This window comes from Gorilla gorilla, chromosome 9 (assembly GCF_029281585.2).
Source record: "Gorilla gorilla gorilla isolate KB3781 chromosome 9, NHGRI_mGorGor1-v2.1_pri, whole genome shotgun sequence".
Classification (NCBI taxonomy): domain Eukaryota; kingdom Metazoa; phylum Chordata; class Mammalia; order Primates; family Hominidae; genus Gorilla; species Gorilla gorilla.
Window position 1 is genome coordinate 137,565,301 of NC_073233.2, and position 144,179 is coordinate 137,709,479.

The window sequence follows — 144,179 nt, forward strand, 5'->3', positions numbered from 1 at the left end:
TTCTTAACCTAATAGCTCTCACTCCACAGATCAGAGAACCAATATGGAGATTCTGCTGGTTACTACGCATTTCTAAGTTACACTATACAGTCTGGCGTAGGAATGACAGTAGGTTAGGTTCCTTAATTTATTGAGATGAGTTTGAGTCAGGAGTCCATCTATCACCTAACATTCATAAGTCTTCACTCTTGCCAATGAACTCCAAGGCATTTATGGAACTCTAGAGATTAGAATCAGCTCAAAGTCACTGTCCAAGAATACCCAAATGTTCTGCTTATTTCTCTGTCATCAGTGCAGTCACTCTAGTAAATGGATGCTGGTTTCTTGGGGAAAGACATGAAGAAATATTTACAATATATACATGTGATAACACTCAAGCACCCTTTCCCAAAGGGGCTCAACTTTCTCCTCAATCGGGAGACTCCAAGTCTTTTTTAACAGACTTACGTCTGATAATTGGGTAAGAGACTATGAAACCCTATTACAATGTCTTGATTTCTATTTTTGTCTACTAGACTTAGAATACTTCCACTTTTACATTTCAATTAGCACTTTGGCAGACTGCCTAGCCATTCTATTCCTTTGCGTCCTTGATCTATTTGCCATCATTTAGATCCATGTGAGTAAAAATATAGATCGCCCCATCTTAGTCCATTTAAGCTGCTGTAACAAAATTATACAGACTTGGTGTCTTATAAAAAACAGATATTTATTTTTCATAGTTTTAGGGGCTGGGAAGTCCAAGGTCAAGGTGCCAGGAGATTCAGTGTCTGGTGAGGGCCAGGCTTCATAAACAGCTCCTTCTTGCTGTGTCCTCACATGGCAGAAGAAGCCAGAGGTCCTCTCTCAGTCCTGTTTTATAAGGGCACAATCCCATTCATGAGGACTCCTCCCTCATGACCTACTCACCTTCCAAAGGCCCTACTCCTAGTACCATTACCTTGGGGGCTAGGGTTTTAACATTTAAATTTTGAGCAGACACAAACATTCAGACTATGGCAGGCTTTATTCCAGCAGCATATAATGATAATTTTGTATAAACATGTTTTTGATGGCTAAGCATCACCACCAGGGCTCTACCATACCACCACCCATTATTTCCACTGAAATCAGGGAACTCAACTTCATTGCAACATCTGCCCACCATGATCTCTGACCTATGGCAGATAGCCACAACACTTTCAGTAATTCCGATGCTCTCCTGAGCAATGCAGTTTTATATCTTAATGAAGGGGATGTCCTCTAGGACTTCCTGGGGAGATGGTTAAGCAGTGGCTGAGCAAGCTGCTCATGTTAAGTCCATTCCAACAGTCCCGTCTCCGGAGCCTTTAGACTCTTTTCTCTACGTTATTGATTTTAGGGTTTTGCTACTTGAATATGATCCATGAATTAGACCTTGTTTGAAATACACAACCCCAGGCTCACCGTAGTCCTCGAGAATCAGAATCTGCATTTCAACAAGATCATCAAGTGATTCTTCTGCATGTTAAATTTTGAGAAACCCTGTTGTAGGTCATTGTTGAATCCAGGCTTCAGTTAAGTATCACTTCATAGTCGTCTGAGTCAATATATTAAATCTAGAATCCCAGGTGACTGCTCCAATATTAATTAATTCTGCCTGATCTAATCTTTTATTCCATCTTCCTGGGTCCCACTCCTTCAGAATCTACTCCCATACATTCTTCCTAAAGGGAAACAAACACATTAAAATATGACCTGGCTGGGAGAAAGCTAGGGGCAGAGTCACCCATAGGGTTTGCAAGGTACTGGGCAAACATATTTTGTCTACATAAACAATTCTGTTTAAAAATATATTGTGAAATTCATGGGCACATGTGAGTTGAAATAATTTCTAATATATGCATAACTCCTTGGAACCTGTTTCTATTGAAACAACATAGATTTCCCTGCCTCTGCAGTTCCCTAAAACCATTTATCAGTTAACACAGGTTGCATCATTACTCATGGCATTGCATCATTTATCATACTGCCCATGAATACTGGCTTCCAATGACTCTCAAAGTTGCAACTGTGGGCTGGGCACAGCGGCTCACACCTGTAATCCCAGCACTTTGGGAGACCAAGATGGGTAGATCACGAGATCAGGAGATCAAGACCAAAGACCATACTGGCTAACACAGTGAAATCCCATCTCTACTAAAAAAAAAAAAAAATTAGCCAGGCATGGTAGCAGGCGCCTGTAGTCCCAGCTACTCGGGAGGCTGAGGTAGGAGAATGGCGTGAACCCGGGAGGCGGAGCTTGCAGTGAGCCGAGATCGTGCCACTGCACTCCAGCCTGGGCGACAGAGAAAGACTGTCTCAAAAAAAAAAAAAAAAAAGTTGCAATTGTGTATCATTTGTGATGACCAAAAATGCAAGCTCATCCAGCGTATGCAAGATGTGAATGATAACTTGTTTTCTGGTCATGTTAAGCTTACCATTCAGAATTTAATAGCATAAACATAGAACAGGGCTTCTTCCAATCATGTCTTGAACTCTTTAGGGCACAATCACTGCAGCCTGAATGTGGTCTCATTCAATGTTGAGCGCACCTCTGCCCTCAACACAGCATCACTGGGAGGGAGAACAGGTTCAAAAGACCTATGGGAAGAGTGAGAAGGGGGGCTCTCTTTGTGCATGAAATATCTGTTCCTCCATTAGCATTTCTTAATACTGAGCTGAAGAGCACAATGACACATTTTCCTAGATGGTTATAGAAACCTCAGCTTAATTCCTGATCTGAAACTGCATCATCCCTGCAGACTCCCTCCCCACAAGCCCTGCCCTGGCCCACAAGCTGCACTTCAACTTCAGTGCTTACGGCTCTAGCTGTCAGGGTCTTTGCTTATCTGTGCTACCTAAAGCCTTCTTTGTTGTTTTCTTCTGAATTCAACTTGTTTTTAAAGTTTTTACTGTATGTTATCTAGAATTCCCAGGCAATTGTCATGGGAGAGGTGTATTGTCTCAATCTACCAGGTTTCCAAAACCAGAAGTCCTCACTATCTTTCTATTTCAAATAAATTCAATTTAATTCATCTCAATTTATCATGCATATATTGAGAACCTAAAATGCGTCAATTCATTGCTAGACGTTGGAGATCAAGAGCTAAGACTCAGTTCCCGCTTTTAAGAAATGTGCAGTCTCGTGGAAAAGGCAAGCATATTTTAAAATTATAACACGATTTGGTAAGTTCATGTCCATTTTACAGAATAAGCAGTGGGAGGGTTAGACTGAAAGGAGACATGGCAAGAGGCCAGAGACCAGTATTATATAGTGATTATTTGACTAAGACATTACAGGGTCTGTAATAGTGTTTCCATGAGGGAATTCTTTCCTGACATTTCTCAAGAAATTTATATGTTTTTCTAAGTCCCAAATTTTAGAAAAATCAGTCAAGAAATCAGAAACTTGAAAGTATTATAATTCTCCTGTGAGAATTAGAGCTTAACAATTAACAAAGAAACATTACTGGCTCAAAGGAACCCAATGACATCAAGCCAAAAGTAAGAACAGGAACCCTGAGACACAGAGACGAGTATTAAGGTTGACATATCTGGAAACCGGGCAGAGGCATGTAAGACAGAAGCAGCCACAGCCTAATCAGTCTTTCTTAGGGCTGTGGCCATGGAGTCAGTGTGTGTTGGTAGCCCTGTCTGCTGGTAATCAGTTACTCTTGCAAATAAAATAAATATTAATAAGATTATACATTCAGTAACTGTTATATAAGTCCTATAAGCAGTGTGTCGACAAATACAAGTTTCGGAAGCAAAATAAATCCCTAAATGGACAATTTTGTCATGCAAATCCATAGGGGTGATGGTAACCTTGTTAGAAGATATGAATGTCGTGTTATTTGAGTATTGCCCGAATTGTTGGCATTTTCTAGTGTTTAAATATCTGCTATTCACTGAAGTTCTTTTCAAGTATGTTGACCCCCCAACAAAACTACGAGGAGAATAAATTAATGTTGTTATATAATGTTCTAGTAAGCAATCCGAAACTGACCTAAAATCTGAATTAACAAAAATAGTATTTTTTTCAATGGACAAATGAAAACCAGAATAAGCAGATAAAATATTTTCATTGCTAAAAAAGGAAATGAACTTATTTGAAGCAACATGTTCCCTGACTCCCAATTTGAAGATGCTTTTGAACACATCTTTAATCAATCAATTCAATTAATGTAACACAAGATGAAAGATATTTTTCTACATTTGCAATATTTGTCCTAATATTGTCCAAAACTATTTGACAGTGAAATTCATGCCTATGTGTCTTACAATTTTATTTTAAGGATAATTTTAAAAATATTTAATATTTGTTGTATTATCACTCAATGTGCTAATAATCTTTACTTGGCATTGATTTTGTGTTTATTTTCTCTTCTAATGTTTTCTATTATCAAATGTGTATATTAGGTAGAGGCCATTTTTACATATTATTGAAATATATAATTGTGTCACAGTGTTTCAGTTCATAGTAATAGTAGCAAAGCATTTATTATTATCTATTTTTCTTTCTTTACAGAAAGCCTCTCAAATTTTTAGTATAACCCTCTTACAGAAAAACTTCATTATTTATGATTATGACCAATTTTTATTATTTTAAAAGCATGTAAGTAATAAGTCACACTAAATATAGAATAATTTATGAGTTTGCAAATTACTGGGCATTCCATTTTCTTGTTTCTGCATCACAAAAATTAATATCCGTCAGGAATTTGGAAGCAGTGGCCAGTACTAAGACAACCACAGTGGAAATGAAGAGGGAAGAAAAAACTAAAGAGGTATTTAAGAGATAGGATCGCCAGGATTTAGTGGCTGATGAGATGTGAGGAATAGGAGAGAAAGAGGAATCTAGACTAGCTCCTAAGCATCTGGTTTTGTTGACTTGGTTGGTACAGGTTTCAGGAAAAAAGGCCGGGGTGGTAGTAATAGTAGTAGTAGTAGTAATGTTGCTCTTTTGAAATCCATTCTTGATCCTACAGCCAGAGGGATGGTAGCGAGGGGCCTTAGCTCAGCTGAGATTGTCACAGCACATAAAGTTTAAGGAGCCCGGGTTACTTGGCCGGGGATGTCCTCGGGTGTTTGGAGCTCAGCACAGGGGTTTGTTCAGGAGTGGGAGGCTTGATATTCATCCACAAATAGATGGGAGTTACAATCACGGACATGTCAGTATTTGTTTCCAACTATTTCAGACTTGTTTAACAGATCTCAAGCGTAACAGAAAAGGTGGGTGTTTAGGAGCAATATGGGATAATTATTTTACAGCTTTCTCAGCCTTACCCATTATCTTAGTCATTTTGGCAAACAAAACGTGACAGCTGGTTGTGGCTTTTACCCTCTAGAACTTCCACAGCTACAGATACACATACTGTAAAAAGTAAAGGAGAAATGCCTTCTGTTTTTACTTTAGCTTGAAACCAAAATTTTAGTGAGAAAGAGAAATCATCTTCTTTCCCCACTCCATTTCCCTTTAGTTACAACAACATTTACACACACACACACAGGGAAAAATTATGAAAATAAGTTAAATCAAGTAGAAAAAATACAGTACAGATATGACAAGAGATGAAGAGAGCCCAGCAGAACCACTCTGTCACATTAATACAAAAGACTGTCAACTTGTGTGACACAAGGACCTCATCCTAATGATTTTTTAAAACTTGAGGCTTCGTGGCCTGTTCTGGTCCATACACTACAGAGCTTAGAGGTAAAGGTGAAGGCTCTAGAGTTGACCGAATTGAGGTTTGAATCCCAACTTCACTGTTCCGGGCTATGTGACCTTAGGTGAGCTATGCAATCCCTCTAAGCTTCAGTTTCTGTATATGTGAAATGAGTCATCCTTGACTTCTCCCATTCTCTAACCTCTCTGTCAGTCATCAACTAAACATTTCTTGTATCTGCTAACTTCTCTCCATCCCCACTGCCATGTCCAAGTTATGGACATCTCGTATGTGGACTGTTACAACACGCTCTAGTTGTTCTCCCCACATCCACGTTGCTCACTCAAATCCATTCTTGAACCTACAGCCAGAGGCATCATTTGAAATCATAAACCTGATCATATCATTCTGCTACTTAAAACCCTGTGATATCTCCCCATTGCCTTTGGAGTTTACCACCACTACCACCTGACAATGGGGTGCCTACCAAAACAGTCTCTGAGCTCCCTCTTCAGCCTCCATCTCCTCTACCCCATGCACCTTGACCATTAACCTCCTTTCATCCTTCAAGTCTCAGCTTAGAAGCCACTTTCTCAGAAGTCTTTTTTCCTCCCCACCCCACACCCTACTTCCTGCCTCTAGGTGTTCCTACAACGTGATGTACTTCTCTCATCATGACACGCATCACACTCAATGACAGTTGGCTATTCACTTGTACATATTCCCAAGTAGACCATAAGCACCTCAAGAGCAGTTACCCGTTTATCTTGTTCTTGTTGCATCCTCCACCATTTAGCACAGTACTTGAGGTAGAAAGTGCTCAAAAATATTTGTTGCATGAATAAATAAGTGAATCAAACTTCTAATTTCCTGTTTCTAGCTGAGATGTGTTCTTTCATCCTGGCCTTACTTCCTGCTTGCTGTGCTCACTTCATGCTTGGTACTAATCGTGTGATACCAAATCTAGATTCCTAGTTGTTATATATATATCATATATATTTACAGATTAAATATAATATGTACATAATAGATAAATTATAATTACATAAACAATATTTAATATATTTAATTGATTGTTCTATAATTGATTGATTATTTGAATGACTTTGATTTATTCATTCTTCCATTTGATCAGCCTTTTACCATCTTATTTTTATAGTAACCATAGCCCACTGGCAGTTTATTTTAATCTATGATTTATGCATTCTGCCTTTTCTAATTTTTTATTAATTTTTAAATAATTACTTCTTGTATCAGCCACGTTTTTATCAGGAAAATAGAAGCCACTCTGTGTCTTCCAAATATTAATAGTTTTAGACAAGAAAGTGAAGCTTCTGCAACTGTTAGGGAAGCAAAGGTCAAGGAGGCCATTGTTAACACTCTGCTTGGAGCACTGAAGCACATGATTCCCAGGAGCTCACCTGGAAAACTGCAAAACTTATGAGCCTAGAGATGCTCTAGACATCTATCCCCTCTCGTAGCACAAAAGGCAATTCTCCAAACGTTCATCTGAAAGCTGCTTTGAACCTTACATCTCTCCATGCGTGTGCCTACAACTGCCACTGGAGAATACTGGCCTTGCCTTCCTCCTTCCTCATAGGAGTGCCTCTTCCTGGATGGTCTCTCCTGAACCTCACAGAGAAGAGAATCCTGCAAATTACAACTACAGTCCTGATTTCTCTTCCATGGAGCAGGGAGACATTAGAAGGGGTGGCAGGGATGTTCAGTTGACAACAAATAGCTCCACACACTTGTTCTATGCTCACTGAAAACAGTTATGTTAATGACACTGATGACAATAAGCTTCATAAATATTTTGTTTGTTCACTGGGTACCAATGCCCACTTTCCTGTAAAATAACAAAAACTAAATGGTAATGCACATTCAGTATGGTGCATACAATGAACGTTATGACTGACGCTGAGCTGTCTGCATTACTGTTTTATGACTCTTAAGTGGATAGATGAGTCACATCCTTGTGTCCTACACACAACCCATTAAAAGCAACAGGCCTCTGCAGACCTGGGGAAAAACAAGGCAGTCTTGCACTCTTAGATTTCATTCCTGGCAAAGGTGCTATAAGTCAAAATGATGTAAGCTGAATCAGATTTTCCAGTAGAAACTAAGCCATATTCATTACTAACAGCTTAAAGACCAACCTCTTTATAGAAAATGACCACAGACGTCACAATTAGCTAAATGCAAATGGTATATCTGTACACAAGTCAATGTAAGCCTTTACAAAACGTATAGATACCGAACAGGGCAATACGGAAGTCAACCACTGGATTATAATCGCTATTTAAAATGCTGATATCTTCTAATGATTTTTGTTATATTTACCACAATGAATAGCATTTGTTCAGGGACTCTTTGGGCACATTCTGAGAGTAATCTTTAAAAAGATCTGTGAGGAAAATTAGGAATGTGCGATATGTTTTGAGAAATAAATCCAGGGATGTGTGCTTCTTAGTGTCCGTCTGCTTATAGTCCCCAAATGTACAAAGCAAAGAATAATTGGCCATTGGGTTTTGCTTTCTGAACTGCTGGCACATAAGTACTAGCTACTTACTACCTTATACCTAAAAATTGCTTTTAAAATGCACAACTTAACCTCCATTTTCACTGAAATTTCTGACATTTTATCCCCTATTACACTATTACAAAGTGTCAGGAGCTCTCAGTTCCTGACCTAGAACTGAAGCCAGGTCCACTAATATATATCAGTGGGTCTGGCTGATTAGACTGATTATAAAGGTTGGTTTGATTCTGAATCCAGAAATAATTCTTTTGCAGCAGTAGTAGAATTGAATCCTCTAATGGAAAAATGTTACTTTCCAATTAAAAAAAAAAAGACTCCGAAAGAGTGACTATTCAGAATACTTGTAAGTTAAAAGCAGTTTCTTTTCCCCCATAAGTGTACTGGAATGTAGAGATCCAAATTCATAGTCTTCTCTGAAAGTCATTATTTTGCTCTAAACCTTTCTGGGATTTCTGTTTGTGAACTGCCTTTTAAGTCATCATAATCCAGGTGATCTATGTCAATCACTTTATATTCACAGGACAGTTTTCATTTGTCCACGGCCTTTTGTTTCTTCCTCGGTCCCTCTCTTCTCTCCTCCACTTAATCTGCCGGAAATCCAGATCTTCCTTCTCTGTTACCTTCATGCTGGAGCCAGACAGGAGACATTCTTAAGTGCTGGGAGTGGGTACTGGAGCAGGGATAGTGGAGCCCAACCGAAGCTACCTGGGCAGGAAGGAGCACATCATCAGGAAGCAAACTCCAGCCCACGTATACAAAGCATCGCACTCAGAGGATGTCTGTATTCCCAAAGCCATGGACCAGGCAAGTTTTACGAAGTCTTTGGGAACATCGGCGTTCCCATCTGTGAAATGAGTGAGTGGGAGGAGTTAACCTTTCTTCCTTCTCTAACATTGCCTGGCTGTATGGTGTGTATTGTTTGCCTGCTGAAAGAATACAGTAGATATAACTTACTAAACCACTAAAATGGGAATAGTTGCCAGAGGCCAGTGCAAATTTAGATAGAGCAAATTTAACATGTTCGTTTAAATTCTAATACCATATGCAAAGGTGAAGAGACTGGGTGTAATCAGATGCATCCTAGGAAGTGGAATTTCCAGAGACATCTGAATAATGAGAGAAAGAGAGTGAACTTGGCAGTGCCTTAATTCAAGTGGCCAAGTACTGTACGGTTCTGGAAAATGCTGGTCCTCGTTATGTGAGCTCTTCCCATTTGCCTTTGACCTCCCCCTGCACCACCTGCCTCCTCCCAAATGCCCTGCTACTCCCTGTTGACCTCCTGGGATTCTCTCCAGCATGGAACCTTTCCTAACCGACTGGCTACACATCGTGACTTCTCCTGCTGAGAGCACTGGTCAGGTTCTAAACTCACAACCCTTGACCCACCCCAAGTACACTAAAAGCCACTAACCTGAGGCCAAGATGTAATCTCAATATTTGATTCAACTCTCTTGAAAGCTACCCACAATTTCCCATTATCAATGTATGCTGTTTAATTTAGATTATAGGCTCTTAGAGGGAAGGGACCACATTTGTGTATTTCGTCTGATTTGGCTCTGAATTTCTGCATTCAGCAGGTAATCTTTGGATTAACTCTCAAGGGAAAAGATGGCCTCGGGCTTATAAAAGTTGATCCCAGCTCATATCATGTTCCAAAATTACAGTTGACAGATGATCACCACAGACGTTCCTGCTGTCATACTCTGTAAATGTAAGGAGGACCAAGGTCACCTGTGGATGGGTGGGTGGAGCTGCCTGCCCAGGGTTGTAGTCCAGGCTCCTCTGTTGGAGCTGTTCTTCATGGTTTTCCTCAGAAGAAATAGGGCGTCCGCCTGTATTCGTATGGGTCTTCCTTCCCAGCTTTGGCTGTGCTTTGGAGATTCTTCAGAAAGGGATGAACCCAATCACCTCTCCTGTCTGAGAAGCTGAGGGATGTACTAACCTGCTGGGGATGGATGAGTGGGTAGATAGATGGAGCTAGCAGGAGACCTCTGTCATTTAGGCCAACCCCTTCATTTTATAGGAAACTGGAATCCAGAGACAAGTAGTGACATGCTCTCTTATGCTACTGAGAGTCTCACTGTTTGAATTCCATGTGATCTTTTGTGCTTCTGCTAGAAATACAGTTCGGTTAATTCTTAAACAACAACTTTCCTTCCAGAATCCTAGAGAGTCAAGGAACTGTAGGACCACTGTTACTAACCCCAGAGCCACTAGTACCAATCCCACATCCAAAGTCCCAAGAAATTAAGTAAGCAAATAAACACACAAGTACATTTCAGCTAAACAGATAATCACAAGGTATATCTTTTAAATTCCCAGGCTGACGAGGTTGTTAAATAATCTAGAAGGAAGAAACTAAGCCAAAACAAATACTATAAAATACAACTGGAATAAATGACTAAGAAAGATAAAAGAATCCCAGATTTCATATCCATAAAACCCAGATGAGTATCTCATTGCTGTAAACAAAGTATATGTGTGTGTGTGTGTGTGTGTGTGTAGATAGATAGATAGATAGATCCTCTTCTATAGGTGTTTTGAATCAACACTAGAAAGAATACATGTGGCCACTTTGGGAGGCCGAGGCGGGAGGATCATGAGGTCAGGAGATCGAGACCATCCTGGCTAACACAGTGAAATCCCATCTCTATTAAAAATACAAAAAATTAGCCAGGTGTGGTGGCGGGTGCCTGTAGTCCCAGCTACTCGGGAGGCTGAGGCAGGAGAATGGTGTGAACCCGGGAGGCAGAGCTTGCAGTGAGCCGAGATCGCACCACTGCCCTCCAGCCTGGGCAACAGAGCAAGACTCCGTCTCAAAAAAAAAAAGAATACACGTGGCACTCCAATACCCTAGGGAAGTGGGCTATGGTTACATTCACGGGGCGGACTGTCTGAGAAAATATTGTAGTAACTGAGGTGCCTGTGCTGTTGGGGCTAGGCTGTAAAAATTAGACTCTCCTCCTTCATACCATTAAACATCATAATGCCTAGTACTGACAGAAACCCCCTAAAGCTGGGTGACAGACAGCAGGAGCTATTATGAAACTCCCCCCAGTGATATCAAGACTTCTTCCTGGAAGAAGACAGTGACTGATGTGACTCTTCATCTGAGTCATCTCATGGTGTATGTACAGAAGCTGTTTCTCTCTGTCCTGCCTCTTAGGAGGGCATGCTGCCCATTGGAAACTGACTCCAGGCAGTGTGAGGAGTAAGGCCAGCTCATATTGTTTATAGGCACTTTAGAACCTCGGTCATCTCCTAGTGATCTACAGTGTTTGGTTTCTTCCTGGGACAGAGGAGTGCTCTGTAAATCAAGCCCTTCTTGGTTCGTCAGCCCTCTGTCAATGTTTGCTGAGTCCTCAAGTCAAAGGCAAGTCGGAACAGTGTGGAGACTTTGGCAAAGGGCTTGTTCCCCAGTGTTCAACCTCTCCATTTTGATGAAACAATTCTAGGGTGAGGTTGGCCCTAGGAATTATTTCTCTGACTCATATTCCCTTTCCTCTTTTCACACACTCAGAATGCACCACGCTGAGCACCTCATAGCCCTGAGCAGAGAGAGGCCAGGGTTGGGGCAAAGCCCTACTGGGGCCCACTCCCAAGACTGAGAAGACAAACAGGGAGGCGTCTCTCCCAAGCCAATTTCTTTCATCACCCAAAGCTATTTAGGGACACCGTTGCCACACACTTCATGAAGAAACCCCAAACTGGTTCTAGCTCTCAGAGGTGGGAATAGACCTACTTAAGATCTATGAGCAAAGAATAGAGAATTAAGCCAAGCAAAGACATAGGCAGTAGGTTTGATATCTGCCCTTCCTGTCAGGAAGAGGAGCAAGGGGCCGCTGCATCTTTAGAGACTTGTGCTAACGACAGACACAGATCCTGGCCCCAAAAAGCAGTTGGACTGTTTGTGGGCATCGTGTTCCATGCTTCATCTTTCATCATCTGATTTAGCAGACATTAACTCTGTTGGCTCTTAGAGTGCAAATGATGAAGACACAACACCAACCTTCAAGCAACCCAAAATTTAGAAGGGAAGGCAGACACCCAGTTTCCATATAATCGGTAGGTATTAAGGCAGACTTATGCATAGAGTGCTATTTTTCTTTTCCCAAGGACACAGGTGGTAACACACACACACACACACACACACACACACACATACTCTAGAACATAAGCTCAGTATTGTTATATGTCTCCACTCATGATCGGAGTCGCAGGAATATTTCAGGTGGAGCAAGAGAAGCTCTACCAGCACTGAGAATTGAAAGTCTGCACAAGGGCCTCCTGTGTTCTACAACTTTCTTGAAGGTGCTCCCACTCTCAACATTTCACAAGCACTAGCTCACTCCATCTGAAACAAAAAGAGTGAGTATACAAAAGCCTGTAAAATACATAACACGCTGCCTCCTTATGGGAGGCGTCCTGTGTCTCACACTCTTTGGAGAACAGAGAAGATGTGGTCGTCAGCTATCCACAGATCTGACCTTGGCTGACCTTCTGTAACTCTGAACAAGGCTATGCTTTTCTATACTGGGAATCCTTTGAATAGAATAAGATGTTTGAATAAATATGAGGTTTTATTGGAAAGTGAAGTTGGAGAGTATTAAAATGATGATGAAAAGTGTCATTTATTCACTAATTTATGCATTCATTATGTCTGTTCTTCACAATTATATTTGGATGTCTGTTGTGTGTTAATATGTTGGTGAAAAGTCACATATGTGTAGGAGGTAAAGACGAATAAAATGTGCCTGACCTCAAAAAGTTACCCTCAGTGTGAGAAACTTGAGTTCATCAATTAACAAAAATTCAAAGAGGAATGACACAAGTGCTCTAATAGAAATGTATCAGGGTTCCAGCTTTTGGTTCTGTACCTAAGAAGCTTAAAAGTTGTCATTCTGCAGCAACAAGTACAAATTTGAACAAACTAAAAAACCAACAACCCTTCTTAGATCTATAAGAGAAATGAGATCACAGGGCAAACTGCTGCTCTCAAAATTGGAGAGCTAGACAGGCAGATACAGACAGTCACAACTAACCGGAGCAGAAACCCATGAGCAAACCTCTGTGAGATCCAGCACCTGGAGAGGAAACCATGAATTGCTGGAGGCTGAGTATGGATAAGTTTAGGAGTTAAAAACACCAGAGAAACCCAGTAACAGGGGTCAGGGTTGGGGGCACACTTCTGTGAGTTTTACCTCCAAGAGCTTGACCGGTTTCTCATGGTGAATACTGGGGGGAAAATCTCCTTGTGCTCCTGGCAGAAGGAAAGAGAGGAATCATTTTGAAATATGCCAGAGCACTCTGTTCTTTTTAACAAGATATGCCCTCAGGAGATACTATTTAACTAGCACCTAAACTGCAGGGGTTTTATCAGAGTCTTACTGACCTAGGGGAAGGAAAACACCCAACTACAGCTAGCCCTAGCCTTCCCCGTGGGAGAAGGAAAATACCCAACTCAAGCACACCCTAGTCATTCCTTCCCACCTAAGGGGAGTCCAGAGGAGACTGAGAAATATTTGTGAAGTTCGCAGTCCAAAGGCGTAGGTTCCCTAAAAGACTAAGACCTAATCATAGACTATAGAATGCTTCCTCTACCCACGTACCTTACCATAACATTACTAAAGAATTATTTACAGCAATTTCTTTAACCCAGTATATCATGTCCAGCTATCAAGAAAAAATTACAAGGCAAAAGACATGGTTTGAAGAAACAGAGCTCCTGCCTCAGCTTCCTGAGTAGCTGGGACTACAGGCAAGTATCACCGTGCCCAGCTGAGGCAGGAGGACTGCTTGAGCCCAGGAGGTTGAGGCTGCAGTCAGCCATGTTCTGACACCACTGCACTCCAGCCTGGACGACAGAGTGAGGCCTTGTATCAAAAAGAAGAAAAGAAAGAAGATGAGGAAGAAGAAAGAAGAAGAGAGAAGAGAGAAAAGAAAAGACAGAAGAGAAAGAAGAAGAGGAAGAAGAAGAGGAAGAGAAAGAGGAGGTGGAGGAGGAAGAAGAAGAAGAGAAGAAGAAGGAGGAGGAGAGGAGGAGGAGGAAGGAAGGAAGGTGAAGGAAGAAAGGAGGAGGAGGAGGAGGAGGTGGGGGGATGAGGAGGAAGAGGAAGGAAGCAGAGGAGAAGAAGAAGAGGAAGAGGAAGGAGGAGGAGGAGGAAGAGGAGGAGGAGAGGGAGGAGGGAAGGAAGGAAGGAAAAGAAGGAAGGAAGGAAGAAAGGAGAAAAGGAACAAGATAAATATTTGAGCAATAGTTACTGATAATTTTCCCAAAATTGATATCAGATACCAAACCACAGATCCATGAAGCTCATGAAACACTAAACAGAATAAATGCAAAAAAAAAAACTATACCTAAGCATACCATATTCAAACTACAAAAAAAAAATCAAAGAAAAGAGAAAATTCCTGAAAGAAGCCAGAGGGAAAAAACAACTTATCTATGGAGTAACAGAGGTAAGAATTATATTTGACTTCTCCTCAGAAATAATTCAAGTAGGAAGAGAGTGGAATGAAAGTTATTTAAAGTGGAGAGAGAGAGAAACCCCACCAACCTAGAATTCTGTGAAGGAGAAATAAAGACTTTCTCAGACAAATTTGAGAGAATTTGTTGCCAGTAGACCTGCCTTACAAGAAACGTTAAAAAGTTCTTTAGAGAGAAAGAAAATTATGTAGATCAGAAATTCAGATCTACATAAAGAAAGGCAAAGCATGAAAGAAGGAATAAATGAAGGTAAAATAAACCCTTTTATTTTTCTTCCTCAATTGATTAAACAAATAAGTTTGTTCAAAATCACAATAGCCACAAAGTATTTGACTATGCATGTTTGTGTGTGTGTGCACGTGCACACGTGCTTATGTACACTTATATATAAGTGAAATGAGTGACAGCAATGATGCAAGGAACAGGGGAGAGTAATTAGAATTATGATTTTGTTATTATAAGGTACATTATCCATTAAAAAACAGATTGTTAGAGTAGAAACAAGACCCAACTATATGTTGTCTATAAGAAACCCACTTTAAATAAAAGACACATATAGATTAAAAGTAAATGGATGCCAACAGATGTACCATGCTAATCCTAATCAAAAGGAAGTAGGAGTAGCTATGTTAATTTCAGACAGAACAGACTTCAAAGCAAGCAAAATTATCAGAGATAAGAGGGGCATTACACAATTACAAAGGGGATAATTCTGCAAGAAGATATTACAATCCTTAACTTGTAGAGCACCAAAACAAGAGAGCATCAAAATATGTGAGGCAAAAATTGATAGAACTACAAGAAGAAATAGATCAATCCACTATTATAGTTGAAGACTTCAACACCCCTCTATTAGAAATGGACAGATCATGTAAGCATGAAATCAGTAAGGACAGAGTTGAATTCAGTGACACCATCCATCAACTGGATACAATGGAAATCTATAGACTGCTTCACTGAACAACAGCAGAAGACAAATTTTTCTGAAGCTTACATGGAACGTTCATCAAGATAGATCACCTTCTGGGCCATAAAACAGACCTTAACAAATTTAAAACCATAGAAATCATCAACTATGTGCTCTCAGATCACAGTGGAATTAAATAAGAAATCCATAACAGATACTTGGAAAATCTCCAAATACATAAGGATTAAATAACACACTTCTAAATAACACATAGATCAAAGAAGAAATATCGTGAGAAAGTTAAATACATTTTCAATTTGTGTTTCAATGAAAATGAAAACACAACTTATCAAAATTCATGAGATTCAGTGAAAGCAATTCTTAGTGAGAAATTTATAATACTAAATGCATATATTAGAAAAGCATAAAAATCTAAAATCTAAGCATCTATCTTCATAAACTAGAAAAATAAGAGCAAATTAAATCCAAAGTAAGCAGAAGACAAGACATAATAAATTAGAGCAGAAATCAATGAAACTGAAAACAGGAAACCAATAGAGAAAATCAATGAAACCAAAAGTTTATGTTTTTTCAAAGATCATAAAATTGATAAGCCCTTAACCAAGCTAACTCAGGAAAAAGAGGACATAAATTACTAATAGTAGAAATGAAAGAGAGTAGAATACAGGAATATTACAAATAACTGTGCCCACGGACTAAATAACCTAGGTAAAACAGACTGATTCCTTGAAAGGCACCATCAGCCAAAACAAACATGAGAAGAAATAGACAATCTGAATAGGTCTTCTCTATTTAAAAAATTGAATCAATAATTAATACCCTTTCAAAAAGGAAAGCACAAGGCCAGATGGGTTAACCTGTCAATTCTACCAAACATTTAAGAAATTATCCCAATTTTCCACAATCTCTTTCAGAGGACAGAAGCAGACTTATTTATGACTTATTTTATGAGGCCAGAATCGCACTAATACAAAACCAGACAAAGACATTATAAGAAAAGAAAACTACAGGCCAGGAACATGAATATAGATGCAAAATTCCTCAAAAAATATTAGCAAACTGAATTCAAGATGTATAAAAAGTATACACCATGACAAAATGAGATTTATCCCAGGTATGCAAGGCTGGCTTAACATTTAAAAATCTATTTATGTAATTCATCAAAGCAATTCACTGCAGAAAAAAATCAGAAGATCATAACAATAGACACAGAAAAAATATTTGACAAAATTTAATGCCAATTCATGATTTTAAAAAACTCTCAATCAACCAGAAATAGAGAGGAATCTCTTAATTTAACAAAGAATATCCACAAAATACCTATTGCTAAGGTACATACTGGTGAGAAACTTGAGACTCTGTCAAGAGAATGAAAAGCAAGCTGTAGACTGGGAAAAAATATTTACAAAAGACACATCTGATAAAAAGACTTTTATCCAAAATTTACAAAGAACTCTTAAAACTCAACAATAAAAAAACAAGCAATCCAATTTTAAAATGGGCTAGAGACCTCAGCAGACACCTCATAAAATAAAATATACAGATGGCAAATAAGCATATGAAAAGATGCTCCACATGTTATCAGGGAAATGCAAATTAAAACAACGAGATACTACTACACACCCATCAGAATGGCCAAAATCCAGAACACTGACAACACCAAATGCTGGTGAGGACACGGAACAAAAAGAACTCTCATTCATTGCTGGTGAGAATATAAAATGGTACAGACGCTTTGGAAGACAGTTTGGAGGTTTCTTACAAAACTAAACATACTCTTACTGTACAACTCAGCAGTCACACTCCTTGGTATTTACCCAAAGGACTTGAAAATATGTCATAGTAGTTTTATTCCCAGTTCTCAAAACCTCGAAGCAACCAAGATGTCCTTCAGTAGGTAAATAGATAAACTGTGGTACACACAACAATGAATGTTATTCAGCACTAAAAAGAAGTGAGCTATCAAGCCATGAAAAGACGTGAAGGAAACATAATGTATGCTACGAAGTGAAAGAAGCCAGCCTAGAAAGCCTACATAATGTATGATTCCAAGTATGACATTCTGGAAAAGGCAAAACTACAGAGACGGTAAAAAGATCAGTGGTTGCCAAGGATTAGGGTGGGAGGGAGTGACAAGTGGGTGGAGCACAGAGAATTTTTAGGGAAGAGAAAATATTCTGTATGATATTATAATAGTGGATGTATGGCATAATACAATGGTCCAAATTCAGAATGTGCTACATCAAGAGTGAACCCTAACGTAAACCATGGACTTTGGGTGATAATGATGTGTCAGTGTACGTTCATCAAAAGAAATGTGCCACTTTGGTAGGGGATGTTAGTAACAGAGGAGGCTGTGTATGGATGGGGACAGTGGGTATATAGGACATCTCTGGGACTTCCTCTCAATTTTGCTGTTAATATAAAACTACTTTTTAAAAAACCAAAATAAAGACATTTTAAAATATGCAGAGAATTTCTTTTTTTTTTATTATACTTTAAGTTCTAGGGTACATGTGCACAACGTGCAGGTTTGTTACATATGTATACATGTGCCATGTTGGTGTGCTGCACCCATTAACTCAACATTTATATTAGGTATATCTCCTAATGCTATCCCTCCCCCCTCCCCCCACCTCATGACAGGCCCCGGTGTATAATGTTCCCCTTCCTGTGTCCAAGTGTTCTCACTGTTCAATTCCCACCTATGAGTGAGAACATGCCGTGTTTGGTTTTCTATCCTTGCAATAGTTTGCTTAGAATGATGGTTTTACAGCTTCATCCATGTCCCTACACAGGACATGAACTCATCCTTTTTTATGGCTGCATAGTATTCCATGGTGTATATGTGCCACATTTTCTTAATCCAGTCCATTGATGGACAGTTGCATTGGTTCCAAGTCTTTGCTATTGTGAATAGTGCTGCAATGAACATATGTGTGCATGTGTCTTTATAGCAGCATGATTTACAATCCTTTGGGTATATACCCAGTAATGGGATGGCTGGGTCAAATGGTATTTCTAGTTCTAGATCCTTGAGGAATTGCCACACTGTCTTCCACAATGGTTGAACTAATTTACAGTCCCACCAACAGTGTAAAAGTGTTCCTATTTCTCCACATCCTCTCCAGCACCTGTTGTTTCCTGACTTTTTAATGATCACCATTCTAACTGGTGTGAGATGGTATCTCATTGAGGTTTTGATTTGCATTTCTCTGATGGCCAGTGATGATGAGCATTTTTTCATGTGTCTGTTGGCTGATAAATGTCTTCTTTTGAGAAGTGTCCCTTCATATCCTTAGCCCACTTTTTGATGGGGTTGTTTGATTTTTTTCTTGTAAATTCATTTAAGTTCATTGTAGATTCTGGATATTAGCCCTTTGTCAGATGGGTAGATTGTAAAAATTTTCTCCCATTCTGTAGGTTGCCTGTTCACTCTGGTGGTAGTTTCTTTTGCTATGCAGAAGCTCTTTAGTTTAATGAGATCCCATTTGTCAATTTTGGCTTTTGTTGCCATTGCTTTAGTCACAAAGTCTTTGCCCATGCCTATGTTCTGAATGGTATTGCCTAGGTTTTCTTCTAGGGTTTTTATGGTTTTAGGTCTTACATTTAAGTCTTTAATCCATCTTGAATTAATTTTTGTATAAGGTGTAAGGAAGGGATCCAGTTTCAGCTTTCTACATATGGCTAGCCAGTTTTCCCAGCACCATTTATTAAATAGAGAATCCTTTCCTCATTTCTTGTTTTGGTCAGGTTTGTCAAAGATCAAATGGTTTTAGATGTGTGGTATTATTTCTGAGGGCTCTGTTCTGTTCCATTGGTCTATATCTCTGTTTTGGTATCAGTACCATGCTGTTTTGGTTACTGTAGCCTTGTAGTATAGTTTGAAGTCCGGTACGTGATGCCTAAAAATATGGAGAAAATTTCTAGCAACACAGCTGCCTATGCTGACTTGGGCTTTCCTCTTATTTCATCTACACACAGAAATCCTAACTAAACAAAAGAACAAAGAAAAAAACTCAAATTGAGAGATGGTGGAAAATGGGAGGTAATACATTGGCCCAAGAGTTTTTTCAGCCAGCAAATAAGCCCCAGAGACTGTGGACTGTTTTTTATGTTTACACTGGCATAGGATAACTGGTCTTGGACATGCATAAGTTTGAAAACTAATTAAATCCTCTTTATAAATCTCGGAGACACAATCAATGTGCTTCTTCCCAGTTCCTGGAAAGGGAACTTTGAAAACTCCATCCATCAGGCTGGGCACAGTGGTTCACACCTGTAATCCCACCGGCACTTTGGGAGGCCAAGGCAGGTGGATCATGAGGTCAGGAGATTGAGACCATACTGGCTAACATGATGAAACCCTGTCTTTACTAAAAATACAAAAAAATAGCTGGGCATGGTGGTGGGCACCTGTAGTCCCAGCTACTCGGGAGGCTGAGGCAGGAGAATGGCGTGAACCCAGGAGGCGGAGCTTGCAGTGAGCCGAGATCACGCCACTGCACTCCAGCCTGGGCGACATCCTGTGGAAGTAGCAAGGAAGCTGATGGAGTTAAAACAAAACAAACCCAAAAAAGTCATTTATGAGAAGTTAAAACTCCAGGCCTGTACCATGTGAAGGTGTAGAATCTAGAAGAATGCTGTACGAAGATACAGGAACCCCAAATCAAGGCAGCTGCATAAACATACATCCTAAAACCACTGAAATTCTGTGCTCCAATAAAAGCAACTGAAAAGTTACTTTGTAGAGGCACTTAAGTCAGAAAACACAGAATTCCCTCAGGGGAAAAAAAGTCAGGCTTAAAACAAGCTCACAACCAAAATTATAAATCACATAAAGAAACAAACAACCATGGAGTGAGGGAGTATGTATGAGTGTTAAGAAGATACAACAAACAGACTTGGCACCTCAAGCACTGAAGATAATTACACAATTTGAGAAGACTTATAATATATGGACATGTAAGCTGATTAAACAGATAAATGGAAGAATAGAAGCCACAATATCAATAGAAGAAAGTTTGGAAAAGTAAAAAGCAAATTTGATTTTAAAAACTACATAGGTCGGGTATGGTGGCTCATGCCTGTAATCCCAGCACTTTGGGAAGCAGAGAAGGGCAGATTGTCTGAGGTCAGGAGTTCAAGGCCAGCCTGGCCAATGTGGCAAAACCCCATCTCTACTAAAAATACAAAAAAAAAAAAAATTAGCTGGGTGTGGTGGTGGGCACCTGTAGTCCCAGCTACTTGGGAGGCTGAGGCAGGAGAATCGCTTGAACCCGGGAGGCAGAGGTTGCAGTGAGCCTAGATCACACCACTACACTCCAGCCTAGGTGACAGAGCAAGGCTCCATCTAAAAAAAAAAACAACAACAACTACATAATGCTTTTACAAGTGAAAAGCATTGTCATTGAAAATTTAAACCTCAACTAACAGGTTAAATAGCAGATCCAACCACCTAGAAAAAGAATGCATTACTATTTTGAAAAGTTGAGCATTCACATATTCTATGTCTCAGCAATTCCATTTCTTGGAACATAACCAAGATAAACCCAAGAAACATGAATAATAATGTTTGTAGTAGTGCTGTTCACAATAGCAAAAACCTGGAAACCACTCAAATGCTCACTGACAGAAGAGTGGATAAATAAACTGTGATACAGTCATGCAATTGCAAAATGAAACATTCTAATACAGTCAAAACAAATGAATTACTGCTACATGTAGCAATTGGGATGAACCTTGATAACATTATTGTGAATTAAAAAAAAAAAGACAAGTTTCACCACTTTTAAAAGGTTACAAATTTTTTAACTTTTTTTAACTATAAAATGTGCTTTTTTGTAATACATATATTCTTAAAATATGAGATAAAGGTTTTTTTTTGCAGTTAAGGAATAATAAGCACAAGGTTCACGGAGTGTTACCTTGGATGAGAGGAAGTATTTGAACAAGGTGGGGAGGAAGCACATGGGTAGATATACATTATTGTGAGCCCTCTAGTCCCTAATTTTTCTATGCTATTAGTAAATAGATACATACATGAACACATAAGAGGGTCATGCATGAACAAACAGCAAAAGTATATAATGAACTAAAGATTAACTTCAGTCTAATTCTGCACACCTGAGATTTTAAAATATCTGTAGTCGATCAGACATAGCTAAAGATGCTACCAGTGAACTACAGGATAATTGAATTTGAAATTTCACATACAGAGATAAAGAGATTAAATAGAGATAAAGAGAAAAATAAAAGGATGGGAATACAAAAAAGCAGCTGATATATGGAGAATAGAATGAACAGGAGCAACATTGGACTGGGGCCTACCTAACATTCTGGAGAGGCATACCAGAACATAAAACACAGAGAAAGAAATAATTGAGGAGACTATGGCTGAGAATTTTTAAGAATTGAAGAAAGAATTGATTTATGAAAAAAGACTATAAGAATAGAAATAAGGATCAGGCAAGATGACCAATGAGATGCAGCCAGGTGGAACACACCTGCCACCAAGGGGCTGAGATGATTGGCACACTCCCAGCAGATTTTCAGAAGAAAGGCACTGAGAGTGGACAGAGGGAAGACACAGAAGCTGAGCTGAAGGAGGAAGAAGCTGGGAACTCTGCATGGGGCTACCATGCACCAGGACTCATTCCTAGCCCCCACAACTTCAGGGGAACAAGTGAGTTGAACTGACAAAGAGCAACCCACTCTCACTACAGGCCTCTGAAATCCTGACAGGGGGAGACCCCTCAATCACCACAAACACTTGAGTTGGCAGGGAGAGCTGCTTAGAGAAGTGGCAGGGGCAGCCCAGAGGGTTTGGTGCAGGAGCATCTGTAGTGGAGCATGGCCAGGGATGGCCATCCCCTTAGGCTCAACTGGCTCCCATAGGAGACTTTAGCCCTAGGGAAACTGTTGAACCTGAACTCTGCAGGGCAGTCTTGCCCATCAGATGGGGCCAGTCCGACCTGATCACCCCTTGGTCTGCTGGCCCAGGGCCCCAGCCTAGCAGTACCTGCTTGTAGGTCAGCCTTGGGTTCCCTGGGGGCTTCATCATAGTTTCTGTGCTGATGGACCATGCCTGACTAGTGAAGAGCTCCAGTAGGGTGGCCCCCATGGCCATACACCAGCCCACCTGCTCCCTCTCCACACTGCAGCTTCCCCCTGGCTCACTGCAACCTCTCACATTGCTTTGCAGGCATGTGTGCGCATGGGCAAGTTTTGCTTTCCTTTCCCTACCAGCACTCATGTGTGCACGCATCCTGCCCTGCCACTGCTGCTACAGGAGTGCAGTCTTCCCCCAGCCCTGCCAACCACCACCATTGCAGTCTGGGAGCTTTGAAAGGCACACAGCCAGCCAATCCTGCCGCCACCAGTGCACTATCCTTGGGCCAACACTGCCAAGGGAAATAAAGTAGGCATGGAGAACAGGAGACCCTCCCTTGCCCTGAGTGACCACCTCTGCATGTGAGGCACATATAATGCACAAAGACCTGCACCTGCCAGTGCCCTCAACACCACTACCAGTGTGACTCCACAAACAGACACCATCAGAGTCCCCCAGAAGACTTCCCAGCAGAAAGTCTACAAGCCAGAAGAAATTAGGAGCCAATATTCAACATTCTTAAAGAAAAAAAAATTTGAACCCAGAATTTTGTATCCAGCCAAACTAGGCTTCATAAGTGAAGAAGAAATCCTTTTCAGACAAGGAAATGCTAAAGGAATTTATTATGACTAGACCTGCCTTACAATACCTTCTGAAGAAAGCACTAAATATGGAAAGGAAAAACCATTACCAGCCACTAGAAAAACACACTTTACACAGAACAGTGACACTATAAAGCAACCACAGAAACAAGCCAACATAATAACCAGCTAACATCATGATGAGATGATCAAATCTACACATATCAATACCAACTCTGAATGTAAATGGGCTAAGTGACCCAATTAAAAGGTACAGAGTGGCAAGCTGGATAAAGAACAAAGACCCATTGGTATGCTGTCTTCAAGAGACCCATCTCACATGCAGTGACACCCATAGGTTCAAAATAAAGAGATGGAGGAAAATCTACCAAGCAAATGGAAAACAGAAGAAAGCAAAAGTTGCGATCCTAATTTCAGAAAAACAGACTTTAAACCAACAAAGATAAAAAAAAAAAGACAAAGAAGGGCATTACATAATGGTAAAGGGTTCAATTCAAAAAGAGCTAACTATCCAAATTATATATGCACCCAACACAGTCACACATAGATTCATAAAGCAAGTTCTTAGAGACCTTTGAAGAGACTTAGACCTCCACACAATAATACTTTAACTTTAGACTTTAGACACAATAAGACTTTAACACACCACTGACAGTATTACACAGATCATCAAGGCAGAAAATTAACAAAGATATTCAGGACCTAAACTCAGCACTGGATCAAATGAACCTGATAGACATCTACAGAACTCTTCACCCCAAAACAACAGAATATATGTTCTTCTCATCACTACATGGCACACACTCTAAAATCCATCACGTGATCACACATAAAACACTCCTCAGCAAATGCAAAAAAGACTGAAGTAATAACAACCAATGTCTCAGACCACAGCATAATCAAATTAGAAATGAAGACTAAGAAAATCACTCAAAACCATACAATTACATGGAAATTGAATAACCTGCTCCTGAATGACTTTTGAGTAAACCATGAAATTAAGGCAGAAATCAAGAATTTCTTTGAAACTAATGAGAACAAAGATATAATATACCAGAACCTCTGGGAAACAGCTAAGGCAATGTTAAGAGGGAAACTATAGCACTAAATGCTCACATCGAAAAGCTAGAAAGAGCCCAAGTTAACAACCTAACGTCACAATTAAAAGAACTAAAGAACCGAGAGAAAACCAACCCCAAAGCAGAGGATAACAAATAACCGAAATCAGAGCTGTACTGAAGGAACTTGAGACATGAAAAACCATTGAAAATATCAACAAATCCAGGAATTGGTTTTTGGAAAATAATAATACAATAGACTTTTAGCTAGAAGAATAAAGGAGAAAAGAGAGAAGACACAAATAAACACAATTATGAATGACAAAGAGGATATTACCACTGACCCCACAGAAATACAAATAACCATCAGAGAATACTATTAACCTCTCTATGCACACAAACTAGAAATCTAGAAGAAATGGATAAATTCCTGGACATATACATTCTCCCAAGACTGATCCAGGAAGAAACTGAATCCCTGAACAGACCAATAATGAGCTTTGAAATTGAATCAGTAATAAAAAGCCTACCAATCAAAAAAAGCCCAGAAACAGACAAAGTCACAGCAGTAACAGCAGAATTCTGCCAGATGTACAAAGAATAACTGGCACCATTCCTGCTGAAACTATTCCCAAAAAGTGAGGAAGAAGGACTCCTCTCTAACTCATTCTATGAGGTCATCATCCTGATACCATAACCTGGAGGAGACACAATAGAAACAACAAAAAACTTCTGACCAATATCCCTGATGAACATCAATGCAAAAATCCTCAACAAAACACTGGCAACCCAAATCCAATAGCACATCAAAAAACTTATTTACCACAATCAACTAGGCCTTATCCCTGGGATGCAAAGTTGGTTTAATATACACAAATCAATAAACATGATTTATCACATAAGCGGAACTAAAGACAAAAACTGTATGATTATCTCAATGGATGCAAAAAAGGCTTTTGGTAAAATTCAACACCCTTCATGTTAAAAACTCTCAATAAACCAAGTATTGAAGGAACACACCTCAAAATCATAAGAGCCATTTATAACAAACCCACAGCCAACATCATACTGAATGGGCAAAAGCTGGAAGCATTCCCCTTGAAAACCAGTATAAGACAAAGATGCCCTCTCTCACCACTCCTATTCAACGTATTATTGGAAGTCCTGGCCAGAAAGGTCAGGCAAGAGAAAAAAATAAAGGCATCCAAATAGAAAGAGAGGAAGTCAAACTATACCTATTTGCAGATGGTATGACCTGTATCTAGAAAATCCCATAGTCTCAGCCCAAAAGCTCTTTAAGCTCATAAACAACTTCAGCAAAGTCTCAGGATACAAAATCAATTTACAAAAATCACTAGCATTCCTATACACCAAGAGCAGTCAATCCAAGAGCCAAATCAGGAACACAGTCACATTCATAATTGCCACAAAAAGAATAAAATACAGCCAAGACGGCCAAATAGAAACAGCTCAGGTCTGCAGCTCCCAGAGAGATGAATGCAAAAGGCAAGTGAATTCTGCATTTCCAATTGAGGTACCAAGTTCATCTCATTTGGACTGACTAGGTGATTGGCACAACCCACAGAGAGCAAGGAAAAGCAGGATGAGGCGTTGCATCACCCAGGAGCTGTGCAGGGCAAAGGGATTTCCTTCCCACAGCCAAGAGAACTGCTGAGGGGTTGTGCTACCCACCAGGAGTACCAAGCTTTTCCTACAGATTTTTGCAATCCATGGATCAGGGGATTCCTTCATAAGCCTGCAACATCAGGGCCTTAGGTCTCAAACACAAAACTAAACAGACAAATGACAGCTGCTCCCGTCAGTGGCTGTTCAGGCAGGCACTGAGCTGCAGGAATTTTTACATACTTCAGTGGTGCCTGGAACTCCAATGAAGCTGGAGAACTGTCCATCCTATGGAAAGGGAGCTGAAGACAAGGAGCCAAATGGTCTTGCTCATTGGGTCCCACTCCTACAGAACCCCACAAGCGAAGACCCACTGGCTTGAAATCCCCACTGCCAGCACAGCCATCTGGAGTCCGCCTAAGACAACCAAGTTCCTGGGGGGAGGAGTGACCACCATTATTTTGGCTCTAGTTGGCGGTTTTCCCCTCCCAGTGTTAAGGATACTGGGAGGTTTGAACTGAGCACTATTCCCCACAGTGCAGCAAAGCAGCTGTGGCAGATCGTGGCCAGATCGCTTCCTTAGGTGGGAGCTGGATCCATCCCTCCTCACTGGACAGGGCCTCCCTGCAGCAATTTCAGCAGCTCCGATCAGGGGCTTACAGACAGAACTCTCATGTCCCTGGGACAGAGCACCTGGGGGAGGAGCGGCAGCAGTCTCAGGTTCAGCAGAGTTAATCTTTCCGGCTTGCTGGCTCTGAAGAGACCCACTGATCCAGACGAGGGGGATCCCCCCCAGCACAAAACACCAGCTCCACTAAGGGAGAGTCAGACTGCTTCCTTAAGTGGTTCCCTGATCCCATGTCTCCTAACTAGGTGAGACCTCCCAACAGGGGTCGCCAGACACCTCATACAGGAGATTTCTGGCTAGCATCAGGTTGGTGCTCCTCTGGGACGAAGCTTCTGGAGGAAGGAGCAGGCAGCAATCTTTGCTGTTCTGCAGCCTCCACTGGTGATACTCAGGCAAACAGGGTCTGGAGTGGACCTCCAGCAAACTGCAGCAGATCTGAAAAGAGAGGCCTGTTAGAAGAAAAACAAATGGAAAGCAACAACAACAACGTCAACAAAAAAGACCCCACAAAAACCTCATCCAAAGGTTGACAGCCTCATATATTAAAGGTAGATAAATTTCATGAAGTTTAGGAAAAACCAACGCAAAAACACTGAAAATATCAAAAGCCAGAATGTGTCTTCTCCTCCAAATGACTGCACCACTTCTCCAGCAAGGGCACAGAATGGGGCTGAAGCTGAGATGGATGAACTGACAGAAGTACTTCAGAAGTAGGCTTCAGAAAGTGGGTAATAACTAATTTCGCTGAGCTAAGGGAGCATGTTCTAACCCAATGCAAAGATGGTAAGAACCATGATAAAAGATTACAGGAGCTATTAACTAGAATAACCAGTTTAGAGAGGAACATAAATGACACGATGGACAAAAATCAAGAAGGCCTTTAAAACCAATGAGAAATCTCTGGGATGCAGCTAAAGCAGTGTTAACAGAGAAATTATAGCACTAAATGCCCACATCAAAAAGCTAGAAAGATCTCAAATCAACATCCTAACACCACAACTAGAAGAACTAGAGAGCCAAGAGCAAACAAACCCCAGAGCTAATAGAAGACAAGACAAAACAAGCTCAGAGCAGAACTAAACGAGATAGAGACACAAAAAGCCCTTCAAAAAAAAAATCAATGAATCCAGGAGCTGTTTTTTTGAAAAAAATCAACAAAATAGATAGACCACCAGCAAGACTAACAAAGAAGAAAAAAGAAGATTCAAATAAACACAATAAGAAATGATAAGGGGGATACCCCACCGATCCCACACAAATACAAACAACCATTAGAGAATACTATAAACACCTCTATGCAAATAAACTGGAAAATCTAGAAGGAATGGATAAATTCCTAGATAAATACACCCTTCCAAGACTGAATCAGGAAGAAGTTGAATCCCTGAATACAGCAATAACAAGTTCTAAAAGTGAAGCAGTAATAAATATCCTACCAATCAAAAAAAGTCCAAGTCCAGATGGATTTACAGCTGAATTTTACTAGAGGTACAAAGAGGAGCTGTTTCCATTTATTCCAAAACTATTTCAAACAACTGAAAAGGAGGAACTTCTCCCTAACTCATGCTATGGGGCCATCATCATCCCGATACCAAAACCTGGCATAGATACTACAAGAAAAGAAAACTTCAGGACAATATCCCTAATGAACATCGATGCAAAAATCCTCAACAAAATACCGGCAACCCACATCCAATAGCACATCAAAAGATTTATCCGCCACAATCAAGTAAGCTTTATCACTGAGATGCAAGGTTGGTTTAACATACACAAATCAATAAATGTGATTCATCACATAAACAGAATTAAAGACAAAAACTACATGATTATCTCAATGGATGCAAAAAATTAAGGCTTTCAGTAAAATTCAACACCCCTTCATGTTAAAAACTCTTAATACGCTAGGTATTGAAGGAACCCATCTCAAAATCATAAGAGCCATCTATGACAGACCCACAGCCAATATCACACTGAATGAGCAAAAGCTAGAAGAATTCCCCTTGGAAACTGGCACAAGACAAGGTTGCCCTCTCTCACCACTCTTATTCAACATAGTGTTGGAAGTTCTGGCCAGGACAATCAGGCAAGAGAAAGAAATAAAGTGTATTCAAATAAAAAGAAAGGAAGTCAAACTATCCCTGTTTGCAGATGACATGATCCTGTATCTAGAAAACCCATCGACTCAGCCCAAAAGCTTCTTAAGCTGAGAAGCAACTTCAGCAAAGTCTCAGGATACAAAATCGATGTGCAGAAATCACAAGCATTCCTATACACCAACAACAGACAAGCAAAGAGCCAAATCATGAATGAACTCCCATTCACAATTGCCACACAGAGAATAAAATACCCAGGAATACAGCTAAAAAGGGACACAAAGGACCTCTTCCAGGAGAATTACAAACCACTGCTCAAGGAAATAAGAGAGGACACAAACAAATGGAAAAAACTTCCATGCTCATGGATAGGAAGAATCAGTATCATGAAAATGGCCACATTGCCCAAAGCAATTTATAGATTCAATGCTATTGCCATTACCATACCATTGGCATTCCTCACAGAATTAGAAAAAAAACTATTTTAAAATACATATGGAACCAAAAAAGAATTCATTTAGCCTGGACAATCCCAAGCAAAAAGAGCAAAGCTAGAGGCATCGTGCTACCCAACTTCAAACTATACTACAAGGCTATGGTAACCAAAACAGCATGGTACTGGTACAAAAAAAGACATGTAGGCCAATGGGACAGAATAGAGAACCCAGAAATAAGGCCACACAACTACAATTATCTGATCTCTGACAAACTTGACAAAAACAAGCAATGAAGAAAGGATTCCCTATTCAATAAGTGGTGCTGGGAGAACTGGCTAGCCATGTTGCGGAAAATTGAAACTGGATCCCTTCCTTACACCTTATATCAAAATTAACTCAAGATGGATTAAAGACTTAAATGTAAAGCCAAAACTATGAAAATCCTAGAAGAAAACCTAGGCAATACCATTCAGGACATAGGCACGGGCAAAAATTTCATGTCGAAAACATCAAAAGCAATTTCGACAAAAGCAAAAATTGACAAATGGGATCTAGTTAAACTGAAGAGCTTTTGCACAGCAAAAGAAACTATCAACAGAGTGAACAGACAACCTACAGAATGGGAGAAAATTTTTGCAATCTACCCAAAGGTCTGATATCCAGAATCTACAAGGAACTTAAGCAAATTTACAAGAGAAAAACAAACGATCCCTTAAAACGTGGGCAAAGGATATGAACAGACACTTCTCAAAAAAAGACATAATGTGGCCCACAAACATATGGAAAAAAGCTCAACATCACTGATCATTAAAGAAATGCAAATCAAAACCACAGTGAGATACCCTCTCACGCCAGTCACAATGGTAATTATTAAAAAGTCAAGAAACAACAGATGCTGGTGAGGTTGCAGAGAAATAGGGATGCTTTTACACTGTTGATGGGAATGTAAATAGTTCGACCATTGTGGAAGACAGTGTAGCGATTCCTCAAATATTTAGAACCAGAAATACCATTTGACCCAGCAATCCTATTACTGGGTATATACTCAAAGGAATATAAATCATTCTGTTATAAAGATACATGCATGCATATGTTCACTGCAGCACTATTCACAATAGCATAGACATTGAATTAACCCAAATGCCCATCAGTGATAGAATGCATAAAGAAAATGTGCTACATATACACCACGGAATACTGTGCAGTCATTAAAAGAAATGAGATCATGTCTTTTGCAGGGACATGGATGAAGCTGAAAGCCATTATCTTCAGCAAACTAACACGGGAACAGAAAACCAAATACTGCATGTTCTCACTTATAAGTGGGAGGTGAACAATAAGAATACATGGACACAGGGAGGAGAACAATACTCACTGGGGCCTGTTGGGGGAGGACGGTGAAGGAGAGCATTAGGGAAAAGAGCTAACACATGCTGGGCTTAATCTAGGTGATGGGGTGATAGCTGCTGCAAACCACCATGGCACACGTTTACCTATGTAACAAACCTGCACATCCTGCACATGTACCCGAGAACTTAAAAAAATTAAAAAAAAATACCTAGGAACACAGCTAAACAAAGAGGTGAAAGATCTCTATAAGCAGAACTACAAAACACTGCTCAAAGAAATCAGAAATGACACAAACAAATGGAAAAACATTCCATGCTCATAGATAGGAAGAATCAATATCATTAAAATGGCCGTACTGCCAAAAGCAATTTATAGATTCAACGTTATTCCTATTTAATTACTATTGACATTCTTCAAGAGTTAGAAAAACTATTTTAAAATTCATATGGAGCCAGAAAAGAGACCGAATAGCCAAGGCAATCCTAACCAAAAAGAGCAAAGCTACCCAACTTCAAACTACACTACAGAACTACTGTAACTGAAACAGCATGGTACTGGTACAAAAACAGACAAATAGACCAAAGGAACAGAATAGAGAACCCAGAAATAAGACCTCACACCTACAATTATCTGATCTTCGATAAACCTGAAAAAACAAGCAATGGGGAAACAATTTTCTGCTCAATAAATGATGCTGGGATAACTGGATGGCCATATGCAGAAGATTGAAACTGGAAGGCTTCCTTATACTGTACACAAAAATTAGCTCAAGATGGATTAAAGACTTAAATGTAAAACCCAAAACTATAAAAACCCTGGAAGAAAACCTAGGTAATATCATTCTGGATATAGAAATGGGCAAAGATTTCATGTTGAAGATGCCAAAAGCAATTTCATCAAAAGCAAAAATTGGCACATGGGATCTAATTAAACTAAACAGCTTCTGAACAGCAGAAGAAACTATCGACAGAGTGAACAGACTACCTACAGAATGGGAGAAAATGTTTGCAAACTAGGCACCTGACGAAGGTCTAATATTCCAGCATCTATAAGGAACTTAAACAAATTTACAAGAAAAAAACAACCCCATTAAAAAGTGGGCAAAGGACATGAGCAGACAATTTTCAAAAGAAGATATACATGTGGCCAACAATCATATGAAAAAAATGCACAACATAACTTATCATTAGAGAAATGCAAATCAAAGCCACAATGAGCTACTATCTCACACCAGTCAGAATGGCTACCATTTAAAAGTCAAAAAATAACAGATGCTGGCAAGGTTGTGGAGAAAAAGGAAGGCTTATACACTGTTGGTGGGAGTGTAAATTAGTTTCAAACATTGTGGAAGACAATGTGGCAATTCCTCAAAGACCTAAAGACGGAAATACCACTTGACTCAGCAATTCCATTACTGGGTATACACCTAAAGGAATATGAATCGTTCTATCATAAAGACACATGCACACATATGTTCACTGAAGCACTATTCACAATAGCAAAGACATAGAATCAACCTAAATCCCCATCAACTGTAGACTGGATAAAGAAAATGTGGTACGTATATACTACGGAATACTATGCAACCATAAGAAAACCAAGATCATGTCCTTTACAGGGATGTATATGCAGCTGGAGGCCATTATCCTTAGCAAACTATGCAGGAACAGATGACCAGATACCACATGTTCTCACTTATAAGTGGGAGCTGAACACTGAGAATGCATGGACATATAGAGGGGAACAACACACACTGGGGCCTACTGGAGGGTGGAGGGTGGGAGGAGGGAGAGGGTCACAAGAAAAATAACTAATGGGTACTAGCACAATAGTTGGGTGATGAAATAATGTGCACAACAAAGCGCCATGACACACCTTTACCTATGTAACGAACCTGCACATGTACCCCTCAATTTAAAATAAAAGTTCTAAAAAAAGAGAGAGAGAGAGATAGGGGAGTCCGGACCAGAGGCCAAGCTAACCAAATCATAAGGTTTAAGACCTAAATGAAATTACCTAGCTCTAGTTCAACCTTTTTAGTTTACAGGTAAAGAAAATGAGGCCCAGAGGACAAATAAGTATTTACTACTTTTTATAATATAATAATATTATAATATTCATTATTTAATAAGTATTATCCTTTTCATATATTTCTGGATTTCATGTGGTAATATGTGTTAAGAGTTTCGGGGTTTATATTCATGAGGAATATTGCTCTCATTTTCCTGTAATGTCTTTGTCTAGTTTTGGTCAGGGGATTCTGGTCTCATAAAGTGAGTTGGAAACTGTTCCCTCTTTTTCCATTTTCTGAAAAAGTTGTCCTAAATTTGTATTATTTTCCCCTTAATCATTTGTTAGAATTCATATGTGAAGTTATTTGGGCCTGGAGCTTTTTATGGGAAGTTTTGAATTACAGTTTTAATTTACTTAGCAGTTAATGACCGTTCAGATTTTCTATTTCTTTTGTCTGTTTGGCAATTTGTGTTTTTTAAGGAATTCATCCATTTTATGTAGGTAATCAAATTTATTTGGATAAAGTATTTTTAATATGTCTTATCCTTTTACTATCTCTAAGATCTTTCTTTCACAATATTGGTCATTTGTGTCTTTTCCTTATCAGTCCAGCAAGAAGCTTATTAATATTAATCTTTTCAAAGAAATCTTTTTTAATTTCATTGATTGTTCTCTTTTTCCTATTTCATTAGTTTTCTTTTTTTTAAGTTCAGGGGTACAAGTGCAGGTTTGTCACATAGGTAAATTTATGTCTTGGGGATTTGTTATACATACTATTTCATCACCCAGATATTAAGCCTAGTGCCCTTTTTCCTGACTCTCTCCCTCCTCCCACCCTCCATCCTCTAACAGGCCCCAGTGTGTGTTGCTCCTCTCTGTGTGTCCATGTGTTCTCATCATTTAACTCCCACTTACAAGTGAGAACATGTAGTGTTTGGTCATCTGTTCCTGCATTGGTTTGCTGAGGATAATGGCCTCCAGCTCCATCCACGTCCCTGCAAAGGACATGATCTTGTTCTTTTTTACGACTGCATGGAATTCCATGGTGTATGTGTACCACATTTTCGTTATCCGGTCTACAGTTGATGGGCATTTAGGTTGATTCCATGTCTTTGCTATTGTGAATAATGCTTCAATATTTCATTAATTTTCACATTTTACTATTTCCTTTCTTCCACTCACTTTTGGTTTACACCTTTTCCCCTTTAGCAAGCATTTAAAGCTAGTTTTCTTGTAAGTACAGCTTTAGTGACATCCCACAAACTTTTATATGCCATGTTTTTATTTTTATTTAGTTAAAAAATGTTTCTAGTTTCCTTTATGATTTTTTTGACTTACGGGTATTTAGAAGTCTGTTATTTAATTTTCACATATTTGGGAAATTTTCCAAATATATTTTTAGCATTGAATTATAATTTTAATTATACAAAAATCAGAGAACCCAACTTTAGTTCTTTTAAATATATTAAGAATTGTTGCCAGGTGCGGTGGCTCACACCTGTAATCCCAGCACTTTGGGAGGCCAAGGCAGGCGGATCACATGAGGTCAGGAGTTTGAGACCAGCCTGGCCAACATGGTGAAACCCCGTCTCTACTAAGAATACAAAAATTAGCCGGGCGTGGTGGTGCACCCCTGTAATCCCAGCTACTCAGGAGGCTGAGGCATGAGAATCGCTTGAACTCAGGAGGCAGAGGTTGCAGTGAGCTGAGATCGCACAACTGCACTCCAGCCTGGGCAACAGAGCAAGACTCTGTCTCAAAAAAGAGAAAAAAAAAAGAATTGTTTTATTGTTCAGCAATATGATCTACCTTAATGAATATTCCTCATGTGTGTATTCTACCATTGTTGGATATATTGTTTGAAAAATGTCTAACAGGTTAAAGTAACTGATAACATTTTCAGGGCTTCTATATTTTTAGTGACTTTCTATTTACTTGTACTATCAATTACTGAGAGAACAGTTTTACAACCTCCAACCATAATTGCGGATTTATCTATTCCTCTTTTCAGCCTCTCAGATTTTGCTTGATGCTTTTTTGAAACTCTGTCATTAGGTGCATAGACACTTAGAATTATGTCTTGTTTTATTAATTTACCCCATTTAGTATTATAAAACATTTCTCTTTTTCCCTGGTAATATTTCTGTTCTGAAATCTACCTTTTCTGTTATTAATATAGCCACCCTAGCACCCTTATGATTAGTGTTTGCATGGTATATATCTTTCCATCTTTTTACTTTTAATTTCTTTTCATTATACTTGAAGTACATTCTTTGTAGGTAACATATGGCTGGGTCTTGAAATTTTAACAAGTATTACAACCTGTCTTTTATTTGAACAGTTCAGACCTTTGGTCTGTGGGGCCACAGGGAAGGAAGGGTGCAACTGTCTGTCGATCCTGCACTGGCTCATCTTCCCCAGTCTACACATGAACATTTCTAGCACTTGCTTTTTATCCTGAGAATTTCTCAACATGTATAATATCCAGCTGCATAATCCAATCTGCCCTAATGACTGATTTTTCTTTTTCTGGATACACTGGGCCTTAGAGGCCCCAGGAAACATTAGCTATGGATTGTCAGCTGAGCACATTCTTGTATCTATCTGGTGCAGAGAAAGAGACAACAGCCTGGGATTCTCAAGGCTAAGAGGGGTTCTGCTTCTGGCCAGCTATGGGCCCCCTGGCAAGTTTTTTGACATTCTAGGTCTCACTGTCCTCAACTATAAAAGGAGGAGGTTGCACCAAAGAACCCCTAAAGCCCCTCCCACCTCTAATCTCCTACGGGACTGTCCATTCTTCTTAAGGATCATTATAGACACACAGCAGGGAACATAAACTAGACAAATTCTGAGAAACAGCTAAGAAAAGTACTACAGACCCACCAGAATGGGAGTATAAATTGGGCTTCATCTGCCCCATTGCAACCTAGGCTTCCTTTGCCTTATGATTTGGCTCAATGGCATCTGTGACAAGGTAGCTTGAAGTTGACACCAGTGCATCTCTGGAGATTGGATGGGCCGGGCTCAGAATCCCATACATCCTTTTTTTTTCTCACCCTATCCGTACCCTCACCCTACTAGAATTATGCACGCACTTGTTGAAAACAGCCCTAGCAAAGTAAATCTAGGCTCCTTAGGCCATGATTAAGGCCCCTTGAAGAAGTCAAATTACCTAAGAAACTCTAGACATGCACCCTCCAATATGCAAGCCACTAGTTCGTGTCTACTGAGCTCCTGAATTGTGGCTAGTGCTAATGGAGATGTGCTGTAAGCATGAAATGCACACCAGATGTACAAGACTTAGTATGAAAAAATATATTAAAACCTCATTAATATGAGATTATTTTTATATTAAAATAATAGTTGTTAATATTGGGTTAAATAAAATATAGCATTAAAATTCATTTCTCCTGTTTTTACCTTTTTAATGAGTATACTAGAAATTTTAAGTTTATGACTATGGCACACTTTACCTCTACTGGACAGCACTGCTATTTAGAGTATCAAAATTTGGTATCTTTTGTGATAATAATAAATCATTTATCAAGGAGAAATACCCTAGAATTGGACACTCATCACCCATTATGTAACTTCAGCTAGCCTCTTGGTTTGTCCTCCTCTCTCTCACAGAATTAATAAAGCAATCTATCAGGACAAAATGAATAAATATTATCTTTTCTTTTTCATTTTTTCAAATCATTGGAGGTCTTTGGGGGAAAAGGTGACAGCAGGACACTAGGTGTGTTATGAAAGCATGAGCCTATGGGCAAGTTTGGATATGCTTGTCATCCATGACAGGAAATTTTGGCCACAAGTCAGTTACTCACCTAGAAAATTAATTGTTAATGTACCTGTGTACTCTTACAGCTTCCACAACTGCACTTTGCTGAAATTACACACACACACACACACACACACAGACACACACGTTTGATTGTCACGTATCAATGTTAGGCAGTTTTCCTCCTGGGTGTCTTTCTTTATCATTATTATCATCATTGGTATTGTTTCTCCTTCACTTCTGTCTCTTGCAAACCAGATATTTGTTTCCCTCACACAGCACCTGCTTTAGAAATAAAATAAATTACAGAGAAGGAATTAGTAAACTAGATTTGCTCCTTGAAGTGTATAAAAGTTAAGTGTATAGAGGATGGGAAGGTGAGGGAGTTTGCAATGGTTTGGATGTGGTTTGTCACCACCAAAATTCATGTCGACATTTAAATGCCAGTGTGGCAGTGTTGGGGGTGGGGTCTAGTGGGAGGTGTTGGATCATGGGGACAGATCTCTCATGGATAGATTAATGCCGCCTCTCGGGAGTGAGTTTCACTCTTACAGACTTGGTTAGTTACCATGACAACAAGTTTTTCCTTCTCATGTTTCATCTCTTTGGACATTCCCACTCCCCCATCCATTTTCTGCCATGAGTTGAAGCAGCACAAGACCCTCAGAGATGGGCTGCTCAGTTTGGGACTTCCTGGCCTCCAGAATTGTGAGCCAAATAAAATATATTTTCTTTATGAATTACACAGTCTCAGGTCTTCTGATATAGCAACATAAAACAGACTAAGACAGGGTTCTCTAGGGTATGAGAGTATGAAGAAAAATTTCTAGTTTTCTGGTTAAAGAAGTATTTTGGGCAAGAATAACATGTATCCAGAAAGAACTCTTGCAATGAGAAGTGTTGGCTGTCTTTCCTTTTGTTCAGGGGCACTGTCTTTGGGGACATATTTGATTCCCAGTAGAAGGAAATGGCAATAATGTATAGTTGGATGACACCATCTTCTGCTCCTTCATGCCCCCTTAAGATGTTGTTCACTCTTCCATTGCAAACATCCAGAACAAGGCAAGCATGGACTTCCTAGGTCTAGGAGGAGAGAGAAAGGTACTGGTTGCTACCTAATACCATTGAATATCTCAGAGCTGGGAGAATTTCCACTGAGTCTATGTCTGGAGACAGAAATGACTGCTCCATGGTGGGAAGCCAATCTTAGCTCAGGTTCTCGCCATATTTCTGGGGGACTACTGCAAGAGCCCCCATCTGGTCTCTCTACCTTCAGATTAGCCCGATCTGAACCACCCTTTACAGTGCACTCAGAGGGAACTTTTAAATGTGAATCTGATGACATCCGCTTGAAACCCTTCAACTAACCTTCTATACTTTTTAGGATAAGATTTGAGACCCTTAACATGCCAAACAATGCCTTCCATGTGTGATTTTTTTGTTATTTCTCTAGCATCATTTTTCACCGTACACTTGCTGCCCCCAGTGAGACACCTATATCTCTTATTTCGGCACTTTAACTGACATTACTTCCCGCTATTTGTTAAGTTCAATCCTACAGACATTTATTGAGCATTTATTATGTGTCAGGCATTGTTATGAGGCTACCAAGATGAAGAAGACAAAGTCCCTGACCTCAAGAAACTTATAACATCTGGAATGTTCTTTCCTACCCCATTTTCTGGATGAACAAACTGGCCATCTTTGAAGGCTCAGCCTAAGTGTTGCAGCAGCCTTAAAGGCCTTTCTGGCCTTGCCAAGACAGAACTGCACCCTGTGCCTATTTCTATAACATCTAGAACACTGCTGCACAAAGCCAGTATGAGATAAAGGAGCCCGTTCCAGAATTTAAACCAATGCACTGCTTTTTTTAATAAAGAAAGACTTGGTTCAAAAAATAATGCCAGCTAGACTAAACAATGTGCTTAACGGTGCTTGCTTGTAACAAATACTTTCAGACCAACAGTTGGCCTCTGGACAGCTGAAGGAGAGAATAAATAGAAGGGTAAGATGTAGAATTTTCAATATATAGTTGCTGAGAGTTGAGAAATTTAATAATACAAAAGAAATTTATAGCTAGTAAGCCAACAAAGAAAAGAAAATGGGGGCATAAAAGAAATACATATAGGCCAGAAAAGAAAAGAAGGAAACAAAGAGCAGATGGATAAATAGAAAACAGATAGCAATGTAACAGACTTAAACCCAAACAGATCAATAAATACATTAAGAGTAAGTTACCTAAACAATCCAATTAGAAGACAGATACTGTCAGATTGCACGAAAAGGGAAGATTCAACTATATGCTGCCCACAGGAAACACTTTTTATTTTTTAAATTTTAGATTCAAGTGCTACGTGTCCAGGTTTGTTACATGGATATATTACATGATACTGAGGTTTGGGCTTTCAACTGAACCCATCACCCAAATAGTGAATTCAGAGCCCAGAAGATTATTTTTTAATCCTGGCTCCCCTTCCTCCCTCCCCCGTTTTGGACTCTACACTGTCCATTGTTCCCACCTTTATGTTCATGTGTACCCAGTGGGGAAAGCTACTTTAAACATAAAGACATAAATAAGTCAAATTAAATAATAACAAAAGATATACCATACCAACATTGATCAAAATAAGGCTGAAGTAACTATATTACTATCAGACAAAATAGATTTTCCAAAGCAAAATATATATATTACATTATATATTTATACAATGTAATATATTATATATAATATATATTTAATATATAATATTAAATTAAATACTAAATAATATAATATTACTTTATATATTATTAAATTAAATATTTAATTTTAATTATATATTATATTTTATATTTCATTAAATTTAATTTAATTTATAATTAAATTATATATTATATATAAATTAATATAATTTATATATAAATTATAAATATAAATTATATGTATTATATATAATTAATAATATATAATATATAATATAATAAATAATATATAATATAATTATATATAATATATACAATAATTATATATTATATATAAATTAATATAATTTAATTATATATTATTAAATATTAAATAATATAATATTACATTATATATATAATACATTACATTAAATATTACATTATATATTTATATAATATATTAATTATATATTTTACATATTATATATGTTACATATTATATATAATACATATTTTATATATTATATATTATACATATTTTATATACATTTTATATATTATACATATTTTATGTATAATATATAATACATATTTTATGTATATTATATATTTTATATATTATATATTATATATATTTTATATATTATATATTTTTATATATTATATTTTTTATATATTATATAATATATAAAATATATAATATATATATTTTATATCTATGATATATATTTTTATATATTATATATTATATATATTTTATATATTATATATTTTTATATTTTTATATATTATATATATTTTTATATATTTTATATATAATATATTTTTTATATATTTTATATGTATTATATATAATATATATTTTATGTTATATATATATATATATATAAAAAACCAGGGATAATAAGGATCACTTCACAGTGATAAAGGGGTTAATTCATAAAGATAAGATAAAATCCAAACTGCTTATTCCCCTAATAACAGAGCCTCAACATACACGAAGAAAATAACTGAATTGCAAGAGAAATAAACAAATCTACCATTATACTTGAACATTTCAATACTCCTCTTTCAATAATTGATATAACAAATAATTGATATAATAATTGATAGAAAGTCAGTAAGAGTACACTCAATTTGAGCAATGCTATCAACTAATTTGATCTAAATTGCATTTACAGAATACAGCTTCCAACAAGAGCAAAACACATTCTTTTCAAAAACATTTACAATGTTATACCATATTATTAGCCATCAATACATTTAAAAGGATTCAAGTCATAAAAAGTATATTTTATGACCACAATGAAATTAAATTAGAATTAACAACAGAAAGTTCTGTGGAAAAATCCCTTAAATATTTGGGATTTGACTAATGGATTTCTAATAGCTCATGGGTTAAAATAATGGGAAGGTAGAAAGTATTTTAAATAAAACAAAGATGAAGAAACAACATAACTAAAGAATAAAATGCAGCCAAAACACTACTTAGAGGGAAATATATTAGAAAAGAGAAAGGCTGCTAATCAATGATCTTATTTGCTACTTTAAGAAACAAAAAATAAGAGCAAAGGAAAACCAAAGTAACCAAAAGAAAGAAATTATACATATCAGAGCAGAAATTCTTGAAATAAAAACAGAAAACAATAGAGAAAATTAGTGAAATTAAAAGTTGGTACTATGGGAAGATCAGTAAGATTGACAAACCTCTAGCTAGACTGGTTAGGGGGAAAAACTCATCGCAAATTACCAGTATCAGGAATAAGAGAGGTACCTTCACCACAGATTCTTTAGATTTCAAAAATATAACAAGGGAATGTTAAGAATAACTTTTTGCCAATCAATTTACAATTTTAAATAATTAGGCAAATTTTTTGAAATAAAAGAATTACTAAAACTCAAGAAGAAATGAAAAACATAAATATCCGTATATAAATAAGATTTTTTTTTTTTTGTAGAGAGGGTCTTGCTGTGTTGCCCAAGCTGGTCTCAAGCTTCTGGCCTCAAGTGATCCTCCTGCCTTGGCCTCCCAAGGCATTGGGCTTACAGGCACGAGCCATCACATCATGCTGAGAAATTAAATTTTTAATAAAAAAACTTTATCTCAAAGAAAACTGCAAATTCATTGGAGTAAAGAGTACATCACAATCACAACTTCTTTGTGATGAAGATAACACTGATGCCAAAACTAAAGATACTTCAGGGATAGAAAACTAAAAGGCAATATCCTCCATAACCAGAGATGCAAAAATTCTTAACAAAAATTTAAAAAATAAAATCTAACAATATGTAAAATGGATAATGGTTGAGTTTAACCCAGGAATGCAAAATTAGGTTAACATTCAAACATCAGTCAATGTAATTTACCGTATTGACAAGTATTTTTTAAAAAAACAACCATACAATTAACACACACAGAAAAAAAATTATGAAATCTGACATCTATTCCTGATGGGTATGAGTCTATCTTGTGTGTTGATGGAATGTGGAACAAACGAGGAGAGAGTAGCAGGAGATAAAATCAGAGAGATCGCAGGGGGCCATATCATATAGAATCTTGTAAAGACTTCCTTTTTTTCTCTTAGTGACATGAATGACATTGGAGGGATATGAGGAGAGGAGTGACATTGATTTAATTTAGATGTTAACCAAATTGCACTTTTCGATGTATTGAGAATAGACTTGAGAGGTCAAGGACAGGAGCAGACACTCCATTTGGGAGGCAATTGCAATGACGCATGCCATTTGACAGATGGTAGTGGTTTGGACAAGGAGTCACACTGGAAATGACAAGAAGTGGTAGGATTCGGGATTATATTTTTTTCAATTTTGAAGAATTGAGTTGAATGTGACGCCTATGAGAAAAACAAGCCAAATATTTTTCCACTGTTTTTGTCCTGAGCAAATGAAAGGATGGTATTACCATTAACTCTGATGGTGAAGACTACAAGAGGAGCAGGTTCAGGGGAGGAGAGGTACTAGAGATTGATATTGAACATATTAAGTTTGAGATATCTATTAGACAGTTACATATAAATATTTTGGTCTTTCTCCCCAGTTCCTGGCATGGAGTGCCTAAAACCCTTGAATCTCCTGAGCTCAGGACTCTTCCTTATCTCCCCCACGTACCTCTTCATGGGGCTATCTGTATTTTAGCATAATCTTTATTAAATAATAAACCAGTAAATATAAGTAAGCATTTCCTTGAGTTCCGTGAGCCATCCAGCAAATTATCGAACCTGAGGAGGGGATCCTGGGAAACCCAATTTTATAGCTAGTCGGTCAGAAATATAGGTGACAACCTGGGACTTGTGATTGGTGTCTAAAGTAGAGGAACAGTCTTGTGGGATTTTGCCCTAACCTGTGGGATCTGCACTAACACTAGTTAGTGTCAGAATTGAACTGAATTGTAGGGCACCCAATTGGTACTATTGGCAAATTGCTTGGGAAACACCCACACATTTTGGTCACGGCAGTGTTCTGTGTTGTGTTAAGTGTGAGAGTAGAAAAAAGTTTTTTTCCTATATATTATGGATGTCTATTAGACACTCAAGCAGCAATATTGAATAGGCAGTTAGAAATACAAGTCATTATATGTGCATGATGCTAACACAACAATAGGGAATGAGATCCCATGGGAGTTAGTGTGGATACAGGAGAGGTCTGAGGATGGAGTCTGTGGGCACTCAACACTTACAAGTTGGGGAAGAAGCTAACAACATACTGACAGGATCAAATCAGTATATATTAACCTTGAAAATAAACAGGCTAAGCACCCCACTTAAAAGGCACAGAGTGGCAAGCTGGACAAAGCAGCAAGATACAACTGTATGCTGTCTTTAAGAGACCCATCTCACATTCAATGACACCCATAGGCTCAAAGTAAAGGGACAGACACAAATCTACAAAGCAAACAGAAAACACAAAAAGAGCAGGGGTTGCTATTCTAACTTCAAATAAAACAGACTTTAAATCAGAAATCATCCAAAAAGACAAAGAAGGGCATTACATAATGATAAAGAGTTCAATTCAAAAAGAAGACTTAACTATCCTAAATACATATGCCCAACACCGGAACACCAAGATTCATAAAACAAGTTCTTAGAGACCTACAAAGAGACTTAGATAACCACACAATCATAGTGGGAGACTTCAATACGCCACTGTCAGTACTAGGCAGATCATCAAGGCAGAACACTGACAAAAATATTCAAGACCAGGCTGAGCATGGTGGCTCACGCCCGTAACCCTAGCACTTTGGGAGGCTGAGGTAGGCAGATTGCTTGAGCTCAGGAGTTCAGGACCAGCCTGAGCAATGTGGAGAAACTACGTCTTTCTAAAAAATACAAAAATTAGCTGGGTGTGGTTGGTCACGCCTGTAGTCTCAGCTACTTGGGGAGCTGAGGTGAAAGGATCACTTGAACTTGGGAGATTGAGGCTGCAGTGAGCTGAGATCAGACCACTGCACTCCAGCCTAGGTGACAAAGTGAGAACTTGAAAAAAGATAAGAAAGAAAGGAAGGAAGGAAGGAGAAAGAAAGGAAAGAAAAGAAAAAGAAAGAAGGAAGGAAGGAAGGAAGGAAGGAAAGAAAGAAAAAGAAAGAAAGAAAGAAAGGAAGAAAGAAAGAAAAGGGAAAAATATTCAAGACCTGAACTCAACTCTAGACTCAATGCACCTAACAGGCATATACAGAACACTCCACCCATCAAGAGCAGAATATACATTCTTCTCATCTGCATATGGCACACACTCTAAAAATCCACCACATGATCAGCCATAAAACAATTCTCAACAAATTTAAAAAAAAATCATACCAACCAGACTCTGGGACCACAGTGCAATAAACAGAAATCAATACTAAGATGTCTCAAAAATCATATAATTACATGGAAATTAAACAACCTGCTCCTAAATGACTTTGGGGTAAACAATGAAATTAAAGCCAAAATCAAGAAATTATTTGAAACTAATGAAAATAAAGATGTGACATACCTGAATCTCGGGGACACAACTAAAGCAGTGTTAAAAGGAAAGTTTAGAGTGCTAAATGCCCATATCAAAAAGTTAGAAAGATCTCAACAACCTAATATCACACTTAGAGTTACTAGAAAAATAAGAGAAAACCAACCCCAAAGCTACCAGAAGAAAATAAATAACCAAAATCAGAGCTGAACTGAATGAAATTAGGACACAAAACACCATACAAAAGATCAGTAAAACCAAAAGATGGTTCTTTGGAAGAATAAATAAGATTGATAGACCACTAGCTAGACTAATAAAGAAAAAAATAACAGACTATCCAAATAAACAAAATTAGAAATGACAAAGGGGACATTACCACTGACCCTACAGATATACAAAACCCTCAGAGACTATTATGAACACCTTTATGCACCCAAGCTGGAAAACCTAGAAGAAATGGGATAAATTCCTGGACAAAGACAACCTCCCAAGATTGAATGAGGAAGAAACTGAAACCATGAGCAGATCAATAACAAGTTCCAAAATTGAATTAGTAATAAAAAGCCTAACAATTAGAAAAAGCTCTGGTCTGGCCAGGCACAGTGGCTCACGCATGTAATCCCAGCACTTTGGGAGGCCGAGGCAGGTGGATCACAAGGTCAGGAGATTGAGACCATCCTGGCTAACACAGTGAAACCCTGTCTCTACTAAAAATTCAAAAAATTAGCCGGGTGTGGTGGTGGGCACCTGTAGTCCCAGCTACTCAGGAGGCTGAGGCAGGAGAATGGTGTGAATCTGGAGGCAGAGCTTGCAGTGAGCCAAGACTGTGCCACTGCACTCCAGCCTGGGCAACAAAGCGAGACTCTGTCTCAAAAAAAAAAAAAAAAAAAAAAACAACTCTGGTCTAGACAGATTCACAGACAAATTCTACAAGGTATATAAAGAAGAGCTGGTATCAATCCTACATAAACCATTCCAAAACATTGAGGAAGAAGGACTCTTACCTAACCCATTCTATGAGGACGGCATCATTCTGATACCAAAACCTGGCAGAGACACAACAAAAAAAGAAAACTTCAGGCCAATATCCTTGACGAACATAGATGCAAAAATCCTCAAGAAAATACTATCAAATTGAATCCAGCAGAACATCAAAAAGCTAATCCACTATGATCAAGTAGGCTTTATCCCCGGGATGGCAGGTTGGTTCAACATATGTAAATCAATAAATGTGATTTATCACAGAAACAGAACTAAAAACAAAAACCACATGACCATGTCAAAAGACACAGAAAAGGTTTTCAATAAAATTCAACACAGGCTGGGTGTGGTGGCTCACGTCTGTAATCCCAGCACTTTGGGAGGCCAAGGTGGGCAGATCACTTGAGGTCAAGGGTTCAAGACCAGCCTGGCCAACATGGTGAAACCTTATCTCTACTAAAATACAAAAATTAGCCGGGTGTGATGGCAGGTGCCTGTGATCCCAGCTATTTGGGAGGCTGAGGCAGAAGAATTGCTTGAACCCAGGAGGTGGAGGTTGCAGTGAGCCGAAATTACACCACAGCACTCCAGCCTGGCCGACAGAGTTAGACTACATCTCAAAAAAAAAAAAAAAAAAAAAACCAACATTCCTTCATGTTAAAAACCCTCCCCAAATTAGGTATTGAAGAAACATACCTCAAAATAATAACAACCATCTGCGACAAACCCACAGCCAACATCATACTGAATGGGCAAAAGCTGGACACATTACCCTTGAACTGGAACAAGACAAGGATACTTACTCTCACCACTGCTATTCAACATAGTACTGGAAGTCCTAGCCAGAGGAATTAGGAAAGAGAAAGAAATAAAAGGCATTCAAATAGGAAGAGAGGCAGTCAAACTATCTCTCTTCACAGATGGTATGATTTTATACCTAGAAGGCCCCTTAGTTTCTGCCCAAAAGCTCTGAGATCTGATAAAGAACTTTAGCAAAGCTTCAGGATCAAAATTGGTGTATAGAAATTAGTAGCATTTCTATATACCAATAACATGCAAGCTGAGATCCAAATCAAGAATGCAATCCCTTTCTCAATAGCCATAAAAAATAAAAAAATACCTAGTAATACAGCTAACCAGAGAGGTGAAAGATCTCAACAATAAGAATTACAAAACACTGCTGAAATAAATGAGAGATGACACAAACAAATTGAAAAACATTTCATGCTCATCAACAGGAAGAATCAATATTGTTTAAATGGCCATAATATCCAAAGCAATTTACAGATTCAATGTCATGCCTATCAAATGACCAATGACATTTTTCACAGAATTAGGGGAAAAAAACATTCTAAAATTCACGTGAAACCAAAAAAGAGCTCAAGTAGCCAAAGCAATCCTAAGTGAAGATAACAAAAGCAGAGGCACCACACTACTCAACTTCACATTATACTACAAGGCTACAGTAACCAAAACAGCATGGTACTGGTACAAACACAGACACCTAGACCAAAAGAACAGGTTAGCCAACTCAGAAATACAGCTGCACACCTACAACCATCTGATTTTCGACAAAGTTGACAAAAACAAGCAATGGGCAAAGGACTCTCTATTCAATAAATGGTGCTGGGACACGTGGCTAGCCATATGCAGAAGCTTGAAACTGGATTCCTTCCTTTCACCACATATAAAAATCAACTCAAGATGGATTAAGGACTTCAATGTAGTATCTCAGACTATAAAAACCCTAGAAGAAACCCTAGGAAATATCATATGGACATTGGCCCTAGCAAAGATTTCATGACGAAGACACCAAAAGTAACCACGACAAAAACAAAACTTGACATATGGGACCTAATTAAACTAAAGAGCTTCTGCACAGCAAAAGAAACTATCAACAGAGTAAACAGCCTACAGAATGGAAGAAAATATTTGCAAACTGTGCATCTGACAAAGGTCTAATATTCAGCATCTATGAGGAATTTAAACAAATTAACAAGTGAAAAACAAACACCCCATTAAAAAACGGACAAAGGACATGAACACACTTCTCAAAAAATGACATACATATGACCAACAAGCATATGAACAAAATGCTCAACATCACTAAGCATCAGACAAATGAAAATTAAAGCCGCAATGAGATACCGTCTCACACCAGTCAAAATGGCGATTACTTAAAGGTTAAAAAATAACAGATGCTGGCAAGGTTGCCGAGAAAAGGGAACACTCATCCACTGCTGGTGGCTGTGTAAATTAGCCCAGCCATGGTGAAACGCAGTTTGGCAATTTCTCAAAGAATTTAAAACAGAACTACCATTCAACCCACCAATCCCACTGTTGGGCATATGCCTAAAGGGATATAAATTGTTCTACTGTAAAGACAGATGCACTTGTATGTTCACTGCAGCACTATTCACGATAGCAAAGACATAGAATCACCCTAAATTCCCATCAAGAGTGGACTGGATAAAGAAATTATGGTACATATACACCATGGAATTCTATGCAGCCATAAAAAAGAACAAGATCATGTCCTTTGCAGCAACATGGATGGAGCTAGAGGCCATTATCCTAACTGAATTAACATAGGAACAGAAAACCAAATACTGGATTTTCTCACTTATAAGTGGGAGCTAAACATTGAGTACACATGGACATAAAGAAGGGAACAATAGGCACCAGGGCCTACTTGAGGGTGGAGAGTGGGAGGAGGGTGAGAATTGAAAAGCTACCTGTCAGGTACTATGTTTATTACATGGGTGATGAAATAATCTGTACACCAAACCCCCATGACAAACAATTTACTCATATAATAAACCTGAACATGTACCCCCCGAACCTAAAATAAAAGCTGGGGGGAAAAAAGAAATTGGAGAGAAGAGAGCCTCCCTTCCTGAGGATAATAGCCTTTGTGTATGCCAGACACTGTTACAAGCATTTTACACATTATGGCTCACATTATGGCTGAACCTGTATATAGGATGTAGGTTGACAAAACTGAGGCACAGAAAGCATAAGTAACTTGCTAAGGGTAAGAAAGATTGTAAGAATAGAAGCAAACACTACTGAAGGGAAGACAACAGGACTCAGACACATTGAGAGGAGAACCAAGTAAAACTGATTTACACCATATACAGGCAAATGGGATGCGCTGATAGAGCTCCTTTTATTAAAAATTCTGCAGGAATAAAAGAAAATTCATGGCAACTATGCAGAGAGGTTAACACAAAAAAGAAGAGGAAATATAGTATAAATGGGAAAGTGAAAAATCCATCCTGAAATCTAATATAAGCCTAAGAAATAGGGAAAAAATCTAAGACAAGTTATTTTGTATCTAGAAACAAACAAGGAAAACATGAATTCATTGAAACAAAAATAAATAAATACTTAGATGAGACAATAAAATAAGATGGAAAAATGGTAGTTACAGAGCTAAGGAAAAATTGCAGATCAAAACAGCAATTACAGAGTTAAGAAGTAAATCTGAAAGACCAAGAAACAAAATTAACATAGGCAAATATTAAATTCATCACATTCAAAAAAGCTTGAGATAATCATAGAAGTGGTGTAGGGAAAAGATAATAAAGTCGAAATTGTTAGGATGAAGATTAAGCTACGAGGGATAGATAATGATCTACCTCTGGTCCTTGTTTCCCCAAAAGAAAGACTACAATGCGTGAAATACAAAAAATATCCACCAGTATAAAAGAAAAGAAAGAAAGAGCTGGCTAGGAAATTGAAAGGGCTCCCTGGATTCTGGGAAGAAGTGATAGTGCTGGCTCAACTCTGAGACATACTTGAATTTACTACACTTCAAAGTAAAAGAAAATGGTCTCATGTATTCAAGAACAAAAAGCAATTACAATTACAATGGTGGGGTAGGGCCAGGAGAGGACCCTGAGAATCAGGCAGCATTTGATGAAAGAAAATGGTAAAACAGTGTCCACAAAGTTCTGAGGAAAAGAAAGTGGAACATGACAATTTCCTACCATACAAGTTCTTGTTAAATCAGATGCAGCAGTCAAACATATAAACACTGAGAGAACATAAAACCCGCAAGCGCTTCTTGTAAATGAAAATGAAACCAATTGACCCAAGAGATGAATCGAAGTAGATTTCAGAAATGCATTGGTGTTGGCATCAGAATTCTTCTCATAGAGGGAATTTTCCTTAGAAAAAAGAAGCTTTGATAAGCTTCTGGGGGTAGTACAGAGTTCCATACTTTCAGACTTTTCCATATCTGTATATTATTCCTACTGTTATTTAGTTAATATGTTTCTTTAAACTAACTCACTTTTTAATTTAGATTCATATGTTTACAAAGGAATCTTGCAATCACAAGCCTAAAAGAAAAATTGGCATCACTTACGGTAAATAGAAGGTAGCCAAGCATAAAAATAAATTCAGCGAAACCAAAACAATGTTATTAATATAACCAGATATCATCGCCAGCTTTAAGAAAGCCAAAGCTGAAGCTTGCTTTCTCTTTCATAAAAAGAGAGTTTGGTATGTGCTAGATGTTATATGCTTATTCTCACCAAACAGACTGTCTTTGACTAATTCATCTTACTACTAAATAGAGTGTATTGTGCGATTCAATGAAATTTAAAGCGGTGTTCTTCGCATCACCTTAAATCTCACTTTGGGTGCTGTGAGTGGAATTTTCGTGTGTCTTTTCCCTCCTTCAAATTCATCTGTTAAAACCGTAACCGCTAATGTGATGGTGTTAGGATGTAGGCTGTTTGGGAGGTGATTAGGGAGCAAGAGTGGAGCCCTCACGAGTGGGAGTCATGCCCTCATGAAGGGATTTTGGAGGCTCCCTCACCCATCTGCCATGTGAGGACGCAGGAGAGGATGCCATCTGTGAGCCAGGAAGCAGCCCTCACCAGACACCGAATCTGCCAGTGCTTTCATCTTGGCCTGCCAGCCTCCAGAGCTGTGAGAAATACATTTCTGACGTTTAAGAGCCACCCTGTCTATGGTAGTTTGTTATAGCAGCCCAAATGGACCATGACGGGGGAAACACAAATAGAGGGTAAGACCCTACAAACACAGAAAATGGAAAACCACCCTGCATGGGACAGCTTTGCTCCTCCTAAGGAAAAGATGGGAAGCTAGAAAGGGGAAAAGGGAAGGGGTGCATCTGTTTCCTGGGCTTGCTGCAACAAATTACCACAAACCTGCTGACTTTAAATGACAGAAATTGATTTTCTCACAGTTCTGGAGGCCAGAAATCTAAACTCTGGGTTTCAGTAGGGTGTGCTCCCTCCAAAGGCTCTGAGGGAGAACCTTCCCCTGCCTCTTCCTGCTTCTGGTGGCTCCAGGCGTTCCTTGGCTTGCGGCTGCTTCACTCCAGTATGCTGGTATTCACGAGGTCTCTCCTGCTTCTCCTTATGTGTCTCTTCTCTGTGTGTCTCTTATAAAAACACTTCTCACTAAATTAGGACCCAAAGGTCCTTTCTCCAAATAAGGTCATATTCACAGTTTCAGCAGGGGTTAAACGTACACATATCTTTTGGCAGGGGTAGCGCATGATTCAACTCACTAACAATGGGCAAGAGGATAAAAGAGCTTTTAAGATGGACATTTATTTGGACGAAATTCCCTAATGGATAGTCACCATAATGATCATTTGAATATGAGGATGCCATTTGAAATTATTTAAACTTCTGGAATATAAAACCTTCCTCTGTGTTCCCCTAAATCTTATGTCAGGCTGTTATAAACACATCTACACACACTCACACACGGGACTTTTCAACGCTCCTGCTTATACACACACGTGCACATACTTAGGTAAGTATGTCTATTTTCACCTCAAGCGCACTCTTTTAAGTAGATGGTTTCTTCCTTTCATGAACTGCTATCATTTTTGCTCCATGCAAAATCCCATTTTGTCTTATTCTGTACCTTTTTTCACTAAACATTATATTTTTTAGACCTCTCCACATTATTCTCAAGTTTATGTATCACAAATGTACTGCTTCCAAATGGTAGACTATATTCCATTATATGGATATGTGATGTAGATATCACATACATACATATACATATAACACATTTTACTTTACTATTAGTAGGTTCCTCTAGGTAGACCCCTAAGAAACTTCTGTCTCTTTGCTACTACAGCGAGTGCTGTGATAAGAATGCTCATGCCTGTAATCCCAGCACTTTGGGTGGCCAAGGTGGGCAGACCGCCTGAGTTCAGGAGTTCGAGACCAGCCTGACCAACATGGAGAAACCCCTGTCTCTACTAAAAAATACAAAATTAGCCAGGTGTGGTGGCGCATGCCTGTAATTCCAGCTACGTGGGAGGCTGAGGCTGGAGAATTGCTTGAACCCAGGAGGCGGAGGTTGCGGTGAGCCGAGATTGTGCTATTGCACTCCAGCCTGGGCAACAAGAGTGAAACTCCATCTCAAAAAAAAAAAAAGAATACTCTTGATGTCTCCTTCTGCACTCATATGGTAGTTTTCTATTGTAGAATTGCCTGGTTGTGGGGTATGTGCACACTTTAGATACAATAAAGCTAGGTCTCCAAAGTGGCTATACCAATTTACACTTCTACCAGCAGTGCAAGGGGGCTCCCATTTTTTCCCATCCTTGCCAGCACTTAACATCATGTGACTTCCTAATTTTTGTCATTGAGATGAGTGTAAAATATCATTTTTTTAAGTTTTCAATTTTCTGGTTATTGGTAATAGTAAGCATCTTTCCATGTATCTATTAACTTGTCATTATTTCTTTTTTGTGCATTGCCTATTCATATCTTTTTCCCAGATTAATCCTCGTTACTAAGAGTCATTGTAAATATCTTCTAGTTTATCAGCCTTCTGTTCATGTCTCGTGGCATTCTTTCTTGAACAGAGATATTTCATTTTAATATGTTCATGTAAATCAATTTCCCCCTTTATATATTGTTTTGATGGTCCTTCTCTAGCCACAATGTCAAAAAGATATTCTTCCACTCAATTTCCTCTCATCATCTTTGGAGTTTGAGCTGTTTATCCCATACAGACTATTGATTTTCCTATATGATGTCAAGTAAGGTTCAAATTAATCTTTTGCCATATAGAAAGCCAATCTTCCCAATACTGTTAACCAACTGACATGTTATAATTTTTTTGTTTTTGTTTTTTGTATTTTTTGAGACGGAGTCTCGCTCTGTCACCCAGGCTGGAGTGCAGTGGCACGATCTCGGCTCACTGCAACCTCCGCTTCCCGGGTTCAAGCAATTCTCCTGCCTCAGCCTCCCAAGGACCTGGGACTATAGGTGCCTGCCACCACACCCAGCTAATTTTTTGTATTTTTAGTAGAGACGGGGTTTCACTGTGTTAGCCAGGATGGTCTCGATCTCCTGACCTCGTGATCCGCTCACCATGGCCTCCCAAAGTGCTGGGATTACAGCATGAGCCACCATGCCCGGCCATTATAATGTTTTAAATGTTTGTTTTTTCAGAGAGACTATGGCGTTTTTAGAAAACAGTTTTTACTCATAAACGACTAAGGAAAGAGAGAAAGGGATGCCCTCAAGCTTGGCAAAGACACGAATTAACAACAACAACAACAAAGAAATCCCAAAGACTAAAGAATATACCAAATTCACTAGTAAAAAAATAACAAAATTAAAACAACAATAAAACGTCACTCATTTCTCAAATTGGCAAAGATTTAAAGAATGCTTGGTGTTGGTGAGCAGATGAGAATGAATATTCATAATCTATTGGTGGAAGACTAAATTGGTAAAAATATGTTAGAGGGTAATTTGGCAATATTTAATACCCTTGACTTGTGATTACATTCTTGACGTATGAATTCCTCTTGTATGAGTGTGACCTATGGAAATAATCATGGCAATGTCCATGCCATCATGACACAGTTCCTGCACTCAGGGATTGGTGAAGAGAGAGGATGCTGAACTTTGACATTTAAGGAAATCTCTATCAGGATGCAGGCTAACTGCAGAGATAATAGAACAAAAACTTCAGTGACTACACACAAGTGAAAGACACCTTGCAAAAATGGTTTGGAAAAGTCACTGTACAAATAGATGACTGCAGCCTCAAAAGCAGTCCTAGAGGAGAGGGAATCTCATTTCCAGAGTTATCACATTATAATGCTCAGAACATTCAGTCTCAACAAAAAATGTTACAAAGCATACCAAAAAAAAAAAAAAGAAAAGAAAAAGAAAAAGAAAAATATGGGCCAGCACAGTGGCTCACACCTGCAATCCCAGTACTTTGGGAGGCCGAGGCAGACAGATCACTTGAGGTCAGCAGTTCGAGACCAGCCTGGTCAAAATGGTGAAACCCCACGCCTACTAAAAATACTAAAATTAGGCGGGCATGGTAGCACATGACTGTAATCCCAGCTACCCGGGAGGCTGACGCAGGAGAATTGTTTGAACCCAGGAGCTGGAGGTTGCAGTGAGCCTAGGTTGCACCACTGCACTCCAGCCTGCTAGGCGACAGAGTAAGATTCTGTCTCAAAAAATATATGTTAAAAAAATTGTTAATATGGCTCATTCACTGGAAAAAAAAGAATTTGACAGAAAACTATTCCTAAGAAAGCCCAGACATTGGAATTACTAGTCAAAGATGTTAAATCAACTCTCTTAAATATCCTCAGTAAGTGAAAGGAAACCATAGACAAAAACTAAGTAAATAAAATCGGGAAAACAATGTATGAACAAATAGGGAATGTCAAAGGATGTAAATTATCAAAAGAAACCACACAGAAATTCTGGAGCTGAAGAGTATAACTGAAATTTTAAAATTCACTAGAGAGATTCAATGGCAGGTTTTGAGCAGGCAGGGAAAGAACTGTCAAACTTGAAATTAAGACAACTGAAATTATCCAGTTTGAGGAAGTGAAAGAAAAAAATAAAGAAAATAAACAGAACCTGAGGGATCTGTGGGACACCATCAAACACACACACACACACACAGACACACATACACACATACACACATAGATATATAAACATATAGGTTAGATATAAATATAGATATATCATAAGCACTCCAGAAGAAGAGGGAAAGGGGCAGAGACATTATTTGTAAACTAATGGCCTGGAATTCCCCAAATATGATAAAAAGACATGAAAATATACATGTTCGAAAAGTTTAATGAACTTCAAGCAGGATAAACTCAAGGAGATCTACACCAAGACACATGAGACTCTAATTGTTGAAAGACAAAGACAAAAAGAATATTGAAATCGGTGAGAGAAAAGTGGCTCATCACCTACAAGTGATTCTCTATGGAATTAACAGCTGATTTCTTCTCAGAAACCATGGAAGCCAGAAGGCAGTGAGATGATGTATTTAAAGGACTGGAAAACATAAACTGTCAACCATGAACTCCATATCTGCCAAAATGATCTTTCAAGAATGAAGGCGAAACTAAGATATTTCCAAATAAACAAAAGCTGACGTAATTTGTTACTAGTAGACCTATTAAAGGACATACCTCAGGCTGAAATTAAAGGACATTAGTCAATAGCTCAAAGCCATATGTAGAAAAACAGAATGCTGTAAAGGTAACTACATGGGTAATTATAAAAGCCAGTACTACTGTACTTTTGTAACTCCCTTTTATTTCTATATGATTTAAAAGTTAGGGTCACAAAACAATAATTATAAATCTATGTTAATAGGCACACATGTACAATGATATAACCTGTGACAATAACAATACAGAGGAGGAGGAATCGATGTATAAGAGCAGAATGTTTTTATACCATTGGTATTATTCACTAGGGTATGATAAGTGTAAGAAGTTAATTGCAATATAACCACTGAGAAAATAACTAAAACATATACCAAAAAAGAGACTCAAAATGATACACTACCAAAAAATTCAACTAAATACAAAAATGGCAATAATGTAGGAATGGGGAAAAGACAGTCTTTTCAAAAACTAGTGCTGGGAACTTTGGGAGATGGAAGCAGGCAGATCACTTGAAGTCAGGAGTTCAAGGCCAGCCTGGCCAACATGGTGAAACCCTGTCACTACTTAAAATATAAAAAATTAGCAGGGTGCAGTGGCACACGCCTGTGATCCCAGCTATTGGGGAAGCTGAAGCAGGAGAATACCTTGAACCTGGGAGGTGGAAGTTGCAGTGAGCCAAGATTGTGCCACTGCACTCCAGCCTGGGCAGCAGAGGGAGACTCTGTCTCAAAAAAAAAAAAAAAAAAATAGAGGGAACCTGCAGTGACCATTCCAGGTAGTTTGCCTGGGACCAAACTGTTGCTTCTTACCTAACTTCTCCTGACCACCCAGCCCTTATAAGGAGTAGCCCTAGGGAATATGTGACCTCATCTCCCTGTCCATAGTTGATTAGATCAGAGGTTGATGCCAGACTCATAGCCTGGTTCTTAAGTAACTAAGCTGGACCAGGGAGAGCTCCAAAGAATCTCATCGAAAATGCAGAAATTTTAGACAAATGATGGGTGGCATTTGGATGAGGGTCATGGAGAATTTGGTCAGGACCACCGCAAGTAAAGCTGTAGGCAAATTCAAATGATGTGTGCTCAGCAACCATGAGGGCATGTGGATATTCAGAGAGGAAAATGCAGTGGGGGTGCAGAATGAGCGTGCTGGTTGCTTTGTTTTCTGTTGTGCTGTATCTCCTGGCCAGCTCATCTTAGCTTTACCTTGGACATGAACATAACAATGTGACAAGGCCATTAGGATACAAGAAGGAGTACTGAATTTCTCAATGGGAAAGTCTCCATTGAGAGAACTGCCCCCCCGTCCCCTTAATGGTTCTGGCTCCAGATTCACGAGACCTTTTGGTACTAGCACCTCTGAGTTATTGATTAGGTATCTTAATGCCATATTCCAAAATTTCAAAAGAACTTCATTGGCTTATTTCATCTTTCAAACCAAGCTACATTACAGAGTTGCTGGATGGCAAGGGTCCTATCAGCTATGCCCATAGGTGACCCTATCAGCCATGACCGTAGGTGAGGCATGGTCCCTCCTCCCAGTGCTGGAACAGTGAATGTCAGGCATGTCTGGTATACAAACTCCTGCATGAATTTATACTTATTTATGTATTCACTGGAACATTCACTTATGTAATAAACATTTACTGAGCACCTCAAAAAAACAAAAAAACTAGTGCTGGGAAAACTGAGTATCCACGATGAAAAGAATCAAGTTGGATCTTTGTCTAACACCACATACAAAAAATCAACTCAAAATAGATCAAAGATCTGAAATATAAGAGCTAAAACTATAAAAGTCTTAGATGACAATATAGAAAAAAAACTCTGTGACACAGAATTTTGCAATAATTTCTTGGATATAACACCAAAAGCACAGGCAACAAAAGAAAAAATAGTAAAAGAGATTTCATCAAAATTAAAAACTTTTGTGCATCAAAGGACACTAGTAAGAGAGTGAAAGGACAACCCACAGAAAATATTTGCAAATCATATCTGTGATAAGAGCTTAATATCCAGAATATACAAAAACTTCTATAACTCAATAACAAAAAAACCCCACAAAATAGCTTTCAAAACTGGGCAGAGAACTTAAATAGACAATTCTCTAAAGAAAGTATATAAATGGCAAAAAAAAAAAAGCACATGAGAAAAAAAGATGTTCAACATCATTAGTCAACAGGATGCATTAGGATGCAATCAAAACCATAATGAGTTACCGCTGCACACCTACTAGGAGTGCTATAATTTTTTTAAAAAGTAAAATAACAAGCGTTGTCAAGGGCGGGTAGGAATTGGAACGCTTGTGCATTGCTGGTAGGAATAAAGATGCAGCTGCCATGGAAAACACTATGGCAGTTCCCTAAAAAGTTAAACATAGGATTATCATATGACCTGGCCATTCCATTTTTAGAAGTATACTCAAAATAATTAAAAAACAGGGGCTGAAACAGATACTTGTATGCAATGTTCACAGCAGCATTATTCACAACAGCCAAAAGTTGACAACAACCTAACTGTCCAACAGATGACTAGATAAACAAAAACTGTTGTACATGAACTGCAGAATATCATTCAGACATAAAAAGGAAGGAAGCTCTGGTACATGCTACAACCTGGATGAACAACGGAAACATTATGCTAAGTGAAAGAAGCCAGACACAGCAGGACAAATACTGCAGATTTCACTGACATGAAGTATCTAGAATAGGGAAATTCACAGAGACAGAAAGCAGATTAGAGGTGCCCAGGGACTATGGGAAGATTATTCCCTTAGGCTTGGTGCACCCTGTGAGAAGGTGGGGAGCTTAATGCTTATGAGTACAGAGTTTCTGTTTGGGGTGATGAAAAATTGTGGAAGTAGGTAGTGGTGATGGTTATACAACATTGTGATTGTAATTAGTGTCACTGAATTGTATACTTAAAAATTGTTAAAAGGACAAATTTTATGTTTTATGTATAATCCCTCTACATCCATGGGGAATTGGTTCCAGGACCTCCAGTGGATACCGAAATCCACTGTGCTCACGTCCCTTCTATAAAATGCCATAGTATTTGCATATAACCTATGCACATCCTCCCATATACTTTAAATCAGCTCTAGATTACTCATAATACCTAATGCAACATAAATGCTATGTAAATAGTTGTTGTACTGTGTTGTTTAGGGAATAATGACAAGGGAAAAGAGTCTGTACATGTTCAATACGGACACAACGTTTTCCAGAGATTTTTGATTCGTGGTTGGTTGAATCAATGGATACAGAACCCATGAATATGGAGGACTGGCTATATTTTGCCACAATAAAATATTTAAAATAAAATAAGTAAAGTGATGGACCTCCACAGCAATGAAAAGGGAATTACTGATACACATAATGACTAAGGTGAATCTCAAAAACATAGTGTTAACTGAAAGAAGACAGATAGAGGACAGTTAGAGAAAAGGGAGAAAATGATCCAGTAAAAATACTCTTACCAGGCCCTGGGGGCTGAGAGAGAATTAAATGCAAAGGAACACAAGGAAACCATTTGGGGTGCAGCCTGCAATGTTCTTTATTTTATTTATTTATTTTTTTAATTAATTAATTTTTTTTTGAGATGGAGTCTTGCTCTGTTGCCCAGGCTGGAGTGCACTGGCGCAATCTCAGCTCGCTGCAACCTCCGCCTCCTGGGTTCAAGTGATTCTCCTGCCTCAGCCTCCTGAGTAGCTGGGATTACAGGCGTGCGCCACCACACCCAGCTAATTTTTGTATTTTTAGTAGAGACGGGGTTTCACCATGTTTGCCAGGCTGATCTCAAACTCCTGACCTTGTGATCTGCCCACCTCAGCCCCGCAAAGTGCTGGGATTACAGGCATGAACCACCGCGCCCAGCTAGTGCTAGCAATGTTGTAAATTTTGTCTGTGCAATGGCTACGTGACTATCTACATTTGTCAAAACTCATCGAGCTCTACACCTACAAAAGATGAATTTTACTCCATGTAAGTTACACGTACATGAACTTCATGTTTATAAAATGCTCCTTGCAGAAATGTTGGCGTATGTTGCTGGAAATCCACAAACCCAGAGCACAGTTCAGTCTCAGCAGTTAACCTGTTTCTGCAGCTTGATGCTCTCCTCTGCAGCCTCAGCAGCCATGACCGTGGAGAGCTGTGAGTTGGAAAGCCTTGGCTGGCTGCCGTTTGTTACATTTCCAACAATCTCTAGCATTGGGTCATCTGCAGCTCTGGAAACCTGGCTAGTAGGGACCTGCGAGCCGGCAGGAGGGGATGGAGGAGGAGTGGTGGTGATGGTTCCTTGGAGGGTAGAGGTGCACCAAACCCGAGGCATGGATGGCCCGCTAGAGCTACGAGGCAGAACTGGGCAGGGGGCCGGGTGGGAAATGGGGAGCGCCCCCCATTTTCCCTTTCATACTCCTCTACCCCGGCCAAGAAAAAGGAAGTCCTCCTGTCTCCTTTTTTCATTTTTTAAGTTATTTTTCAATGACAATTAATAATTGTGTATATATGGGGTACAATGTGATGTTTTGATTTATGATATTGTAGAAAGATCCCATCAAGCTAATTAACATATTCATCACCTCATCAACTTATCATTTGTTTGTGGTGAGGACCTTAAAGATCTATTCTTCTAGCAATTTGCAAATATACAGTACATTGTTATCCACTGTGGTCTCCATGCAGTGCACCAGATCCTCCTTTCTGACCAGGCTGCATTGAGAGAGCGTTTGGCAGCTGCTGCAGCATCAGGCATGGGAACGGCCGGGCCACCGGCTGCAAGCTTGTCTCCCACGACCCCAGAGTAAAACGGGTGCAGTTCTGGTAACAGGCAGGCCCTCCCCCAGCCTCCTGCTCAGGGCTGCCACTGACACTGCACCCGAATCCTGCCTGCTGCCCAGCAAAGGACATGCCTGCCACATCTAGCTCTCCTTCCAGAGGCACCTGTCACTTGCTGCCCTCTCCTTATCCCAGTCCCACCAGCCCAGCAGGGTAGAGGCCAGGGCTCGCCTCGCCACGGGAAACTGCTCCACTGCTGATCCCAGCCAGGGAAAAACTGCCTTGGGAAGAGTGTGCTCAGCTCCCTGTGGGGGGGCAGGGAATTCCACCATCTCCCCCACAGCCACTTCCAGATGTACCTGGAGACCTGGGTTTGCCTCTGGGGCGAACTGGAAAATTGACAGCAAAGGAAATGAAAATTCTCCAGGGAGCCGGAGACTTTTGGGGGTAGATGGAGAAATGGATGAGTTTGCGTGCCTTGCACTGCATGTGACACCCAGAGTTGAGAATGGGCCTTTGAATTAGCCAAGCCAGCCAGCTGGTCTGACCTCCAAGGCAAGCACGGCCCTGAGAGGCTACCTGATTGTACCAAATGTCAAGGCCAGTGCTGAGCAGAGCCAGCACTGGAATGAGTTCTCCTGAGACCCAGTTCCCTCAAAACCCACTAGTTGTTCCCCTTCCCCACCCCTGAGACCCAAAGCTGAAGAGTACTTATGGTGACCTCCAAGGCCCCATGTGATCTGCCTCCCCACCCCCAGAACCTATCTGATCTCCCCTTTTCCTTCTCCCCTCACTCTCTGCACCCCAGCACACAGCTGGTCCCTGAGCACCCCAGCCATGCTACGTGTTGGCCCTGACATCAGCATCACTAGTCCCCTCACCTGCTTCAAGTCTTGGCCAAGTGTCACCTCACCAGGGTGGAGTCTCTGACCATCCTATTACTACCTCTGTGGCCTGCCCTGCCTCTTCAGCAGGCCAATCTCCCCTCCAGCTCCACTTTTCTTCTCTCTCAGGACTCCCACCTCCTAACATGTCCTTTATCTCTTTATTCATTATGCCTCCTGCTGATGGTCTGCCTCTACCACAAGAATGTCAGCTACACAAAGGGAGAGACCCCATCTGTTTCGTTCACTGCTGTAACCTCCATATTAAGAGGGGGCCCTAACTCAACCAATATTCACTGAATGAATGATGAGATGAGCTTCTTTAAAGGGTACTTGTGCTATATGTTTACTAGTCTTTCCAGATCACCCCCAGAGGCTTAATATCAAATGCACCAAATGATATACCTGCTTTTTAAATGTACTCCCACAAAAAACGGAAGCCTAAAATCTAAGCCCCTCTCTCACGCCTTGCAGTCCCCATCCGGGACCTCAGGTGAATGATGAGGCACTGCATTTGGGGTTAGAAAGGGCCAAGACTAAAGTCTTGGCATTGTGGGAATGGGAGTAATGCCTTTTTAGAGAATTAAGATACCCTGGTGCCATGTGCTGGTGAGGCCCAGTGGCCCTGCCACAGAACGGGCAGTACCTCCTCACCCACTCCTTCTGGAGATGGCATTGGTGGCTCAGTTGCATATTCAAGCAACTATTGTCAGGCCAGGATTTGTGATGTATCCCAGGATCCAATTAAAATTGTTGTTGTTGCTGTTGTTGTTTTGGTCTTTGCACGGACAATATAGCAAGTCTGGTAAGTTTCTCTGATTGGCAGCAAGCAGCCTGGGGGAGAGAGCTACAATTATTGAGCACCGCGCCTTGGTTTTTACGTACATCACCCCTCACCCTGCTCCCAGCAGTCCTGCAGTGAAGATGTTGTACCCGTTTTGAATTTTAGGAAACTGACGCGCAGATAATGCAAGGGACTTGCCTGGAGTCACACGGCCAGAGGGGATAAGGCCAAAGATTCAACTCCATGCTCTTTCCAACACACCAGGCTCCCAATAAGCACTTATTACAAGAATGAATGATCCAAGGCACAAGGACTGAAGCAGAGAATGCGTATGTTTGAAGGGAGAAGAGGGATAAAAGAAAGGTCACAGCCAGGTGCAGTGGCTCACGCCTGTCATCCCAGCACTTTGGGAGGCCGAGGCAGGTAGATCATAAGGTCAGGTGATCGAGACCATCCTGGCCAACATGGTGAAACCCCGTCTCTACTAAAAGTACAAAATAAAAATTAGCTGGGCATGGGGGCGCATGCCTGTAGCCCCAGCTACTCAGGAGGCCGAGGCAGGAGAATCTTTTGAACCCAGGAGGCAGAGGTTGCAGTGAGCCGAGATCACGCCACTGCACTATACAGCCTGGCAACAGAGAGAGACTCCGTTGAAAGAAAGAGAGAAAGAAAGAAAGAGAAAGAAAGAGGGAAGGGAAGGGGAAGAGGGAAGGGAAGGGGGAGGGGAAAGGGAAGAGAAGGGGAAGGAAAGGGGAAGAGGAAGAGGAAGGGGAAGGGGAAGAGGAAGGGGAAGGGGAAGAGGAAGGGGAAGGGGAAGGGAAGAGAAAGAAAGTTCACAGTGTAAGGCCAGGCGTGGTGGCTCACGCCTGTAATCCCAGCACTTTCGGAGGCCAAGGCAGGTGGATCACGAGGTCAGGAGATCGAGACCATCCTGGCTAACACGGTGAAACCCTGTCTCTACTAAAAATATAAAAAAATTAGCCGGGTGTGGTGGGGGGCGCCTGTAGTCCCAGCTTCTCGGGAGGCTGAGGCAGGAGAATGGCGTGAACCCGGGAGGCGGAGCTTGCAGTAAGCCGAGGTCGCGCCACTGCACTCCAGCCTGGGCGACAGAGTGAGACTCCGTCTCCAAAAAAAAAGTTCACAGCATGGAGAGCAGGCCCACTTGGGACACAGAATGGGCATGTGTCAAGGGCCCTGGGAGGAGGTGCTGGAAAGGGACAGTGGAGAAAAGGAGGGGACAGCCGATCAGTCCCCTGGGCCATTCTGCTTGCCTCCTCACTAAGAATAGTAGCATCTCCCCTCGCTCCCACTGCTTTCTGTGGCTCTCAAAATGCTTTCGCGTGCATTTTCTCACTACAGCCTCAGAACAATCTTTAGGAGTGGTGTTATCTTCCCCATTTCACAGATGAGAAAGCTGAGACTCAGGGAGGCCATATAACTCGCCCAAGAACACATAGCCAATTAGGGGCAGGTATGGGGCTCCATTTAAGTATATGACCCCGCTCTGGCTCAGTATTCTTATCCCCACCCCAAATAAAGAGAATCACACGACCTTATTGTGATAATAAATAGCAACTGTAGTCAGAGGGAGAGAGGCCCAGGGAGGAACAATAATCTAACTAAGACGCTTGACATTGGAAACTCCTGGAGGGCAGGGCAGGGATCATGCGGGAGATTTAACAGCACCCAGCACAGCTGCCCACGCGGAGGTGCATCTATGCTGAGCTGCCACAGCAAGGCTGCAGTGCCTGGCCCGGAGCTTGGTCACGCTGACCTCCACGGCAGGAACTGAGAGCAGCATCTACTCCCAATCCTGCATAAGAGGTCATAGAAATACCCTACAGCCCAGGGGGGAGCCAGTCCCTGCCAGGAGCTGGCGTCACAGTTCAGAGAGGTGCCAAGTGAGCAGAAAACAGCTCCTGGTCTCTGTAGCTGAGAGAGACAGAGCTGGACATCCTGGCCCGACGGAGCTCTGGGTGTTGTTCCCACAACAGCAACAGCACAGAGCGCTGAACACACACCCCACGGTTCACCGTCCGTGGCCAGGAGGCCATTCAAAACGTGATTGCTGGTTGTCAACTCCAAGAACTAACAGGAGTGAAAACACACACACACCCAAGAACGCAGGCTCTGCCTGGCACGCAGGGAAGTCTGCCCTCGTGCCTGGGGTTCCTTCCTCTGTGGGCATCCCATCTTCAGAGCCTTGGCTCTCCCTTCCCCTGAGGGATTACTCGCCACTTCCCTAACACTGCTGGGCTGCCCTGCTTTGCTGCCATGGAGTCCAGTCATCAGGCAGATTCATTCACATCTACGCGCCTGAGTGGTACTGGCCACCACGTAACGCAGTGGACATCAAACAGAAAAGTGGGCAACCTGGAATTGGGTGCCAGTCCTCGAGTCCCTCATCAGCCAAAAGAAAATTATCTCATGAATGCCTACCCTCCAGAAGTGTCACGGGGAGACCATCAGGTGTGTACCAGAAGCACTTCCTACGCTGCAAAGCAGCAAAGAAAGGCAGCCTCTATAGTGGTTTGTAAAGAGTGCCTTGCAGAAAGGACACAGCCTGGCTGATGAGTTTCCAGCAGTAGAGCTTTAGGTATGATTGAATCTTGGACAGGAAGAGACTTTGGTTCTGTTGAACCTGCTCCATGTTTCTCAAAGCACACACCACCCACTCTGCCAACAGGTAACGCTTCGGATGGAACCTGCTGTGTTCTGTCCTCTCCCAGCTGAGCCAGGCCCTGTGAGCCCCCTCCAGGAGCTCCGGGCAGGCAGCCCCTCATGGCCCAGGGTCCAGGAGCTCCGGGCAGGCAGCCCCTCATGGCCCATGGTGGAACTGCACCCTCAGCACCGGAGAGGGCGGTCGCAGGAGCCTGCGAGGAAGGTGGGGCCTCAGTGCTTTCGCACAGGGCGAGTGGAGCTGGAAATGCAGCCCCCAAATAGTTTCAGTTATTCCATGTATGGCTTTTCTCTCTCACCTTGCACCTTCAGACCCTAATTTCCTGTGAGCAATGTGCTGGGAAAACTGGCAGCGGCTCTCTGGCAACCCTGGCGGAAAGAAGCAAAGTGGGGTAGAAGCGGAAGCCAGGGGCAGGGGCTGGGTCGGTCCAGCCAGCCCTCTAGGGCTCCCACGTAGCAGAGGTTCCACTGAGAGGAAGCCGGGGCTGGCCCGGCCGGGAGACTCCCTCCATGCCCCGTGTGTGGAGTGCCCGGGCACCCTATACCCTCAAGGTGGCCTTGACCTCTGGAGACAGGTGTTGGCTCCTTGAGTCACCAACAGCAGGGACCAGACTGGGAGGTGTTTCTGGGCGGGAAGGGCTGGGCCAGGCCAGGCTCCAGCAGGCCCCCTTGTGGTCAGAGGGGTTGCCTGCAGGATGATGGGCTTGGGAACCAAGGCAGCCACTCCCCACATGGGAGTTGGACCCAGGCTTGAAGGACACACCGTCACAGCGATGTCACTCTCTTGGGAGGCCTCCTTGTCACACAAGATGTCCTGGCCCCGGTGTTCTTCGTCACCATATTTCTCCCAACTGTAATTGTGTAGTTCCTGGGGCGCTTATCTCTCAACGTCCATCTCTGTGAAAAAAGCCGTGACCCTCCAGGATAAGGTCTGTGCGTGAGACCCCCTGTGTGGAAAGGACGTATGAAAGTCTCAGGACTCTACCTAAGAGCCAGGATCCGGCTCAGGTCCCAGCTCCACTGCACCGATGCCCCTCGGCCCCAGGAGAGACTGAGATCTCTGTAAACAGCAGAGATCAGCAATACAGGCCTTGCCCTGCTGAAACTTCCCTCTGAAAGGAAGGATGATGCTTTCAGCCAAGTGCCTGCCCAGAGCTCTGCAGGTGTGTGGCATGGAGGGCCTGGTGCCCCAGGAGGAGCTCAGCCTCCTGCCCCACCAGAATGGCCCGGGGCTCCCCAGGCTCCCTGCGATCCTGGCTCTCGTCACACCACTCTCCAATCCCCCATTTGGTCCTCTGTCATGTCCATGAGGTTGTGGGTGCACCCTGTCATTGTTTGTATCCCCTGGCGATTAACACAGTCCAGGCAGAGAATCAAGTCAACAAGAATGAAGGAGAAAGTGGATCAATGAATGTTGGGCCCTATTTAGGGGCTGAGGACACAGAGATAAATAAAATTCTATCTCTGCCCATGCAGGGTTCAAAGTCAAATTGGGGGACACAAAGTAATAATCACGGTACAGGGAAATTCATGTGTAGAGTGAAAGTCATGTTTAAGGAAGCTTTATTAGGGCACGTGACAAAATATCCATGACTATGTTTTAGCTGGTCAGGGAAGGCTCCTTGGAGGAGGTGACTTGGAACAGTCTTAGAGGAAAGTAAAAATTCCAGGCAGGGATGAACAGGGCTCCCAGGCAGGGCACCTCATGTGAAGAGGTACAAGAAGCCAGAGTGGAAATGTGCAGACCTTACTGTGGGCACCTAAGGGTGGCATCCACACGGTGGAAGCCAGTGCAGGAACTGGCCTGGGGTGCCAGAAGGGATGGAAGAAAGGTTCCCAAGGGGGTTGGAATATCAAGCAAGGGATAAGTTGTGGGGTGGCGAAAGGATTGTAAGCAGAATGCTTGACTCCCCAGGGGTTTTTTTCCAACAGGATTCTCTGACGGCATTATAGAGAGAGGAGAGGAGGGGAAGAGCCTCAATCAGGAGGCTCTGTGGGATGCCGTTGCCTTGGTCCAAGCAAGAGACAAGGCAGGCCCTGAGCAGGATGTGGCAGGGGGCTGGAGTGGGAGGACGGATTTCAGAGATATTTAGGAGAAAGAACTTGGGGAGCAAAGGAGAGGTGGGGAGAAAAGGGGGTGAAAGAGAAATAAGGTAAAGGGGAACAGAAGCCAAGCATCAGCTTCTCCTGCCTCTTCTTCTGCAATCCTCACTCCCCAAGCATGGACCAGCCAAGGACAAAGACCCAGCTCACTGGTCAGCCTACACATGTCTCAGCTATTCTTCTCATGAAAGAGGATGTTTTAGAAACCCTGACCTGAGCTGGGTGGTCTTATTTGTAACAATATTGTAGATGACACATAGAGGCACTTGGATAAATACTGAATGAGGCCGGGTGCAATGGCTTACGCCTATAATCCCAGCACTTTGGGAGGCTGAGGAGAGCAGATCACTTGAAGCCAGGAGTTCGAGACCAGACTGGCCAACATGGAGAAACCCCATCTCTACCAAAAACACAAAAAATTAGCCAGGCATGGTGGTGCATGCTTGTAATCCCAGCTACTTGGGAGGCTGAGGCAGGAGAATCACTTGAACCCAGGAGGCGGAGGTTGCAGTGAGCCGAGATTGTGCCACTGTACTCCAGCCTGGAAGACAAGAGTGAAACTCCATCTCAAAAAGAAATAAATACTGAATGCATGATTTAGCAAGTGAATGAGTGAGTGCATGAATGAATAAATGAATTCTTCACAACTTATCCCAGGACAGACTGACTAGCAGGTTTATCCTTGCTCAAAAGAGGAACCCCCAGGTTCCTCCCTGCTGCTGCTTTGAGTCCACGTGCCCAGGGCTTGCTGGCTGCCCAGGCTCAGCTGAGACTCACAGTTGTTTGTCTAAATCTTCCTCTTTTGGAGGTCAGAACTGCAGACCTGGGAAGGGGGTTGAACTCCAGAGCCTGCTTTTTCTGTGCAGGGGCTAGGAAGATTGAAAGATACAAAGATGGAAACCTCTGGATTTCTCACCAGTTGGTTGACTACCCTGAAAGAGACTGTCAAAGTTATGCCTCCTTTCTAAATGATCTCACCCACTGCCTGGAGATGATCTGCGTGACCTCCAAGCAAAGGCAGATAGCAACCAAGAGCTGAAATTAAATTAGTGGAAAGATTAATTTCCCCATACAGGACACTTCCCCACCCCCCTAACCCTGCTTTTTGTTTTTTGTTTTTTTTTAGCACAGGCAGCAATTCAATAAATAATTAATGCTTGCTAATCTTTTAGCTATTTCTCCTGTTGTAAAAAATTAATTGGTCTTCAATCATCTATTGCATTGTAATATGGAGGTATTTGGCCCTAGTCCACCACCCTGCTGAAACACGCCCCTCCTGATGTTCCTTGGCATATGTCAGTGACACTGGGCAGTCATGCCCAGCCTCCAGGTTCAGGACATGAATGGGAGTGCACAGCCATGTGGCAGACAACTCCAGGGAGCTTCACACAAGCACTGCCTCTTTCTTCCAGCATGCTTGAGGAGTTTGCAAACGCTCATTCTCACAACACCTCCTCCCTAGTTGCTGAGACTCCTATTTTGCAAAAGAAGTTGAACAAGATTAATGATGGGGTGGAGAAGCAGCACCATCTCCCTCCAGGCCTCTGACTAGGGACATCACATGTCCTGGGATCTCTTTCTGGCTTTTGCCACTGAACTTGTGCCTCAGTTTGCCTAAGCAGGACTATCAGAGCCACAGGAAGCAAAATGGGGAGGGGCGGTGGGGGAGGGAAGATTTCCAGATGTCTTGGTTCCTGCAGCCTCAACTACGACATTTTACCTCTTTGAAATCACAACTCAATCATACCACCTCCTCCAGGAAGCTCTCCTAGATTAAACCAGCCTGGCTATCCCCGCCCCAGTACCTGACTTGCCCTCCCTATTCAGTGCCCTTTAGAGATTATTCTAATGACAAAGTTCAGTGGATGACTAGTTTGCCTACTATTGTTTTCTCATATTAAAATTTAAGCCGTGTAGGGTGGTAATCATGTTTGCTCTTTAGTAAATATTCCAAGAACTTGTGTGGCTGCAAAAAGTCTTATAGAAGGGAGGAGAGGGGGTTGTCGGCAAGAGCAGCCCAGGAGACGCTCATGAGAACACGCAAGGGTCTGCACCAGTCAGCACTTGGAATTGTCCCTCCTGGGAGAGCCATGTAGCTAGCCAGTAGGTTCAGAGGACAAGCACCATCAGGAGCTCATGTTTGAGTCCCGCCCTGCTCCTTCTGCCACTTCTGAGTGGCATCACTTAATCTCTTCCAGCCTCAGGATCTCATCTGAAAAAATGTCTCCCTCATAAGGTTGTTGTAGGGATTACGTGAGATGGTGAATGTAGACAACGATTGCAAACTGGGGAGCACGAGGTCGATATGAGCACTGATTGTTGCCCCGCTACATGGTCCTCTTGCTCTGCAACCATCTTCAGAGGCACCATCCTGTGCCTACCTTGGAAGCAGCCTGAATTCCAGTTCCCTGACTCGCACCCCTCCCTCTGGCCTCTTAAGGTAGTTTGAGGATAGCATTCTACAATGTCAGAGCTAGGACAGATCCTTAATGGTCACTTTGCAGGTAGAAAAACAGGTCCAAAGACCAGTGCAACTGACGTGGGCTTGCACAACTGCATTGGGCAGCTCAGTCCCAACCCCACGACGCCTGACTGCCCACAAGGGCGCTCCTTAGTAATACAGTTTTGATTGGGTACTTCCTTGAGCCAGGTTCTCTGCTGAGCACCTAACATGGGTTACCTAATTTAATCCTCACACAACTCTGTGGGGTCAATACAGTGGTCATCTTCATTGTTTAGACAACATAACTGAAGCACTGAGAAGGTCACACAACTAAAATGGTCAAAGCCAGATTCTAAGTCATTGAGAGCCTGTGTGCAAATATACTACACTCGCTACCTCGCTGCACGATTCCTCTCATAGACTGACTCTCTAGGAAAAGAATTAAGTAAGAAATACCCTCCTAGTCACAAGATTCACTGAAGAGTAAAAGCGGAATCCTTGCCTTCAACATTTTATGGTGCGTCTCTTCCTCTGCTTCTTCCTTTCCCTTCTTTTCCTTTCTTCTTCCTGAACAAGTCAGTCCTAAATCCCTGAGCGGGGCTGAGCAAGCTGGGCTTCCGTGCAGGAAGGCGCAGGTGCAATGGCCCAGAATGGGTTGTCAGAGCTCCAGCAAGGTGAGAGCACCTGTGCAGGGGGCTGTCTGGGTGGAGGGCATCCCCAGGGGACAGCCCAGATGAGATGTCAGAGCCCAAGCTGTGTAAGGAGAGCATCACCCAGGGGCAGACCAGCAGAGGATCTTGAACCCCAGACAGAGAGAGGAGGGATTTGGCAGGGAGGGACAAACCAGCACAGGATATCAGAGACTGAGGGGGGTGCAGTGGGGTGTGGAGGGCATATGTGTGTGGGAGGGGGTGGCACTGCTAGGAGATAGGTTAATACGGAACACTGATCAAATCAGCGAATATAGTAAAGAGCATGGGAGTCTTTTTCTCTCAGTAAAAGAAGTTAAAAATGTGAAAACCAGCCAATGATTGCAAACTGGGGGGCACGAGGTAAATATGAGGACTGAAAAATCCTCAGATCAAATAATTAATTATACTTAACTTTGACAGATCCTCATATCTAAAAGGTAAATAAGAGGCTGGGCGCAGTGGCTCATGCCTGTAATCCGAACACTTTAGGAGGCCGTGGCTGGCGTATCAATTGAGGTCAGGAGTTCGAGACCAGACTGGCCAACATAGCGAAACTCCATCTCTACTAAAAATACAAAAATTAGCTGGGCTTGATGGCGCATGTCCCAGTTACTCGGGAGGCTGAGGCAGGAGAATCACTTGAACCTGGGAGGTGGAGGTTGCAGTGAGCCCAGATTGCACCACTGTACTCCAGCCTGGGCGACAGAGCAAGACTGTCTCAAAAAAAAAAAAAAAATGTGAAAAGGGAGAAAAATACAGTAAACCTTGTGGTGTTGGGCTGGAGTTGGAGGTGCCAGTATGCAGTCTTGCTCAGTAGACAGTGGCTGTGTGGGATACTGCTTCCTTTGGGGAATCTCTTTCGTCCCAGGGGTATCAGAAGTCTAGGTTCGGGGAGAACTTCACCTATGTATCCTAAAAGATGCTAGACAAATGCGTCCCGTGGTTCCTTCCTGCTCATCAGGGACGGTGCAGAGCAGACAGAGGGAGCAACACTAACACCTTCTCTCAGCTCAGCACTGTCCTCCCAAGGTCACTGGCACCCCTTCATGGGTGTGGCTGCGTGCTAGTTCCTGAGAGCTGCCTGCCCTCTAACCCATAGGCCTGTGGTTCCCCAGCCTGGGTGAGCATTTGAATCACCTGTCCTGGGTGCCTCCCCAGAGCCACCAAATCAGAATCTCCAGGGTAGGGCTTGGGAATCTGGATGCATAACAATCTCCCAGGTAATTCTTGTCCAGTCAGCCCATCGGTTGTGGATCAGGCCTGGGAGTCACTCACTAGATAATGGTGTAGACACTTCATAGCAATTGCGATGCTAAAGAAAAAGCCTTCATTCTCAATTAAGAGGAAAGGAAGAGGAAAAGGAGGAGAAGAAAACAGCAAATTGACATTAATTATGGCATCTCCCTTTAAACGCCACTGATAATATGCTGTCTGAATTCCCTTCCCATCAACCTCTGGATCTCACTATGGTTTGGGCATCCCCTAAATGGCAGGATGGCTCCAGGCTACAGCACAGAGCCCTGTGTTTCAGATGTAGGGAAAGTAAAGTGAACAATAGAAAAATTCCACATGGCCTTTGCAGGCCTCATACCGCCATTCCACACCACCAGCAGAAGTTAGCTCTGCCACCTAAAACCTTTGCCCATCCCTGAGAAAGTCCTCAGCATCCTAAGGCTACAAAAGTCTAATTGGTTGTATAAAAGCGGACAGAACCTTTTCCAGCAAACCCCACCCAAACCTGCACCCACAGCTATCTGTTGTCCATCCACTATTTGTAGAGAAGTGCATTAAGAGTTTCAGGATATTATGGGATTTTTAGATGTCCCCTTCTGGCTTGCAGATCACTATCATTACACTCAAGATGAAGAGGAGGGGGACGGCAAGGAAGGCAAAGTGCAGTGCTCAAACAGAAGCATGGAGTTGGAACGAGAAGCTGAGTTCATGAGACAGCAAATAAGGAGTCCACGTTGGCCAAAGAACAGGGCAACACACAGGACTTTGCCAGGCATCTTTGAGAGAGAATGGAATGGGAGGAATCAAGACACTGAGGGCTAGAGACATGACTGTACCCCTGGGAGACGCTGCCACCCAGCACGGCACGGAAGTCATGGAGACATTCTTCAAGGCTGCCATGGGCCAAAGACTCACGAAATTCATCATCTCTTCTACCTCCACGTTGCTTTAATTAGGGCTTTGCTGAAGACAACGACTTAACCTAAAGATCGAGTCCACGGTGGGAGTACTGGGCTACAAGTCAGGGCAGTGAAGGCGCAAGGTAGTAGACTAACACCCCTCCACCTGCGCTGGCACATCCTCCATGCATTTGGCAGTCTCACCAAACACAGGGTCAAGGCAGCTGTGTTCCAGCCCTGGCTCTGCCACTTGTTTGCTGTGTAGCTTTAGACACACCACTCACCTTCTGTGAACCTTGAGTTCCTCATGTGTGAATCAAGATCACGGCATCTCCCCTGCCTACCTCACAGGGCTCCTGTGGATGAGGCAACGTACAAAGTGCTTTGTCAACTACAAAGCATTGATGAAACATCAGGAACTGTTGTCATCGTTCCAGGTAGGCACAGACGTCCTCTATTTCTGCCTCCTGCCCTTTGCAGCTGACCACATCCCCTTCTTTCCATGGGACACTCTGAGGGTCTCTCTCCTCTGCAGTGTCTGCTCACTGCCCTGTCTGTCTGAGTCAACCACAGCGAGGCATCTAAGACTTATCTGGGGCCCCTGTCCCAGAATACGGACCTCCCACACCCCTTGGGTCAGCGCACACGACAGGGGAGACACCTTGGTCATATTTTTACATATTTTCCTCTTGCTCAAAACCACAGAGCCAAGCAAACTGCAATAGGAATAAAGTCCTGCTCGGTGAATTTCATTTGTTGCCACTCGTTTATTAGTGGTAGGTGCTGTGGCCACTGCTGAACTATTGTTTATCCAGCCTATTAAGATTCTGTTTTCCAAAACACATTTTTCTTGTACTCCAGCCAGAACTGACTTGCCCAGAGCCCAGCACTGCTAAGAACAGCTGGGCTAAGCCAAAGATGAGGAGATTAAAGGAGAATCAATACCTCGTTGCTGAGTGAGAACAGAAAGTCAGTTCTCATCCATCTCCCCTCTCAGGCCCCATGACCGAGTTTCTCTCTTTCTCCCAAAGAGGAGATCATGGATTGTGAAATACCTTAATGGAAAAAACAGCCACAGGGCACTGGCTTGGCGGGATTGTATCCAAAATCATTATGTCATAAAAAGTTTCTTCCCCCAAGTACACACAGGCTGTTTTCCAGCAATTATCCCAAATAATTTTTTACGGGGAGATGGGGCTGCGGAGGAGGGGCGAAAAGGGTTCAGAGCCAGGGAGATGCACAATCCCCCGATTCATCTCTTCTGGCTCCCAATCACCTCACATGAATAAGGGGTGATTCCCTAGCCCCAAGGCTCTGTGCTCTCCTCTCGTCTGCCCCCTTGCCATCATCCCATTTTACTCATTAGGAGGGATTTTTGACATGCTACTTGCTAAGTTGGCATTTCTCATATTTCACAAAGCCCTACCTGGAGTATGCCCTCTAAAGCTGGGAATGAAAATAATTGTATCTGTGTTTAGGATAAACAATAGGCCAGAGTGCCCCACGATGGGGTAATTCCACCAGGAGAGAACAGTGTGACGTAGTGGGATGAACGCCACTCTGCGAGTTCTAGTCCCAGCTCCATCATGAAGTAACAGGCCACTTACAGGATCTACACGAAGCACCAAAATGATCTCCCAAGTCCCAACCCATAAAAAAAATCCAGTGAGTCTCTGGAAGGATGGCGCCATGCTGCTGCCAGTCTAACCAGGCTGAAAGAGTGCACTTTAGGCATGGTGGAACATGCAACATTGTTGAGGTGACAGAATTTCATTAGTCTTCATAGAGGAGTGGTAAGGAATGTGACTGGAGGGCAGCATGGGGGAGGAGTAGGTGTAGGTGCAAGGAGAGGCAGGTGCAGAGGATGGGAGGGGGTCATTTTCTGCAGATGATTTGGGAGACAGCCAGCCCAGGGATTGGTCATCCAGTTTAGGGGCCAGTTTAAATGGCCTGGAGCTAACTTATCAGAAACTCAGGAAAGGGGAGGAATCTGAAGAATGAGGCCACCACTCACTCACCTGTGGTAGGGAGGCTCAGTGGAGGGGAGGGGCTCCGAGAGGTCTGTGGGGGACAAGGCCAGCCTAGGTACAGAGCAACATCCCTGAAAAAGCCGTCTTTGAAAAGCTGGCAAAGAAGCCTCCTTTGACTGCCTCGCCAAAGTGAAGATTGTCAGGTTTCAGCAAATGCCAGTGTATTGTGTTTGATGCTCGGTTCGTTTTTTAATATTGTGAAGGAATTTATAAATACAAAACAAATATCGCTTGATGGTGCACACCTTTGAGAGGCAAGGATCTGACCGATGAGTACTTGCCTGTGCAGACCACAGCCTTAATAATCTTCTAACCCATGGCGAAATCCTTCTGGGATGTCTATGGCGGTGGGGAATTCCCATGACTGACTCAACCCAGCCTCCTCATAAGATAATGATATTAATGCCTATGTTGATATGATACGGATATCATTATTAAGTTTCCTGATTTCAACATTCCAGCGAGGATAGGGAAAGTCCCAGGCACAAAGCAAAGTTCAACTGCTTCCTCCCACTCTCATGTTGTTCTTCCAATATTCCTTGGCATCGCCACCTTGAGAACCCAGGCTTCCTCCCAGGGACCCGCAGAGGTCAGAGGACCTTCCACACGGAACGGAAGGTCTGGGCCTCCTGAAGGCGGCCAGAGTTCCTGCAGGACCCGAACCAGGAGGGAACTGAGTCAAACAGTTAAAAGAGCGCTAACATTTTAACATATAATTTCTACAAACAAAGACATTCTATGACATAGTAACGACACGATATAAAAATCTGGGAATTAATCCTTATATATTACTAGCATCTAATCCCTACGCCATTCCAGTTTGGCTAATTGTCCCGATAACACCTGTTGCATTTAGCCGTCATGTCTCATTCGTCTCCTTTAATCTGGAACATTCGCTCCATCTGTCCTTGACCTTGATGGTGAGTGTGGCACCTCTGAAGGTCTGTGATTGAGAGTTCCTTTGTAGGCTGTTCCTCCATTCGGGTTTGCCAGGTGTTTCCTTGCAATTGGATTCAGATGATAAGTTTTTGGCAGGAACGCCACAGAACTAGTGTGGGGCTCTTGCTGCGTTCTGTTTGATAGTACGTGATTCCTGTTTGCCTAATGTCACCTGATGTGAACTTGGATCACTTGACTAAGGTGGTGTCTGCCAAGTCTCCCCACTCTAAAGTCGCTCCTTTTCTCCTTGTAGGTATGAGACTGTTTGAGACTAAGAAAATACACCAGTCCTCATCAAACTTCCCCCACTGGACTTCACAGTCCTTGATGTTTCTTGGCTGAACTAACTATCATGATGGTTGCCCAACGGTGATTTTCTAACAATTTCATCATTCCTCCTCAGTATATTAGTTGGCATTCTGCTGTAAGGAAACGCTTTCTTTTCATTTATTTATTCACTTACACATTTATATCGGTACAGACTCATGGATTCTAATGTATGCAATGGGATAGAATTCGTTACCAACATTATTCATTTTTATGTCTAGGTTACACCAGATTTGACCACCGGGAGCCCCTTCAAGCCAGTTCCTGTGTCTTGTTGACATGTCTTCATCATTCTTGGAGCACTTCCTGACTTTCCATACGACAAAATGTTCCCGGCTCTTCTTGTACCTTCCCTGCCACACCCATGGAATCAGCTGTTTCTCCAAAGAGTCCTGGCTCGAAGCACTAAGTCTGCACATTGCTATTGAGTGTCCCTGCTCCCAGGTGCTCTCCGTGGAGAGGACACACGAACGCGTGTGTGCATACACACACACACACACACAAACACACATACACACACTTAATCTACAGTGACAGAAAGCAGATCAGTGGTTGCCTGGGGATAAGGGTGGTAAGAAAAGGTGGAAGACAGGAATTACAAAGGCAAGGGCTACAAGGAAACTTTTGGGGAGATGAAGATATGTGTATATCAAGATTTGTCAAAATATACCTTTTTTTTTTTTTTTGAGACAGAGTCTCACTCTGTTGCCCACACTGGAGTGCAGTGGCAGGATCTCAGTTCACTGCAACCTCCACCTCCCAGGTTCAAGCAATTCTCCTGCCTCAGCTTCCCGAGTAGCTGGCATTACAGGCATGCACCACCATGCCAGCTAATTTTTGTATTTTTAGTAGAGACAGTGGTTTCACCATGTTGGCCAGGCTGGTCACGAACTCCTGACCTCAAGTGATCTGCCCGCCTCGGCCTCCCAAAGTGCTAGGATTACAGGCATGAGCCACCGCGCCCAGCCAAAATTTACATTTTAAATATATGCAGTTCATCATATGTAAATTACACCTCAACAAAGCTGTTAAAATTTTTGACATCCCTGGAATCATCACCATGCAAGGAAAGCAATACTCTGTGACTGTCTAACACCCTGGCTTCTGAAGTATTGGTTAAAGAAAAGTAATAGTAGAATTTTACGATCAAGAAATTCCTCTTAGGTTCAATAAATATAAGGAGGAATGATTTTTAAAACCCTCTAAATATTTTTATTAAATTAAGATACAGAGTATAGGTTCTGGGTTTCTTTGGAACGTTATAAGCTTGTCCAACCTGCCTTATTGTGTTGTTTTCTGCTTTGTTTTGTTCTGTTTTGTTTTGTTTTAGGCTTTTAGCAGCCTGAAACCATGGTTTTTAGTTTCTGTCTCTAGTGATAAGCGGAAAAGTGGGATGAGGAAGGGGCTTTACTGGCCTAATCAGAAACAGAAACTAAGAACCCATGACTGAATTCTCTCTCCTGGACACCCATTTATAAGGTATGCTTAATAGATGCGACTGTGGCCAGGAGCAGTGGCTTACGCCTGTAATCCCAGCACCTTGGGAGGCCGAGGCTGGCGGATCATGAGGTCAAGGAGTTCGAGACCAGTCTGGCCAATATGGTGAAACCCCATCTCTACTAAAAATACAAAAATTAGCCTGTCATGGTGGCACGCACCTGTAGTCCCAGCTATGCGGGAGCCTGAGGCACGAGAATTGATTGAACCCAGGAGGCAGAGGTTGCAGTGAACTGAGATCGCACCACTGCACTCTAGCCTGGGCAACAGAGTGAGGCTCTGTCTCAAAAACAAAAACAAAACAAAAAAAAAAAGATGCAACTGTGTTCTGAATACAGGTGTTTATTCTAAACATAAGGCAATTCTCTAAAACAATGATAATGAGTGAAATCAATAATAAGCACTCATTTTCATGCATGAGAATCATTTACCAATTTTTTTGTAAACTTTTTGATGAAAACATATTTTTTAAGGTTTCTTTTGAAAACTTTTTGATAAAAGAAAACCCTTCGACCCAGTAATTCTATGCCTAGTAATTTATCCTAGGAAAAAAATCAGGACACACCAAAAGTTGTATGGATAACTATGCTCATTACATTGTTATTTATAACATGAAAAATTGTAATCAACCTAAATGTTTGACAAATTAAGGAATAACAATACAATAAAACTCAAAACAGACATTAGGCTATAGTGGAATATTTAATGAGATAGATAAACGTTCATTTTATACATATAAGTGAAAACGTGAATTTAATCCTGTTTCTCTGGAGGGGGAATAAGCAAAAATAATATACATGTGTTTGTATATTTTACATATATAAATATATACAAGATCTTTGATATATGGTACAAATGGTACATATACCAAAATGTTTGTGGTTACTTCTGAATGGTAGGATTATGCATATTTTTCTTGGTGGTTTTCTGTATTTTCCAACTTTCATCCAATTATATGTATGTATATGTATCTGTACAGGCCTATATTCCTTATCTATAATTCAGAAATCCAAAAAAAGCTTTCACAATGGACATTTTCCATGAAGTTAGTAAAACTCATTTAGCAACAAAAACTTGGTCTGAACTGGCATGAGCCTTTACATAGTGTATAATTATGAGTCTTTCTATAGTCTGCATTTGTCCCATGTCTTGTGGACACAGTTCTATTTCACTGCAGATGTACTCTGCCCCAGAATTCCTGGAGGTTATATAACATTCAGTCTATGTGCTATTCTAATACGAAAAATCTTCTGGATTCTAAAGCATCTACCTTCTATGGTTTCAAATAAGGAATTGTGGATAATATTTTAGGTTGTTTTGTATTGATTTGTTGATACATGGTCTCACTCTGTCACATAGGCTGGAGGACAGTGGGGCGATCAGAGCTCACTGCAGCCTCAACCTCCCAGACTCAAGCAATCCTTCTGCGTTAGCCCCTGAGTAGCTGGGACCACAGGTGCCTGCCATCATGCCCAGCTCATTTTATTTATTTATTTATTTATTTATTTATTTATTTATTTATTTATTATTTATTATTTAGAGATAGGGGTCTCACTACGTTGCCCAGGTTGGTCTCAAACTCCTGACCTCAAGCAATCCTCCCGCCTTGGCCTCCCAAAATGCTGGATTACAGGCATGAGCCACTGCACCTGGCCAGATAATATTCTGTCATGAGGGGGAAATGAGAAGGAAGGGAGGGAGGGGAAGAAGGAAGGGAGGGAAAGAAGGAAACAGTTATTGTCTTGGCAGAATAAAAATGGTGCAGAGAGGGCAAAACTACATGTAACACATGGTTAGAATGTAACTTTTGCTTTTGTTTCTGTCGGTGTTCTCCAGCCAAGGCCCGCCAGGAACACACAAGTTGGGCTTCTTACTTGCTGCAGGACCACGAGGGAACCACACGCCTCACTAAGGAGGTGTTAGAAGCACTTACGTCAAGAATTATTAGGCTCTTATTTGTGATGCTGGGGAGAGTCTAACGAAGTGGGGCTTCCCTCTACATTCGGTGCTATCAAAAAGTGGAGGCAATTCCATGTTGGCATCTAAGTCATATCAGCAGGGAGCAGACACTGCAGCCAAGACACAGCCCTAATCGGCAACGAAGTGGCAGAGTCGTTTCTCAGCCAAGTCAGCTGTGCGGCACGGCAACCTTGTTTTCGTCTGTGTTGAGACACAATTACGAAGTGGCTTCACTTGCTTTCAGTTTTCATGCTCTCGGGAGTATTCTGAGGCTGAGGCTGGTGTTCTGCCCGGCTGTTCACACCCGTACAAGAGTGGCACGACCCAGCTGTGGGTGCCAGGCCAGCTTCTGAATGTTGGGGCTGCCTTTTTCTGATCTCCTCTCTGTGTCAGCTGTGGCCTAGAGCTATGGGGGAAAGGGTGTCAGCAGCCCCGCGCTCTAATGAGGAGTGACAGCACATCCATGCAGAACTTGGTCAGCGTGACCCAACTACCAACCTGGTGACCCTGAGCCCATCACCTGCTGGAGGCTTGGTGCACACAGACCGGAGAGTGGATTTCTTCAGAGAGCAGACTGTCACGGCATCGTGCTATATTGCTCATGGATGAAGGAGGTGCCTTCACCTTCGCCACAGACCGTGAACACATCCAGGCAAGAGGTTGGCCAGCTCCCTGGCTGCAGCTAAGGGAGGGAAGGAGAGACTGGACTTGCCCTAAGTGCACCCTGAGCAAGGGGGTTCCACCTTCAGGACATCTTGCGCTGTGCTCAGATCACAGGGAGCCCTGGGCTGTGGTGGTCAAAGTGGTTAAACACAGAGAGACCAACCTGGACCCAGGAACCCAGGAAAGCTCTGCCTTCCAGACAGCCAGAAATGGGACAGCGGCCCTCCCAGAGGCCACCGAAGCCAGGCTGCACCTGTACCCTTGCCTCTCCCACTTCCCCTCCTCCAATTCCACAGGAGCCAAAAGCAGAATCCTGAGTAGAGAAGGAAGAGGGGAAGGGCAGGAAGTGACACAGAGGGGAATCCTCCCATTTCCCTCCTTCCTTATTGCTGGCCTCACCACCAGAGGCAAGCCAAGGCTGACGGAGGGGGACAGCACTGAATCAGGTCAGAGACTGAGGCTTAAATAATTAAATAAACTTGATTGACTTTTAACACCTCCAGGCAAGATTTCTTTAATACCTAAGAGGGACGAGGAAAGTTACAGGATCTACCAAGGGTATCAATAAGGAGAGGAGAGACCCGGACAAAGCAATGATATGAAAGGATAAAGTTGCTTTCTGCTTCCACCCAAGAGGTACCACTGGTTCAATAAGGCATGACATGTAAAGAGACGTGCTGGTACATTTTTAAAATTTATAAACTTTATTTTTAGAGCAATTTAAAGTTTACAGAAAAAATTGAGCAGAAAATACACAGAGTTCCCATATACTCCCTCTCTTACCAGCCCCACAGTTTTCCCTATTATTAACATCTTGCATTAATGTGATGCTGATAAGCCAATACTGATACATTATTATTGACTAAAATCCATAGTTGACTTAGGGTTCACTCTTTCTGTTGTACAGCTCTTTGGGTTTTGAAAATGCATAGTGTCATGTATCCACCATTACAGTATCTTACAGAATTATTTCGCTACCCTAAAAATCCCTGTGCTTTACCTACCCATCCAATTCACTATTACCCACCAGGCCCTGGAAACCACTAATACTTTCCCAGAGCTTAGGGTTTTTTTCAGCATGTCTTATATTCGGTATCGCACAGTACGTAGCCTTTTCAGACTGGCTTCTTTCACTTAGCAATATGCCTTTCAAGTTCCTCCATGTCTTTTTGTGGCTTGATAGCTCACTTCTTCCTGTCATTGAATAATATTCCACTGTATGGCTATACCACCATTTGTTTATCCACTCACTTACTGAAGGACATTTTAGTTGCTTCCAATTTTTGGCAATTATGAATAAAGCTTCCATAAACATTCACATGCAGGTTTTTGTGTGGACATGTTTTCAATCCTTTGAGTAAATGCCAAAGAGCACAATTGCTGTAGCATATGGTAAGAGTATGTTTAGTAGTGTAAGAAACCTCCAAACTGCCTTCCAAAGTGGCTGTACCATTTTGCATTTCCACCAGCAATACGTGAGAGTCTCTGTTACTCCACATCCTTGCCAACATTTGGTGTTGCCCATGTTGGATTTTAGCCATTCTCATGGACGTGCAGTGGTATCTCATTGTTGTTTTGCCGACAAATGCTTTAATCTGACTCTCCGGCAAAGGAAAAGCCCCAATTTGTTTGCCAATTTTCATGGCATAAATACCTCCACCATGTGAATATAAATTGATACAGCTATTATGCAAAACAGTGTGAAGGTTCCTCAAAAAGTTAAACATAGAACTACCATATGATCCAGCAATTTCACTTCACGGTATATATCCAAAGGAAATCAAATCACTGTCTCGAAGAGATATCTGCATTCCCATGTTCGTTGCAGCATGTTTACAATAGCCAAGATATGAAAACTACCTAAGTGTCCTTTGATGGATGAATGGATAAAGAAAATGTGGTATCTACACACAATGGAATATTGTTCAGTCTTTAAAAAGAAGGAAATCCTCCCACTGAAAAAAAAGCATGAATGAACCTGGAGGACGTTATGCTAAGTTAAATAAGCCAGACACAGAAAGACACATACTGAATGATGTCACTTACATGTGGAATCTTTAAAAAGCCAAACTCGGGGGGGGGGAGGGGGGTGGAGCCAAGATGACCGAATAGGAATAGCTCCAGTCTACAGCTCCCAGCGTGAGCGACGCAGAAGACGGGTGATTTCTGCATTTCCAACTGAGGTACCAGGTTCATCTCCTGGGGAGTGTCGGAAAGTGGGTGCAGGACAGTGGGTGCAGCGCACCAAGCATGAGCCAAAGCAGGGCGAAGCATCACTTCACCCGGGAAGCTCAAGGGGTCAGGGAATTCCCTTTTCCAGTCAAAGAAAGGGGTGACAGACGGCACCTGGAAAATCAGGTCACTCCCACCCTAATACTGCGCTTTTCCAATGGTCTTAGCAAATGGCACACCAGGAGATTATATCCCACGCATGGCTCAGAGGATCTTACGCCCATGGAGCCTCGCTCATTGCTAGCACAGCAGTCTGAGATCAAACTGCAAGGCGGCAGCGAGGCTGGGGGAGGAGCGCCCACCATTGCCGAGGCTTGAGTAGGTAAACAAAGTGGCCGGGAACCTCGAACTGGGTGGAGCCCACCGCAGCTCAAGGAGGCCTGCCTGGCTTTGTAGACTCCACCTCTGGGGGCAGGGCATAGCAAAACAAAAGGTAGTAGATTCCTCTGCAGACTTAAATGTCCCTGTCTGACAGCTTTGAAGAGAGTAGTGGTTCTCTCAGCACGCAGCTGGAGATCTGAGAATGGACAGACTGCCTCAAGTGGGTCCCTGACCCCCAAGTAGCCTAACTAGGAGGCACCCCCCAGTAGGGGCAGACTGACACCTCACAAGGCCGGGTACTCCTCTGAGACAAAACTTCCAGAGGAACAATCAGGCAGCAACATTTGCTGTTCACCAATATCCGCTGTTCTGCAGCTTCCACTGCTGATACCCGGGCAAACAGGGTCTGGAATGGACCTCCAGCAAACTCCAACAGACCTGCAGCTGAGGGTCCTGACTGTTAGAAGGAAAACTAACAAACAGAAAGGACATCCACACCAAAACCCCATTTTTACATCACCATCATCAAAGACCAAAGGTAGATAAAACCACAAAGATGGGGGAAAAAAAGAGCAGAGAAACCGGAAACTCTAAAAATCAGAGCGCCTCTCCTCCTCCAAAGGAATGCAGCTCCTCACCAGCAACGGAACAAAGCTGGACAGAAAATGACTTTGACAAGTTGAGAGAAGAAGGCTTCAGATGATCAAACTACTCCAAGCTAAAGGAGGAAGTTCGAATCCATGGCAAAGAAGTTAAAAACCTTGAAAAAAAATTAGACGAATGGCTAACTAGAATAACCAATGCAGAGAAGTCCTTAAAGGACCTGACGGAGCTGAAAACCACGGCACGAGAACTACGTGACAAATGCACAAGCCTCAGTAGCCGATGCGATCAACTGGAAGAAAGGGTATCAGTGATGGAAGATCAAATGAATGAAATAAAGTGAGAAGAGAAGTTTAGAGAAAAAAGAATAAAAAGAAATGAACAAAGCCTCCAAGAAATGTGGGGCTATGTGAAAAGACCAAATCTACATCTGATTGGTGACAGGGAGAATGGAACCAAGTTGGAAAACACTCTGTAGGATATTATCCAGGAGAACTTCCCCAAACTAGCAAGGCAGGCCAACATTCCAATTCAGGAAATACAGAGAACACCACAAAGATACTCCTTGAGAAGAGCAACTCCAAGACACATAATTGTCAGATTCGCCAAAGTTGAAATGAAGGAAAAAATGTTAAGGGCAGCCAGAGAGAAAGGTCAGGTTACCCACAAAGGGAAGCCCATCAGACTAACAGCTGATCTCTTGGCAGAAACTCTACAAGCCAGAAGAGAGTGGGGGCCAATATTCAACATTCTTAAAGAAAAGAATTTTCAACCCAGAATTTCATATCCAGCCAAACTAAGCTTCATAAGTGAAGGAGAAATAAAATACTTTACAGACAAGCAAATGCTGAGAGATTTTGTCACCACCAGGCCTGCCCTAAAAGAGCTCATGAAGGAAGCACTAAACACGGAAAGGAACAACTGGTACCAGCCACTGCAAAAACATGCCAAATTGTAAAGACCATTGAGGCTAGGAATAAACTGCATCAACTAACGAGCAAAATAACCAGCTAACATCATAATGACAGGATCAAATTCACACATAACAATACTAACCTTAAATGTAAATGGGCTAAATGCTCCAATTAAAAGACACAGACTGGCAAATTGGATAAAGAGTCAAGACCCACCAGTGTGCTGTATTCAGGAAACCCATCTCATGTGCAGAGACACACGTGGGCTCAAAATAAAGGGATGGAGGAAGATCTACCAAGCAAATGGAAAACAAAAAAAAGGCAGGGGTTGCAATCCTAGTCTCAGATAAAACAGACTTTAAACCAACAAAGATCAAAAGAGACAAAGAAGGCCATTACATAATGGTAAAGGGATCAATTCAACAAGAAGAGCTAACTATCCTAAATATATATGCACCCAATACAGGAGCACCCAGATTCATAAAGCAAGTCCTTAGAGACCTACAAAGAGACTTAGACTCCCACACAATAATAACCGGAGACTTTAACACCCCACTGTCAACATTAGACAGATCAACGAGACAGAAAGTTAAAAAGGATATCCAGGAATTGAATTCAGCCCTGCACCAAGCAGACCTAATAGACATCTGCAGAACTCTCCACCCCAAATCAACAGAATATACATTCTTTTCAGTACTGCACCACACCTATTCCAAAACTGACCACATAGTTGGAAGTAAAGCACTCCTCGGCAAATGTAAAAGACCAGAAATTATAACAAACTGTCTCTCAGACCACAGTGCAATCAAACTAGAACTCAGGATTAAGAAACTCACTCAAAACCGCTCAACTACATGGAAACTGAACAACCTGCTCCTGAATGACTACTAGGTACATAACGAAATGAAGGCAGAAATAAAGATATTCTTTGAAACCAATGAGATCAAACACACAACATACCAGAATCTCTGGGAGATATTCTTTGAAACCAATGAGATCAAAAACACAACATACCAGAATCTCTGGGACACATTCAAAGCAGTGTGTAGAGGGAAATTTATAGCACTAAATGCCCTCAAAAGAAAGCAGGAAAGATCTAAAATTGACACCCTAACATCACAATTAAAAGAACTAGAGAAGCAAGAGCAAACACATTCAAAAGCTAGCAGAAGGCAAGAAATAATAAGATCAGAGCAGAACTGAAGGAAATAGAGACACAAAAAACCCTTCAAAAAATCAATGAATCGAGGAGCTGGTTTTTTGAAAAGATCAACAAAATTGATAGACCACTAGCAAGACTAATACAGAAGAAAAGAGAGAAGAATCAAATAGATGCTATAAAAAATGATAAACGGGATATCACCACCAATCCCACAGAAATACTAACTACCATCAGAGAATACTATAAACACCTCTACACAAATAAACTAGAAAATCCAGAAGAAATGGATAAATTCCTCGACACATACACCCTCCCAAGACTAAACCAGGAAGAAGTTGAATCTCTGAATAGACCAATAACAGGCTCTGAAATTAAGGCAATAATTAATAGCTTACCAACCAAAAAAAGTCCAGGACCAGATAGATTCACAGCCAAATTCTACCAGAGGTACAAGGAGGAGCTGGTACCATTCCTTCTGAAATTATTGCAATCAATAGAAAAAGAGGGAATCCTCCCTAACTCATTTTATGAAGCCAGCATCATCCTGATACCAAAGCCTGGCAGACACACAACAAAAAAAGAGAATTTTAGACCAATATCCCTGATGAACATCGATGTGAAAATCCTCAATAAAATACTGGCAAACAGAATCCAGCAGCACATCAAAAAGCTTATCCCCCATGATCAAGTGGGCTTCATCCCTGGGATGCAAGGATGGTTCAACATATGCAAATCAATAAATGTAATCCAGCATATAAACACAACCAACAGCAAAAATCATATGATTATCTCAATAGATACAGAAAAGGCCTTTGACAAAATTCAACAGCCCTTCATGCTAAAAACTCTCAATAAATTAGGTATTGATGGGATGTATCTCAAAATAATAAGAGCTATCTATGACAAACCCACAGCCAATATCATACTGAATGGGCAAAAACTGGAAGCATTCCCTTTGAAAACGGGCACAAGACAGGGATGCCCTCTCTCACCACTCCTATTCAACATAGTGTTGGAAGTTCTGGCCAGGGCAATCAGGCAGGAGAAAGAAATAAAGGGTATTCAATTAGGAAAAGAGGAAGTCAAATTGTCCCTGTTTGCAGATGACATGACTGTATATCTAGAAAACCCCATCGTCTCAGCCCAAAATCTCCTTAAGCTGATAGGCAACTTCAGCAAAGTATCAGGATACAAAATCAATGTGCAAAAATCACAAGCATTCTTATACACCAATAACAGACAAACAGCCAAATCATGAGTGAACTCCCATTCACAATTGCTTCAAAGAGAATAAAATACCTAGGAATCCAACTGACAAGGGATGTGAAGGACCTCTTCAAGGAGAACTACAAACCACTGCTCAAGGAAATAAAAGAGGATACAAACAAATGGAAGAACATTCCATGCTCATGGGTAGGAAGAATCAATATCGTGAAAATGGCCATACTGCCCAAGGTGATTTATAGATTCAATGCCATCCCCATAAAGCTACCAATGACTTTCTTCACAAAATTGGAAAAAACTACTTTAAAGTTCATATGCAACCAAAAAAGAGCCCACATTGCCAAGTCAATCCTAAGCCAAAAGAACAAACCTGGAGGCATCATGCTACCTGACTTCAAACTATACTACAAGGCTACAGTAACCAAAACAGCATGGTACTGGTACCAAAATAGAGATATAGACCAATGGAACAGAACAGAGCCCTCAGAAATAATGCCGCATATCTACAACCATCTGATCTTTGACAAACCTGACAAAAACAAGAAATGGGGAAAGGATTCCCTATTTAATAAATGCTGCTGGGAAAACTGGCTAGCCATATGTAGAAAGCTGAAACTGGATCCCTTCCTTACACTTTATATAAAAATTAATTCAAGAGGATTAAAGACTTAAATGTTAGACCTAAAACCGTAAAAACCCTAGAAGAAAACCTAGGCAATACCATTCAGGACATAGGCATGGACAAGGACTTCATGTCTAAAACACTAAAAACAATGGCAACAAAAGCCAAAATTGACAAATGGGATCTAATTAAACTAAAGAGCTTCTGCACAGCAAAAGAAACTATCATCAGAGTGAACAGGCAACCTACAGAATGGGAGAAAATTTCTGCAATCTACTTATCTGACGAAGGGCTAATATCCAGAATCTACAATGAACTCAAACAAATTTACAAGAAAAAAACAACCCCATCAACAAGTGGGCGAAGGATATGAACAGACACTTCTCGAAAGAAGACATTTATGCAGCCAAAAGACACATGAAAAAATGCTCATCGTCACTGGCCATCAGAGAAATGCAAATCAAAACCACAATGAGATAGCATCTCACACCAGTTAGAATGACAGTCATTAAAAAGTCAGGAAACAACAGGTGCTGGAGAGGATGTGGAGAAATACGAACACTTTTACACTGTTGGTGGGACTGTAAACTAGTTCAACCATTGTGGAAGTCAGTGTGGCGATTCCTCAGGGATCTAGAACTAGAAATACTATTTGACCCAGCAATCCCATTACTGGGTATATACCCAAAGGATTATAAATCATGCTGCTATAAAGACACATGCACACGTATGTTTATTGTGGCACTATTCACAACAGCAAAGACTTGGAACCAAGCCAAATGTCCAACAATGATAGACTGAATTAAGAAAATGTGGCACATATATACCATGGAATACTATGCAGCCATAAAAAAGGATGAGTTCATGTCCTTTGTAGGGACATGGATGAAGCTGGAAACCATCATTCTCAGCAAACTATCGCGAGGACAAAAAACCAAACACCACATGTTCTCACTCATAGGTGGGAATTGAACAATGAGAACACATGGACACAGGAAGGGGAACATCACACACCGGAGCCTGTTGTGGGGTTGGGGGACAGGGGAGGGATAGCATTAGGAGATATACCTACCGTTAAATGACGAGTTAATGGGTGCAGCACACCAACATGGCACATGTATACATATGTAACAAACCTGCACGTTGTGCACATGTACCCTAAAACTTAAAGTATAATAAATTTAAAAAAAAAAGCCAAACTCATAGGCACAGACAAGAGAACAGGGAAAGGGCTGGGGCTTGGGGAAACTGGGAAGATGTTGGTCAAAGTGTACACACTTGCAGTTATAAAATGAATAAGTTCTGGAGTCACCATCCTGACAGCATGGTGACTATCCTATAGTCAATAATAATGTATTGTATACTTGAAATTCACTAAAAGAGTAGATCTTAAGTATTGTATTTCCATTACAAAGATAAATAGTTGCTATAATGGTGATGGATGGGTTAATTAGCTTGATTGTGGTAATCATTTTACAATGTATACTTATATCAAATCATTACATTACACACCTTAAATATATACAATTTTTATTTGTATATATATGTCAATTATATATGTAGATGTCAATTATATATGTATATATTACATACATATATATGTATTGTCAATTATACCTCAATAAAGCTGGAAAAATATACATAAATTTTTAAAACTCCCACCATGGCCAATTTCAAGCAAACACAGTGAGGTCACTGATGCAGAGTTCGGTAGAGATGTTCCCAGTTGGCTCTCATGAGTGGGTGTGAGCCACCCCAGCTCACCACTGCCTATGCAAATGCTCAGCACAGAGAGTGGCCTGTCATTCTCCACAAACCCTCCTGGAATCTTCTTAATGTAGTGAATTGAAGAACTTTTCTAGGTATCTTTAGACAGGATGACCAGTACTTGATGAAGGGTGGATGTCCTCAGACCCAGAGTAGGGAAACCATGTAAGCAGCTTCCCACACAGAACCCAGGTTGAACTGGGCTAATTTCTGTCTTAATGACAAGGATGCCAACAGTGGCTGGTGGGTATTTGGCAATCACTCAGCCACCCCTATCAATGCACTGGTGCTACAATAGATCTCCCAAGCTCTGAAACAGTACATCAGAAAGACCCTGCCACCCTATCCTTTCCCCCTCTGTCGTTCACCTCCTTTCAAAGAGAGCTGTTTGGGGGAATCTCCTAGTTCCCTTTTCTTCCTCACCTTTCCTCATTTCTCTTGTCTTAGGTGAAGAATTGAGCTGGTGACCATTTGACAGTGTAACTGAGATAGAGAAATACTGATCTAGAAGGTATGGAAAGATCCCAGCCCTGCTGTCCTACAACCTTCCTGGGGCCAGCCTCTTTGTCTGCATAGCCAACAGGGTTTCCACAGCTTCCAAGAGGACATCTGACACAGGTATTAAGCTTTCTGAAATAAAAAAAAAAGATGTACACACACAGGATTAGCTTTTAAACCCTCCATGAGCGTTCAATGATGTAACCAATCACTCTCTTCCTAGACCTTCCTTCCTAGTCATCAATAATCAGAGCTGGTAATGATCCTTCGAAGATTTCATGTTCAGTAGTTATTTGATTAAAGCTAAATTTGGCCTTTTTGTGTGAGACTGTGCTTTCAAGGGTGACCAAATGAAACGGGCTCCACAAGAATAAAGCAGGTGCAGCCAGGGCATCAAAGCAGGGGGTGCAGGGAGCACTCCCGGGACCTGTGCCCAGTCCTGTCACCTCAGCCCTCAATCCCCTGGCAGAGAGGAAGCCTTAGGACAATTAGCAGACAGGATTAGGAGGGGTGATCATCCCCATACGTGAAGCAATTTGTCCAAAAGGAAAACAGCTCCCCTCAGCCCTGCAGGCCCAGCCAGTGGCCTCCTCCTGCGGGCATCCCCTGCCTGTCCTCAGCATCCTGCATTAAGCCCAGGTCTAGCCTTGGGCAGATTGTGCAACTCCTAAGAGATTAGTTTCCTCACTTGTTACCTGAGACTGCACGTCCTTTATGATGGACAGGTGGTCTGGCTCAGAGGGAACAGCCACAGGCTGGAGACAGGCAACGGGGAATTTAAAACCAGTCTTGTCACCACTGGTGCCATGTGACCTTGACTGAGCAAAGCACTGCACTTGAACCTGCTTCTCTCTCCCCACTAAACAGGGATGAGGAAGAAGATGATGATGACAATGGCGATGATAGCCTAGAAGGTTACAAGATGTCCATTGTAACTTCCTAGTCCACAAACGCCCAGATAAACCTGATCTGATCTCTGCTTCCGTCCTGTTATGAATGTCCCCTTTGGTCTGGCCCTGCACTGCATCTCTACGTCCTCACTTGGACTGAGCCCCAATTTCTTGCCCCATGAGCATCCAAAGTCCTCCTCACAACATCTGTGAATTCTGCTGCTTACCCACTTATGACTCTCCCACCTCTGGGTAGTTCATTTGTGCATCCACCTCCATGCTGCCCCACATTGATCCAAATGTCACCCCAACCCCCGATGACTATGAAAAACTCACATGCAAGCACCTTGTGAATTCAGAGAAACTGAATATGGGGAGGTGGCCATGGGCTGGGGTCACTTCACGCACCTCACGCCCTTTCCCTCTCATTTTTCCTCTCCCCGAAACCCGCAGAATTGAGCACAAGCCCCTCCCCTTGCCATGTCGGGCAATTCCGCCCACATCCAGGCCCTCCTAAACTTTCCACTTATGTTCCAAAGCACAGAGCAAAGTATTTCCCCAACAAATCAGCTTTCTCTAAGGGAAATACTGCTACATTAACTCTTCTCCACTTTGTCACAGTTAGAATGACAAATATGAATGCACTTTGTTTATAGGGTACTTCAGAAGCCATCTCATCCAATCCTCACAGCCACCCTGAGAGCTGAAATTCTATAGCGGGAGATACTGAGGCTCAGAGATATTACGTGACCAACAGTGAACACCCAAGAAAGGGTGGAGTCCGAGTTCAGAGCCGATCTGACTCCAAAGCCCACGCCTTTCCTTCTCCCACCTGCCCCTTTGTTTCCACTGTTGAGGATCCCCTGGGGACTGCCTGGACGAACACCTGCTCCCTGGAAGACATCAGGAAGCCACCCTCTCCCTGCCACGAGGGCAGAAAACTCTTCTCCTACACCACCCTTCCCCCTCCGCTCAGATTCTTCAGCTATAGGGGGAAAGCCTTGTTCTCTGACCACCAAAGGAGCACAGCCTTCCAGAGGGTCTTTCTCAAGATCAGCAGGAGACAGGCAGCTGAGCGTGGAATTCTGGATGGGAGGGTTACAGGGAGAGTTGCGCTGTTTGGCTTTTCTCCCTCCCCATACTACCCCGCTGGTTCCTGAGCACAAGCGTCATAGCTAAGCCCTGGCCTATGTGTGCAACAGAGAGAGAGCGAGAGACGGAAAAGGGACAGCAGAGAGAAAGGCGTGGAGTCAAGTCCGAGTGAGGACATAAAGATGCAGTGCAGGGCCAGACCAAAGGGGACGTTCATAACAGGACAGAAGCAGAGAACCTGTGAGTGCCTATTCGATGTAAAACTGCTGTCGACTGGGCACAGTGGCTCACGCCTGTAATCCCAGTACTTTGGGAGGCCGAGGCAGGTGGATCACCTGAGGCCAGGAGTTCGAGACCAGCCTGGCCAACATGGTGAAACCCAGTCTCTACTAAAAATACAAAAAATTAGCCGGGCATGGTGGTGCATGCCCGTAATCCCAGCTACTCAGGAGGCCGAGACAAGACAATCGCTTAAACCCAGGAGGCACAGGTTGCAGTGAGCTGAGATTGCGCCATTGCACTCAAGCCTGTGCAACAATAGGGAAACTCTGTCTCAAAAAATTTAAAAAAAAATAAATAATTAAAAAAAAAACACTGCCAAGATTTTCCACCTGATTCTCAGGCACCAAGGCTGAGGAGGAGAGGAGTGGGAGTCCATTTTACCAGCAGATAACTGCACACTCTGACCCAGGAATTCAGTGTGTCTCTTACAGGACCTCCACTCTGCAACAGTTAGGCTTGAGCTGGTCACAAAAAGCTGTGCTAACCTCAGGAGCACACTCTCCACCAGCTGACAGGAGAGAGATGGCAGTGAACGTGCAGGGCGGTCCAGGAAAATCAGCCTTGGATTACAGATTGGCTATGGATAATATACAACATGAGGACCAGCAAAAAGCTGAGAATTGTCCATGCTACCTAAAACCAGGCAAGTGTGAAGGCTGAGGGCGGAGACTGCAAGACGCTGCACAAACAGGAAGTTTATGTTCAGATCATCAGGCAAGGGAAGGTGCAATTCTTGTAACAGCTTATGGGCATACAGCGCTTTATAGCGTAGCAGCACTTTCATGGACACCATTTTGTTTAGAGCACTGAATAGGGCAGACTTTAGGGTTAAACAGTCAGTTTCAATGCCAGGACCACTGCATGCTCCTCTGTGCATTCACAGCCATGATCCTCCTCCTACAGCCCATGCTCCCATCTCTACCTTGGATCATCTCAGCAAGGACTCAGTGGGATACCCACTCATTCATTGCTCTACCAGTGATTTTGAGCTTCTCCGACGAGCCAGGCACTGCTCTAAACATGGTGAACAAATGATGCCAAAAGCTTTCTCTTCATGAAACTTTTTTTCTAGAGGGGGAGATGGGTAATCAAGATAATAAATAAGCATGCTGGGTTGTATGTTGCATAGTGATGAAAACCATGGACAAAACCAAACAGGTACATGGGGCCCCAGTGCTTGGGACCTCAGAGGCACTCAATCCACATTCCCCGGCGCTGCTCCCATCTCACAGTGGCCCTGCGAGGCAGACAGGCTGATAGCCAGCATCTTACAAGTGTGCAGTGTGAGGCTTAGAGAGGTTCATGACCTGCCCAGGCCCACACAGGTGGCAAGGGCCAGGCGAGGACGCAGCTCCCTCCCCAGTGCCCTCTCCCAGCTTCTTCTGCAGCTCTGTGTGGTGGGAGAGGAGACCAGCTGTCGCAGAGGAGAGGTGAAGCATAAAGGGGACTCACCCATGGAGAAGCCACTGTCCCTGCAGCCCCAACACCTCCCTCCCCACCCAGGGAGCTGCCAGCACTTGCCAGGCAGGACACTGTAGAGCAGCTCCAGCCGGGGCTGGCCTGGTGGGGGAGCACCGGTGAGGAGGGCCTGCTCCTAAAGGAATCTCTGGAGCTCACCCCTGTCCCATCTCCTTCCCATCCCATGACAAGGCTTCCCACAGTGCAGAGGCAGTCAGAATGCCAGGGGGAGAAATGCCAGATTGTTATGTTGACTTTCCACTCAGTTGTCTCCTGCAGGTTCGTGCTTAGGAGCCATGAACAGAGGGCAGCAGACTGGCAGCCTTGGCAGCCCACAGAGGCCAGGCTGCCCCGCCACATGGACGCATGTGATGTCCACCTCCTGGAGCCGGCAGGCAGCGCTTCAATGGCCAGGCCTTGCCCAGCAGCGTCTGCAAACAGCAAGGGGCCAAACCTCACGCACACACAGCTCAGAAGGGGTCCATCTGGACTAGGGTTCTTGCAGGCTTAAAGAGGAAGGCGCCGGGAGCCAGTTTCCATTCCAGGCTGCAGCCTCCTGCCCAGAATCTCCAGCCTTCCTTCTCTGCAGCTGGGGCCATCTGGCTGTCACTCCTAGGCGCCTAGACACCTCTGGAGTGCACTCGTACACACTGGCCGCAAACACCATTACCCTCGATACCAGTCGCTGTTGAGATCAGCCTGCCGGGGTCCCACCACCTGCTGTGTGCTTGTGCTGCTGGCGACTGGCTCTGTATATGTCTCCATACCTCAACAACCTGTGGATGCCTCTAGGGAATCCTGATTTCTCATGCACTGGCATCTTGTCTTGCTCTTTCTTTCTAGATTCCTCTCTCATTCTTTCTGTAAACATGTATAAGCACCAGTACCTGCATCAACTTTGTCACTGTGACATCTTGACAAGCGTCCAGATGGCTCCACGACATCTTGACAAGCTTCCAGTTGCTGCCTGCCTGCTTTCCCAGGTCTTGGAATAACACAGCCCCTGCTGATAGACCGATCCCCTGAATCCCACATTGGTTCATCCCAGTGTGGCTGCCATAGAGGTCTGCCCACCTGATATCAGACTCTTTCTTGAGAGATGGGAGTTTCCCCCAGGACCTACACAACCTGTACTGTCCTCACATGATTTTCCCCACTCCAGGGAGAAGAACCAGGTCCAGATGTCAGCCTGCAGCACACCACTGCACTCAACTGATCCTTGCCTGACCATGTTCTGAGATGTGTGTGAAAGTCTGCACTTGCCAGCAAGATAGAGTTAGTTACATATTCTGTTTGCTAAATATCTCTTTTAGGATTTTTTATTACAAAAGTTCAAATAATAAACCATGTACAAAGTAAAAATTATAGCTCCCCTATGTCCTCCTACTTAATCTCACTTCTGAGATGCATCCTAAGTTAGGTATGTATCCATCCACTCTTTTTTACACACAGACTCCACAGAGAATTCTTTTGCACAAACGGAAACATACACATTGTTCTGCATCTTGTTTTTTAATGTCGCAAGTACATTTTTTTTCCTCAGGAAATTTAAAGCCAACCTATTGTTTTAATGCCTACTATAGTATTCATTACATAGATGACTCATAATACATTTTTTTGAGACGGATACTGCTGTTGCCCAGGCCGAAATGCAGTGACATGACCACAGCTCACAGCAACCTCTAACTTTTGTATTTTTTGTAGAGACAGGGCTTTGCTATGCTGCCCAGGCTGGTCTCAAACTCCTGCCTTCAAACAATCTGCCTGCCTCAGCCTCCCAAAGTGCTGGGATTACAGGCATTAGGCACTGCTCCCAGCCCCATAATATATTTAATCATTCACTTATTCATGTATATTTGTTGCCAGTTATTCCCTACTACAAACAACATTGCAATAAATGTCCTCATGTGTACATCTTTTTGTACTTCTTTTTTTCCATAGGTTAGTTTCCTGGAATTCTTGTTGTCTCATTTGAATTTGCATTTTTGTTATTAAATGAGGTTAGGTGTATTTTCATCTGTTCTTGGCCCTTTGTGTTTCTTCTATGAATTTCTTGGCTCAATACCCTGATGTTTGTATGTCGGAAGTGAGATTAAGGAGGAGGTAGAGAGCTTTTAAGGAGGTAAGGGGCTGAATTATCCAGCCTTCCACTTCTATAATCCCTTTTATCTCAACCACCACTAACTCAAACCTTCCATTGGATTAGCCCATAGCAGAATCTACATTTCTCATGACTAGTTTGGCTCTAGTTGGCTATGGTAAAAGCACATCTCCCTTGCAAAACTACCAACCAGAGGATGCAATACCCACCATCCTCCTGCCCACCCATTGCTCCCCTCTGAGCCTTACAGAGCTTAGGTAGAAGAGGACTCCACTGTCATCCAACTGACGATGGAGGTGACAGGCTCTAGAGGATTCAAGGAGGCACCTTATCACATGGGGATCGGTGTCTCAAGTGAAAAATGATGGTCTTAGGAAGGGACTGTGGAGCCACATGACAAGGGACTGGAGAGATGTCAGGAATGAGAGCAGTGAAGAGATTTTTTCATGGGACCCTTTGCAAAACCCTGAGTGCTAAGGTCTTGTCGCATCCCTTCTTCCTCTACCCACCACTGAGTGGCAAAAGGTGAGGCATGAGCTAAACAGTATCACCTGTCATGGTTCCCTGATGATGTGCTGCTTTTCAATGCTCCCGGGACCCTTATAAAAAGATGTGCTTGATCTAGGGAAGACAGGTATAGTGGTTTTGGGGACAAAGAGGTAATACCCCACCTTAGCAAATATCAGCCCCTCCCCTGTGGCAGAGATGGTGATGATGATGATGATGATGATGATGATGACGATGATGATGATGGTGGTGATGATGATGATGATTACAAGCCTGAGATATCTCCTTTAGCTTGTGAGCTGTAAGGCTCTTTCCACTTCCTCCTCCCTGCTTCCCACCAGAAGCTGGTAAAGAGTGAGCTCCTGTAAAACAGAGGGCCCTGCTTTGCAGGTTATATTATTATACTATCACTGAGTATACAAACAGAAGGAAAGAGAAACCCACAGTTCTACCATGCCAACCTCATCTGGCGGCATTTTTAAAACTTCCATCCAGTCCTGCATCATCTTCCTCCTCAAAACTTTTTCAGAGGCCATGAGACGGGCTCTTGCTTTGAATGGCCAACTCTCCTGGGGCCATGGCCAAGGCAGACGCTTGTATAGTGACCTTGGCATTGTTTTTGGGTCAGTGTGAGCAACTTTAGGATTGTGTGTCCTCGTGACTGACTCTCCATCACCTCTTCAGAGTAAACATGTGAACTTCATGCATTAAAAAGTCCCTTTAGATCAAGAAAATATCTAAGGAAAAACATTTGACACACATAGCTGAGCTCCCATGCACCATCCTTCGAACAACCTCATGTGTGAGGTATCATCACCATCTCCCTGACCAATAAGGAAGACTGAACTTCAAAGACATTAGATCACATGGCTGGTAAGTGGTAAAGTGTGGACTCCAGCCCAGGTCCCCTACTTCCATGTCCAGAACACTTGCATCACACGAAGCTGATGACATAATCTATTGTCCATATTCCAGAGTTGTAAGTAAGGACCAAAACTAACCAGTTTTACTTTCCCTACCTCTCTGTTCCAATAAGTAAGCATCCTAAGTGGGCAATGGAGAAGGAATCGGAGGAAGGATGGGAAGTGGCCTGCACAGGAGGGTTTCCACTAGTGGAAGAGGGGAATGCCGGCTCACACGGGGATGGAGGGCAGGGGAAGGCACTTCCTCCCCACAGTCCAGCACCTTTTTGAGTGTTCCCTTCACCATCAGTAACACCCTAGAAAGCTGAGGGAGTAGGAAAAGAACAACCAACTCAAACTCAAGTTCAAAAGCAAACAAGTTCAAAAGAGACAAGTTCAAAACCAGCCATGCTGAGACGGGGAGAAATTACAGGCCTCAGTTAGAAAGGAATTCGCCACCTCAGCGCTAAGGCTAAAACAGAAGTCCCTCACTATCCGGGCTTTAGGCTGCTAACCTGCTAACTTCACAAAGGAGTGGCAGGCAGTGGTGTGCTGGGAAAGGCTTAACAAACAGCTCTCCAGGAAAAATGAAAGCCTTACCTTAGCATTTCCTTGACTTCCGTGGTATGAATAATACCCCACAGCAGCTTTGGAAATCCTACAAAGGGGGGACCTCAGACTAGGAAAGGGGGTGGGACGGACACCACCCAGAGGGGGAACTAACACCTCGTACATCCCTTTTGGGGTCACATTCTCCTCTTCTGTCCTTCTTCGCTGTATGTCCAAGGCCACACACATCCATAGGTGACAAGGCATGTAAATAACAGAAGTAAGGAGGAAGGGGGCAAAGATTGCACGTTGCGAACATTCTCCGTTGTTTGAAAGTACTTTGCAAAGAGTGGCCCTATTTCTTCTATTGTCTTTCTTGTCCCCCTCCCCAAGCCAAAATCTGAGCCCAGCTAAGCTCTAGCAGATGGTAGACCACCTCTAGTGATGGTCCCAGCAATCCACTAGAATCTTTTCATAGAAAAATCTAATTATGTCACTCTCCTGATTCAAATCTTTCCACCCTTCTCGTCTCAACTCACTTAATGCTAGTTTTTCCCACCAAACCCTAAACCCCTTGAGGGCACGGGCCTGGTCTGTCTTGCTCATTGCTGTGTTCTACTACCTAGGATGGAGTTTGGCACACACTAGCCCTCCATAAATACTTGATAGATGAATCCCAAATTGCTCCTTAATAATTCATTCATCAAATTATTTTTAAGTACCTTAACATGCTCACAATGGAACAGGCCCTGGAGATTCAGGAATCAACAGTCATTGCGAATACTGCAGAATGCTGCCCATTTCTCCCTGTAAACCCACGAAGCAAAAACCAGGGCTGGGGGTGAATGCTCCACCATTCTCATGGAGAAGCAGCCAGGTGAGAAAGGGAAGCAAGACGAAAACCATGGATTCCAGCTATAAATTATACAAATGCATGGCATTAAAAAATTATTTTAACACATCAAATATTAAGTCATTCGTATGCTCTGCAATTACTTTATCTGTCATCAGCACACTCAAGCTATTTGAAGTGGTGACAGATGGGAAGGAGTCCGTGCCAATTTTTCCCGCAGGTGTGCATCTGGGCTAGAGGGGAGGGGTCAGTACGTGCAGCAAGGGAGGGAAGGGGAAGGGTGACTGGGGTTATGAAACTGGAGCTGATGTAGGAGGCTTGGCAAAAAGTAAAAATTACCAATTTGCATCCTGGAAAGCTGCAGGGCATTGCACTCCCTGGGAACTCAGTAATCATTAACTGGGCAGCTCAAGGGAGGTGAAACAGCAAGCTGCCCACGTCGCAGAAGGAAGTAAGCAAGGCCCAGCCAAGCCAGCAGCCGGACCCAGGAGTCCTGGCTCCTCCTACTTTGTTCGGATCCCCAATCAGTCCTCTGAGGGCAGCAAGCTGGAGAAAGTCAGGCAAATGGGGAAAGTGAGAGAAGGGGGTACAAGATCCTTTAGAGACTAGGACTCCTCAGAGGACACTGGTGGGGATGGAGGGAAGATCACGGAAGGGCCAGACACATAATATCTAACCTGGGCTAAAGAATTTTCTAGAAAATGAACAGCATGGGATATAAGATCCACTCTGGAAGAACCCAAATCATACCTCCAAACCCAGCCTGATGCAGAACTTCTCTGGCTGAATGAGGACCTCCTGCCAGGTGGGAAGACAGATCCACTCATATCCACTGGTCCCTAGCTCCTCCCCTAGATTCTCAGAACCTGGAGTTCTGCTTCAGACACAGCCTTCTCAGCTGCCTTCTGACAAGTGAGACTCGCTGTGGCCTCCTCTGGGAGGGCACGGCTCACCGCTGAGGAACTCATGAATCCCACACTCAGTTATACCACCTCCCATCTCCTTCTCCCACAGTCTGTACTTCCTCCAATCATGCAGATTTCAAATCACACGCTCTTAACTCCCTTAATTAATGTTGACATCAGAGCTCTCCCTTCCTTCCTTCCAAACCCTCCCTCCCAAACCTGGACCATTTAAAATGACCCCCAGGCAGACCGAACCCCGTCCTAGACCCCAGCCCAAACATACACACACACTCAGTTGTGATGTGGCCAACCATAAAAGCAAATTCATTCTGCAGGTTTCATTCACAGAAGAAACAACCTACTGGGCACAAGATGAGGCAGGTTTTCTTCCATCTTCTCAGTCAGAACAGGAGGGAAATGACTTAAAGCATGGCCTGGAAGAATTGAGTTCATTATAAGAAATAACTTTCAGCTGGTGGAGTCGTATAGTCTAGGCTTACAGAAGTTTGAAGGCGCCTTTTCCGTGTGACTGTGGGACAGGGTCTTCAGGTCTGGGAAAGCAGAGCAGGGCCTGGCTTAGAAGATGGACTCAGTACCTTCCCCAGACCAGGCGCTCTCACTCTGTGATGGGGCAGTGGGCCGCCTTGCAGAAAGCTGATTCCCAAATGGCCAAAACCCATCTGACTTTTAGCAAATTGACTAAGCAGGCGCCCCACACAGCAGGGGCCTATGATGCAGGATGGGAGACCGCAGTCCCTACCGAGTACAGTGTGTGTAGACTGAATTAGCATATTCAAACCTCATTGCTTTGATTTGGTTTAATAACAATATTTTATTTATTTTGAAATTTCAATTGCATTAGAGAAAAAGATGTTATGCTTCTTGGAAGAAGATGTAGGCTTTTAAAAATTCACAAACTTTGTTCTTGGATAACGTACATCTCCATTGGAACAAATGATTGACTGAGATTCTTGCTTTATTCGTTCCTTCATTTGTTCATATTTTTTAGGAGGTATCCACTCGTTTCCTACTTCAGGCAAATCTCTCTGTGAGGCCTGGAATTCTAAGGATAAATAAGGTCCAGACTCTGGCTCCAGGAAGAGTATAATCAAACAGTGAGGGCCAGCAGGACAGCAAACGACAGTTATCACAAGGGGCTGGATCTGGGACGCAAGGTACCGTGGGATGAGGGTGCAGGAATTGGGCCTGGCATGAGACAGGAAGGCTTCCCAGAGGCAGAAGGTTTTGAGCAAGTTCATGAGGAGCTCAAGAAGAAGGTGAGTTTGGAAACTGATAATCCAGAGAGCTAACAAAATGTGCAAAAGTGTGGAGGCTGAAATGCATCCTGTATTCCAACCATTCCCCAAATAGCCCTGTTACTGAGTAGCCACAGGAGAGTGGTGGGAGCTGACCTGGAGCAGGGAGGCACAGGGACAAGATAGGGCAGAACCTGTGTGCCAAGTCAAGGCTCCAGGTGTGTTATGTAAGTGACAGGTGTCCACTGAAGAGCTTTAAGGAGGCAAGCGACACAGTCAGATTGAGATCTGGAAAATCACCCTGGAAGATGGACTGGAGAGGAGCCAAGTTGTGCATGGGTCGGGGAACGGCAATGAGGGGGCGACGGCAATAATGCGGGTGACAGGTCCGCATGTTGGAATCTCTTCCGCATGGAGATCCAGCAATGCCTCACACAGTTTCATTGCCCAGCACACTGGTCTTTGGGTCAGCAGCCTTCAGCTTCAGAGGATTTCCAGTAGAAAGTGAGAATAAACTTGCAACAAGAATGCAGAAGCTCCAGGAAAGAAATATGCACTGACAACCAGAGAGAATGACTTGGAAGGATAAAAAGCAGCTTTAGGAAAGCACTCAAGGAAAAAACGCCAAGAAAAAGCCAAGCAGAAATATCCCTCGCGTCCCACGAAGAACTCTGTGCTGTATTCCCCAAGGACACTTCAGGACCCTCCGGGTACCTGAGTTCCAGAGGCTTCTGGCAGAAGGACCTCCAGTCTCAAGGTCACTTAACACGTTGCCTCAGAAGCCACTCTCCTGTGCGACCCCTAGCCCGCCAGGCTTTTCTCTATTGGCTGGCTCCGTTCGCTCTCCACACAGGTCATGAACAGAACTGACCTCCCTGACTCAGCAGCTCTGACAACATCTCTGCTCCAGGAGGTCAGGTTCCCTGGCAAGCACCAGCACCCTGGCCACGCCTGATGTCAAGAGAGAATGATGCATCCTCCTGAATGGTTTGGGCTGAATTGGGAGACCAAGCCCTTGTCAGTCAAATGCCAACAGGGCAGTTCTGAACCTGCCGGGCTGGGTGAGTCATCAACTTCATAAAACAAAATACCCCAATAATTAATACAGAACAAATTAATTAAAGGAAGTGAGACCATTGCAGCACCCACTGTGAACGGATGATAATTATTTGCAAACACAGGGAGAGGCTCAGTAAGCATCCAGACTCCTGCTTCACTGGCAATGAACTAAGCCCTGAAATCCCATGCATTAAAGGTCAGGAGGAAACGCAGAGCAGAGCCCACCCAGCCAACTGTGAGACTGAAGCAGGTGAGGCCACAGCCCAGGCTTAGCCCTTTGCCTGATCATTTCACCGGCATAAAAATTTCCAGCACCTCTGTCCCTCAGTCATTTACAATTCCAATCCCTCAGAGGAATAACCACAAGCTTCTCCCTACATTTTTAACAGGAGAAGTGAACGTAAAGGGACACTAATCTTACAGAAGCCACGCATCACTTCAGCTGAGGCCTCCCCACCTTTCCAAGCAGTGTCCTAGCCCTGGGTGACTACCCTCGTTCTCAGACATAGATCCACCAGTGTCTGGACCAGATTCGAATGGCCTTGAATGAAATGCCCTGTTTACAGATGATTGGAAACAGGAACTATGTCTAACGTGTACTTAATCTGCTCTGTTTTTCCCCTTTTACCATATCCTTCACCTTCTCACATATTACATACATCACTGCACATATTCATTGGCTCTGCTCTCTCTCTACCCACGTCATAAGAACAGACCCCCCTGCAACAGCAGGTTAGATTTCTTGACAAGCACTGGCTCCCTGGCCACACCTGGCATCAAGAGAGAGGGATGCGTCCTCCCGAATGGATTGGGCTAAATTTTGGGGTGAAGTCCTTCAAAAGAGTCAAAATATTACATTTATTGTTTGTCAGCTCTCACTATAATGAAACCTCCGCAAGAGAAGCGCTCTTTATTTTATTAACAGATTTATTCCATGAACCCATTACAGTGCCTGGCACCTAGTAGACACTCAGTACATATTTCATCCAATAAGTCAATGAATAAGGTTATGGCAATCATTTTTCCAGAGTACACCCTATACGTTCTATAGAATTTTAAGGGTGCAGCAGCAACATCAACAGCACCTCCATTTCCTGTCTGTATCACTGCTACACCTATTGCAGTGGGAACTATTGGGAAGGGGAGGAGAGGGGAGAAGGCTCCAGCAACAGTACCAGAGCAGCCAGTGTACAGTCTAAGTCTGGGAGATTGCTTGGTGTCCTTGTGAACTTGCTAGAGCCTGGGAAAGGTAAGAACAGACAGTCGGTCAGATCTGAGTGTATGACTGCACCAAGCTCTGGGCAGTTCTAGAGTTACAGGACATGAACTCACACCTCCCCGGAGAATCCTAAGACCACATCTCCAGCAAACTCAGGCCCCAGGCACTCTGAGCATAGACCAGCTAATCTTGCACTCCAGCAATGCAGTAAGAAGCATGTCCAGCACCTGGTGGAAAAACGCTTTGTTAGAATCCTGGTCACTGGCCCTCTGACACAACACCCCTCCTGGTCTCCAGTTCTCTGAGTGCCTCTGGGCCACCTCTGAGGCCAGAAGCAACAAAACCAGTTCTCCTGCTGGGAGAAGAACACTCACCTCCTCCCAATTCAAGAATCTGAGTGGCAAACTTGCTCTGCCACTATTTTGAGTGGAAACAGCCGGGCTGCCAAAAAATCAACAGATCACAGAAGAAAGTGTATCTTAAATGGATTTAGAGACTTTCACCACCATTCCCTGGTAATAGACACCATCACATTACTCCAGGTCCCTGGTTACAGCCAACTGGATTTCATCTTTCTTCAATGAGGCTGAAAGTGCCAGAGGATTTTAGTCGTGAAGCACACAGGACTCCTGAGGTGGGGCGGTCAGTCTGTAGGTTACCTATCCACACAGGTACAGCAGTCGGATTTGGTGGAGGAGGAAGTTCCAGTGGAAACAAGTATCTCTCCACATTATCTGTATTGCTTGAGGGGAACACGTTACTCACTTTGCTCATTTCTCAGTGAAGTCATAGGTTTGCAAACCCAGTCTGACTGACACCCAATGATCTCGCAGTTCCCTCCGACCGTCTCCACACCATTTCAGTCCACATCATCTCGCACCTGGAAGATTACGACCACCCCTAACAGCTGTCCCAGCCTACAGTCACGTTCCCTCGCAATCCATTCACCACTTCAGCTGAAAGAGCTCCTCCAGGTCCCTCCCCTAAAGCCTTTCAGGGGTTTCTATGGAGACTGAATTTCCATGAGGAGTTCCATCTCCTTAAGACGATCCAACCCCTCCCAACCACTTTCGCCTTGTTTCTTACCCAGTCCTCCATCTCTCACTCAAAAAAAGAGCCAGACTCAACTTCTCCCCATCTCCCACGATGCCACGCCTCCATCCCCTCCAGGTCTCCCAGCACAGTGACACCCCACTCATGCCTCCTCGTCTTTCCCTCCCTGCTGCCTTCAACTCTCTTCACTAACCTCTACACACCCTTCTAGGCGGCTGCCTTCAGAGGGCATCTCCGGCCCCTAGACTACAAATACTCATCCGTCTGAAAGTAGCTGGACATGCCCCTCATCCCACCCTGTGGCAACGTCCTTGGCCATGGCTGGCTTTGCGTGTGGCTGAGAACCCACCCCGGTCTGTCTTCTTTGTTTCACCAACTCCCAACACATTCCCAGATCAATAAATGTTTGCTGAACGAAAACATAAACTCATTTTTGGGACAGCTATGAATCTCCACCATCCCACCATCTCCCCAAAACTCTTCCCTAAGATTAGCCTTAGAACTAAAGACTACGTGAGCCTAGAACCAAGGGTCGTACCTGGCACCCTCCTTTTGTTCAATGTCACTAGACTAGTTTAGCTATTCTACTCTTTCCCCTGTGGAATGTCTGCTGTGACCACTTTTCCTGATCTCTGTATTAGCTCCACCACAGATTGGTTCCCTAGACAGAAAATTCCATTCCACCTAGGAACTCAGATTCCCAGAAACATTGGAAATGCTGAAGAATTGGCTATGTAACTTTTCAGGACTGCGGGGAGGCCTCGCACACCCCCTAAACGTGGCATTTAATACCTTCATAAAATTATCTGGGCCTCTTCCTGGTGCCAGCCCTCAATCGCCAGACTTCCTGGCATTCAGTGCCAGTGCATCTGGAAGAAGTGTTAGGCATCCCCTAGCCCAGCGGCCTGCATTTACAGACGAAAAGCTGAGACCTAAAGATGTCATGTGACCTGACAATGGTTGCATGGAGCAAGTCTGAACTCAATTCGACACTCTAGTTCTGCTGGGTAACATGAATGGCCTTTCAAAATCCCATGGGCTTTCCATAAAATACCAACATCTCCCTCATGCTTTCTGACGGAGGACCCATAGTCAGAACAGGTCTAGGGCCCTCCAATGTCCGTAAGATCCTGAAGAGAAGAGGTGGTGGGAATACTGGTCTGTTGTGCCCTGTCCTTCCCAGCCACCCCTGGTGTTCTAAATCCACTCCACCATAAATTCAAAGAGGGTTGGCCAGGTCACACCTCTGGGGCGTGGACCCAGATCTGCTGTCTTTCTTCTCTAACAGAGGTGAAGAATTCTGATTGTCATCAATGAGTTTGTTTTACAGCCAATGAAACAGAGGCCTAAGGTGATCTCTGTTTCATGGCAACACTCAGGAACTCTACTCCTGAATCTCTTTCGCAGAATTGTGCAAGATGAGGTAGTGTTGCAAAACGTTGTTTTTACCAGGCCTTAATCACCTATATAATAAAACACCCAGTACATTCTGCTTACATTTAGTAATCATATGAAATGAAAAGTAGTTATAGACATTTTTGTGGCATTGTACATAATAAAATGGGTGATATATTGAGTATTTTTCAGAAATCAAACACAGCTCTACCCCACTTCTGCTGAGTCTGAAATGAGATGAACCTATTTCATCATCAATAACATGGAGAAATATTAGGGCTTGAGAAAGATAAAGGGAAACTGTGAATTTAATATATATTAATGTGTAGCAAAATCGTTATTCATACCATGAGAAGTGTGGAGATGATTATTCATGGGCAAGAGACTTTCCCACCTGCCAAATTTATAAGACTGTTTTCTCTAAAACAATCCAACTGTTTAGTCAAGACTTAATATTTATGGATTTTGAGCACTCAGTAATCTAAGTCAGTGTTTCTCAAAGTGGGATCCACAGACCACTAAGGAATCTCTAAAATTCTTTCAGGGATCTGCAAGGTCAACTCTATTTTCAAAATAACACTAAGACATTATTTGTCTTTTTCACTGTGTTCGTGTTCATACTGATGAGGCAAAAGCAGTGATGAGTAAAACTGTTGGCGCCTAACACAAATCAAGGCTGTAGCAGCAAACTTGATGATAGTTTGGATACTTGTCCCACTCCAATCTCATGTTGAATTATCTTGCTGGAGGTGGGGACTGGTGGGAAGTGTTTTGATCATGGAGACAGATCTCTCATGGTTTGGTGCTGTCTTCATGATAGTGAGTTTTTGCAAGATCTGGTCATTTAAAAGTGTGGGGCACCTCCCCCCACACTCTCTCTCACTTGCTCCTGCTTCTGCCATGAGACATGCCTGCTCCCACTTCATGAGTATAAGCTTCCTGAGGCCTCCCCAGAAGCAGATGCCAGCACTAAGTTTCCCATACGGCCTGCAGAACCAATTAAACCTCTTTTCCTATAAATTACCCAGTCTCAGATATTTCTTTATAGCAATGCAAGAACGGCCTAGTACACTTTACTAGTAGTCATCGTGTTCTTCCTTTACATGCACTCATAACTAAAATACAAAAGTATCAGTTTCACTTAAGAATGTTCTTCATGAAACAGTAAAAAAAATTCTATTAAATCTCAGTCCTTGAGTACATACTTTCTAAAAATGTTACACACCGCATGCAAAACACTTTGCTGTGTACTGAAGTACAACAGCTGTCTAGAGGATAAAATGATTGTGTGATTATTTGAATTGCCAGCTAAACTAGACACTTTTTCATGGAATGCTATTATTACTTGAGGGACTGACATGCAAACTGTTTACTTAGATATGGATATTTAGAGACATTTTCACAAAAACAAATAAAATGAGCCTGCCACTTCAATGAAAACAACTGGCAATATTTGTCACCAATGGTAAAATTTGATCTTTCAAGCAAAAATTATAATCTTGGAAAACTTGTTTCCATCACTGAAAACTTGACAGCTCCCCAACCCTTAAAGACTTTCCAGTGAGATCAGTGCTGTTACTAACAAATGTGATTATTTTTCTCTTGTATAATGATATTTGTCAGCATTTGGAGGATCTGCGTAATTTAGTGGGTCATTATTTTCCAAATGACCAATGCATGATGTTATAAGATCATACATGAGTAAAAGATCCATTCAAATGCAAGATTGGTCAATGGATTTTAATGTAAGTAAGTATGGAGTGCATTGATGTGGTTTCAGAATCCATATTGAAATTCACCTTTAAGAAACTACTTGTCAATTTTTCATGTAGAAAAATATCCACATTTATGTACTAAGCACCTCTCCCCTTTACAATTACATCTCTGTATGAAGCCAGATTTTCTTCATATATTTTAGCTAAAATAACATATCACATTTTATTCAGAAGCAAACATGAGAATTCAACTATCTTCTTTTAAGCCAAACATTAGCAAGAGTTGCAAAAAGGTAAACCGATGCTACTTTTCTCACTAAAATTTCTTTGCTTTGGAAAATAGTTTTCATAAAATATAGTGTTCTTTATGTTAACATATAATAGGTTTATCGATGTTATTTTTAATTAATTAACAATTTCTTAAATTTCTCTCTAATTTTTAATATATAAATGAAAGTATACTTATTTCTCTGCAGCCATGGTCATATAAATCAAGCTATATTGCTCTCCTGCTTAAAAATTCTTCAGCGAATTCCCATTGCAATTAGAATAAAATCTCAATCATTTTCTGCAGCCACCAGGGCACTAACCATGGCCACTGCCCCTCTGCACCGTCCTGTGCTCCCAGCAAACTCCAAGGCAGTCCATGGCTGTCTATGCCTGAGCACACCCAGCCTGCCTTATTTCCGGCCTTTGCATTGCCTGCAATTCCCAGTGTGCAGAATGACTGAAGGCAAGTAATAGGATCTCAGTAAATACTTTTGAATAACTCCTTCCTGTGCTAGCAGAGACTGTGGAAAGGGAGGAAGAATGAAAAATTGAGTGAAAGGAGTTCAGACTGACACTTCGGGCAATGATCAAAAGTCAGTCGGTAACGGTGATGGAAGCGCCTCATAAATTGTTCTGCCTTCAGTAAACAAACATCTTGAAGGGGAACTCGAGGGAAATCTCCTATGACACACGAGCATGCACTCTCCCTTTATCATGCACAAACTCACATGCCCTCCATTCCACAAATGTGCACATACACACATGCACACATGCACATTCGTAAACAGTGTCCTTTTTAAAATTCTTCCGTCTTCCTTTTTTTGAAACCTGTCATCCCTTCTTCCTGCTCCTTCCAGATTTACGAGTTTAAAAAAAAATTTTTTTTAATTAAGGATTTTTAAAAATCCCTTAGCTATTCCAGGTGTCAGGTTCATGACCGAATGAACTCTCAAGGTCTCAGGCAATTTTTCACTTCTCTTCTGTCAGCATTCCAGTGAAGCAACCTCGTGTCCACAAAAAGATGTCTTCTCTCCAAGAATAATAATTGGCCTGATTCTATAAAGCATTTTACATACCAATGCAACCTGTCACTGAATACCTTTCAAAGTCAACAAAAGGTGGAAAATTAAGGTGAAAAATAACTGAAATACCAACCTGTATTCTCTGTTTCTGCCATCCTTGTATAGGAAAGGCCCCCACAATAAATTGCTGAAGTGTGTGATCATTCATTGATACTGAGGCTGGGATTCAGGAAGTCACCAAAAACTAAAGGCATTTGTCCAAAATAGGTTGCAATTCTTTACCCAAAACCTTTAAAGTAATTTGCTTCTGTTCTGCGTATAACTGTAGACAAAGAGTCAGGAAGGTCACATAAACAAGAAAATCAGCACAGGGATCAGGCCAGAGACATACCTTGTATGAGTCGGGGGTCTCTACTGAGTTGGAGACCCCTCAGAGACAGCCACCACTTGGGGTCAACTGATTATTCTATGATAGAATGCCAGCTGTGTGTGGCTAGACCTGACTATTTTTCAAGAGAAGCTAGATAACCAGATTTGTATGCAAAATTCCCAATTAGTTCATTCTTTAAAAGCACTGTGTTTAAAAATATGTCTGCAGGTCACACTCAACCTGACGGTCACCAGTTTGTGACTTTTGTTCTAGACATTTAGAGAACAAAGAAAGAGTACAAAAACCATGGGCAATGGTGGAAGAACAACATTTTTTAAAAAGAAATTATTAAACTTTCAGCAAAGGTTTGAAATTTCAGGAGTGCAGAGCTGCCCTGGGCTCAGGAGCCATGTGCTGTCCCTGACTTAATTCCAATCTGATCAAGCCCAACTGGGTCTTTTCCAGGCCGCATGGTGAAAAAGAGACATGAAGAACTTGAGGCTAGAAAATGCGGCTTATGTGGACTCATAGGAACTTGAATTGGTCAGTCCTAAAGGGCAGGGGAGAAAAAAGCTGAACAATAACTTAATGATGAATTTCCCAAAGCTGGAATATAGAAAGAATAGCCATGGAATGTTGTAGAACATGGAAGGAGACACCTTGATTCCCAAGACTTTGTGGATGGTGAGGAGCAGGAGGGGGCTTGTCCAGACCATTAGAAAGCCGACTTTCCACTGTGGCTCTCACACAGCATTATCTCTGACTCTTCAGGGCAAGGTGGAGGCCAGCCATCTTTTGGCAACAACACATGCACACTGGAGCTGCTTAGAAGGCAGGGAGGCCCCTGGGATGGAATTGAGCCTCAGCAGCCTCACCGTTCCATCACACGAGGCTGGCTAAGAAGGTCATCCCAGCCCTATCACCTGTGGCAACTGGAGACTGAATGGCAGCTAAAAATGACTAGGGTTTGGGTGGTGAGTATAGTCTCCACTATAATTTTTTTCCTTCTTGTTTTCTTCCCCAGAGCAGACTTTCCTTCCTCAGTGATCTGACAACTTTTCTATCCTTCTTGGATTTTTTTCTAGGAAAAATGAATAAGGAGTTGGGGGAGGTGACAACTTCAAGAGCGAACACTCGGGAAGGTGAGAGCACCTGCTCCTTGCTTCTATTAAACAGTCAGCATACTGCCCAAAAGAATTGAAGACAGGTGTTCAACGAGAGTCTGGGCACAAATGTTCACAGTGGCACTATCTTGCCAAATGGTGGTCAAAATCCAAGTGTGCAGCTGGATGAGTAGGTACACAAAATGTAGCAAATCCACACAATGGAATATAATCCAGCTGTTTAAAAAAAAAAAAGTGAGGTATTGACTCATGCTACAACACAGAGGAACCCCAAAAACATCGTGCTGGGTGAAAGAAGCCAGATCCAAAAGGTCACATATTGTGTGATTCCATTTGTATGAAATTTCCAGAAGAGGCAAATCTATAGCATCAGTGAGTATAGTAGACATTGCCAGGGGCTGGGGAAGAGAGAATGAGGAATGACTGCTAATGGGTACAGGATTTCCCTTGGTGATGATGAAAATGTTTTGGAACTTGATAGAAGTAATGGTTGCGCAACATCTGAATGTACTAAATGCTACTGAATTGTACATTTTAAAACAAACAATTTCATGTTATGTGAATATTGCCTCAATTTTTTTAAAAGCCAGCATAGTGTTTTGGTGAAATATTGACGGCCTAGTTTTGAATCCTGACCTGCCATATGCCAGCTGTGTGACATTTAGCAAGTTGCTTAACCTCTCTGTGCCTCAGTTTCGCATTTTAAATTGATGATACCGAAACTAGTTTCCTCACACATTGTTATGAGGAGAAGTAAGTGAGTTAATATTTGCAAAGCACTAAGCCAGTACTTCCATATGCTAAATGCCATATAAATGTTTTCTAAATAGATCAATCAGCCCCATAGCCCACTCCAAGCAGGCTGCTCTGACCCTGGGCTATTTTTTCAGATTTAGGTTCTTGGTCTGAAAGAATGGCCTCCGTGGGAGCCAGGACAGAATGGGGGCTGAAAGCTCAGCCGTGGTCATGCTCCTGTCTTTGGAGCTACCTGCAGATAAAGTCCTTTTACATATTCCCACGCAATGGAAATATGCAACCACTTCCAACTGGGTCCCAAATTCTCAAATGTCCCGACTACAGGACTCTGGGGACACAGCCTCCTCCTTAAGGATTTGCAAGATGCCTGTAAAGAAAAGGAAAATTCATGAACCTGCTCAGAAGAAACCACACAAGAATACTTAGAGGCAAAAAATTACTCAGGCTGACATTTGAGAGGCTCTGGTTCACTGGTTCAGGCCCCCTTCCCAGGCTGACCGGGGTGAGAGGCTCTGGGAGGACAGAGTCCACAGGAGCTGTGCTCTTCTGCGAATTCCGTCCAGCCATATTCCTCCACACCTGCGAAGTGGTGGAGAATGTTCTCTGCTTCACTCCACCCACACTTGGGCATTGGAACAATGACTTCCTCATTGGGTTTTGGTAGTTTTTCCATTATGTTTTAATTTTGCCCTTTACATGAAGTGCTTTATTTTGTTTTAGAATAGGCATTACATTGGCTCAAAAATCAATTCACACAGAAAAGTATACAGTGAAGTCTTACTTCCACCCCAGTTACAATCTCCTCCACATATGTGCACAGCTAATTCATTTTACTGGTATATAGGGTACCCTTTCCCAGAGTTTCTTTAAGATACTGCAAACAAACATAGACATTTTCTTTTTTTCTTTTCTCATCACAAGAAGGATAGCATATTGTATACACTCTACTGCACCTTGACTTTTTTTCATATAATATACCTTGAAAATCAGTTCCTAGAAACTTTCCTCATTCTTTTTTACAGCCGTATAGTATTCCACCACAGGAAAGTACCATAATTTATGAAATCATTTCCCACTTGATGAATAAGTGAGTGGGATTCCAATCTTTTGCTATTAAAAAACCAGTGGTAACTAATAAATTGTGCACATGTCATCATTCAGGTATGCAATATTTTATAAGGTAAATCCCCAAAGGTGTCATTGCTGGGTCAAAGGTTACATGCCTTTGTAATTTTGACAGATAATGCCAAATTGCTGTCCATTTTACCTGCCAACAACATCAGAAAGTTCCGTTTCCTCACAGATACATCAACACAGTCTGTTGTCAAACTAGGATTCTTTCCAATCTGACAGGTGAAAAATGGTATCTTGGAGTAGCTTTAATTTGCATTGCTCTTATCATGAGTGACGCTGAACATCACTTTTACATATTTAGTGGACGTTTCTTTTTTTTTTTTTTTGAGAGAAGTCTCGCTCTTATCCCCCAGGTTTGAGTGCCATGGCTCAATCTCGGCTCACTGCAACTGCCGCCTCCCATGTTCAAATGATTCCCCTGCCTCTGCCTCCCAAGTAGCTGGGATTAAGTCGCCTGCCAGCACGCCCGGCTAATTTTTGTATATTTTAGTAGAGACGGGGTTTCACCATGAAAAACCAGGCTGGTTTCGAACTCCTGACCTCAAGTGATCTGCCTTAGCGGGCATTTCTATTTTCTATCCTATGAGCTGTCTGTTTATATCCTTTATCCATTTTTATTTTAGGTTTTGGTCTTTTGCTGATTGGCATCTCTGAGTTCCTCATAAGGAATGTAGCCATTTTCTTTTTCCTTTTTTCTTTTCTTTCTTTCTTTTTTTTTTTTTTTTTTTGAGATGGAGTGTTGCTCTGTCACCCAGGCTGGAATGCAGTGGTGCGATCTCAGCTCACTGCAACCTCTGCCTCCCGGGTTCAAGCGATTCTTCTGCCTCAGTCTCTCAAATAGCTGGGACTACAGGCATGCGCCACCACGCCCAGCTTTTTTTGTTTGTTTTGTTTTTTTGTTGTTGTTTTTAGTAGAGATGGGGTTTCACCATATTGGCCAGGCTGATCTTGAACTCCTGACCTCATGATCCACCTGCCTCAACCTCCCAAAGTGCTGGGATTACAGGCATGAGCCACCACGCCCAGCCAGAATTTAGCCGTTTTCTATAATAAGAGTTGCAAGCACTCTACCCAGTTTATGACATTTGCAAATGGTGTTTTTGCCATGGAGAATATTAATTTACCAGTCTTCTCCAGCTTTTGTAATTTCTGAATTTTGAATAATAGTGAAAAACACATCACCCATCCCGAGGCTATAAAGGTTTTAATGTGGAAATTCTTGTAAGTTTTCATCTAGTACTCACACAGATTTTTTTTTTTAATATTTAATCCTTTCATTCATTTGGAGCTTTTTTTTCCTCTTTTTTCAACTTTTTCTCACACAGGGAAGGGAATTCCTCATGTCCTCTCTCTTTATCCAGCCACCCTCTCACCTCCCCTTTTATCCTAACCTGAACTCGGATCTGGCCCTTCACTTAGACATTACAACAGCTGCCAGCAATGTAGACTTGAGGAAAAGGCAGCAACCCTCAGGCTCCTCCCAGGGCGATCGGAATCTCTGCATGAATCTGAGCTGTCTGGGATGAAGCGAGGTTTGGAGGAATTGAAGGAGGCAACTGAAAGGAACCCAATGGCAGCGACCCCAAAGACGTTGCTTCAGCCACTTAAAATTCTTGCCAGCGCTGCACCGAGTCGCTTGGAAAGGGAGAGAAACGAACTTAAAAAGCAATTCCAGGGCTCCAACATGTGTTCTTCGTTGGTAGGATTCAGGATGAGGATTTGGAGGACCCTATGGGAGTATTCTTTCACTACTCTCCCCTAATCCTCTCCAAATCGCCTGGGCTCTACAGCTGTTGGTTAGCCAGATAAACTATTTGTTCAATTACTCCTGGCCTGGATGGGGCGGCTGGCCTCAAAGGCTTCAGGCTTCATAATTCGGGCTACTTCAATCAGCCAAGGCCCTCCCAGGGCTGCCTCCAGGAGACGGGGCCTGTTTGAAGACAGCAGCGCCCTAGCAAGTCCTGCCTTTCCACTCGCTTTTCATCTCCACCCAGACGGGGCTGCGGCGGCCGACACCTCCCCACGGACCCCGTGTCGGGGAGCAGAGTTAGCTGCGGGAACGATGCCAAGGCAGAGAAGCAAGGCGATAAAATAATTACAAATGAAAGGGAGATTAGCAGGCGCTGTCGGGACAAATGCTTCCAGAATGGTTCCTGAAATCTCGGGCGGTGCGGTCTCAAAGGAGACGTCTCCGCAGCTGGGGTCTCCATGGCAATGGGGCAACAGACACCCGGCTGGGGGCACACTCTGCAAATGTCAGCGCCAACAAAACACCAGCCACCGCGAGGAGATGACAGACCGGGTCACCTTCGCTTCATGGAAATGGACTGGTCATTAACACAATTTTATTTTCCCCATTTGTCTGCTCTCCTTCCCCATTCCCTTGGCTTCAGTGGAGTCTTACTAATAAATGGTCGACAGCTGTTGAGAGATGGGTCCAGGCTACCAGTTGCTCTGAGAAATGCGCTGTTTGGGGTTGGATGTCCTAGGCTGTCGGGAAGCCCTGAGCAGCCTTGCCGTGTTCTCTCTTCAGCTGTGTTCTCATCCCGGCTCCTCTGCCCCTGCCACTTCCACTGGTTGCCTTTTCCCCAAAATTTTACTTCAGTTTCTCATGAGATCCTGAGACAACTCTAAGAAGTGGCTTGATGCCGGGCGTGGTGACTCACGCCTGTAATCCCAGCACTTTGGGAGGCCGGGGTGGGCGGATCACCTGAGGTCAGGAGTTCAAGACCAGCCTGGCCAACATGGTGAAACCCCGTCTCTACTAATACAAAAACTATCCGGGCACATTGGCTCACGCCTGTAATCCCACACTTTGGGAGGCCAGGGTGGGCAGATCACCTGAGGTCAGGAGTTCAAGACCAGCCTGGCCAACATGGTGAAACCCCGTCTCTACTAATAATACAAAAACTAGCTGGGCGTGGTGGCACACGCCTGTAATCCCAGCTACTAAGGAGGCTGAGGCAGGAGAATCGCTTGAACCCAGGAGGCAGAGGTTGCAGTGAGCCGAGATCGTGCCACTGCACTCCAGCCTGGGCGACAGAGGGAGACTCCGTCTCAAAAAAAAAAAAAAAAAAAGAAATGGCTTGAGATAACTGTACCCAATTTCTACCCCATAGTCTCCATCATGTCCCTAAGACCACAGCAAATCAACAAAATCTAAGTAATCGTGGTGGGTTGCTGTGCAAGAGTGCATTCAACCTCAGTCTCAAGCTTCGTCCTTCTAATGAAAGTGCCACTCTTGAGCAGCTGCCGTGTAAGAATTCCAGAACCACTGCTAACTAGCGTCTCTACCTAAGGATGATAAGATCAGCGGCCCTGTCTTCACATTTCATACCAAGTGGGAGCATATTCTGTGGGGTGGTTTTCCCAGAGGCAGTGGCTTCCTAAATATGCAGCACATGACCCACCTTGGAAGAATTAACTCATCATCTAGTTACTGACTTGGAGTCAAATAAGCCAGACTCAAATCTCAGCTCCTCCATTCAAAACAAAACACCTACTATGTGCAAGATTAAACTGTAAGTTCCCTGAGAGTAGAAACTGCATCATTTTTTTAATCTCCAACACCTAGCAAAATGCTCAGCATGAGTGTCAAAAAAAATTCTGCAACAGCAGAGTACTCCAAGCTTTCTGAATCATGTTATCCTTATCAGTAAGTTTTTAACATGGCACCTTCAGAATATGTATGTTTATTTAAATGATATGAGCTATTCGGCCAGGCACGGTGGCTCACGCCTGTAATCCCAGCACTTTGGGAGGCCAAGGCAGGCAGATCACGTGGTCATGAGATCGAGACCATCCTGGCCAACGTGGTGAAACGCTGACTCTACTAAAAATACAAAAATTAGCTGGGCGTGCTGGTGCATGCCTGTAATCCCAGCTACTTGGGAGGCTGAGGCAGAAGAATCACTTGAACCAGGAGGCAGAAGTTGCAGTGAGCCGAGATAGGACCACAGCACTCCAGCCTGGCAACAGAGACTCTGTCTCAAAATAATAATAAGACGAAGAAGGAGGAGGAGGAGGAGGAGAAGATGAAGGACTATTCTAATACAAGCAGCATTATAGAAATATAGAAAAATAGAAACTGAAAAGGGATAATATTAAAAATAAGTAGAAGTTCTACAACTTCCTTCTTATGCTGCAACGGATCATCTTGTCCTTCCCGTTTTAGACTGCCATTGTAAAGGACACAGTTTCTACACTCAAGAGGCTTGCAGTCTAGTTGAAAGACTTGAAGCAAAGAATAACCGTGGTACCGCTATAAAATAAATAGATAACAGTTGAGAAGGGGGTGTGATCACCAAGGGTACAGATGGGCTTCACAGAGCCCATAACCCCCACCAAAATTGAATGCCAATGTGTATAGGTGTGTGCCTAGGTGCATTCTCCTCAGGAAAGGTCCAAAGCTTTCATAGGATTCTCAAATGGATCTAGATCACAGAAAAATTAGAGGAGAACTGGCTAAAAGGGAGAAAAGAACACGAAGAGCAAAAGGGCCTATGCACAGGCATTCTGTCCAAAGTCGTCCTGCTCTTGCAGATAAAACGATCTAGACCTAATAGAACACCGCTCCGCCAGTCACCCAGGGAGATTAAGGTATTTCCAAAGACTTAATCTCTAGGTTAATGATTTCTTTTTAACTTCTTTTAGCAGTGGCCAGTTTTCAAATGACATCCTACACGGAACCCATGTATATAAAAATAGATCAAAGTGAAGGTGTTCAGGGTGAAGCAGGGTTGGTCCCAGGTCATCACCCGTCGTGGTCCCCAGCCTCAGCTTCCCTGTGTTGGTGACTCCAAGGCTGAGTTCTTCTTTGAATGGGGCTGTAAATCCCTGCTCTGGGCCTTCTTGAGGCTATGATGTAATTAATGATTTGCCTTAATTTGTATCCTCGTCATTCAGTTCATAAACCATTCAAAATCACTCCCCCTGCTTCAGCTTCCACCTTTTTTCCTTCCTTTGCCTCCTTTGACAAAGTCGCCAATAGCTCCAGCTAACTGTTCTCTACCACGTCTGGTCCAAGATCACCCTCGCCAGAATCCCCTGGCTTGTGTGTTAAAGACACAGATCCCTGGGCATCATCGCAGACCGATGGACTCAGAACCGCTGAGCATGGATCCCACCATCTGCAACTTCCACAGGCTCCTCAGATGATTCTCATGAGCCGTTAATTGTTAACTACACAAGGCTCTGCCCAAAGCCCCACTCAGCCAGCCAACTTCCCACGTGTGGGGTCTTAACCCACTGAGTGTCATCAAAATGGCCTCCACTTTCTTGAGCCCACCCAAAAGCTAAAGATAGAGCCAGGAGGGGATGAACATTCCGGGCCTGTGTGTCCATGGCTTCAAGGTGAACAATGACTATGTGTCCTCGGAGGTGAAAATCCTCTTTCTCCGGTCTGGATGCTCAGAGGCAGGCATTTTTCTTTTAGGCTGGAGTTAAATATAGTGCTTAATGCTTTGCAGACTTCTGGAGGGAAACAGGAGCAGCTCAGAGGAGTGGAATGTACTGGGTTGGAAGTCAGTCATCTACAGCCACAGTGCAGGCAAACATCGAAGCCTGGGGGAAGCTCAACCCCAGAGTCGGGCCACTTGCTTTAGGGGTATTTATTCAGAGGAATGGGACAGCCCTTGAACGTTTTGCATTTTTCCTACAGTTTCAAAGGCAGCAGTGGCCTAAGCCTGTGTATAACCTGCCAGGTAAACTGGCATCATGAGAATTTCCCTGAGCTGAGCGGTGACAATTGTTTTTGCCATCTTGATTTAGAAGCCAGAACAATTCAGAGAGTTGTAGATAGTGGGGCGGAAAGTCATAAAATCCGTTCTCCATATTCTGCCCCCTTTCGGGCCCAAATCAAGTTTGGCTTCTTTCATGAAGCCACTCACATCCCCCTGTCTCCTTCTTTTGAACTCCTATGTCACTTATATATTAGTGGCATATATTTTAACAAAGTTGCTCTTTTTTTTTTTTATCTTTGAGACAGAGTCTTGCTCTGCCACCCAGGCTGGAGTGCAGTGGTGTGATCTTGGCTGACTGCAACCTTTGCCTCCCTGGTTCAAGTGATTCTTGTGCCTCAGCCTCCTGAGTAGCTGGGATTAGAGGCGTGAGCTATCACACCTAAGTTTTGTATTTTTAGTAGAGACAGGGTTTCACCATGTTGGCCAGGCTGGTCTTGAACTCCTGGCCTCAAGTGATCTACCCACCCCTGCCTCCCAAAGTGCTAGGATTAGAGGTGGGAGCAACCGCACCCAGCCTCTATTTTTATTTTAGGTTCAAGAGGTACATGTGTGGGTTTGTTCCATGAGTATCTTCATGATACTGAGGTTTGGGTTTCTAACGATCCTTTCACCCAAGTAGCAAACACAGTACCCAATAGGAAGTTTTTCAATCCTTTCTCCACTCCCTCCCCCGTTTTTTATTTTTATTACTTTGCTTTTGTCTCCATGTCCCCATAACATAAGCCTCTTGAGAATGGAAACCACATCTAAGCTTCCTTGTATCCCCCTCAGTGCCTGTCATGGTGTTGGGTACAGGGGCACCAATGAGTACCTGTTGAGATGAACAGGGACCACCTTGAAGGGAGAGGGCTGGGGAAAGGAGAAGGCAGGCGCAGTAAGAGCTGATGTCCTCTGCATACTGGTTATGTGCTGGTGCTATTGTCGGCATTTAACATGTGCTAATCTGCTTAATTTTCACAGCTGCCTTATGAGGTGAACCCACCTTACAGAACAGGTGATTTAGGTACAGAGATGTTACCTGAATGGCCCAAAGTCACACAGCTACTAAGAGGCAAAGCCAGGATCTGAACCCAGAGAGTCCAGCTCCAGAGTCCATGATCTTCCATGTCTCCCACTACTGCAGAAGGACAGCTATCCCCTGGGGGCATGTGGGCAGTAATCAGGCCAGAGAAACGGAGGAAGTATATACTTTTCAGAAAAAAATAAACCAGACCTAGAATCCTTAACCCAACTCAACTTGCAATGACCGCTAAAAAAGGGTCTCTTCAGCATAAGGACAAGGTGTCTGTCCCCAGGGCCTCAGCTCTGCTTCTAGCTATCAACATGTCCAGAGGACACTGACTGTGGCCTCTGCTCTCTCCCACCTCCCAGAGCTCCTTCCTGCCTCTTCATAGATGAGGGGAGAGATGATGGGAGACAGAGGGTGGCATTTGCCAGTGGAGAGTAGCCCCAGGTCAGAGAGCCTGGGCTGGCACTTAGGAGTTCCCTGCTGGGAGCGACCCCCAGCCCAGCTGCATGCACCAAACTCCACCCAGCAAGAGAATTCTCACTGCCCTAGAAAAGCAACTCCCCAAATTTAAACAATCCTGACCCCACCTTCTGCCTCCTGCACATACTTTCTTTGAAATCTTCCAATGCTGAGTAAAGGAAAGATTATTTGATGTCTCTGAGTCTCATCTCTACAACACCAATCCTGGATGGCCACGTCCAAAGCTACCAGAGGTAACCCCAGTTCTGCTCCAGGGGAGGGGATAAGACAGCATCGACTGCCTTGCAAGGAAGGACCTTGCAACACGCAGCCCGAGAAGAACCTTTCAAGGAGGACAGGGGAAGACTTTATTTTAAAAGCAGTGACTGTTTCAAGGAGCTACCTTATGAAGTAAAAGTGAACTTCTTGCTCCAGTAAGTAATTTAAAAGACAAACACGTTCACAGACATACATAGCAACAATGAAGAAACCATAAACCATCACACCAGTTGTCCAAAGCATAAACTGTCAGTGTGGTTCCAAGAGACATTGGCTTGGTTTGGTTTTGATGGAAATCTCTGCATTATCTATTTCTTTCCTAAATGCAAAGTGAAGAGTGTTTTTATTCCTTCCTTCATTCACTCAATGAACACCTACTAAGTGCGAGCTCCAGTCCTCAGGCTGCATGCTGGAGATTCGAAGGTGAATATGAACTCAATGAGATGACAGCCCAGAAGACAGAGACGGATAAGTAAATAAAGTGCAGTGAAAATTTTGGATTTCTGGGATAGGCGCTATTGATTCTATAAAGGGGATAAACCATGAAGGAGTTAAGGAAGGAAGAGTTAGACCAACCCAAAGGCCATCACGGAGGAGGCAGTGCTTCTGCAAAATTTCGAGGAACTGCAAGTAGTATAAAAAAGCAAAAGCAGGCGTCGGGGAAAATAGTGAGAATGAACACTGGACATGGATGTGGTGGCACACCTGTGGTCCCAGCCACTCAGGAGGCTGAGGTGGGAGGATTGCTTGAGCGCAGGAGGTCAAGGCTACAGTGTGCAGTGATTGTGCCACTGCACTCCAGCCTGGGCGACAGAGAGAGACTCTGACTCTAAAAAAAAGTTAAAATAAAATAAAATATTAAAGACGTAGACGGGAGTCAGATCACAGAGTAAAAGAATTATTCCATTAATTCAGCTCTTGTAAGCACTTCCATCTGACGTAGCCGAGGACTTGATTCAATATCCTTTCTTTGACCTGAATTGCCTAGAATTCTCCGAGAGAAAACAAGCTTTGCAGACTCTCAAAGGGAATGTCTGGCCATGGTGGAACGCGGGCCCTTGGAGGACTGGCCGGGGCTATGACTCCGGAAGCAGCAAGGGAGACACGTGCCCAAGCCTCACCGAGAAGGGAAGACCAGGCTGCTCTCATCTCTCGGCCGGGCTCTTCACACACCGGAGTGGGCCTAAAGTTCAAGGAGCTTCTTTCTCCACTTCTCCCCGCAGTGCTTAAAGTCTCAGGCCACGGGCTGCCAGCACTCACCTTCTGCCGAGGCCGCCCTGCAGCCTCCCTGTTCTGAGGCCCCTGCCCCTCCCTGATGAAACTTCCTCGGTGCTAACTTGGCAAGAACAGGCAAACGCTGCTGTGCTTCCCTTTGCCCTTGGAAAGAATGAGGTTTAGGGGAGGCTCTGCACAGTCCTGTGCTGCCCGGGAGAGCTGAGCAGAAGCTGTTGAAGCCGGCCTCCTGGACTGAGCTCGGTCCAGCAGCCTATCCACGTGAGAGCCCTGGCTGTCTGGAGGCACAGGGAGCGGCTGGGCCTGCAGCGTCCCACCTGGAGGGAAAGGACGCACCGCGACGGAGGCGTGGGCCCTGCAGCCGGTGCTGGGCAGGCGGCGGCCGTGCGCCCGGGAGCCACGCTTCTCCGGCGGAACGCGGCGCCCCCTGGCGGCAGAACGCTGGTGGCCGCCGTTACACTCGTGTGGAAACAGCGCCATCTGCCGAACGTTCTGTCACATTGCTGACTGGCCCACACAGATTTTGTAAGGATTTTTCCTTCTGCTTGCTTAAATCAGGCCGTACTGAGCCTATTCAAAGTGTACTTCTGAAATGAAAAAAGAAACTGACTGTACAAGATGTTTTGCTCGCTGGAAAAACGAGGATGAAAGGAAAATGGGTAGCGATTATCTGAATAATATGTGCTTCCTGTCTGTAGTGAGGTGGGAACATGGTGCACGTTGCAGAGGAAAACGCATGCATTTTGGAGTCAGGCAACTGCAATCAAATTCTCACTAGCTCTGTGAGCTAGGAAAGTTACTTAGCATTTCTGAGCCTCATTTGTCCTTATCTGTAAAGTAGAAGTACATTTACCTTGCAGCATTGTAGCAAAAGTTAAATAAAATAATGTGCATAAAATGAAAATTAAATGTGTATGAAGTAAATCAGATAATACGTATAACATGTAGGCTTTAAAGTATAACATAAAAATATCACATAGACATTTTTTCTAATTGTTAGAATCGTGAAATATTCCTGAAATGGATTTATCAAATGAGAAGATGGAATCTCTCTGAGGTATTTTTAAATTTTCTCTACAATGGTTGATTCTGACCTTTCTGTAAAAGACGATCTATTTCTGGGCACAGATCCTAGAAGCAGAATTCTGCCAAAGTGAGACTCCACTAACATTTATTGAATGTCTGCCACATGCTAGACACTTTCAAAGATGCTCTTTCATTATCGCCAGTAAAATCTGAAGCTTCAGGATCTATTTCCTCTTCCCAGCAGAAAGTTTTGCCAGGAATATTAGAACCTCTTTTTTACAGCCTCTCAAGTACTTTCAAGATTACTCAGAAAATCCCAAAACTTTGAACAACCCAAATGCCAATTAACAGGAGAATCAATGATAGTACATCCATACAATGAAATATTACTGGGCAATGAAAAAGACAAACAACCAGATAAACACCATAGGAGGGACTCTCAAATCTGAGGCAAAAATAGAAAGTCAGGCCAAAAATATACTGTATTTGCATGAAGTTCTAGAATATGAAAATCTAAATGATGGAGATAGAAATCAGAATCGTTGTCCACACAGGATAGGGGTGGGGATTGACTGCAGACGGGCACTAGGCAACTTATGGGGTGATGGGCATGTCCTGAATGTTGATCTAGGTGCTGGTTGCACAGTTATGTACAGGCAGTGGTGTGCTGAAGCCTGCTGGCACCATCAAGAGAGTGGACTGTTAATTTTTCAGGATGTTTGCAAGCCAGTCAACATCACATTGATAGCCTGGAATCCACCGTGGTGGAAATATTTATACTCCAGAAATTGGCAAACACTACAAAGCAGGGCTTTTTTATCCCACCAGAGAGCCAGTTGTAAAACATGTATGAACACACAACTGTATATATTTGCCAAAGCTCATTGAATTATATATTTCAGATCTATGCGTTATACTGTATGGAAATTATATTTCAAAAATGGGGGGTGAATGAAAGCTCTCCGCTGTCAGAGTGTGCAGAGCACAGCTGGAGGCCCATGCTGATCAGCTGGGGAGAAAGGTTGGAATCAGTCATTTCTGGAATGGAAAAGCAAAATTTAAGAAGTCTTTTCAGTCATAATGGGTCTAAAGCAAGAAAGCAGATCAAAATACATAAGCCTCAGAATAGAGGTGCAACACTGGGTCAGCATTTTGATAATGGCTGCACAGATTACAAATCATCAGCCTCACTTTAGCAAGGAGGAACTGGAGGCCCATATCAGAATCCAATGTTCATCATCTATAATTTTATTAATTTTATTCTTTAAATCATCAGACAGGCCAGGCACAGTGGCTCACGCACTTTGGAGGCTGAGACAGGTGGATCGCTTGAGCCCACGAGTTTGAGACCAGCTTAGGCAACATGGCGAAACCCCATCTCTACAAAATACAAAAAATTAGCCAGGCACGGTGGCACGTGCCTGTAGTCCCAGTTATTCAGGAGGCTGAGGGTGGGAGAATCACCTGAGCCCAGGAGTTCGAAGCTACAGGGAGCCACGATTGTGCCACTGCAGTCCAGCTTGGATAACAGAATGAGACCCTATCTAAAAAAAAAATATATATATATATATACACACACACACACACACACAAAGTTTTTTTTTGGTGTACAGTTCTATAATTTTAACATATGTATAGATTCACATAAGCACTGCCACAATCAGGATTCAAAATAGTGCCATCACACCCCTAAAAACTCCCTCGTGTTTTCCCTTTATAATCACAGCCTCTCCCATTCGTAACTCCTGGCAACCACAGATCTATCCTCCATCAGTATTTTATCTTCTCAAAAATGAGAAATACAGCACATAAACTTCTGAGACTACTTCCTTCCCCACCCCCCAGCATCATGCCTTGGAAAGCGCTCAGCTGCTGCATGTGTAAACAGTTCATTCCTTTCTACTGCTGAGGAGTATTTCACTGTATGGATATACCACAACTTCTTTATGCATTAACCTGTTCATTCACCTGTTGAAGGACATTTGCTTGGAGCAATTATGAATAGAACATCAGATAATCACAGAATTATCAACAGAACATTTATATACAGGTTTTTATGTAAGCATAAGTTTTCATTTCTCTAGGAAGTGGGGTTTCTGGGTTATAACACAAACACATGTTAACTTTATAAGAAATTGCCAAACTTTTCCAGACTGGCTATACCATTTTTTATTCCCACCCACAATGTATAAGATTTGAAATAGAGCTTTGGGAGGCCGAGGCGGGCAGATCACGAGATCAGGAGATCGAGACCATCCTGGCTAACACGATGAAACCCTGTCTCTACTAAAAATACAAAAAATTAGCCAGGCACGGTGGTGGGCACCTGTAGTCCCAACTACTCAGGAGGCTGAGGCAGGAGAATGGCATGAACCTGGGAGGCGGAGCTTGCAGTGAGCCGAGATCACGCCACTGCACTCCAGCCTGGGGGACAGAGCGAGACTCAGTCTCAAAAAGAAAAAAAAGAAGAACTGCAATAGAGAGAAGAATCAAATAGATGCAATAAAAAATGATATAGGGGATATCACCACTGATCCCACAGAAATACAAACTACCAACAGAGACTACTATAAACACTTCTATGCAAATAAACTCAGAAATCTAGAAGAAATGGATAAATTCCTGGACACATACACCCTCCCAAGTCTAAACCAGGAAGAAGCTGAATCCATGAATAAACCAATAACAAGTTCTGAAATTGAGGCAGTAATAGCTTACCAACCAAAAAAAGTCCAGGACCACACGGATTCACAGCTGAATTCTACCAGAGGTACAAAGAGGAGCTGGTACCATTCTTTCTGAAACTTTTCCAAACAATAGAAAAAGAGAGAATCCTCCCTAACTCATTTTATGAGGCCAGCATCATCCCAATGCCAAAACCTGGCAGAGACACAACAAAAAAAGAAAATTTCAGGCCAATATCCCTGAGGAACATCCATGAGAAAATCCTCAATAAAATACTGGCAAACTGAAACCAGCAGCATCAAAAACCTTATCACCACAATCAAGTCGGCTTCATCCCTGGGATGCAAGGCTGGTTCAACATATGAAAATCAATAAACGTAATCCAGCATATAAACAGAACCAATGACAAAACCACATGATTATCTCAATAGATGCAGAAAAGGCCTTTGACAAAATTCAACACCCCTTCATGCTAAAAACTCTCAACAAGCTAGGTATCGATGGAATGTATCTCAAAATAATAAGAGCTATTTATGACAAACCCATAGCCAATACTGGCAAAAACTGGAAGCATTCCCTTTGAAAACCAGCACAAGACATGGATGCCCTCTCTCACCACTCCTATTCAACATAGTGTTGGAAGTTCTGGCCAGGGCAATCATGCAAGAGAAAGAAATAAAGGGTATTCAAATAAGAACAGAGGAAATCAAATCGTCTGTATTTGCAGATGACATGATTTTATATTTAGAAAACCCCTTCATCTCAGCCCAAAATCTCCTTAATCTGATAAGCAACTTCAGCAAAGTATCAGGATACAAAATCAATGTGCGAAAATCACAAGCATTCCTATACACCAATAATAGATACACAGACAGCCAAATCATGAGTGAACTCCCATTCACAATTACTACAAATAAAATAAAATACCTGGAATACGACTTACAAGGGATGTGAAGGACCTTTTCAAGGAGAACTACAAACCACTGCTCAAGGAAATAATAGAGGACACAAGCAAATGGAAAAATATTCCATGCTCATGGATAGGAAGAATCAATATTGTGAAAGTGGCCATACTGCCCAAAGTAATTTATAGATTCAATCTATCCCCATCAAGCTACCACTGACTTTCTTCACAGAATTGGAAAAAACTACTTTAAACTTCATATGGAACCAAAAGACAGCCTGCATAGCCAAGACAATCCTGGGCAAGAAGAACAAAGCTGGAGGCATCACGCTACTGGACTTCAGACTATACTACAAGGCTACAGTAACCAAAACAACATGGTACTGGTACCAAAACAGATATATGGACCAATGGAACAGAACTGAGGCCTCGGAAATAACACCACACATCTACAACCATCTGATCTTTGACAAACCTGACACAAACAAGCAATGGGGAAAAGATTCCCTATTTAACAAATGGTGTTGGGAAAACTGGGTAGCCATATGCAGAAAACTGAAACTGGACCCCTTCCTTATACAAAAAACAACTCAAGATGGATCAAAGACTTAAACATAAGACCTACAACCATAAAAGTCCTAGAAGAAAACCTGGGCAATACCATTCAGGACATAGGCATGGGCAAAGACTTCATGACTAAAACACCAAAAGCAATGGCAACAAAAGCCAAAATTGACAAATCGGATCTAATTAAACTAAAGAGCTTCTGCACAGCAAAAGAAACTATCATCAGAGTGAACAGGCAACCTATAGAACGGGAGAAAATTTTTGTAATCTGTCCATCTGACAAAGGAGTAATATCCAGAATCTACAAAGAACTTAAACAAATTTACAAGAAATAAACAACCTCATCAAAAAGTGGGCAAAGGATATGAACAGGCACTTCTCAAAAGAAGACATTTATGCAGCCCACAGACATGAAAAAATGCTCATCATCACTGGTCATTAGAGAGATGCAAATCAAAACCACAATGAGACACCATCTCATGCCAGTTAGAAGGGCAATCATTAAAAAGTCAGGAAACAACAAATGCTAGAGAGGATGTGGAGAAATAGGAATGCTTTTACACTGTTGGTGGGAGTGTAAATTAGTTCAACCATTGTGGAAGACAGTGTGGCGATTCCTCAAGGATCTAGAACTAGAATTACCATTTGACCCAGCAATCCCATTTCTGGGTATATACCCAAAGGATTAAACATCATTCTACTATAAAGACACATGTACACGTATGTTTACTGTGGCACTATTCACAAGAGCAAAGACTTGGAACCAACTCAAATGTCCATCAATAATAGACTGGATAAAGAAAATGTAGTACATATACCCCCATGGAATACTATGCAGCCATAAAAAAGGATGAGTTCACGTCCTTTGCAGGGACATGGATGAAGATGGAAACCGTCATTCTCAGCAAACTATCACAAGGACAGAAAACCAAACACCGCATGTTCTCACTCATAAGTGGGTGTTGAACAATGAGAACACATGGACATAGGAAGGGGTACATCACACACCAGGGCCTGTCAGGGGGTGGGGGGCTAGGAGAGGGATAACATTAGGATAAATACCTAATGTAGGTGACAGGTTGATTGGTGCAGTAAACCACCATGGCACATGTATCCCTATGTAACAAAACTGCACGTTCTGCACTTGTACCCCAGAACTTAAAGTATAATAATAAAAAAAAAAAAAAGAATTGCAATTGCTCTCAACAGCTCTTGGTATTACCAAAGGTTTTCCTTTTTTCAGCAATTCTAATAGGTGTGTTTGGTTTTAGTTTACAAGTCTCTAATGCTTAATGATATTGAACATCTTTTTGTGTTTTATTTGCCATTTATATATTCTGCAAAGTCTTGTGACAGATGCGACTTGCAAATTTTTTCTCCCCGGCTATAGTGTTTTCATTCTCTTAATAGCATCTTAAGTCTTTTAATTTCGATAAAGACCAATTTATCAACTTTTTCTTTTACGCATCATGCTTATGGTACCATGTCTAAGAACTCTCTTCCTTAATCCCAGGAAGAGATTTTCTACTATGTTCTTTTCTGAACTTTTTAGAGCTTCACTTTTACATTTACATCTCTTATCAATATTGAGTTCATCTGTATACAAGCTGTAAGGTTTCAGTCTTCTTTTGTCTGTTGTTTGTTTATATGAATGTTCAGTTGTTCTAACATCATTTGTTGAAAATATGATCCTTTATTGAATTACCTTTGCACCCTTGTCAAAAATCACATGGCCATATTTAAGCAGTTATCTTTCTGGACTCAATTCTGTTTCATTGATCTCTATGTTCCCATGCAATACCATACTGTCCTGATTACTGTAACTTGGTAATATGTCTTAAAACTGGGTAGCATGTTTCCTACACCATTATTCTTATTTTTCAAAGTTGTTTTAGCTATTCTAGTCTTGGCCTTTCCATGTAAACATTAGAATCAGCTTGTCTGTAACAACAAAATGTCCTGGTGATACTTTGACTGGAATTGTTTTAAATCTCTACATCAGTTTTGGCAGAATTGGCAACTTTTTAAAGTTAAGTATTCCAATCTTCAAATAGGGTGTTTCTTGTTATTTGTTTATATCTTCTTTGAGTATTTTCACTGGTATTTTGTAGCTTTCAGTAAGATGGTCATCTATTTCATTTTTTGGTATTCTATGTGGTACTGGTTTTCAATTTTCCTATCCAATTACACATTTCTGGTTGTGATGGTTGAATTTTTTTTTTTTTTTTGAGACAGAGTCTCGCTCTATTGCCCAGGCTGGAGTGCAGTGGCGTGATCTCACTCACTGCAAGCTCTGCCTCACGGGTTCACACCATTCTCCTACCTCAGCCTCCTGAGTAGCTGGGACTACAGGCGCCCGCCACCACTCCTGGCTAGTTTTTTGTATTTTTAGTAGAGATGGGGTTTCACCATGTTAGCCAGGATGGTCTCAATCTCCTGACCTTGTGACCCACCCGCCTCAGCCTCCCAAAGTGCTGGGATTACAGGCGTGAGCCACCGCGCCCGGCCTTGATGGTTAATTTTATGTGTCAACTTGGCCAAGCCATGGTAGACAGTTTGGGCTCAAACACCAGTCTAGATGATGCTGTGAAGAAATGTTTTAGATGTGATTAACACTTAAATCACTTTGAGTAAAGCAGATGACCCTCCATAATGTAAGTGGGCCTCATCCAATCAGTTGTAGGCCTTGAGAAAAGAGACTGAGGTTCCTTGGGAAAGAGGGAATTCTACCAGCAGACGGCCTCCAGACGCGAGCTGCAACATCAGCTCTTCCCTGGGTCTCCAGCCTGACAGCCTGCTCTGTAGAATTCAAATTTGCCAGCCCCTACAATCACACAAGCAAATTCCTTAAAATTTACCAATCTCTCTGTCTCGCTCTCCCTCTTTTTAAACACACAAACACACACACATGGGTGTGTATCTCTCACATATATACATATGTATATGTGTGTGTATCTCTCACATATATACATATGTATATGTGTGTGTATCTCTCACATATATACATATGTATATGTGTGTGTATCTCTCACATATATACATATGTATATGTGTGTGTATCTCTCACATATATACATATGTATATGTGTGTGTATCCTATTGGTTCTGTTTCCCTAGAGAACCCTAATATGCTGATGTATAGAAATACAATTGATTTGTGTGTGTGTGTTAACTGTATATCCTGCAAACTTGTTAAACTCACTTATTAGTTCTAAGAGGTCTTTGCAAACTCATTGGGTCTTTGACATAAACAATCGCGTACACTATGAACAACAACTGTCCTCTCCAGGGTGGGGTGGGCACCAGGTTAAGAGTTGGGCATCTCCTTGAGATGTCCTTATTTGCTTAGGTCCTGCATGAAAGCACACAGTGCCCTGGCTCTTTTGAAAAGCAGGAAAATCCTGAAAGCAAGAAACACAGAGCTTTCTCCATTGTGAGGTGTTGAGGAGGGGATTAGGACACTAGATGAGAAAGGACAGGCCTAGACAATGAAGCAAGGGGCCAGTGGGCAGACGGGTAAAACCACCTGCTCCTCAAAATGGCCAGGCTCTGAGATGAAGCAGGAATCTGCACTTAAACCGAGGCTGGATCCATCCCAGGGATTCAAGTGAGTCTGGCATATTGACAGGAATCCCAGTGGAAGTCTTTTTGTGGAGTGAAGGACGGGGGTGAGTTGCAAAATTTTCTGGACCAGAACTTATTGTAGGAAAAGAATTGAAGCTTGGCATGGGCTCCTGCTTATGGTCCCAGCTACTCAGGAGGCTGAAGCAGGGGGATTGCTTGAGCCCAGGAGGCTGCGGTGTGCTATGATCACACCTGTGAATAGCTGCTACGCTCCAGCCTGGGCGAGAGAGCAAGACCCCATGTCTAAGAAAAGAAAGGAAAGAATTCAGGCACTGTGAGGTGACCTAGGAACAAAGCTTCAAAACATTCTGAGTACAACAGAAAAAAAGAAGTTTTACTTAAAGTCCATAAAATCCTGGGACATTAGCATCCTTTTTTGGAAACCCCTCTCTTAAACTGTAACTCCAGGGAGACAGAAGCTCCCGTAGACCAACAGAGCACATGGTCCCAGTGCCCAGCAGAGCGACGTGGAGCTGCAGAGTCCTGTGGGGGCTAATTTGTACACAAGCACATGAAACACCCCCACAGGAGCCTAGACTTTTCCTGTGTCTTGCTGCAGACTTTGAAAGAGCTAGAGACCCTGTCAAATCATGGGGGTGCAAAAACCCATGCAATTGAGGGGTTTTCACTCATGGTATGCTGTTTCTGCAGGCCTGTGATGTCAAGAGAAAACAGAAAAAGAGAAGGGAATTCCACCTTTGCCCACTGAGAACAAATCTACCCAACTCCTCTGTCACAACCCCTGTGAGAAGGTTCTGCCATCTCCCAGCCCTGAAGACTGTGAGGTCATCTGACCACCTATTACATTGCTAAATATGGCAAGATGTCACCTGACTCGACATTAGGCTGCCCGTCAATCATCACACTCCCTTTCTCCCACTTACTTTTCTATCACCCCGTAGAAGGTTCCCAACAGCTGTCCTTAAGTCCTCCAGGCTATAGAAACCACTCTTGAAACAATATGTCAGCGTACCATTAGTGTCCTTCAACTCACACCCTCACTTCCCAGCCCCTCCTCTGTGAACAAAGTCTCTCCTTACCTCTTCCACCAGCACTAATCAACCTAATGTTCCTTCACTCTTTTCTCCCCTCCCAGCTTCCCTCCAACCTGCACCCGACACCCCCCCACCATCCTTTCTCCTCTTTCTTTCCAATTCTCCACACTACGACTGAACACTTGTCAGAAATGATGCTCCCCCTGGGCCCCTCCACACCTCCTGAAGCCCAATCCCCATCACTTCTTACCACCCCCAGCTCTCTGATGGCCCTGGGCCTCCCTCCCGACAGCTGAGGCCCTTCCTGGATCTCTACACATCACCAAGCTAAGCCAGTGTTCCAAAATAGTCTCCTGAACAATGATGACAACTGCACGGTTATTTTGGAAGGTGAGTGTGGCCAGAGTCCCAGAACAATGCAGGAAAGACAATGGGATGGCGGGCAGCAGGTAGCCTGGCCAGCTCTGTTTGTGCAGATGAATTCAGGAGCCTGGCATTTCTCTGAAGGATGACCAGAGAATGGATGAGCTCTCAGGATCACACTGAGATCAGGTCCCTAATGCTCCTAATCCCTTAGGACACAAGGACCTGAAAGACATAGAAACTGCTTCTCTGAAAATTGGCTTGATTATTCTCCCAAAGTTGACCAGGATCCAGAGCTTAGACTGCAGGAGGTCAGGGCATATGCTGAGGCCTAGCTGTCTTCAAGCTGCAGTTTCCAAGATAGCCCTGAAGAGAGTCCAATCAATATATGGCAATATATTTCTCCTTTGTTTACTGTAAGTTTTACAAAAACACACATACAGAAATGTACGTAAGTCGTAAGTTTACAGCTCAGTGGATTTTCACGAAGTGAACACACCCTCAAAACCAGCACCCAGATACAGAGAATACAACAAAAGCAGCAGAGAGCCTACTCACCCCTACCTCCAGCCAATACTCCATCCCCTACCCCAGGATAAATGCAATCCCAGCTTCTAATATTGTGCATTGGCTTTGTCTGTTCTTTGAACTTTCTGTAGCAGAGTTATAGAATATGTACACTTCTGTGATTGGCTCATTTCAGCCAACATAATGTCTGTGAGATTCATCCTTCTTGGATATAGTTCCAGTTAATTCATTATCATTATTGTATTGTATTGTATTCAATAAATATTACTACAATTCATTCATCCATTCTACTCTCCGGCATTTGGGTAGTTTCCAGTTTGAGGGCATAAGTAGTAGAAGTATTGTGAATATTCTAGGGCATGTTTTCGTTAAACATACATGCAACTCTGTTGGGTACAGTATAGGCCTTGGAGTGGAATTACAGTTCTCAGAAACAAAAGAAAATAAATTCAAGTTTGATATAGACTTGACTGCTGCAAGACACAGATTCCCTGACTGCAGTGAACCCGAGGTGGCCGTGAGCAGTGGAAGGAGTGTGCTTGTTAAAAGGGCAAATGTGATGCTGGGAGACATGTACAAATCTCAAGAGATTATTCAGGGAAGCACCAGATTTATTTTAAATGATGGGAAGAGGTGTCAAATGAAGGTTATAAAAACATTCCAGTAAATAAGGCCAACGTTGGGTTGATAATATCTTCAGAGAAGATGTTTAGGATCACACGGTTCTTCTTCACTCTTCTCTGCAGAACTTCCTGGCAGTGATGGCAGTGGAACATTGGACACGGAGATGAACAGGAGGTGGGAAGAGGAGGCTAAGTGCATGTGGGCCTAAAAGTCCCTGCTTTGGGAGTTTTTTAACAGTCCTGGATGGAGGTAAGGAGGCAGGCGTGATTCTAAGATCTCAAGGAAAGGAGATTCTATGTCACTCTTCTCTTCCCTTGGCCCTTAGACTGTTTACGAATGAAAGAATTTCATCAATTATTTCATTATTTCAATATAGCAGATGCCCTCACTGAGACTTCCAAAGATTTTTATCAACAATTTTATGTCACTCCCACTAACTCTTTGAGGGTAAATGACAGAATTAATTTTCCCGTTTAAAAAACAGAAACACAAAGACCCAGCGGAGTCTGCATTTTCTAGGTTTAGTCAGCTATTCTGGAAGCTGCGTCCTGGTAACCACAGTGTCCCAGCTGTGAACTCCGGGCAAGTGTACAGCATCATCTTCCATTCACCACATGGTTACTGCACTTCTCATACAAACTACCTGCATCACTCAATTATCCACTATCAAGGACTATGCCACACTCCCTAGAGCAGATGCAGGGCACTTAGAGATTAATAAAACAGGCTGGGCACAGTGGCTCAAGCCTGTAACCCCAGCACTTTGGGAGGCTGAGATGGAAGAACTACTTGAGCCCAGGAGTTCAAGACCAGCCTCGGCAACCTAGTGAGACCCCCATCTCTACTAAAAAATAAAAAATTAGCCTGGCATGGTGGCACCTTCCTGTGGTCCCAGCTACTTGGGAGGCTGAGATGGGAGGATCCCTTGAGCTCAGGAGGTTGAGGCTGCAGTGAGTTGTGATTGCACCACTGCACAGCAGCCTGGGCAACAGAGCAAGACCCTGTCTCAAAAAAATTAATTAATTAAATAAAAATAAAAATAAAACCCTTTTAGAGTTCAAGTCTTAATCGCCATGTGGCTTTGAGCAACTTATTTTATCTCACTGTGCCTCCATTTCCTAGACCTGGAAACGAAAATAAGAGAGAATGAAATTTAAACAGCTTCTCAGAAGAGTATGTAAGTTAAGCCACATAAAGCATATAAATATCTGTCACTTAGTAGCCACTCGGCACATGGTAATTACAAAGCATGGTGCCATAAGAAGTTGCTGGGGAGGCAGACATGTAAATGAATGCAGAAAATATATGAGGAACACTAAAATAGAAATTAAAGTGTCCTGTGGCTTTTTCATCCACATAGACGAGTGTCAAAGCTAGTATCTCTCTGGGAGGACCATGGCAGACAGCAGGCAGGCCTAGATTGCAGCTCCCACTCAGATGGACAGAGCAGCATGTGGAGTATTGCATCATGAACTTTTGCTCCAGAATGACTGCAGGAAGAAATCAGGAAAGCCAAGAGAACTCACAGACCCTCTGAAGGAAGTGAATTGCTCCTGCATGACCTGGGAGACACCCCAAATACCGTGAGTGCCGAAACTATGGAAGTGGGAAAGGGGCATCATTCAGTCCCAAACACACAACCTCACTGGGGAACCTCAAGATCTAGATCACCGGAGAAGATTCTAACATTACCTGGAGCTGAGTCAATTTAGAGAGCCAAGTGAAATGCAGGGGTAAAGGAAGCAGTGGGAAAATCCCTCTGGGCTCTCTGGGTGCCCTAGCAAGCCATTTCTGCCTTGCGTCCCAGGTGTCATCGGGGAGGGCTACCAGAGGCACTGGGAAAAGCCCACAGGGAGAAGGAAGCCTCCAGCTGAACTTCGTAACAATTCCAGCTGAACAAGAAGTCTCCTGGCCAGAACTACAGGGAGGGCGTGAATCCTGTGTGCAGACCACAGGTGGGGAAGCACGAAGGATTCACAGCTTTCACAGCTGGGAGGCTGGTAGCCTGGGGCAAGCTCTCAGCCCTGCTTGCCCACTGCCTGGACACAGACTTGGTGCTGTTGAGCAGGGAATGGTGAGAGTGAGGCTGGCCCTTTGGGTTGTGTGGGAGCTGGGTGAGGCCTGTGATTGCCAGCTTTCCCTCACTTCCCTGACAACCTGCATGACACAGCAGAGGCGCATAATCCTCCTAGGAATACAACCCCATTGACCTGGGAACCACACCTCTATCCCCCACAAGCAAGACCCGCTCAAGGAGAGTCTGAAGTCAGACATGCCTAGCCCTGCCCCCACTTAATGGGCCTTCCCTACCCACCCTGGTAGCTGAAGACAAACAGCATATACTCCTGGGAGTTCTAGGGCCCCACCCACCGCCTGATCCCTCCCATACTACCACAGCTGATGCTCTCTGCAAAGTGCCACCTCCCAGCAGGAAGCCAACCAGCTCAAAAATAGTGCATTAAACCACCAAAACTAAGGAACCTCACAGAGTGCATTTCACCCCCCACCACCTCCACCAGAGCAGGCATTGGTATCCACAGCTGAGAGACCCACAGATGGTTCATATCACAAGACTCTGTACAGACAACTCCCAGTGCCAGCCCAGAGCCTGGTAGACCTGTTGGGTGACTAAATTCAGAAGAGAGATAATAATCACTACAGCTCAGATCTCAGGAAGCCACATCCCTAGGAAAAGGGGGAGGGTACTACATCAAGGGAATACCCTGTGGGACAAAAGAATCCGAACAACAGCCTTGAGCCCTAGACCTTCCCTCCGACAGAGCCTACCCAAATGAGAAGAACTAGGAAACCAACTCTGGTAATATGACAAAACAAGGCTCTTTAATACCCTCCAAAAAAATCACACTAGCTCACCAGCAATGGATCCAACCAAAAAAAATCCCTGATTTACCTGAAAAAGAATTCATAAGGTCAGTTATTAAGCTAATCAAAGAGGTGCCAGAAAAAGGCAAAGCCCAATTTAAGGAAATAAAAAAAAATACAAAAAGTAAGGGGAGAAATTTTCAATGAAATAGGTAGCATATAATAAAAAGCAATCAAAACTTCAGGAACCAACGGATGCAGTTATAGAAATTCAAAATGCTCTGGAAAGTCTCAGCAATAGAAGTGAATGAGCAGGAGAAAGAACCTCAGAGCTCAAAGACAAGGTTTTCAAAATAATCCAACAAAGACAAAGAAAAAAGAATAAGAAAATATGAACAAAGCCTCCAAGAAGTCTGGGATTATGTTAAATGACCAAACCAAAGAATAATCGGCATTCCTAAGAAGAAGAGAAATCTAAAAGTTTGGAAAACATATTAGGGTATCCACTACTGGGTATCTACCCAGAGAAAAAGAAGTCAATATACGAAAAGGATGCTTGCACACATATGTTTATAGCAGCACAATTCTCAGTTGTAAAAATGTGGAACCAACCCACATGCCCATCAATCAGTGAGTGGATAAAGAAACTGCGGTATACATATACAATGGAATACTACTCAGCCATAAACAGGAATGAATTAATGGCATTCACAGCAACCTGGATGAGATTGGAGACTATTATTCTAAGTGAAGTAACTCAGGAATGGAAAACCAAACATTGTATGTTCTCGATCATATGTGGGAGCTAAGCTATGAGGATACAGAGACATAAGAATGACACAGTGGACTTTGGGGACTCAGGGAGAAAGGGTGGGAAGGGAGTGATGGATAAAAGACTACAATTTGGGTGCAGTGTATACTGCTCAGGCGATGGGTCCACCAAAATCTCACAAATCACCACTAAAGATCTTACTTATGTGGCCAGGTGCAGTGGCTCATGCCTGTAATCCCAACACTTTGGGAGGCCGAGGCAGGTGGATCACGAGGTCAGGAGATCGAGACCATCCTGGCTAACATGGTGAAACCCCATCTCTACAAGAAATACAAAAAATTAGCTGGGCGTGGTGGCGGGCCCCTGTAGTCCCAGCTACTCAGGAGGCTGAGGCAGGAGAGTTGGCGTGAACCCAAGAGGTGGAGCTGGCAGTGAGCCGAGATCGCGCCACTGCACTCTAGCCTGGGCAACAGAGCAAGACTCCGTCTCAAAAAAAAAAAAAAAAAAAGATCTTACTCATGTAACCACACACCACCTGCTCCCCAATAATCTATGGAAATAAAATAATTTTTTTAAAAAAAGAAACTAGGCTGGGCACCATGGCTCACATCTGTAATCCCAGCACTTTGGGAGGCCGAGAGGGGTGGATTACCTGAGGTCAGGAGTTTGAGACCAGCCTGGCGAACATGGTGAAACCCTGTCTCTACGAAAAATACAAAAATTAGCTGGGCATGGTGGCACACACCTGTAAGCCCAGCTACTCGGGAGGCTGAGGCAGAAGAATTGCTTGAGTCCGGGAGGTGGAGGTTGCAATGAGCCAAGATCGTGCCACTGCACTCCAGCCTGGCCGAAAGAGTGAGACTCTGTGTCAAAAAAAAAAAAAAAAAAAAAAAAAAGGCCAGGCGCAGTGGCTCATGCCTGTAAGCCCAGCACTTTGGGAGGCCAAGGCAGGCGGATCACGAGGTCAGGAGATCGAGACCATCTTGGCTAACACGGTGAAACCCCATCTGTACCAAAAATACAAAAAATTAGCCGGACGCGGTGGCGGGCGCCTGTAATCCCAGCTACTCAGGAGGCTGAAGCAGGAGAGTGGCATGAACCCAGGAGACGGAGCTTGCAGTGAGTCGAGATAGCGCCACTGCACTCCAGCCTGGGCGAAAAAGCGAGACTCCGTCTCCAAAAAAAAAAAAAAAAGAAAGAAAAGAGAAAGAAACTAATAGGGGAAAAAAAGCTAGTATCGCTCTTACATGAGATCTTTAGGCATTATACAGTAAGACTGTCTCAATCTCAGTAAGAACTAAGTAAATAAATAAAATGACAATAAGGGACTTTTGTGCATCCAAAACTTTCAGGCAAAGATTGTAAGTTCTCTAACATCATTACATGCCCAAGTTATATTTCTCAAGCCTTACTTGTTCCTTCCCACACATTAACATTTCAGAATTATATTTCATTTATAACAGGTATTCTCTAGGCTCACCAATCTGACAGGGTTAATATCAAAAAAACAAAAACAAAAAATAATTTAAATAAAAATAGCCTCGGGCTTGAGCCCATCCTAGCAACCACAGTGAAATTCCAGCTTCCCCCCAATCCTCTCAGAGTTCTTGGATGGCCTAAGAATGATCCCCACAGCCTCTAGACGCTACCTGCAAAGTTATTTGCAAGGAGCTCCCCTCCTCCTTTCAATTGGTTCCACCTCTGTCTGCAAAGGCTGCTTTCCTTTCTCTCTTATGGCTCACTTTACTGATACTGAACTCCTCCCTTCCCAATATTGAGATCTGCTGTGTCCTGGGGCTGGGGCTATACCTCTCCTGTATCACTCCCCTGCTTTTGTCACCATCACTGCCTCTGTCCTGAGCTACAAGCCCTCAGCTAAGCCACAGCATGCAAGTGCGAGTTTCAGTCCACAGGCAGAGTTGGAGGCCGCTTGCTCCAGAAGAGAACATCCACTTTACTTTCTCACCTTGCTGCATCCACAAGAGGGAGCCTCGTGCCGCTTCTCCAGCCAGAATGGTGGCCCCCAAGGCTCTTCCTCTTCCTCCACCTTTAGGTGCAGCATCCAACAAGGTCAAAATCACAATGTCTTCCATCTAATAAAAAATTACCAGGCATGCAAAAAAAAAAAAAAAAAAAACAGGAAAATATGACCCTTAATATAGAGAAAACATGAAAAACAACCCAGAAATGACACAGACTACAGAATTAGTGGAAATAGTTATTATAATTGTATCCTATATGCTCAAAAATTTAGAAGACTGAACGTGTTGGTAGATATATAGAAGATTTTTTTTAAATAGCCGAATTGAACTTCTGAAGTTAAAACTACAATGTCTAACATGAAAATACACTGGATGAGATTAACAGCAGATTAGACACTAAGAAGAAAAGATTTGTGAACTTGAAAACAGCAATAAAAGCCATCCAAATTGAAATACAAAGAGAAAGAAACCAATGAAAAGAAACAAGAAGAGCGTCAGGGCATCGTGGGACAACTTCAATCAGTCTAAAAAATGAAAAGATGCTTCTAAATGTAAAAAAGAATGCTTTAAATTGTCAAACAGCCCATCAGAATTTTTAATAGCTCTATTAGAAAAAAAGTTCATTTTGCTGCTTAAGTTCCAGCAGGCCAATCTTTGTGATGAATCCCTTGGGATGTTGCCAATCCAGACAGGCAGCTCTTAAGGTGACACACCAGTCATCCAGGGACTTACCATCACGTCAGTCATTTTGTTACTGTTTTTAATAATGTAAAATACTTGACCAATGAGGATTCCTTCCAGAAATGCAAAAGTTATTCAACAATAGGAATCCTATCTACCTAAATCATTACATTTATAAATTAAGAAAACCCGCATGATTTTATGAACGTAAAAAGGTATTTCTCTAATATTTAACAGCACTCTAATAAAAACATTAACTAACATAGGAATAGAGAGAAGCTACCTAAACAAGATGAAAACTGTTTACCTAAACAGAATTCTATTTTTTTTTTATTATTTTTATTTTTTATTGATCATTCTTGGGTGTTTCTCGCAGAGGGGGATTTGGCAGGGTCATAGGACAATAGTGGAGGGAAGGTCAGCAGATAAACAAGTGAACAAAGGTCTCTGGTTTTCCTAGGCAAAGGACCCTGCGGCCTTCCGCAGTGTTTGTGTCCCTGGATACTTGAGATTAGGGAGTGGTGATGACTCTTAAGGAGCATGCTGCCTTCAAGCATCTGTTTAACAAAGCACATCTTGCACCGCCCTTAATCCATTCAACCCTGAGTGGATACAGCACATGTTTCAGAGAGCACAGGGTTGGGGGTAAGGTCACAGATCAACAGGATCCCAAGGCAGAAGAATTTTTCTTAGTACAGAACAAAATGAAAAGTCTCCCACGTCTACCTCTTTCTACACAGACACGGCAACCATCCGATTTCTCAATCTTTTCCCCACCTTTCCCCCCTTTCTATTCCACAAAACCGCCATTGTCATCATGGCCCGTTCTCAATGAGCTGTTGGGTACACCTCCCAGACGGGGTGGTGGCCGGGCAGAGGGGCTCCTCACTTCCCAGTAGGGGCGGCCGGGCAGAGGCGCCCCTCACCTCCCAGACAGGGCGGCTGGCCGGGCGGGGGGCTGACCCCCCCCATCTCCCTCCTGGAGGGGGTGGCTGGCCGGGCAGAGGGGCTCCTCACTTCCCAGTAGGGGCGGCCGGGCAGATGCGCCCCTCACCTCCCGGATGGGGCGGCTGGCCAGGCGGGGGGCTAACCCCCCCACCTCCCTCCCGGACGGGGCGGCTGGCCGGGCGGGGGGCTGACCCCCCCACCTCCCTCCCAGACGAGGTGGCTGCCGGGCGGAGACGCTCCTCACTTCCCAGATGGGGGTGGCTGCTAGGCGGAGGGGCTCCTCACTTCTCAGACGGGGCGGTTGCCAGGCAGAGGGTCTCCTCACTTCTCAGACGGGTTGGAGGGGCAGAGACGCTCCTCACATCCCGGACGGGGCGGCAGGGCAGAGGTGCTCCCCTCATCTCAGACTATGGGCGGCCGGGTACAGACGCTCCTCACTTCCCAGATGTGATGGCGGCCGGGAAGAGGCGCTCCTCACTTCCTATATGGGATGGTGGCCGGGCAGAGACGCCCCTCACTTTCCAGACTGGGCAGCCAGGCAGAGGGGCTCCTCACATCCCAGACGATGGGTGGCCAGGCGGAGACGCTCCTCACTTCCCAGACGGGGTGGCGGCCAGGCAGAGGCTGCAATCTCGGCACTTTGGGAGGCCAAGGCAGGCGGCTGGGAGGTGGTTGTAGCGAGCCGAGATCACTCCACTGCACTCCAGCATGGGCGCCATTGAGCACTGAGTTAACGAGACTCCGTCTGCAATCCCGGCACCTCGGGAGGCCGAGGCTGGCAGATCACTCGCGGTTAGGAGCTGGAGACCAGCCCGGCCGACACAGCGAAACCCCGTCTCCACCAAAAAATACGAAAACCAGTCTCAGCAGGCCGAGGCAGGAGAATCAGGCAGGGAGGTTGCAGTGAGCTGAGATGGCAGCAGTACCGTCCAGCTTTGGCTCGGCATCAGAGGGAGACCGTGGAAAGAGAGGGAGAGGGAGACCGTGGGGAGAGGGAGAGGGAGAGGAGAGCCAGAATTCTATTTTTAATCATGATGGAATAATAGAGACTAGATGTTCCTTCCCTCCTTACATAACTAAAAGCTGGACAAAATATATGAAGCGAAAGTTTTCAGACATTGGACAACAGGCAGTGCAAGACAGTGATCCCTGAGAGAAAGACAAGTGAGATCAGCCCTGCAAGTACCCCCAGCTCACTGCCTGGAGAATTTCCAGGCTGACCACAGAAAAAAGAAACCAAAACAGAGTCCAACAGTCTCACTGATTAAGGAGACAAAGTTCAGAGTTCCAGCAGGGCAAAATGAGAAAAATTTGTGAGGCAAAGTATCAAAGAAAAAGAACTGCAGAGAGTGAGGGTTCCAGAGATCTGCAGAGCAGTCCCTCAAGACTGGCTGAGTACTGCTATGCGCTTGTGTAAGGAGACTACTGAGGCTGGAGAAAGAACAGCAGAGAGGAGTAGGCAGAACAATTTCAGGAGTTCACACAGGACCAGAAATAGTGTTTTCCCTAGCCAGTTTGGGAAGATCTCCTAATACGGTGGGGCATCGGGTACAGTTCTCAAAAGCATATTGCCTCAGTGGGGCCAAATTAGCCCTCAGTGTAAAAGTAAAGTATCTAAAGGAATGTTTAGAAATCCGGCACCCAATAACATAACGTGTACAATGTCTGGTATTCAATAAAATATTACCTAGTATGCAAATAAGCGGGAACATAAGACCCAGTACCGGAAAAAAACACCATTCTATAGACACAGACCTATATATGACTCAGATGTTAGAATTTGTAGGCAAGGACATCAAAACAAGAATTACAAATTCACTCCATATATTCAAGAAGTGCAAGAAAGCATGAGTATGGTCAGGAGAAAAATGAAATGCCTAACCAAACTTCTAGAAATGAAAAATACAGTAACTAAACTGAAAAATACATTGGCAGGATTAACAGCAGATTAAATGCTATAGGAGAAAAGATTTGTGAATTTGAAGATATAGCAATAGGAACTATCCAAATTAAACACTGACAGAAAATATAAGCCAGAAGAAAACTAAACAAAGCATCAATAAGTTGTGAGACAATATCAAGCCGCCTAACATATACATAACTGGAGTATCCAGAAGAGGGGAGGAAAATAATACTTGAAAGAAATGGCCATTTTTTTTCCAAATTTAATGAAATTAACCCACATGTATTAGAGTTCTACAAAGAAACAGAAGGAATAGGATATATATATATAGTATTTATTAGTATTATACTATATATATTTTATATATATAAAATATATTGCAGGTATGATCCACCATACCTAGTATATGCATTATTTATATATGTAAATATGTAGCATTTTACCAATATAAATATATTGGCAACATATAACTATATTTACATATATAAATATATTAGAGGGAGAGAGATTTATATGAAGAATTGGCTCACACAGTTATGAAGGCTAAGAAGTGCCATGATCTGCCATCTGCAAGTCAGAGACCCAGGAAGGCCAGTGCTGTAATTCAGCCAGTGGTTGAGTCCATCCAGAAGCACTCTCATGGACACACCAAAAATTATGTTTAACCTGCGCACCCCATAACCCAGTCATGTTGACACATAAAATTTATTATCACAAGTCTACCCTTTGTCAACTTGGCACCTATACACATCTCCTCAAACCAAACTTATTCTCCAAATAAAAATAATAGGTCATAATTCCACCTACCTTAATACTACCCTGGATACAATAAAAAACACACAGTAACTTATTTCCCAGATGAGGAGGTAAAATCCTTGAAAGATGTTTACTCTGATATCCTACAACACTTGCCTGGGTGCAGTGGCTCACACCTGCAATCCCAGCACTTTGGGAGGCCAAGGCAGGCATCAGATCGCTTGAGCTCAGGAGTTCAAGACCAGCCCGGGCAACATGGTGAAACACCAACTCTACAAAAAAATACAAAAATTAGCCAGGCACGGTGGTGTATGCCTGTAGTCCCAGCTATTTGGAATGCTGAGGTGGGAGGATGGCTTGAACCCAGGAGGCGGAGGTTGCAGTGGGCCAAGATCGTGCCACTGTACTACACAGCCTGGGTAACAGAGCCAGACCCTGTCTCATAAAAAAAAAATTAAATTAAAAATACTTAAATAGTATGATATAAAATATTATAAATACATCTTATGTTACATGATAAGGGAATAAGAACAGAAGGATAACAAAGATACACACACAAATGTGTTTATGGCAAAATAAGGAGAAAATAGACACGGCAATTACCATCTTTGTTTCTGTAATTGGCCACATGGCCATGGCTGGTATTTACAACTACCTTTTCCCACTACCCATTCTGTATTCCCGTTGCCTTCAGCAAGCACCTCAGCTTTATCTGGTAGGGTGACTTCAACTTTTATTCCTGAAGGGTTTGAGCCATTTGTAGCCCTGCCTGGTCGGGCTGTAGTTTTCTATTGACAAAACACAGGGCATGGTAATACTAAAAGATACCCTAAGGAATCTCCTGTATTCTGGATATACTTACTCTTCCTTAACTCCATTGTGGAATAGTAGTCCAATTTCCCCCTTGGTAGTCAGGACCAATCATCCCAGCCAATACTGTAACTCCCTTCTTTACCTATTAATTGAGAAATATAAGGACCCCAAAGTGGCCAGGTGGAAGTATTTAACTTCCAGTTCTTGGGATCATTATTGTGTCTCCTGGTGGAAATACTCCTTCCTCTAGAACTAAGACCTCTAGGTCAGCAAAGCATAAAGTCAGGAACAGGAAGCAAAAATTTTGCCAGTGGGTCACTCGGGGTAATAGTGAGTGGTGCCACTCCCACTTTTGTCCTTTGATCTCTTGACCTGTGAGTGCTACTTGCTGTAGGAGAAACAAGATCTTATATTGGACACTGATTCATAGCATATACAGCCTTCTGGGGAACTTCACTCCACCCCTGCAAGAAATTGCCACCTAGCTGGTGTCGTAACTGAGACTTCAAAATGCTATTCCACTGTTTTATCAAGCCAATTGCTTCAGGATGATGGGGAACATAATCAGACCAGCAAATTCTACCAGCATGGGTCCGTTGCTCCATTTCTTTTGCTGTAAAGTGAGTTCCTTGATCAGAAACAATGCAATGTGGACTACTACAATGATGAATAAAGCATTCTATAAGCCCATGGATGGTAGTTTTGGCAGAAGCATTGTGTGCAGGGAAGACAAACAATATCCAGAGTGTCTATTAAGAACAAACACTGTCCCTTCTATGATGAAAATGTCCCCACATAATCAACCTACCACCAGGTGGCTGCATGATCACCCTAGGGACTTGATGTTGGTCTCTGCTCAATGTTGGCCATATCAGGGACTCAGTGTTGCTCTCTGCTGTTGGCAGATTGGACTTTCAGCAGTGGCTGTAAGCCAGATTGGCCTTGTTGAGTGGAAGTCCACGTTACTTCACCAAGCATAACCTCCATCACTGCCATCATGGTCACTTTGTTCATGAGACCATTAGGCAATGACAGAGGTAGCTGGGAAAAAAGGGTGATCAGTATCTGCAGAATGGGTCATCTTGTCCACTTGATTATTAAAATTCCCTTTGGTGAGTATTCACATGGGACACAAATATCACCATGTGTTTTGTGCACTCAGAAAAACCTGTCAATATACCTCTTCCTTAAATTTGTCACCAATTTTCCAATCATGTTCCTCTCAATTCCCTGAACATCCAGCCAAACCACTGGCCACAGTCTGAACTGATATATAATCACAGGTCTGGCCATTTCTCCTTCCAAGAAAAGTGCACAATCAGATGCACTGCTCAAAGTTCTGACCCATAAGAGGATTTCCCTTCACAGCTGTCTTTCAGGGATATCCCAGTAAGAGGTTCTAGTACTACAGCTGTCCACTTTTGGGTGGTGTCTGCATATTGTGCAGAACCATCTGCAAACCAGGCTTGAGTCTTCTCCTATCGATTGATCATAGGGAACTCTCAGTAACACCATAGGTGCATGCAGTGGGAGAGAAGGCAGTGTTGGAAGAGTAGATACCATGAGCATTTGGGTCACTTTTTCATGTAACTTACATGTGCCTTCAGGGCCTATTCCAACCAGATCATGTATGTACTGCTTCCATTTGATGACGGAGTGCTGTGTATGCCAAATTTTATGACTTGGTGGATCAGGTAACAGCCAGTTCATGATGGGCAGCTCAGTTGCGTGGTAACTTGGCAGCCCATGGTCAAACATTCAGTCTCCACTAAGGCCCAGTAGCAGACCAAGAATTGTCTTCCAAAAGAAAAGTAGTCATCTTTGGAAGATGTCAGGGCTTTTTTCCAAAATTCTAAATGCTTGCACTGTGATTCTTCCATTCATCCCTACCTGCCACTGACACCTCAAGCACCATGGACCCACTGGATCATCTGACTCAAGCAGCAGGGCAGCTTGCACAGCAGCCTGGTCCTGTTGCGGAGCCTTCTCTTGTTGTGGGCCCCACTCAAATCCAGCAACTTTTTGGGTCACTGGGTAAATGGGCCAGAGTAACACTCCCAAATGAGGAATGTTGACTCTAAAATCTTCAGAGGCCCACTTTCTTGGTTGTAGGAGGGGCCAGACACAATAATATACCCTTCACTTTAAAAGGGTTGTCTAGCCATGCCCCACACCACTTGACGAATGGAAATTTTGCTGAGGTACAAGCAAAATTTGCCTGAATTTTAGGCAAGTCACACAAATGTCTTACCAATAAGTCTAGAGTAGTTGTTATTTCTTACTCACCAGGTCTAATCAGCATTTAAAATGCTGGGGGGAAAAATCTAAAAAAAGCATCACTAAGATTAGGACAACATCAAGTTGCCTTACACACGTATAATTGAAGTTCCCAGGAAAAAGGAGGAAAAAAAAATACTTGAAAAAAGTGGCCATTTTTTCCAAATTTAATGAAAATTATTAATCTAAATATTCAAAAATAGGCTGGGCATGGTGGCTCATGCCTGTAATCCCAGCACTTTGGGAGGCCAAGTCGGGCAGATTACCTGAGGTCGGGAGTTCAAGACCAGACTGGCCAACATAATGAAACCCTGCCTCTACTAAAAATACAAAAATTAGCCTGGCATGGTGGTGTGTGCCTGAAATCCCAGCTACTCAGGAGGCTGAGGCAGGAGAATCACTTGAACCTGGGAGGCAGAGGTTGCAGTGAGCTGAGATTGCACCATTGCACTCCAGGCTGGGCAACAAGAGTGAAACTCTGTCTCCAGCAAACAAAAAGAAAAAGAAAAGACATACCAAAAGGCAAAAAACAACCTGAAAAAATGGAGCAAACATCAGAACGAGACTCAGACATGTCAGGGATGTTGGAATTATCAGACCAGTAATTTAAAACAAACATGATACATGTGTGAAGGGCTCTAGTAAACAGCATGCAAAAACTAATGGACAGGCGGGGCGCGGAGGCTCACGACTGTAATCCCAGCACTTTGGGAAGCCACAGCAGGTGGATCTTCTGAGGTCAGCAGCTTGAGACCAGCCTGACTAACCTGTCTCTACTAAAAATACAAAAATTAGCCAGGCAGAGTGGCGGGCACATGTAATCCCAGCTACTCCGAGGCTGAGGCAGGAGAATCGCTTGAACCCGGGAGGCGGAGGTTGCGGTGAGCCAAAATCACGCCATTGCACTCCAGCCTGGGCGACAGAGTGAGACTCCGTCTCACAAAAAAAAAAAGGGCCAGGCACGCTGGCTCACGCCTGTAATCCCAGCACTTTGGGAGGCTGAGGCAGGCAGATCATGAGATCAAGAGATGGAGACCATCCTGGCTAACACAGTGAAACCCTGTCTCTACTAAAAGTACAAAAATTAGCTGGGCGTGGTGGCCTGCGCCTGTAATCCCAGCTACTCAGGAGGCTGAGGCAGGAGAATCACTTGAACCCAGGAGGCACAGGTTGCAGTGAGCTGAGGTCATCGTGCCATTGCACTCCAGCCTGGCGACAGAGCAAGGCTCCGTCTCAAAAAAAAAAAAAAAAAAACAACCGTTGGACGACATAAGCAGAGAGATGGAAATCCTAGGAAAGAACCAGAAAGAAATGCTAGAGGTCAAAAACGCGGTAATGGAACTAAAAGATGGCTCTGATAGGCTGATTGGTAGACTGGACATGGCTTAGGAAAGAATCTGAGCCTGAGAATATCTCAATAAAAATCTCTATAACTGAATGACAAACAGAAAAAAATGGGGGAAAGAAGGATAAAATATCCAAGAACTGTAGGACAACTACAGAAGGCATACATATTTGTGCTAGAAATACCAGGGGAAAAAAAAGGAGAGAAAGGAACAGAAAATATATTTGAAATAATTATGACAGAGACTCCAAATTAATGTCAGACATCAACCCATAGATTCAGGAATCTAAGACAACAC